The sequence below is a fragment of the Malania oleifera genome, chromosome 11 (assembly GCF_029873635.1).
Source record: "Malania oleifera isolate guangnan ecotype guangnan chromosome 11, ASM2987363v1, whole genome shotgun sequence".
Taxonomy (NCBI): domain Eukaryota; kingdom Viridiplantae; phylum Streptophyta; class Magnoliopsida; order Santalales; family Ximeniaceae; genus Malania; species Malania oleifera.
Genome location: NC_080427.1, coordinates 28,455,234 through 28,598,215, shown reverse-complemented (window position 1 = coordinate 28,598,215; position 142,982 = coordinate 28,455,234). Strand labels below are relative to the sequence as shown.

Sequence of the window (142,982 nt, the reverse complement as noted above, 5' to 3'; positions counted from 1 at the left end):
TATTGCTACTAGGTGATGTATTAGGGCCACCCATTAAAGGTTAGTTAATAAGATTAAGGTTGGTTATGATTCAAGTAATTAAATTACATTCTCGAGCCATTAATCGAACCAAAGTTTTGATTGTTAGAAAATGTGAATGATATTTTATATATATATATAAAACATGCATCTTCATATATTTATAGTCTATTAGTTCGGTTATTATTGGACAGATTGAATTGAAACTGAATTGATAACAAAAATAATAATAATTAAAGTACCAAAGCAAAATAAATTATCAATTGATTTTTCCATTCAATTTGGTTTCAATTTTGCGATTTGAATCGGTTTTTCAGCTTTTCTTGTCAACTCCTAAATATAATACTAATGTAGATGACATGCTGCTAAATGTAATATATACAAAATATAGAAAGGTTATTAGAGGGCTAGTCTTAAGGTAATGATTATAGATATTCGCAATGTGTAAGCATAGTATGAATGTTTTTTATTTATTTTTCATTATTTTTTATGAACTATTGTATGAATTACTTCCCTTGATATATATATATATATATATATATTTGCTTTTATTATCTGCATGTAAATAATTAATCGCAGGCGGAGAATACAACTTCAAGGATATTTTGAGCACCAAATTAATATAATTCACGAATCAAAGTGAAGAGTATGTAGAGTATGGGACGAAATTAAATACAAAAACAAATTAATTAATAAGTTTAAATGTGATTCTATTAGATGAAAAAGTATAAAAAAAAATGTATTTTTTGTGTTTTATACACATTTTTGTATATTTGTTTTAAAAAAAAAAATAGTTGTTGCGATAATATTGGCACAAGTATCCATCTTGTGATCATATTTTTTCGTACTTCAAATCTCAATTTTGTTTGACTTACAAGGCAAACTCGATTTGTTTTAGTAGTTTAAGTGAACCGAGACCAAGGTTTTGTTTAGGTTTATTTTCATGTTGTTTTTTTTTTCTAAGTGTAAAATATTTATAATATGAATAGTTGATTGTCATTTTAGCATTTATTTTTTAGGTTAGTTGTCTCATTCTAAGTTATTTTTAATTTTCTTGTCAACAATAAATGCTTTATTAATAATAAAAAATTTAAATGAATCCAATGAATGATTCCCTAAATGAGCACACTAGTTCTCAGCCAGGATTTCTTTAGGTCAGATTATCTTCATTGTCTAACTAGATTACTATGAAATGCAAGATGCATGAACATACATACAAGGCATGACACTACATGACTTTTCAACATACCACGAACACATAAACAATACCAGAAACACATAAACAAGCACACATAAGTACACAAGAGGTGACTTGACTCTCATCATAAGCTCCCAACGAAGTCGCCAAAACTATCAATATTAGGCTCGGATGACCCATGTGTTGTCATCAAGTTTGGCCAAAACTATCAACATTGGGTTCGAATGACCCGTGTGTTGTCATCAAGTTCGGTGACCATTTGAAATCAAGTATAGAATACCAAACCATTGGTTATCTAATTGTCAAATTGTTGGTTGCCTACCTTACTTTTTTATTTTAGAAAATAGAGTCACTACTTTATTTTAATTTTAAAAAGATAAAATAAAAAAAATTAAAAAGACTTAAGTTCAAGAGTACCATTGTGAATAAGAAAGGTAATTTTTTTATTTTTATTTTTTTTATGGAATTCAAAGAACCAGACATTCTATAACACTTATTCTATAAATTATTGTACCTACCGTCTGTAGAGGTCAAACAACCACCTACCATAGTCTTTTATTCTTTTTGCTCTTTTATAAAAAATTTTCATACCTTATACTTCTTTTGAAAAGGCTTTCATAGGGTTCATGTAGATGACTTAATCTCATAGAGACCCAACTACTTTATGTCATTAAAAATGAACATACATTCATGCATAAGGGGGAAAAAAAGATAAGAAGAAGAAATAATGAAAAAAGAGAAATTTTTGGTAGTATGGGTAGACTATAAGGTAGACTGCCGACATATCCTCTAAAAGAGGAATCAAATTCTCAAAAATATTTTAAAATTTTAATTTAAAACTTTTTTGAGATTATTTAAGAAAATCCTTGAACTTAGAATGTTTTGTTTCTTTGGGAAAGAATAACATAAAATCCAACTTGAAATCCTTGGCTTTTCTATTAAAAAAAAAAAAACAACAGTCACATCATTGATACTTCATTAAAAAGGTAAATTTTCTAAATAGGGTGTTTTCATTTCTTTGAGAGGAAAATCATAAAATTCAACTTGACATATTTGATTTTGTTCTTAGAAAAAAGGCTTTTCAATCTACTTATATCATGGATAATTTATTGAAATGGTAATTCTTTTAAAAACAATTTTTAGCTTTTTGAATTGAAAAACCATAAAACTTGAAAATGATGATTTTTGACTTTTTGAAGAGAAAAGTCATAAAAATTGACACCAAACATTGCGAGAAGATTTGACCGATTTCATTATATAATATATAAATATTGCATCATTGCATGAAATTAAAGGAAAATTAAAATATATATAAATTCTAGCCAGGCAGTCAACCACTTGCATTCATGCTCTACTATATACAAAATTTCCTTGCAATTTTATTGAATCTAGAACAAAATCATACTCTAAATTGATCCTAAATGATACTATCACTAACAATCAACATGCATACATAGGAATCATGTAAAAACAATCATGTCAACCCACTTTCTCAAACATGCAATAGAACAAAAATGATATGTTAATGAATTCAAATTAAATTGATATAGGATAGACTTTAAGATTCTATTTCAATGTAGATTCAAAGAGAAAGAACTCTCACTCGAGAGAAATATGAAAATATGGAATGCATGGAAGTATGGAAGTAATATAGAAAATGAAAGAAATTCAAGAATAAGATACTTTCTCTGAGCATGCATGAAAATCCTCTAAGTCTCTGCAATTCCCTTTTTTCCCCCATGCTTGATCTGTTTATAGATCATGGAAAATGGAGGGAAACGACCTTGAATTTTGAATTTTAAAAATTCAAAATTTTAACTAACAAAACTACAAACTGCCGACTATCAACATCCTTATTCACTGCCTAACACGTGGCAACAATTAAGGCATGCGGCACAACAAAAGTTGTACGCATAAAATAGAGAAAATAAAAAAGTCATGTTAGAGAGAGAAACTCTCCCTTCTCTCTAGAAGGTGCATGACCGTGGGTGCTTGGGCTGTGTTCTTTGTGATTTCTTGTTGTTCTTGAGTGATTTGTGTTGGATTGTGAGTGATTTCTACTTTCGAAGGTTGCTGGACTGATTCGTTACTAGAATTCCAGCATCTAGTTGAAGTTTGGAGGCTTGGGGTTCGGAATATTAGTTTCTCGCCCATATGGGATTTTGAAATCTCGAGTTGCTGAGTTTCCATGGCAGGACAGGGTGGTGCTAGGGTTGTCAGTAGCCCTACCCTGAAGGTAGATTTGAAGGAGGAGAATGAACTTATGCTGAGGTTCATTGAAGCGAAAGGGGAAAATTGGCTTCTATGGAACAAACGAAGCCATGAGGATATCAAAGCTGAATACGAGAGATTAGCTTGTGAAACATCACATAAGGGGCTTGATGAGACTAGCCAGCTGAAGTCTTCATCGCAGCTACTAGAAGAACTCAGAACACAAAAGGGTGCCATTGCATGTTAGGATTTGCTTGGTGCTCAAGGGTCTATGACCCTTGAGGAAATACAAGAGAGCACTAGGTTTGATGTTGCAAAAGAGCTGGAGGGTGAGAAGTCCCCGAAGGGTCCATAGGAAGTGGTTGAAAATGTAGCTACTGTTGAAGGAATCCTGAACACGATATCTCCCACCACCCTTCTTGATCTGCTTCAGAAGCACTTTGGTACTGGGGCAAAGCACTTACTAGAGCTTAACAATGAAGGTGGTGAAGGGTGCTTGAAATTACAGGAGGGGAGAGTTAGTGCCCCAATGGTATTAAATGACAAAATTCTGGAAGGTCTAGGAATGGTGGAAGAAGGGGGTGTTTCACTGGAGGGTACTGAAGGTGATAAAGATCTTATAGATGAGAAGAGAAGATGGGGAGATGAGGTCCCTTCTGATTCTGATACTTTGGGCACTAGGGACAGTGTTGCGGTTGTGGAACCCATAAAAAGCTATGCACAGATTGTCAAAGAGAAGAGGACATTACTCGAAACAACAAGGAAGTGCCTCGGTCTAAACTCTTTGCCAATAACCGGAAACCCGAGTACTGTGTCCCAATACCAGCTTTTGAATCTGATGGAACTAGTGCAAGATTACAAAGTTCTGATCTAACTGCTCCGAAGTGTTCTTATATCAAATGTCTTATTGGGTACTTTGTGGGTAAGTTCCCTAGGAAGGCAGCTCTGAGGAATCTGGTTAACTCATGGAAGGTAAAAGTTAATTATATTAGCCACAATGAAGGCTGGATTGTGTTTAAGTTTCAAAATAAGGAGGATCTTTTGAATATACTAGAGAAGGGGCCTTTTTCGGTGTATGGAAGGACACTATTGGTGAAGAGTATGCCTAAGAGATTTCAATTTGACCCTGAGCACAGGAGTACACTCCTTGTATGGGTTCAACTTCAAAATTTCCAAATTGAAATGTGAACTCCCTCAGCTATGGGGCGTATCTGTTCAGAACTGGGTAAGCCATTGTGTGCAGACAAGATGACTTCACTAAATGCTAGGGTGACCTTTGCAAGGGTGCTTGTGGAGGTTGATGTGGCCAAAGAAGTGAAGCACAGTGTGAAGGTGATGCTCCCTGAGGAGGAAATTATGATACAAGAAGTGGATATGAAAACTTGCCAAGATATTGCACTTTCTGCAAGATGGTAGGACACTCTGTTAATTTTTGCAAGGAAAAGAAAGAAAAACCTAGCACTTCAGGTGCTCAGGTGTATGTTGTTAATAGAAATACTCTTGAAAATGAGGTTTGCTGTCTAGGGGGAGAAGTACAAGGTGGTAGGGTGATCGTTGAAAAACAAAGGGATGGGGGCTTTATAAAGGAGAAAGAAGTAGAGCAGTCAGCTGCAAATGTGGGAGATGATGGTGATGTAAGATATCAGTTCCAAAAACTGGGTGATTCATCAGTGCTGTGTATTGCCAGATTGAGTGAGAGTATTGAGTTACCTTTGCCTTCTGTAGAAAGGAATGAATCAGATGTAATGGCTCAAACTAATCAAGTCTCATGTCTAAAGGGGAGCAAGGAGAATGAACTTTTCCTTGAAGATGACTTTGGGAATAAATTTTAGTCTCATCTGGAGTTGGGAAGATCTGGTGATTATGTGGTCAGGTTGGGGGATGATAGTATGACAGTCAAGCTTGTGTTGGAAGTGGAAGGTAAGGGAAGTGGAGAAAGGGAGGGTCTGATGCCTTCAAATGCTACCCTGGTGGATAGGGATGCACAGGTAGCAAAAAAGGATACTTGCCCACAAGGAAGTGAAAGTGGCATGTGTCCTCCAAGGAACTTAGGGAAGGAGGTGGTTGTTGGCTTGCCAGCAATTGGTGGATTAAAGAAAGGTTATAGGAAAGGTGGCCCTAATGCTCAGTCAGGTGGGTGTCAAAATGAGGAGTTTACTCTGGTTAAGAATAAAAAGAATGGGAAGAAGGGTGCAACTCTTAATCAAGACAACGGGAAGAGGGGTTCTGGCCCCCTACCTGATCCATGAAGATCCTCTCCTCGAACATCAGGGGTTTAAATAGACCCCTGAAACAAAATGGGGTCTCTGATCTCATTAGAAAGAATAGAGTTGATGTGGCTGGTATTCTGGAAACTAAGCTCTCAGTTACAAACTTGACAAACATGATGAATAGGAAATTTAGCTCTTGGGAGCAGGTGAATAACTTTGAAAGTCATAGAGCTGGAAGGATACTTGTATTGTGGAACCCCCAAAAAATTTACCTTCAAGTATGTCATATGAATGCTCAAGTTGTTTGCTGTCTGGTGGAATGTTTAGTCACTAAAAACAAATTCTTTGTGAGCTTTATATATGGTTTTAACTCCTTGGTAGCAAGGAGAACTCTTTGGTCTGATATTTTACAATCTGGTATCTCCTTTTCTAGCCCTTGGCTTGTACTAGGGGACTTTAACTGTGTGTCAAGTGCAGATGAAAAGAAGAATGGAGTGTCGGTAACAACTTATGGAACTAAGGATATTGGAGAGAGTGCTTTATCAGTGCAGGCTTATCTGATTTGAGTTCAACTGGATGATTCCTTACATGATCTAATGGTAGGGTGTGGTGCAAACTTGATCGTGTGTTGGTGAATCAGAGTTGGCATTTGGCTGGTTTGAAGGCTCATGCTTTATTCCAATTCCCTGGCATTTTATCTGATCACTCTACCTGTCTTGTTACTCTATTTGAGAAACAGTGTCTGGGAAGGAGCCCTTTCAAATTCTTTAATATGTGGGCTTCCCATCATGACTTTCAAGAGGTTATAAGGGATGGATGGCAAACCAATTCATTTGACCAAGTGGTTGAGGAGTTTGTGGGGTTCTATAATCAGATGTTGGGTGTAGAGGTGGATTGCTCTAGGATAGACTTGCAGGTAGTTAGAAGAGGTCCTGTTCTGGGTGAGCCTTAAAGAGACAAGATGATGAAACCAATTTCCGGGGATGAGATAAAGGATGTAATATTTAGTAGTAGGAATGGGAAGTCACCAGGGCCAGATGGCTATTTTGCATGCTTCTTTAAAAAAGCCTGGAGTACAATTGGGAATGAGTTCACTCTTGCTGTCAAGGAATTTTTTGACAGTGGTAAACTACTTAAGCAAATTAATCACACAGTTATTGTCTTGATCCCCAAGTCAAGCCATGACTCTTCAGTGAATGATTATAGGCCAATATATTGCTATAATTTGTTCTATAAAGTCATAGCGAAAATTATTGCAGCCAGGATTAAGCCAGCCTTGGAGGAAATTATCAACCCTGCTTAGGTAGCATTTGTAAAGCAAAGAAGTATGGTAGAGAATATCTATTTAGTTCAAGAACTTGTGAGGGGGCATGCAAGAAAGAGGATGTCCCCAAGATGCATGTTTAAAATCGATCTTAGGAAGGCCTATGATTCCGTTTCTTGGTCCTTCCTGAATGAAATGCTGATACATCTGAATTTTCCTTCAACAATGATTAATTGGATTATGAAGTGTGTGTCTACCACCACATACTCTATATCTATTAATGGAAGATATCATGGATTCTTTAAGGGCCGAAAAGGTCTCAGACAGGGGGATCCCCTATCCTCTCTTTTATTTGTTATTTGTATTAAATACCTCTCCTTTAAAGCTATCTCAATTGAAATCTTTTATAATTCGCATAATTCTATAAACGACCTCAGTATTAGCTGAGCAAACCTTTATTCATAATTCTAAATCTTGACGTACTTAGAAGCTTTGATTTCAAAATATCAAATGACAAGCATTAAATTTTCGTTGAAAACCTTAATTTTATAACAATATAGATTAAACTTATCTTTTGCTTTGATAAGCTACCTACAGACCTTTTTTTAAGGGATCAAGTCTATTTGTAGTTCAAAAATTGTTGACACGATGACTTGGGAAATCTTTTTTTTGAGATTTCAAATAATTTCCTTTTCTTCTCTCTCTCTCTCTCTCTCTCTCTCTCTAATGAAGTTACGTACAAGTTGAAATTAAAGCCACATCAAGATGAAAACTCGAACTTTATTAACTATCAGAAGGTCATTAGATTATTTTGAAATCAATGTTGAGTTATAAAAGCTAAGAAATTATTGATTGCAGAGTTGGTTTAGACAATGTTAGGTGATCTAGAATGGTCTAAAATGGTTATATATAAAAACATTCCGAAGAAGTCTCAAACTTTACACATAAAAAAGGAGAACAAAATCTTGTTTCTATGTTTTTCTATCTATGTTCTACATTTTATGCTCTTTTTTGTTCATTTTTTATATCATTATGTGTGATTCAAAGTGGTTCGAAATGGTTAGAAGTGTTCCACTGAAATTTTTTGTTTAATACACTAAATCGAAAATCAAAAAAATGCCCCTAATTTTTAAGGCTTCTTGCTACATTTCTATTTTTATTTTTATTTTTTTTGAAAATTTTGAATATTTTTCTAGGCTTCAATGTGATATAAAAAACATAAGGGATTAATGACTGCACTCCATTTTTCCACCACCATCCTTATTGCCCTGTAAGAGGACACTCCCTCTCATTTGAACACACACATTGCAGGCTTGTTAGCAAATCAATGAACATAGCTATAATTTTATACATAATTCATGTTTAATTGCTCTTAATTTTAATCATCTTAGAATAATTTTTTATTTTTATTCAAAATATAGAAAAAAAAATACAATGAAGAATAAATTTCTTTTTAATTTTCTTTTTTCTTTATTTAAAAAAATTATTAATTCAAACAGAACCTTAAAAAATATCCTAGTGGCGTTGGCTTAAAACTTTCTCACGAGTTTTAATTACAAACTTTGAACAGAGTAGAAAAGAGTTTAGGATTGGCAATGCGCTACCCAATTGTGTAGCTAGTAGCTCAATTTACTATTTGATCTCAAACGAACCTATTGAAGAAAAAAAAACACACACACACACACACAAGTTCCATGAAGAGTTCCATGCATAGAAACAAAGAACAAGCAAGAGGTGATATCTCCAAAAATTTAACCGAGTTGTTCCATGGGATTTGCCCAGCATCAAGAGAGGTGAGTGACTATATTCATCATGACATCTCTCTAATTCTTTTATATGCCTTTATCCAAAACATAAGAGTTGGCATTTGCTACTTGACAATTGACATCCTGCACTAATGGGGATTTGCTATAGGCTATAGGCTTTTGCAATTGCTAGGAATTTCAAGAGATACATGGGGCAAGTATGATGCAAATGGCTAATTTATGTGTTGCTTCCAATGTTAAATTTTATGTGAAAATATTTAGGTTTAGACTTTCATAGTGAGGTCTTGGGTCTATATCTTACTACAAGTCGAAAAGAGTTGGACAACATCACATGTCGCAGGACTCAAATCTAGTAGGCCTCAGATGCACCCTCAAGACCATTCAACTCCAAATTTAAGGCTGCAATTCAACCTTTGCAAATCCAGTGATTTTCCTATTTTTATATTTTCTGTGAAGCTAAAAACAAGAATAAGAGCCAAAATATAAACACACACAAACGTTGCGAACACCAAGTGACATAAGGAACACAAATTATATGATACCTATTATTCATGCATCTCAATCTACATTCTTATACATGATAGCTATTACGAATGGTGAGAGATCTTCACTGATAGCAAAGCGCTAGCTATGACAAAGGACCGACAATAAGAAGCAGCAACATGGGGAAGCACTAGTCATGGTGGAAGACTGGATATTAGATAAATATAATTTGGAAAGCATAAATGAATAAATGTTTTTTTGTTCTAAATGGTTGTCTTCTCTTGACCTTAAAGGGCTCAATTTATATAATGCATTTACACACATGAATTGCACGGTTTAATCCATAAAATGTAGATATTTGCACACGTGAATCACATGTTATACAAGATAGGTATATATGTCACATGCGTATATTTGTATAAGTTAGATATGTATACATTAATGTATTTACACAGTTGTATATTGCTAACAATATTGATGCTCAAAGTCAAAGAGTTTAATAATCCAGTGAATCTGTATATATGTACGCGTTGAGCCAAAGCAAAGTATGAGCAAGTTGACGAGCTCACTTCTTGCTCAATGCTGAAATGATAGTGAATAGACATCTCTTGGAGCCAAGTCATTAGGTATTGATCTGCATTTGCTACCAAATATGCATGAATGAGAGAGAGAGAGAGAGAGATGCTCTTCTAAATAGTTGTCATGTATGCATCTCATAGGATTTTGAATCCATACAAATTAACAAACAGTATGCTCTTCTATGGAGCCTAGTAATGTGAATTCTGCTCTACTTAAGCATGTCAAAACATTAATACAGCTTCCTGAAGTATTTCTCGAGTTTTACTCGAGGATCTTCACCATTTGAAATATTTCTCAGTTGTATGATTATTCAGGTCAAAAACTTATTAATTTAAGCATAAAAGGAGTACAGGTATTAAAAAATAGGACTGCAAATTAATATTTGAAATTATTTGAAATTTAAAAAAAAAAATAGAAATTATTTTCTTGCTCTAAGAAACATCCCAAATATTTAGAGTTTCATAGTGAAGTCTTGAGTTTGTATTTCAATACAAGCAAGAAAAGATATGGGATGCAAAATGGGCTTACACATCCATGTCCGATGGCTCAAATCTAGTAGACCTCTAATGCACCTTTGAAACCATCAATTCCAAATTTGAGGTTGCAATTCTACCTATATAAACCCATTGTTTACCTATTTTTATATTTTCTTCGCCAAGATAAAAACAAGAATAAGGGTAAAACAAGTTATGAACAAGTAAAAAAAGGAGCACAAGTTACATGATACCTCAAATTCATGCATCTAAATTTACATTTTTACATTCTCATTCAAGTGATATCTCTCGCTTTCTCTCACTCTTATACAATTTACATTTTTATATTTATGCATATTTGGTAGCAAATGCAGATGAATGCCTGATGACTCAGCTCCAAGAGATGTCTCTCCAATACCATTTCAGCGTTAAGCAAGAAGTGAACTCCTCAACATTCTCATTCTTTGCTTTAGCTTAATGCGTAAATATATACTAACTTACTGGATTTTTCAACTTTGGACATCAATAGTGCTAGCAAGATACGACTGTGTATGAATACATTCATGTGTGTGTGTGTGTGTCTATATATATACCTTTACATAAATTTACCTATGTGACATATATATATATATGTATATATGTATCTTGCATGAATTAGCGTATGTGATCCATGTGTGTAAATACCTAACTTCTATGGATTATATATAATCCATGTGTGTAAGTGCATTGTATAAATTGAGTTCTTTAGGGCTAAGAGACGACATTCATTCATTCATTTATCCAAACTATGTTTATATAACATGGTATCAATCCTCCACCATGGTTGGTGCTCCCCTCTTCAAACTCAAATCTACTCCTAGGTTGCCTAGCTCCACGAGCACCTTTCTAGCCTCAAATTTGTAAACTACCATGACCACGAATGGCCACGTTCCACCTTGTGCCGTTGCTTCCTAAGTCGTCTTCTCTCCTCTAAATAACTAGCTAACATTTACCTCTATGAGTTCAAGGGGGGATGTAAACATGACACAACTGTGTATAAATACATCCATGCATACATATCTACCTTATATAAATTTACCCATGAGACATACACTTATTTTATATGAATTAACAAATCTGATCCATATGTGTAAATACCTACCTTCTATTAAACCATTGATCCATATGCGTAAGTACATAGTATAAATTGAGCCATTTAAGGCCAAGAGAAGACAATCATTCAAAACAAACAATCACTCATTAATTTATTCTTTTCAAACTATGCTTATCTTACAAATACTACCAAGTACCAACCAATTTTTGCATGCATGAAGAAAGTTAAATGTTGCACTAGTTTTAACAATTAACGTATGCAGGAATGGCTAGTGTTTGGTGAATTCAGGAAAAAAATGATGCTGGTAGATGAAAAGATCAAACCGCAGTTAGAGAAATGGACCTTGCAATCAAAGCTAGCCTAATGGGTTGGAAATGTCACTACCTTGAAGACTTGGCAGTGAGAATTTAAGATAACATTTAGGAGTGGATTTCATAGCTTGGAATTAGATTTGTGTGAATTTAGACAAAATGTAATATAAAAATATCCTAAATTTCTTTCAACTCTACATAAATCTAATCCAAACCCTAAAATTTATACTCTCAAATACAGGATAAGTAATTCTTAGCTTGCTCATACTAGTGTCTCTAAGTTCAATAAATATATCAGTTTACAAACCCTAACACTTTTCAGGTGAAAAATGACCTCCCAAGAACTTTCAATGCATACACCATAAGCAGCACCACAGGTTGTGCGGCCTTGCCAATCTCTTCAGGAGAATGACCAAGGAAATCAACGTTTGTGAGGTTGACATACTAAAAACTACATCCCACTCTTAATCAAGATGGATCGATCCAACCTGACGATGTTTGAACTTAGGAATTTTATGAAGGAAATATCACATTAATCAATACCTTAATTAGTTAAACTATGCAGACAGTATCCATCTGGAAGAAATTTCATGTCATTTATGCTTTTTTTTGTGAGGGAGATTATTGCTCATTAAGTCAGCTCCTTTTAGTGTGTAATCATTCCCTACAAGTATTTTGGTTCCTGCAGTCTATCTCCCAAAGCCCATAGCCATATACATTCTAGCAACCATTCCCATCAATCTGCACTCCAAGGTGCTAAGTGAACTGACACCAATGTTAAGTTCCTTTGTTATCCCAGTCCAGGTCCTCCACAATTTTCTTCTAGTGCTTGTTTGTTAAGTGCATATCATTGCATCTGGTTGTCTTTTGGATCCTGTTTGAGAATGTGGTGTTTCTGCATGGCACTAGGGCAGCAACAATTATCGGACTTTTAGAAGCTAACCGCGCCAATGAATGGGCTGTGACAGAGAAGCTGGGGCTGCCAAAAAGCAAAAGACCAAAGAAGCCACAATCTAGAGTTGGAGAAAGGTAAACCCCAACCAAATGAGCAGCCAACACCACTCACAACCACCCCCCACCACCCAACCCTCTCCCTCAATGACTCAAAAAATAAAAAAGAACCAAAAAAAAAAAAGAACAGAAACAAAAACAAAGCAGAAACTGAAAAAAGAAAAGCATGCATTTAAATTTTTACTAGAGGGTTTATTCAGCCAACTGGTCAGATAAATCATGACACTCTGTCATGTTTGGGAACCATGAATTTGGATAAATGTGGATTTAAACAAAAAGCACTTCAATTTTTATTGCAGTCTATCTAAATCTACACAGATCCAAATCAAAAGTCCGATTCCAAGGCCCCAAACATAGGGTCAAAATCTTAGTATAGTCTATTCCGGGATTTATCTAACATATAATTTGGTTTGTCAACTAACAAACAGGATCCATGTCTTGGAGCTGATAATGGGAATGTTTCTGTTGCACACAGCAATATGCAACATGCTCTTCAGAAAAAACCATTTTTTCATCTATATGACTATTAGTGAAAGTTGGGTTGTAGGATTTGGGTGTGGGAATATTTGTACCAAACTAAAGTGGAAGAGACCCAAAATCAAGCCAAAGCCATGATGACAGGAAGTAGGATGGGTTCATCAGTGGATTGACCAGTAGCTTGTATGGTTTTAAGTGTACTAGTTAAATATTGAAACATCTGCGTTGTGTATTCAAGGACAATTAAGCAAAAAAAATGTCCAGGTCAACTTGCTGAATATTAAACTAATCCCAGCAATGCAACATAGATTTGTGTAAAAGACATTATGTAATTATACAGAAAGCAAACAAATCAGTGTCCAATAATTAAAACTGCTAAGCTCATTATGTTTCTTGACCGCCTCTATTGGTGGCATGGCAAACTTTATCTCAAGCAAAGCAGAAACTTCAAATGTTGACAAGAATCCATTGAACTAATGCAGTCTCTCCTCCAATGCTTTGATAAAAACTAGCAAAGAGATGAAGCAAACAACAAATAAGGATAGGTTTTCCAACTTCTGAGAGACCCTAACACAAAACTCATACATGATTAATTGAATTTATGTGAACTTCCAGGGGAATTCAGAAACAGGCCCAGTTTTGTCATAGCAACATTGACATGTGGATCTCATAAACTTCCAAGTCTCCAATTTTTCCTACCTCCAAAACTATACTTCCTAGAGACCTTGAATTTCTGAGGGTATAAAAGGGCCTTTCGGAAAGCTGGAGCACAACCAACCATGGTGCAACCTGTAACATGTTCAGCCTATGGGTAGGGGAAAAACTAAACCCAATCATATACTCTTCAGTCATCACAATGTCAATTCAGAAAGAAAAAAAAAAAAACAGGGAAAAAGAAAGAAGAAAGAAAACCTTGATCTCTAGTCTCTAATTTTTACATCAAAGTAACACTCAAAAAAGTAATAATGTAGTAAACATAAAATGCTATAGGCAGGGTACTGGGGTAACAAGGATTTGATTTTGATACAACTCTGACTTCCAAAAGATTATTGCCCCAGCCCTTGGACCGTGCGAAATTACAAAGATGGATTCATATTCAATCCCACTCAACAGGACTTAAGGCCCTGTTGTTGGGTTTAGACATCATGTTCCCACCAATTGGCTATGTATACTTTGTTTATGAATACCAAACATTTTGCATCATAAAGAAATTGTTATTGGGGAAATCCACTGCTTCGTAGTACAACCATTGGTTTTCAATGCAGATGACAAGCCGTCTAGACAGTTTCTCTAATTGTGCCACTATTACTTTGACCTTAATAATATGTTCATTTCCAATTCCATCCTCGCTACTCATCCACCTCAACATTTCATGACAGCAAAGCTCGCCCAATCACTACCCATCGAACATCTACCATCGAGCAGGAAGAGATAAAAAAACACACTAAGCTGCCAAAAATGCCCAGAACCTGCGTCTCTTAAAGCATTTTTTATTCCCTTATTCGAGCCATTGGTTTAAAAAATTGATAGCTGCATGTGTTTAAACTACAGAAACTTAAGCCGCAGCATTTGCAGCAAAACTTCATACAATTAAAGCTGATCCAGGTGCCACTTCATAGACATTTACTGTAAAAATATTACCTCTGAATGAAGCAAAATTCTTCAAGTAGATTGACCACCATTTCAAAATTGCAAAGAATTATTACATTGATCATCATTTTTATGCTTAGATGAATACTATACAAAAGGCAAAACACTATTTAGTTCAAACAAATGGTCAAGAAAAGCAAATACTAGGACCAATTAAGGAACCATTGTAGAGTACAGAGCTAAATGCATTTGAGGAAAATAAGACCACTGCAAAAAACTGTCAATCTAGCTTCTCATAAGACATGCATCAAGCAACCCAAAACAAATTCATATTTCATTAGGAAATTGAAAGAGGTCCAACCTGTCTACATAGTTTTCAGTTCACACTTACCTGCTTGTAAAAACATGTCTAATGGAATATGAAGAACCGAATGAGACTAGCAAAGGTTGTATTGATTGAAACAGAATGGAAGAATGGAACATCTTGATCGTGTGAGCTAGCATTTACGAGATCTATGGAAGTTTTGATTCTATATTGCCAACATCTCTATGAGAAAAAAACATAAGCAATAAATAAAAGATGGGATGTAAACAAACCAGAAAATATTTTAGTCCATCAAGAATAATATACAGACTACAAACCTCTAAAACAGCCAAATCTATCACTCCAGTTCATCAAGTTTGATCTCATATTGTTCACCGGAGGAGAGGATTTTTACAACAACCATACCTCTTTGCCACTCTGAACTTCCCACCAATATCAGCCTGCGTGCATTTATCCGTGATGCTCGTTTGAACACCCTTAAAAACAAGATTTAAAAGGATACATGGAGTTGCATCATATCAGAAACTAATAAGCTGGCCGAGAAAACTATAAACATTTGAAATAGATAGTCGTATGTACCATTTAAGTGGTTTGTTCTCCAAAACAAGATCAACAGTTTTCCCCTTTTCCCTAAGTATTGTAGCAGCTGCAGCTGCTGCTCCTTGAAGATGAGGATCCAGTGAACACACAATGTTCTCAACTTCCAGGCTGAGTTCAGGCAGAAGTCCCTTATCTTTGAGCAACTGTGAACCCAAAAGGAATGGGGAAAAAAAATAAATACACCAAGGAAGCAATGCATGACCACAGGTATCATATTCCATGCAATGACACTGCTAATATTGAGGAAAAGGTACATTTGTTATGCTGCACATTGTAAAACTCAATATGCAAAGAAATTATAAAGCAAAGCTACCATATATAAGCTATTAACATCATAGAGTCCAACCAAACTACTGGTCCAGATTGTTCATCTATCTTCAATGGATCATTGAAATAAAAAATCATATACTGATCAACATTATACATGGAAAAAAAGATGCAAATCACATGCAGGTGGTGTCAAAGGATGCTTCTAAACAGGTTGAGGAAACCCAGAGGTGCTCCCTCACTGCTCTATATATATATATACACACACTCCAACTAAAGACTCATCACTCAAAAACTTAACATCATCCATATCATGGTTCACACGTGACAACACCAATGGCTACAATATGGGAACTCTTGGAGAAAAAGCACTAGCTAATCTAGTGAAATTACCTGTAAACATATAAAGCTCCAATGTCCTTCAATAAAGTAACATTCTTCCTAACAAGAAGTTCATATAGTATCCCAATCTAATATAAATGAAGCAAATATACATTTAGTCCATATTCAAGGACAGAAAAAGTTTCTTTAGATTGGGTTAAGGAATATATGGAGGCAAAATATGTGCTGGGGAAGAAATCATCTCAATGGGGTTCGCAGTTGATTCAATATTTAAAGGAGAGGACAATTCAAGTCTAGCCTGTTGTTGAAAAAGAAGTCCAATGTGATCATGAAGAAGGGGAGGATCAATCCAAGTCTTCACGCATAGATGGAAATGGCCATAGGAAGTATCCAACCTGCCAAGAATATGCATAGCCAAGTCTGCATCTGACATAGATTCTCCAGCTGCAGCAAGCTGGTCAGCAAGTGAATGCTTATTTTAAATATACTCCTGCATAATTAATTCTCCTTTTGACACCATAAGCAAGTTGAATCAATATTACTAATCCATGCTTTGGACTGAGAAGCATACATTTGTTGAAGGTTTCAAAAAGCTTGTGTGGCATAAGATATTCAATCCAACCACCCAAGGACTCTTCTATCTCCATCATTAATAAGACAAACCCCAACAATTTTTAATCATCAATTTTGCCCATCACATTCTCCAAAAGGCCCCACAACATTTACATGTGATCGTTTAATAACAACATTTTCAAAACAAGGATACATCAGTGATTTTAGAAGCTAATTTCAATTTTGAAATCTTAACATATCTCCATAATTCTCCATCTTGTCTAAAATATTAGAAATTTGGGGGCATTGAGCATGTGCATAGTGAATGCACACAGCTTGTGAGAGAATACGGTATCTCTCCAAGTAGGAGCTGCTCCTGCTTAGCTTTTCTAGATAGTCTGGGCTCTGGATTGAGAGTAGTGGATGGCAGTACCATCACCAGTAGAGGTAGATGGACAAACCGACACAAGGCACCACAGCAGGCATGGATGTTCTCCATCCAGAAACCAACCAAATTGTGCCCACGAAGTACAGTTAACATCAGTGATTGCAACAGAAGAAATTGTGCCAATCCAATTGACCAGGTAGAGGGTGGTTGAAAATGAGTGATGCAGACAAAGTTGGGTTGGTTATACACCCAGTAGAAGTGACCAAATTTTGATTTGGATGAGTTTGCAGCGTCGTCCACACTGTTCTCTGTTACCATGTCATTATATGCTTCTGCACTGGACAAAAAGATGAGAGAGATCCATACATCCTCTCTCGCTGTAGCTCCATATTAAGATATCAAACAGTTTGAATTTAAATGAACCTTGTGGTGGCAGCAACATTTGAATGTGGGGAGCCTTATCACCAACAGGTGGTCAGCACAAAGAACGAGATTCATGATAATCAATTACCAAACAAACATTTCCAGGTGCAATTTACTCTTATAAACATTCTGAAGTCACAAACATTCTTGGTTTTATTAATACAAATTAGATCACATCTAAATGCATAGCAATGGTTATCCAAGCTTCAAAGTTTAGGTAAATAAACATGCAGAAGCTTCCAAGCTGATTCAGTTGGTTTTCCAGGGAAATTATTCATTCAAAAGAATTGAACTGTCTTATGTCTGTACAAGTCCATCTCCATGTAATTTAATCAAACAAAATTACTTCATTAAAATTTACTCAACATAGGCAAACTAAAGTTACAAAAACTTCAACTTACTTCTATTATGACAGCATCACCAAATCCAAAGCCACATGCTGGAATTTCATCGCCTCCAAAAGTAGAGAGTAACTGATCGTATCGCCCACCCCCACAAATGGCTCGCAAATTTCCTTCTCTATCAAATCCCTAAGGAATAAATTGTCAGTCGGGAAAGGAAAAAAAGACTACAAGCTCTGATCAAAATCAAACTGTATTGTAGCATAGGGATTATCTAATGGTGAAGAAAACAGCCGTCATAGCTACATGTATAATGAAGCAATATGCTTTTTCTCTTATTCAGTCTTAAATTTTATAAAATTGGAAACCTTATTATCATTCCATGCAGACCAAGCAAAGCACATACATTGTGTACAGCAAAAGCTGCATATGGTCAAGGCATCAAGAATTGTAACAGCAAAGGACTTCCCACTGGATTCCATGTACTTGCTACTTATTCATGCACAAAATGGTGATAGTATTCTTATCCATTTGTTCAAACCTTTGGTCCAAGTGCAAAGAAAATGCTCTATGCTTGGACAAATTCTAAAACTATCTATAATAATTCATTGCACTAAAAGGAAAGAATACCCATCTAGCTGAAATATGCAATTACACTTCTATACTTGATCTCTTTAAAGCCTCAATGGCTGCCAGAGAATAACTTTGAAAGTGTAATCAACCTACCCCGAGCAATATATGGCACCAGACCACAGAAAAGGATGTCATCAGCCCTACCATTACGCAACAGTGAGTTGCATGTGGATTGAAGTTGTATTCTTAACTTCAACTAAGAACTTCACTCATTAATAATTATAAAGCACAAGAGTAGAAACAATAAATCTAACCTCAAAAACAATTCCAGTGTAATAGGCTAGACCACGGACAACAGATGCATCAAATTGAATCCACTCAGAATAACCAAATTTTTCAACAAGTGAGAATAATTGTTTCAAATCAGCAACAGCTTCCCCTGCAGCTCCAAGCACCTCTGAATTTCCACAAAAATGATATAAATATCAAAAATGACAATCTTGTCATATATTATCTGTAAGGTAAACTAAGCTGATTCATTTAAAATGAATCAATGAAAGATAACAACAATCTCACAAAAAACTAAACCTTAATCAACTCAAAAGAATTTTTAGCAGATATATGGAGATATATCTAATATTCAGTTTCAGTAACATAGGATAAATCTGAAATATTTCTTGAGTATTAGGACGAAAACCACATATTGTACATAATTTGACCAAAGAACAACAATTGATAACCTCTCATTCAAATCGCTGTAACTGACCTTCCAATTTTGTAAGTGACTTTATGGAAAGGACTCGCAAGAGCTCCTCAGCAGCCTCTTCTAATATCCCAACAGACTTCAACTCTTTCTTGATCTCATCCATTGGAATTTTTTCCATCTGTTGCAACATTTTAAAAAGGAGGGGGGAGAAAGGAGGAAAAATATATCATTCAACTGCATAATGAGCATGTGCAATAGCTCAATAATTAATTGTTAAACATTCCTAAAAGCAAACACAATGCAAAAATAAAATAAGAAATCCACTTAAGCACAAGTTTAAGAACCTGCGCCGTCAAATATTCAGATTACTGTAGTAGTTTGAGAAATTTAAGTGTAAGAAACTCATTTTGGTTCCATTAGGTTTTTATAGAATCACAGACATAATTTTGCTGCTTCAACATACAGAAACTGCCTCATATGCAATTTGAGTTCAGTGGAAATTGGAAAATTTTCAGGAAGGACAAAATAAATGTTCTCCATTAGGATTCTGGGGAAAGAGTAGTTGAAAGGAAAAGCTTCATCCAGATTTGAGATTGCTTTGAAACTCTCAATGGCAGAAAAAGAGAATAGTTGAGAAAATCAGATACCTTACCATATTGCAGTTAATTGTATTGATCAAATATCAGTAGTCCCAAACAAAGTTGCAAACAGAAAGCAGGAAAGTGTCCCACTCCACCATGCTATGGACAACAATCTAGTAAACTTTTGCAGTCCTCCTACATTCTTGACAGTCTTACTACATTACTACATTTTTGACACATTCCTTGACAAGCAGTAAACATGTTTATGGTAAAAAACTTCTAAATCCAAGAAAATTTGCCTCCAAAAGGTGATTAATAGCAACCCACAAGAAACAAGAAAGAGATCCATTTGCCAAAGGCTGAGAAACTCCAGTGGTATAAAAGGATGTAAGCAAAACGAGGACAACATATAATCACATAAAAAGAACCTTTGTAACAAACCTTATCTATGATGATGCAAACTTCGCCAAATAAATTTTCTGGAATGGAGTGACACCTCAGCACTTCTTGTAGAACCTGCAAATATAATGGGGATAAAGAATCAAACTTTAAAAGTATCCAATTTCCCCCAAAAAAAAAAAGAAATGCTACTAAAAATAAATATAATAATTCTCATAGAGATTAAGAGAAAAGGGACAATGATGAGTATAGTTCTCAAAGGGGAGAAGTGAAGGCACAAAGTCACATTCACATGCAAAAGGAACACATTAAAAGAAGGTAGTGTAATATTGCAGGAGTTGGAAAACAGAGATAAGTGCAAGTTGCTTTATTTTAGACATGAGACTTGATCAGACTGCATGCAGTTTCCAATTTTAAAAGGCTTGATGATTCTGATTCTTATTCCTCTTCAGAAATTCTACAACAATCAAGTTATTATTTACGTGGACATAGAATTTTTTTTTTTTTAATTCATGAACAGAACCTTGATTTCAGTAATTGAGTCTTAAATTTATTTTTGATAGGGGCATATCTTATGTGGACCCAATTTTTGTCTAATCTAGAACTTCTCAGAAATTTTCTTTGTTATCTGCCGCACACCCACACACAGAGAGACAGTCAAAAGTAAAGAATGGCAGAAAATTTTTTATATTCACTTGTTGAAAGTCAACAATGAATGAATACTCTTATGTAACGGCGCTACAAGGAAGTGCCTTATGAATGACAATAGCTACAAGCTAGACTCCAAGCAATGCAAAAAAGATAAGGGGAAAGGAAAGAAAAACCAAAACTAAAGAAAACAAGTTAATGAAGTTATACTCAATTAAATTGATTCCCCTGAAAATGTTTTGTTAAACTGCTAAAGAACAATACTAATTAACTCCCTCCACTTGAAGCACATTATTGTCCTTCAGGAATTGGTTTGGAAGTTGCATGGCTTTTTCGATCTAATCTGCCATTTATTCCTCTTTAGATTCAGAGTTCAAACCAGTGTTTTAAAAGGCTCAATTGAGGCCCACCTCAAGGCAAGGCATGCCTAAAACGCCTTGAGGCTCAATCTAAAATACCAAATTCCAAAAAATGCTAACACATTGCATGCTGAGGCTTACGCATTTTTACAAAAGGCATGCTTTTGTGCCTTTCTAGTTGAGGCTTACGCATTTTGGGAGTGTGATTCTCAAGTTTGAATTGGTTATAAAATTCTAACTACATGTTTGTATTAAAGGAATGTTATAATATGAGTTGATTTCAAAAACTCTTGAACCTCAACCTTTCCAAAATAACTGAGAGTTGTATCTTCGATCATGAAAATAGTTTCAACTTTGTAATGCTATAACTATCTCTTGTCATGACTTATGTTATGTATTCAAGTTAGCAATTTTTGAATGACCAACAAGTAGTTTGCAAAGTATATCCAGTTTTTCTTTTTTTACATCATATTTTTAATTTTCTTAAATTTTTTTTTATTTTAAATATATAATTTACTTAACATATATTTATCTTAAAAATAAATTCTCAAAAGGCTTACGCCCCAATGCCTTAAGGCTTACGCCTCACCTCTAAAGAGTTAAAATGCCTCACCTTACACCTACGCCTTTTAAAACATTGGTACAAACGCCTTTAGTAGTTCCATTATTGAGCGTTGCCCTTTTGATTTAAGTTTTAAAACATACAACATATCTTGCAACTGTTGCTTTGTCATCCAAGTAGATGAGGTGAGATCTTCTTTTGCCCATATTGGGTGCCCTTTTTTCAAAGGTGGGCAAGGGGATGACTAAAATTTCTTTTTCTCGGCAGATTAATAAAGTAGTATGAAATTCAACCCCAATGCCACAGGCCATTGGTGTGGAAAGGATAAACAACTTGAGAGCCACAAGTGTTTGGTACTGGGAGCAACTAACTCCTTAGGCACACCTCACAGACTCCTACGAATTGGTATCTAGTACCTTAGGTTAGAGTATTATGGAGCCCAAAACCACGACTTTCATTATTGAAAATAAAGTAGTCGTCAAATTCAAAATTGTGCCATAAAATGCTGATCCCAAAAGAAAGGGTCATAGAACTAGAGTTAATAGCTCATTTCACAGAAACAAACTTCTAGAGTTAAGCTTAACAGAAGTACACAGACACGACTTTAAAGAACATCTAATAACCCAAAATAATATGAAGAGCATTTGTTTACACCTTTCGACTAGAAACTTTGAAGCCAACATCTGATGCTGTGATCCCAATTCGTTTGAAAAAGGTGACAATAGAAGAAATAAGCTCCGCTTCAGCCTAGAACATGAAGCATGGAGGGTTAAGTTTAACAAAAGAGATGAATATGCAATGTTATATCCAACACAACCACATGAAGTACATAATGCAATCCAGTCCACATACTTCTTTTTAGTCTCCTGACTTCTCATTTCTACTCTTACTTGTTGAAGTTACAAAGAACGTACACTATGTAACTCCACAATTTGCCTAGTAAGTTCAACCATGACAAAAGCAAAAGACAATGCGCTAGATGCCGACATTTGATGAAAAATATCATGATTGGAAATCCACTTGTGTTCCTCCTCCAATTGTTTCTTATGCTAGCCATCACTCCACTGTCCACATTCCTAAGATATAAATCTACTCCTGTCCATCCTTATAATGCAAAACACATTCCCCTCTCAGTATCTGTGCCTGTGTCTCTGCCTGTGCCTGTGCCTGTGCCTGTGTCTGTGACTGTGACTGTGTAAAGAAATTGAAATTAAAATGTCAATCTAGGATAATAAGTAGCACAAGTTCCACCAATAAGCACACTGCATACTATTCTAGAACATCTCATGCTTGGCCTGATACCTAGATTATTCAAACCATTTAATAAGCTAGCAAGTTTGGTATGCTCATAAAAAACGGCTCAGAACAGGTTTGAGTAAATTTAACCAGTAATGAATAAGTTTTCAAACACAAGAATTCCCCTCCATTTGATCACATTCCCCCAACACTTTGGAAGTCGGTTGACTCATTTTAGATTTGAATCTATGTGAAGATTTATTCTGCTTTTAGTGGTCTGGTTAGAGAGTAGTCAGGTGATTTTGTAGTAGAAGGGGGGAGAGCTTTGTTTTATGAGGTGGTTGACATTTGTGGAAGGGGAAAAAGTATGAAATGTGGAGGCCTTTGGTGATGTGTGAACTGGAAAAAAAGGTTTTACAGGAAATAGGTGTTACGAATACTTTAGAATAAGAAGGTTCTCTTTCAAAGGATTGGTGCCCCATTTCTGCAGATAAAGCAGCTTAGTTAGCAAGGCCTTTTGAGAAAATGAGGTTGGAGCACCATTCAAAATGCAAAAAGATAAAGCACTAGCTGGATGGATTTCTGTTAGCTTTTTGTCAAGGACTGTTGGGAAATTTAGAAGGACGACCTGTAAAAGTGCTCAATAAGTTTTTTGACAATGATGCAGTGAGTATGAGTACTAATTCAACTTTATTACCCTTGTACCTAAGAAGGATCTATCTAGTAGGGTTAGGGATTTTAGGCTCATAGTTTGGTAAGAAGTGTGTATGAACTATAAAATTTTGATCAAAGTTCTTCCTAAGATAATAGTTAGTCTAATGATGAGCAGGATTTCCCAAAATCAGGGTGCTTTGTTGGTATTTGTCAAATCATAGATGTGGTTTTGGTGGCGAATTAGGTTGTGGAATGGGTTGTTAGAAGGAGGAAAGGCATTGTTTTGAATTAGATTTCAAAAAATGTTATGAACATGTTGGAGCTTTACGGAAAAGGTCTTGGAGAGGAATGGCTTTGGAATGTGGAGAGGACATGGATTACAGATATCTTTTATGTGGTGTTTTGGTATTGGTGAATGGAGAGTCCAAGTCTTGGTTTAAAGCTTCAATGTGTTAGACAAATCTTCATGACCCACCTTGGTCCTCTCAATGAGACCTCTACCAATTCCTCTCCCAACCTTGGTCCTCTCAATGAGACCTCTATCAATGCCTCTCCCAATCATCTACTTAATGCATCAACGACAATAGTGAATGATACTGTTCTTTTCACCTTGAAGAATGTGAGTAGATTTTTTAATGTGTTAAACATGTTACAGATTTCTAAGAAAGTCTCGGGATTGAGAATCAATTTTTCCAAGAGTGGAATTGTGGGATTTGGCATAGAGTAACATATTTCTTTTTGTTTTTTTCTATGGTAGCAATTATCAACTTTGGTGTTCCCTTAGGTCATAATAATCCTACTGCATTTTCTTGGACCGAATGTAAGCAAGACTTTCTAGGTGGTTAGATGGGTGGAAGGGAGTTTTTTACATTAGGGGGTCATGTTACTCGTATTCAAGCTTGTCTGTTTTCTATTCCGTTGTATTATTTGTCATTATTTAGGATCCCTGCATGGTGGTGTGTAAAGCTCAGAAGTTGATGATGGATTTTTTATAGTCAAGTGAGGGAGAAAGGGGCAAAATCATCTTGTAGGTTGGGAGACAGTGAGTAGATGATGTAGACCCAAAAGGGAGGGAAATTTCAATGTCTAAAAGCATTTCCTTAGTGGGGAAGCGTTTACGGCATTTTTGTTTAGAACCTGACTCTCATCGGCATAAGGAAATTCGAAGTAAGTCTGAGCTCCATCCAAATTCCAAAAAAAGTCAAAGAAGAATTTGCAAATTTAAGAACCACTCAAACTTGGAAGTTCAAAATGGTTCCAAATCTTCAAGGCGTCAACCAATAACTTTTAAGTAGACTTGCAAACAAATTTGCATTTCTATATATTGATTGTATTCAAATCAAATTAAGGCCATGCAAAGTCTGATTCACAACCAGCAACAAGAATTTGACACTGGATAACCCGCATAGAAGGGGAATAGCTTTGGCGAATAAATGTTTTCTAGTCAGAAGTGAAGTAGAGACTGTGCACCACCTCCTTGTAGAGTGTAGTAGGACAAGGAGTCTGTGGAACTGTGCTCTAAACACAGTGTGGATCATATGGACAGGAACAGATTCTGTTGGGGGAGAGCTGTGTGTTCGGAGGTGTGTTCTGGCTGTCAGAGTAAGTAAATGCACTACTGAATTAATCCCCTTTACAATTTTTTTGCCTGTGTGGAAGGAAACAAATCAAAGAAGGAAGGGAAAAATCTTTCAAGTGGCTTATAACAAATATTTTCTTGTCTTTTTGTGGAGAGGGTAAATGTCAGCATTTTGTCAATGGTAAAACTGCCATAATTTTATTGAAATTATTTCTTTGTAATTCCTCTTTGTCTTTGGGGAAATCCCTGGTGCCTATTAATAATATATTTTCTCTGCTAAAAAAATCATAAGAAAAACATGTAGCAAAATCATTCACAATCACGCAGAGGCTGGAAGCTACCCACCGTGACTTCAGGTACACCAATAATGTCCATGTTCCACTGGTAGTGCTCACGACGCCTTCCCCTCGTCATTCTCTCATAACGCCAACACTGCCCAACAGCAAACCATTTCAATGGCAGGGATAGAGATTTTCTGAACAGAAAAAAACATGGAGATCAAATTCTGGCATCTGTACCTGGATACAAAAATCATAAATGAATAAATAAATGAACAAAAATCTTTCAGCATTACAATTTTAATCAGAAAAGCAAAGAGAACAAAGAACAAAGAATAAATCTATAGAAGAAGCTACCATAAACTATTAAAAAGGTGGAAGGGGCTAAATCCCAGAGGATCAGAATTTCAGTACCCTTTCTGTATAACAAGCCTTGCCAAAGAAGGAGTGAGTTCGGGCCTCAATGCAACACGGCGATTTCCACGATCCTCAAAGCAGTATAACTGCATTGAAAAAGTATAAAATTTTTCATATTTGATAACAAACAAATTCCAGGAGTTTGAAATTTTATACTTAATGATCCACTTATAATATTTTTCAATTAAAAATTTCAGCAATTAGATTTTCCTAAGAAAATTCCCACTATTTCAAGGAAATGTGACAATCTGGGAACTAAAGTCAAATAAATTAATACCAACACAACATTTTAAATGCATAAAAACAAAAAACAAAAAATAAATAAAAATAAAAAAAAAATAACAAAAAAAAAAACAAACAAACAAAAAACAAAAAAATAAGATTATTGTTTTAAATTTTAGGACATTCTGTGTAAATATTTCTTTTGAGACAACAAAGATGTGCAGATTGCTTTCTCCTTTCAGTGGATAATAAAAACTTGACTAAAAGTAAAACTGAACTACCCAAACCCAAAAGCCAGTTGCAAAAATTAAAGAACATTCCCCTAGAGCCAACAAATTCCCACTAGAAATGTAGCATGCATAATCTACCTGCAGGTCATTGGTGATCACAATGAAATGCTTAGCCTCCCAATGCCTGATCTCTATTTACAATCTCTCGCTCGCTTTGAAACAAAAGAAATAAAAATTTTCTTAGATGAAGCGAAGCAGAAAAAATGTGATAGACATAGGATCACAAATACCACAAACTTTTTGTGCCCATGTAAACAAATCATCAAATTCGTTGTGATCCATTAAATTTATGCCATACCAAGACCTCTTTCCTGCAGTACTTCAGTCACTCTTCTTCTCATTATGCTAATTGCTACACCTGCAATGGTAATCTTTCTTTTTCTTATTTTCACTTACAGAAAGAAAAGGTTTACGATTGAACAACGTGGTTGATTTGGTCAAAATGAACACATGCCACACAACAATTAAGGCGTTGCACAATGGCCACATTCCTTTCACTCATGGACTTTTCCTCAGTCTTAACATCTCCGTAGGATCACTGCATAACAGTTTAAGGCATAGTAAAGTAGCCAAAAGCCAATTTATTTCACATTTGAACTCCTCCAAGAATTTTTCTTATCACTGCTTGTTTTATGTTGTCGGCCAAACAAACCAAATATTTCTCATATAAATTTTCCAACCATAGACAGCATAAGTTTGGATGCCCTGTGTTTGGACTCCATATACATGTTGCAGAAAGCTTCCAAGATATACATAGCACAGCAGCTTGCTTTTAGTCTTTTGTTATATATGATTTAATGGTTACATTTGTGCATCACTGCACCAAAAAGCCAAAATGGAGCTGTTTAGAATGCCAATTCCCATGCAATTATTAACAAAGAAACATTTGTCATCAACGATCCCTTTAGGTTTGGTCCTTTTACAGAGTCAAACCCAATGCAAAACTACCACTACATCACAAGCACAATCATCCACAGGAACCAATAGAACCACATTTAATCCAAAGCTACCCCAGCCCTATCCAGTTCCAACTTCATGCTTTTAAAGGTGTACACCATTAAAATTCAAAGTGGTAACGGGTATCAAGTCCCGCACAACAGCCTCTTACACATCTTTAGGTAATGCCTTTCTTCCTACTTCCATGCATAATATCTTTCTTCTACTCTTTTTATTTTTCTCTTTTTGACAAGTTTATGACATGTCCAAAGGAAATTTATTCTCCTCAATACCAACAGTGGATGAGTTCATATTAGTAAAGTTTTGGGGTTTTGGAAGAGGTAAGAAAGAGAGAATTCTGTAGAGTTGTGCTTCACAAGCTATTTTATGGGCATTACGGATGGAAAAGAATGTGAGGATTTTCAAGGATGAGCAACTGTCATCATACTTGTTATGGGATAGGGTGGTTTTCCTTGCTTCCATTGGGATGATTGCTTCAGGAATGTTTTAAGAAATTTCTGTCAGACTTGCGAAGGGATTGGAAAGCTGCTCATTTTCTATTCATTTGTATAAGTTTTTCAATAGGAAGACATTTTGTTCTCATTTTTTGTAATTTTTTCCATATCTTACTTTAATGAATTTCTTTTTCATCCACACAAAAAAAAAAAATCCTAATCAGTATCTAAGAAGTCACCAAAATTTTGTTTTTTTTGTTTTTCTTTTCGACTCTTTACTTGTAGTAAAGTTGTAAGATTCACCATATCATAAATGCTTTTATAAACACTTATTTTCAAAGTTTTTTGGGTACCATCTTTGCTCACAATAACTTGCGCTACTGTTGTTCATGGTCCCAAACAAGCTCCCATAGAATTCCAGTCAGCAATTTGACAATACTTCTGCACTTCAATCATACTAAAAAATCCATTTTTTTCATTTGAGAACTGTTTAAGACATGCCAGGCTGTAATGGACACAACTCACTGTCGTCGCTGTCCTAAATCACTAGCTGGTTAAAAATCAATAACTTGCGTGGACTCCCAATCCATCAGCATCAAAACAGCTTGGTTATACCCCCAAAAAACAAAAAAGTAAAAAAGAAGAAATTAAGCATTAACCTGGTCTCGAATCTCCTCCCCGGCCTTTCTTATAAACAGCGCCTCCGACTCAAGCACCGGAAAATCAACCTCCTCAAACCCGAACAACTTCGAAACCTACATATCAGACAACCAAATAAAATGAGAACTAGTAGTTCTTAATAAATCAAAAACGAAAACACGCAAAGGAGTGATTGAACCAATTAACCCAACCTCTCTGAAGTTATTGAAAAGCCAATTGCGGAGTCGCATTTCCTCGGGGGGGAAATCTCTGGTCCCCTTGGGCGGATTCACGTCAATCTTTTGCGTAGAATCAAAGGCTGGCAACGGCGCAGACATGGCACCGGAGCGGCCGGAGCCACCATTGTCGTCCGCATTTGAGGTCGTGGCGGGCGCTGGAGACGGCAACGGCGAAGTTGCAGAAGAGTGGTGTCTGGAGTTCGCGGAAGGAGAGTGGTTGGGACGGGAAAATCTGCGGGAGCGGAGGGGTGGGAAAGGTGAAAGGTAGAGAAGAGAGAAAGAGAATTGGGGGCGCCAGTGGTGGAGAGAGAGCGGAGGGTGGGAGCGGAGAACGGCGGCGAGGGAGGGCCTGAGACGAGGGTGAAGGTTAAGGAGAGAAGCGCCTGCAGCCATGGCTCTAGCGCTAGCGTGCGGCGCAGTGGATTGGTGCAGCTGATGGCTAGACGGTCTCTCTGTTGTTCTCTCCAAAACGACGTCGTTAATCTCTATGTGAAGATGAATGGAACGCTGTTTTCTCCGGCTGTTTTCACCCTTGAGCAAAAATTTGGACAATGAAAATGAAAGAAACTTGGTAATGTAATACTAATTTTAGAAACATTCAATTCAAACCCTAAATGTGAATTTAAGAAAAATTTAGGTATTGTTTGAAAATATGAATTTCAAATCTTGAATTTAAATTTGAATGAATTTGAACAAATTTTAATACAATTTCGTACTACATTTTATCCAAACCTAATACAACTTCAAATTCAAGACCCCACCAAACACTTGATTAAATAAAAGTATAAATGTATTATATATTGTAGTATTATATTTATTTTGGGCGAGGTAAACTCTCCGTCCGAGAGTTTGTTGAAAAAGGCGAGTGTCCTAATAGGTATCAGATGTAGCCATACCGGACTGCATAATGTATCAGGGCAGAGGGTAGTTACTTGTATGGGCGGGTAATCTTCCCTATCATCGAGAACCTTCACTGATAAATAATTGTGTGAATGTGTGTGAATACGAGACAAACTATACACCTGAGGGCTTACTGAGTAAGGTAAGTACCCTAATGAGCATCAGTTGTAGTCATGCCCAGTTGCATCAGGTATCAGAGTAGAGGCGTGCTACTTGTATAGGCGAGGAATCACCCTAATCCTTGGGAAACTCCCATTAATAAAATACGTTGCATGTGTGTGAGTCGGGACTGAGAATGATTTCATAATTGTGGATTAATTTGTAAATGATGATTATATTTTATACACAAACCTCATGATAGTCATACACTAGTATAAATATATTTCGTCTTACTAAAATGTGTCTCACCCGATATGAATTTCATCTTTTTCAGGACCTCCGTGTAATCGAGCTCAGTGAGCTCGGGGTTGGCGTAGCATTTTTTAGAGAAAGAGGGTATAGACTTTTGATGTATATTCTTGGGTTTCGTATAAGTTTTCAGAGATGTATATATTTGTGAATACTAGATGTTGGAGAATACTACTTTGGGATATATATACATATAGAACTCTAGTATGTTATAAAGGATGTTAGTTTATTTTTTCGCTACGTAATTGATGTTATAGTATCAGATACAGGTAATTGGAACACATGGCACCCCGAGCCCCACTTGATGGGTTTGGGGCGTCATAAGGTTTGGATTGAATTATTTAAAAATGGATGAGTAAATCACAAATTCAAACCCGCTAAATTAATAAACGGGCTATGAACAGTATTTGTTAAGTATCCGTTAAGAAATATATAATATATTTATTTTATTTTTTCTCTTAAATTTTCACCAAATATGAGTTAAATATTTCTTGAAAAAAAAACAATACTCATTTATTATTTTCTCATTAATATCTTTAAATATTTTTTAAAAAAGTGATTTGAAACTTAAAAAATAACACTTACAACCTTTTTATCATTTTTTTTTCTCCTAAATATTTCAAAAAATACAATTAGATAACTTGTACTTTGTCTCTATTTGTTTAAAAAATACATGGTATATTGTACATGCATCAAATATCATAGTATATACACATATAGAAAAATTAATAATTTCTTTATAGAAAGCTAAACGGATGATTTGGCGAGTACCTGACTCAAACTAGAGCTAAACCGTTTATTAATTGTCTTGGATTCGGGTTGACTTGTTTAACAATGTGTCACTTTTTTCTTAAATCTAAACCTATTTTAAATGGGCAGGTAACGGGTCGCCGTTGGGTCAAGAACTCATTTTGCCACACTTAGTTGGATGGTTAAATCAATTATGTCAAATGTGTCATTGACATATGGTATTGTTGGGACTTGGAGTAGTAGTGGTTAAGGAAAGACACAAAGTGAGTGTTAACCCTTGGTTAGCATGTAATGTCAATGTTAAATGCTTGCAGTGTTGACATGTTGACCAGACAAGACAGCTTCTTCTTATAAGGTTGGTACTTGGTGGATAGGCTTGGTTGGAGGATAAATTCATGGGCTAACATTTAGGTATACTTTTAGTCACATAGCTATAATTTTATTTAGCCTTGTTAGCCAATAAAAATAAAAATAGAAAATTAAACTTGATAATCAAGAGATTAATAGCATTGATAGAGTCAAATATTTTGGTTCATTATGTAAGTTGAAGGGGAAATTGAAGAAGATATAGTACATAAAATTCCTGTTCGGTAAAATGGAGGAGTGCACCTAGTGTATTGTGTGATTATATATTACTTTTTTTATAAGATGGTTTGTAGCAATCCTAAAAAAAAAAAATTTAATTTTAATTAAAATTTAATTTAATTAAATTTTAATTTTAAATATAATAATTATTAATTAAGTAATATAATATTATAATAAAATATATAATATTATTATAATAATAATATAATATTATAATAAAATATATATTATATATATAACCTTTCTAGCTTTAGGAGGGAATTCATTTATTTATGAAGAAGAAAAGTAGAGGCACCCCCCTCACGTCTCCTCCATCCCTCTCTCCCACTCTCCTCAATCTCATCTCCAATATTCAACCGACAGGAAATTTGAAGATATCATTGGGTTCCTATCACCACCACCGACAATCCTACTGAAGCAGATTTGTCGTAGGAGCGGCGTAGGCATATCTCTAGGGGTAAGGTCAATTTTTACTCTTACCTCAATTTTTCTTAAATATTAAACCTAATCGACGAACGGAAATTATCATGAGATTCGTGAGGAGATTCTCTACAATCTAGTCCGAGCGGGTTTTTGAATTGGAGCCCCACGGTACCAATTCAAATCGGGATAAGTTTAATAATTTAGACTTTATTAGGCTATTTAGGGTATTCAGAATTCAGTGAAATTTTAGAAAAAGTTACTTTGGGGATTATGATGAATAATATGATTAAGTTTGAATTTTAGGGTTCAGGGGTTTTGAACGTCGTGGGGCGTAGGCAGGAGTGTTATCGGCCTTTTTAGGAATCAGGTAAGGGGATTAAGTTAAGTTAGAGTTTTATCAAATATGAACTGATTAAATTGTTATATATATATATATATATATATATATATATATATTTATGTATTTAAGAATTTAAAGGTTATTTCGAAAACCAATCATTCGAAATGGATTTTACAAACTTAAGATATATGATATGGTATTTTGAATAAAAACGAATGGTGGAAAATTTGTTTGTTTATATAGTTATGTTTAAATATTGAAATTGTGTGGTTGATGATTATTTGGTAGGATTTATTGTTTAACTGGATTTGAGACTGTTTGCGAAATACTGGAACTGTTTGTGAAATATTAGAATTATTGTGAAAAATACTGGAACTACTTGTGAAAAATGTAGGATTTTGAAATAAAGGTTAGTGGCTGGGTATTGTTTGATTGGCCAAGGGCCAAGATTATTATTTGATGGCCGAGAGCCGGGGTTTTATTTAAACAGCTATGAGCTGGATTGTATTTGTGGTCGAGGGCCAGGTTTTTAGAATAACGGAAAATATATGTGAATTGATATTTTAAATGGTGATTTCTATTATCTAAATTGCATGATATGCTTTAGGAATCCTGGGGACTAGTGTATTGTAAGCACGGTACCGTTGCTAGTTAGACCATGTGCACCCACACTGTTCTGGATAGAAGTGTAGGGGGTCCAACCGACGGCCTGCGTGAGGTTGAAGTAAGGACGTCGAACTTGCAGTTTTGTTGTGGATGCCTGCAGATGTGTTTGCAGAGGATGTTATTTTTTTGACTTTGTTTAGGCTTATCACCCAGGCTTAGTCCAGCCTTCGAGCAGCACAACCCGTGCCATAGGGGAAGTAAATGGCATGTTTGTCACAAGGAGTTTCTTATATGCATATTTGTTAATTTATGTGAATACGAATAATTAATAAGATAATTTCGAAAGCTTGCTAAGAAAGGTGAGTGCCGTAATAGCAGTAATGGTATTAGAGCAGAGGGAAGCTACTTGTATGGGCGGGTAATATTCCTTATCCTCAGTTAATTGTCTGTGTGAGTGTAAGATACGAATGATTTCATAAATGTATTTATTTACTTAGTGAACTAGTATTTTTTTTGTACATTAAACGCATGCTGGCCACACACTGACATTAACTTAGTCTTTCCCTTACTGAGTTGTGCCTCACCCCTACTTTACAAACTATCTTTTCATGAAATCTTAGAGATCGGGTCTAGCGGGCTAGAGGAGCCGGGCTAGTGGTGTAAATTTATGTAGGTAGTGTGTATGGATAGAGAGTTTATTTTTGTGGAATTTTATGGGTTGTAAGTATGTGAAAATGGATATATTTGTATATAAAGATAGTTAGAACTCTGGTAATGTAATTTGAGAATTTTGTATTTTATTTCTGCTACGTATATGTGTTTTATATTTGATGAATAAGGTATCAGGTAAAAATACGTCACTAAAGTAGCACCCAGGGCCCACGTGGTGGGTCGGGGTTGTTACAGGTGGTATCAGAGCCTAGGTTTGCTAGGTTCTGCAGATTTTAAGGATTGATAATTACCGGAGTATAGGTTGATATAAGATAGAAATAGGAGCGGGTAGGTTAAGATGAGTTTTGGTATGAAAGCTTGGAGGCAGAAATCTATTAACGGACTTCTGTGATTTTCTGAATCAGTCGTGAGTTTCAGAAAACCATGGTAAATCCATTAATGGTTTCGTTTATAGGTTGAGGGACTAGAACTCAAAAAATTTAGATTGGAATGTTAGGATGAGTGGGTATGTGGGTGAAGTTAATGTTATGATGAAGATTTTTACCTCAATGGTTTTATGATAGAATTGGAATATGAATTATTAAATTATAACCCGTATATTATATCAATTCCATATTGTCAAATAGTGTCAATGTATTATTTGATTTAGGTGCAACCCACTTGTTTGTGTCTTGGGGATTTGTTAAATTATGTGGGTTAGAGGCTCAACTATTAGAGACTGAGTTAGTAGTGGGCACACTAACAGGGTCAATGTCAATATGTAGCAAGGTTATAAGGGATTATCCAGTAGAGATTCAGGGTAGAGTATTGCCTGCTAGTTTGATAGTCCTTGATATACATAGTTTTGACATTATTCTGGGCATGAACTGGCTAGTATCCAGCTACGCGAGCATTGACTGTTGTAGGAAGGAGGTGGTATTCAGACCTCCGGGGAGCTGGAGTTTGTATTTGTTGGGTCGTGTGTGCGTTCGGCACCACAGATCCTTTCCGCTATCCAAGCGAAGAGGTTACTTTTGGGAGGATGTCAAGGTTACCTTGCAATGGCGAAGGAAGTGCTGAAAGAGGAACTCAAGTTGGAAGATATCCCAGTGATTAGGGAGTTCTCTGATGTTTTTCCATAGGATTTACCGGGGTTGCCTCCTGATTGAGAGGTGGAATTTGCAATTGATATGATCCCAGGGACAACACCAATCTCCAAAGCCCCATATAGAATGGCTCCAGCTGAATTAAAGGAGTTAAAAGAGCAACTACAGGAGCTTCTAGATAAGAGATTTGTCAGACTGAGTGTATTGCCGTGGGGTGCACTGGTGTTGTTCGTGAAGAAGAAAGATGGGTCAATGAGGATGTGCATCGACTATTAGGAGATTAATAAGGTAACGATGAAGAACAAATATCCATTACCCCGAATTGACAACCTGTTTGATTAGTTTCAGGGTACGCTGATTTTCTCTAAAATCAATCTGCGATCTGGATATCATCAGGTGAAGGTTAGATTAGATGATGTATCGAAGACTACTTTTCGGACTCGGTACAGCCATTACGAGTTCTTGGTTATGCTGTTCGGGTTGACGAATGCTCCAGTGGTATTCATGGATCTGATGAACATGGTATTCCATGAGTACTTAGACCAGTTTGTTATTGTGTTCATAGATGATATTCTGGTCTACTCGAGGAGCCCTGAGGAGCATGAAGCTCATCTGAGACTAGTACTTCAGGTGCTCAGGGAAAAGAAGTTATTTGCTAAACTTAAGAAATGTGAATTTTGGCTAGAGCAGGTTGCATTTATGGGCCATGTGGTATCCAAGGAAGGGATTTCAGTGGATCTGAGCAAAGTAGAGGTTGTAGTTGATTGGGCAAGGCTGAAGAACATGCAGGAAGTCAAAAGTTTTCTAGGTCTTGCAAGATACTACCGTCAATTCGTCGAAGGATTCTCCAAATTATCAAGGTCTTTGACACGACTCACGAGAATGAATGTGAAGTTTGATTGGACCGAAGAATGCGAGTAGAGCTTCTAAGGGTTGAAACAACATCTAATCACTGCTCTAGTGTTGGCCTGTCCATCAGGTGAGGGTGGATTTGTAATTTACAGTGACGCATTGCAGAAGGGACTTGGTTGTGTTCTTATGGAGCAGGGGAAAGTGATTGCGTATGCATCTCGCCAGTTGAAAGAGTACGAAAGAACTATCCTATGCATGACTTGGAGCTGGCAGCAGTTGTGTTTACGTTAAAGATCTAGTGACACTACCTCTATGGTGTAAGGTGCGAGATCTTTACTGACCATAAAAGTCTCAAGTACTTCTTCACCCAAAAGGAGTTGAATATGAGACAGCACAAATGACTCGAGTTGACAAAGGATTACGACTGTAACGTCCCTCAATTCCTTAATATAAAATGTCACATAATAGATCAAATGGTCAACCCGAACCCGTGGGTAGCGGGGACACCTGTCAAACACAGCGGAAAACCTAGCAGCAGTAAACATAAAATCTCAAACATCCAATCATAAATCATAATACCAGAGCTTTCTATAACATTATAAAACTGTACTTCTATACATCCTCATATACATCAAAATATCTATAGGGTCAAACACAAAATAACTCTGACCCTATTACAAAATCTTACCATTTTCACAGGGTAATCTCACAAACTCAACGGCGGCCCTAACCCGCCGGTCTCTCAGGGGCTCCTGAAAAATTAAATACGTTTGGGGGTGAGACACTTCTCAGTAAGGGAAAATAAACTAAATACATCTGTGTGACAACATGAATATTTAATGCAATTATACGTATACAATACATTTCATAATTCTATAAACATCATCATATCGTATTGGGTAAACATATATTTTCACATCTGTTAATAAATCATAACATACATAAAATCATTTGTTATAACTGTAGTATTGAAAACAAACCCAGGATGAATAGCTAGCTGGTGTCATGTATTACCCCCCATGACGGGTTGTGAAGCCCGAAGGCGGGACTCGACAATAGCTGGCCGACCACTGCCGAATCAAATATGTTTGTAAATACAACGAGCCCGCCACACCCTGGTCCGGACTGCCAGGTGGACGTCCACACTCTACTAAAAGCCACATCGACTATCCATCTCCCATCCCCTCATGGGATGGTTAGCACTAATCTGACGTAGATATCTGATCTATACATATAGCTACGGTACCGAGCCCCTGAACTGAACTAAACTAACATCCTGGTGGTGATAACATATAATACATGATCATATATATAACATCATTACGACCTCGTGCCAAAAATATAATAATTACGGCCTCGTGCCGAAAACATAAATACATGGCCTCATGCCAATAACATAAATATGGCCTCGTGTCGATAACATAAATACGACCTCGTGCCGATAAAAAAAATACATGGCCTCGCGCCAATAACATAACTACGGCCTCGTGCCAATAACATAAATATATGGCCTCGCGCTAATAACATAAATACGGCCTTGTGCCGATAACATAAATATATGGTCTCGCGCCAAAATTGTTTCAGGTATATATATATTCTTAAAATACATCATTTATCATATAATCGTCAAAACCAACACAACATAATACATTACACATAAAATAATATTCATGCCACACTTGTGCTGTAAAAAAAGGCCATACTTCATATTTTAAAATCGTGAATTCCTTACATCTCATACATACATATACATTTTAATAATCATAATAGTATTTTCCCAATCGTACATTTCATTTGTAATACACAATATAACATATGCTTTTCTGAAAATAAATTTACTCATAATCAATAATAATTTGTATAGAAAATTACTACTTTAGTTTATTCCCTTACCTGGCTACCGAGAAATTCGTTAGGACCTAAAATTTCACGCCCTTGGCGCCCGAAATTTAACTTCTGCAATTTACATTTTCCTCAGATTAATTAATTTATTTCTTCAAAATAATACTCATCTAGCCTTCCATAGGCTCCATATAATTCAAATTAATATTTAAACTATTATTTAACATCCCTACTTAATTTTCCAAATTTTACCTGCGTGTCCCAAAATTACACCCGCGGCGCTCACCCGGACCCTAAATTCCAAAAATCCTACTTCAGTCTCAGATGCTTAATATTTTAGCATTTCTAAATTAATGCTAATTAATTAAAAATAAGCCTCTTAATAACCGCCGCACCCCAAATTTGGGGTTTTGGCCCGACACCCCCACGAGAATTCCGTCCCACTAAACTTGTAGAGAATCATCCCTAGATTCTCATGGTGGTGTCCGTTCGTCAATTGGGCTTCTATTTTGCAAGAAATTAAAGAAAAAGAGAAAAATGGCTTACCCCAGGGAATACGCTTACGCTGCTCCTACCACCGATCCGCTCCTGTAGAAATGACGGCAACGGCGAATGGAGTCCAGTGGTATCCATCCAAGAGTAGCCTTCTCGCCTGTAGTGCCGACAGAATCCGTGGCGCTAGACACACACACGATCCCACGAATTCGTACTCCTACTCCCCAGGAGGTCTGAAAACTACCACCTTCCTACGATAGTCGGTCACAGCATAACTAGAGAACAACCAATCCATCCTCAGAATGACATCAAACCCCGACATGTCATATACAACAAGATTCGCCGGTAGCAGCTTCTCCTGAATTTCCATTGGGCAGTCTACCAACATCTTCCTACAGAAAGATACACTCCTAGATTGCATAGTAACAAATAACACCTCATTCATATCTCAGGTCTCAACCCCACATCGTCCCACAAAATTCACAGACACAAAGGAATGGGTTGCACTCGAATCAAACAAAATAGAAGCTTTATTCAAAAGCAATAATAAGGTACCAGTCACCATGTTACCTATATGCTCAATGTCTGCCGGAGTAAGAGAGTATACTATGGCCGGAGTTGTATTCGCCTGAACGGTTCCCCGAGGTATCTGGTTGCTCCCTCGGTTCACACTAGATGTAGGCACGTCTCGCCTCGGTGCACGACAATCACGAAACATGTGACCTGGCTGGCCATAGTTATAGCAGTTACCTCCAAATGACTGGCACTCATCCTCGTGCCATTTATGGCATCTGGAACAACGTCCACGAGTCTGGCTCCCCTGAAAATCCTGACACTCGGTATTCTGGCGGTAACCTTAGCCCTTGCTCCTTTTCTTCCACGATCCTTGACAAGATCCTGTTTGAGAACCAGAAGGTACTGTCCTCTTCCTTGATTCCTGATCCGTCTCGTCCTCTTGGATACCAGTCTCAATCACCGTGGCTTTATCCACCAACACTGAGAACTCACGGATCTGAAGCACACCCACCAGTCTCTGGATATCCTTCCTCAAGCCCTTCTCGAACCTCCAAGTCTTCTCATACTCGCTCGAGATCATACATGGTGCAAAGCGGGACATCTCTATGTACCGAGCCGCATACCCCTGCACCGTCAAACTCCCCTAAGTCAGCGTAGAAAACTCATTTGCCTTCGCATCACATACTGAAGCCGGAAAGTATCTATTAAAGAACACCTCCTTGAATCGGCTCCATCCTCAATACCAGTTCTCTGCTATTCCAGTAGATTCACTGCAGTCCACCATCGACCCGCCTCCCTAGATAGCTGGAAGGTGGCATAAAGGACTCGCTGCTTATCCGTGCAGTGCGGAACCTCTAAGATCCTCTCAGTCTTCTCCACCCAATCCTCTGCTATCGTCGGGTCAGGTCCTCCAGAGAACGTCGCAGGATGCATGCGTGTGAACCTCTCAATGGTGCACCCCGCAGTAGTAGGAGAGCGCTCATGTCTCCTCACACTCCGCCCAATCTCCCGCAATACCTGCCTCATCAAACCTCAAGGCACAGAAGAAGACTCATCACTCGCAGTCTCCTCAGAGCCACTTCCCAGGTCACCTTGGGCTCCATTCTGTAGCACAATAAGAATCTATCAGTATCCCTACAACACTTATAGTTAACACAATGATCTACACTAATCGTGTTAACTATTCCTTGCCAGGTCTAGGTCTGTCCTATCACACCGACATGAAAGTCATCAATGATCTGCCATGCTTTTACTGGAATCGTCATCCTAGGAAAAACACGGAATACCGTTGACAAATCCTGGTCTAGCAACCAAACAACCCTCAACCAACTCTACCCATATCCACATCCTATACTCTAGTATGTACTTAACTAAGCCTAACCAAGTCTACAAGATCTAGTAACCTGATTAGCTCTGATACCAAACTGTCACGCCCCGAACCCCGAAATGGGTCCTAAGGGTGAAAATGTAACTAACCTGTCCCTGTATCTGATAAAACATCAAAGATACAGTACAATGGATGAGGTTCCGACCCTGTGGGGTTCCCAGGTACCCTAAACACATCCAATCACAAAACATATACGCAACGAAAAAATGTCATCTATATACACATATGCAGTATCATACCAGAGTCTATATAAGAGCAAAACATGGCTCTACCAAAACGTACAAACTAGGTGCCCAACACATCCCAAAATGGAAACCCATCAAAATATAGTCCTAGCACTTACCCAAGTGCTAAACGCAGTACACTGGCCACTACGCTCCCTACACTAGGACGCTAGTTCCGGTTACTTGAAGGACCTGTAAAAATATACGTACAGCAGGGGTGAGACACCTCTCAATAAGGAAGAACACAAGTTATATTGATATGTGGCATTTGAGTGTTATCATGATACACTACATGCATAGATCAATAGTCAAAACATTTAAAACAGTTTCAGTATATTCACAAACCAAGCAATATAATCTGGTATTGTCATACCCTTCGACTCGAAGTCGGACTGTCTGGTGGTATTTCACACCCTTCGGTAGAAACTAGTGATCTAGTGGTATTTCACACCCTTCGGCTTGAAGCTGGACTGTCTGGTGATATTTCACACCCTTCGGCAAACACTGGTGCCCCCGATAACCTGGCATAACATCAGCATTGAACCGGTGCAGATATGGTGTTCGCACACCCTTCAACTCGAAAGCTGGCCAATCTAGTGGTATTGCGCACTCTTCGGCAAAAGCCCGATTTTCAAACCTGGAACAATTCGGAACCCCGTTCCTATTTCACTAAGATACAACATATGCATGCTCATATAACCAAACAAACCACACCCATTTGGTAATCTAAATCATGGTTTTCCAAACAAATATAGTTTAAACAAGTCCAGGCACGACCATTGTAACGACCCAAACAATAATAGGGTTTAAATAATAAAGAGGAAGGAAAATGGAAAACAGTAATAGAAGGAGGAGGTCGACTTCATCGATGACATTGCACTTTGAAAGGAATAACAGAGGGAATCATCAGAGAATTCGTTGACGAATACAAGGGATTCGTCGACAAGGAAATACCGAGAGAGGTTTTGAGCAGAATGAATATCGTTGACGAGGACTGAATTTCATCAAATTTACGCCGGATCGACAGTTTGAAGCCACCACGACGGTCCTGGGGAAGTTCTCTCCAAATCTACCGGAGCGGATCGTTGGTGAAAGCAAGTTGGAAATCATCCCTGAGTTGAGGTAAGGCTTTTTGCACCAAATTTGGTCTTGCGATAGTTATAGGAAATGATATACACGTGGAAATACTGAAGTTTAATACTGAGAGTTTTCATTTTCAGGATATTGGTCAGGAAATCCTTTGGGTGTTAGACTAGAATATTTTGGAGGCTTTCTCAGTAGCCAGGTAAGGGGGTAAACTAAACTAGTTCTTTTTAAGAAAATGTATATGTATATATAGCATTCGATTTCAGCAAATAATATATTTATATATGATTTATATATTTGGGAAAATACTGTTAAAAATGATCGTATGTTGAATATGCGAAAATTTTTTTGGTGTGGCATGAGTGTAACTGTTATGAAATACTGTTTTTGGAAATGTGATTATGATACAGATTTTTATAATGGAAAATTGGCGTACAGGTCGAGATTTTTATATGTTTTGCCGGCGTACGGGCCGTGCTATGTGTATGATTTGCCAGCGTACGGGCTGAGCTATGTATATGTTTTGCCGGCATACGGGTCGTGCTATGATGTGATTTTTCAGCGTACGAGCTGTGCCATGATATGATTTTCCGGTGTACAGGCCGAGCTATGGATGTGATTTGCCAGTGTACGGGCTGTGCTATGATTTGCCGGTGTACAGGCCGATGATTTTCATGATATACGTATATATGCAAAATGACATGATTGATTTGATAATTAATGATATGAGATATCCATGTATCATGGTTTCAATATATGTTATATGGTATCAGAACCTGGTTGGCTTGGTCTAGGCTAGCACTTGCACGGTACCATTGCTATGTGTCCATGGTCTTCGTGATCATGATATTTGTGTTAATGCTGCTGTACGGAGTGGTGTGAGATTGGATGGTCGATGTGGTTTTTAAGAAGAGTGTGATTGCCCCTGGTGTATGGACCAGGTCAGGTAGATCCATCAGACTTACAGACTGTACTTTTGACTTGGCAGTGGTCGGCCAACCATTGTCAGGTCCCGCCTTCGGGCCACACAACCCAGTCATGTGGGGGTAATACATGACAATAGCCAGTTAACCTACCAGGAATGTTTTTGTATTATACTTTATGAGATGAAATATGATTATGAAAATGCAGTATGTTCTGCCATGTTTTGATATATATGTTTTCCATATTTGACTAAACAACTACAGAATATGTTATGTATGGTATATGTAGAACACAAAATACTCATGTTGCCACACACTGGTATTAGTTTATTTTCTTTACTGAGAGGTGTCTCACTCCAAAATTTTATAAGTATTTCAAGAGCCCCAGATAGGAGAGCGGGAAAAGCCCCGCTAATTTAGAGTTGTTGTATGCCCTTTTGAAGGGTAAGTTTTAGTAGGGACAATTGGATTTTTGTGGGAAATGTCCCTAGATTTTGTTTTTGAGAAGTATATATACTGAAATACAGTGGATATAGTGAATCTGGTATTTGTAGTAATGTGATGGATGTTCTGTATTTACAACATTGTGATTATATGTTTCCTACTGCTTAGGCTTCCGTGTCGTGTTCTGATTTATCCCTAGTACCCACGGGTCCAGGTGAATTATGATCTGCTAAGCTGGGATTTGTGATATTGATTTATTATATTAAAAAAAATGTGAAAATTAAGCAGGTCGTCACAACCATCCCCATATCACAGTATAAATCAACATATATCCACGATTTTCAAAAAAACTAGGGATGCAGCCCGTCGCCCCCTTTTTTCCAAAACTGTAATAATGAAAAACCCATAGTTTTTCCCGTTAGATTCCCCCAAATGAGTAGCCAAAACACACACAGGCCCATGGACCACAGTTCCACAGAGTTCGATTTCAAAAATAACCAATATAACACAGTTTCCCCTAACCTTTTCCCCGGATACCAAATCCCGAACTCCAAGGCCCCTAAACAGTGAACCGAGTTCCAAAACCTACAAATAACAGTACAGAATATGCTCACAAGATAGTTACCTACAAAACTACTGGATTAGAACTGAAAATCGAACCTTACCTCGATTTTTCGCCAAAACCCAAAAATCTCCGAAACGAGATTCCGATCTGTAGAAGTTGTAGAGAATCCTTCCACGATCCTCGTGGTAACCTCAGATTTCTGATTCCATCAATGATCGGTGGAGAAATATAGAGAGAGAGAGAGTAGGGAGAGGTTTAGAGAGAGAGAAATCTAAGTTTTCTTAGTAAGGAAGTAAAGGAATTGTATTTATAGGCCTTTGACCCTGGGCAATTTCGTCGACGAAATGGTGTTCTCGTCGACGAATCTTTCACCGACTTCGTCGACGAATCGATGGCCTCGTCGACAAATCTGGGATCTCCGATTTTTTGAGACTCCTTGGCTTCTCCTCATTGACGAGTCTCTGAATTTCATCGATGATGAGAACAAAGGCTTCGTCGACGAATTCCGGCTTCGTCGATGAAATATGTCAAATTCCCAATTTTGCCCCTCTCTTATTTATTTAACCCATTTATCACGGTTCGGGTTCTTACACCTCACATGTAATCAGTTATGAATCGTTGGAGATCGGGGATACTTTGGCATACGAGGAGGTACCAGTTCAGATTATAGATCGAACAATATAGGAACTGCGTACCAAGGATATACCATTAGTGAAGGTGTTGTAGCGAAATCATGCAGTTGAGGAGGCTTCTTGGGATTTAGAAATGGAAATACTCCAAAAGTACCCACAACCTTTCAATGAGGGCTAGCGCCAGACGGGTAAAGGTATGGTTGTATATGGAGGGATTAGAGTAGGTTGTGTAATTAGTTGTATATAGTTTTAAGTATGGATAGTCTTTGGGATAATTTGTTACGGATATTATAATTTCTCAAATGCAATATTGTAACCACGGTATTCCTTCGCCACAAGTGAGGGTAATTAATAAATGTGGGACGGGACTGCTATGTGGGTGACTACCGACTCTTCTGTAAATAAGGATAGAATGTGACTGGTAATAGTTAACAAATTTTGAGGACAAAATTTTTGTAAGGAGGGGAGAATGTAGTGATCCTAAAACAAAATTAAAATTAAAATTTAATTTAATTAATTTTTAATTTTAAATAAAAATAATTATTAATTAAATAATATAATATTATAATAAAATATATATTATATATATAACCTTTTGGCTTCAGGAAGGAATTCATTTTTTTCAAGAAGAAGAAAGTAGAGGTGCCCCCCTCACGTCTCCTCTATCCCTTTCTCCCACTCTCCTCAATCTCATCTCCAATATTTGGCCGATCGAAAATCCGAAGATACCGTTGGGTTCCTATCACCGCCACCGACAATCCTACTAGAGCGGATTTGTCATAGGAGCGGCGTAGGCAAATCTCCAAGGGTGAGGCCAATTTTCACTTTTACCTTAGGTTTTCTTAAATTTTAAGCCTAATTGACGAACGAAAATTACCAGGAAATTCGTAGGGAGATTCTCCACAATCTAGTCGGAGCGGGTTTTCGAATTGGAGCTTCGCTGTACCAATCTTAAATCGGGGTAAGTTTAATAATGTAGGCTTTATTAGGCTATTTAGGGTATTCAGAACTTAGGAGAATTTTAGGGAAAGTTACTCTGGGGATGGTGATGAATAATGTGGTTAAGTTTGAATTTCAGGGTTCAGGGGTTTTGAGCGCCGTGGGGCATAGACCGGGGTGTTATCGGCCTTTTCAAGAATAGGGTAAGGGGATTAAGTTAAGTCAGAGTTTTATCAAATATGAACTAATTAAATTGTTATTTATTTATTTATTTACGTATTTAAGAATTTAAAGGTTATTTTGAAAACCAACCACTTGAAATGAATTTTACAAACCTACGATATATGGTATGGAATTTTGAATAAAAACGAATGGTGGAAAGTTTGGTTGTTTATATGGTTATGTTTAAATATTGTAATTGTGTGGCCGATGATTATTTGGTAGGATTTATTGTTTAACTGGATTTGAGACTGTTTGCGAAATACTGGAACTGTTTGTGAAATGGTGGAATTGTTGTGAAAAATAATGGAACTGCTTGTGAAAAATGCAGTATTTTAAAATAAAGGCCAGTGGTCAAGTATTGTTGGATTGGGCCAAGGTCAGGATTATTATTTGATGGTCGAGGGCCGGGGTTTTATTTAAACAGCTGTGAGCCGGATTGTATTTGTGGCCGAGGACCAGGTTTTTTGAATAACAGGAAATATATGTGAATTGATATTTTAAATGGTGATTTCTATTATCTAAATTGCATGATATGCTTTAGGAACCCTAGGGACCAGTGTACTGTGAGCACGATACCGTTGCTAGTTAGACCATGTGCACCCACACTGTTCTAGATAAAAAGTGTAGGGGGTCTAGCCGACTGCCTGCGTGAGGTTAAAGTAAGGGCGTTGGACCTGTAGCTTTGCTATGGATGCCTGCAGATGTGTTTGTAGAGGATGTTGTTTTTTTGACTTTGTTTGGGCTGATCATCCAGGCTTAGTCCAGCCTTCAAGCCACACAACCTGTGCCATGGGGGAAGTAAATGACGTGTTTGTCACAGGGAGTGTCTTATGTGCATATCTGTATAGACCTAGACAATTTTCATAAATTAATAACATGAGAAAGAGAGAAAAGCAGAAATTAAGACAGGGTCTCGTCGATGAACACAGGGGCTTCATCGACGAGCACACATGAGTGTCTCATCAACAAGAAGATACCAAGAGGCTATTTTCCAAATTCTAAATTTCGTTAATGAGGAGTAGGAATTTGTCAACGAACTTACTTCTTGACCTCGTCGACGAAGGCCAGTGTATAAATAGCCTAAACCTCATTTTTCAGCTGATATTCTCACACGAATCACTCTCTTTTTCCTCAGGTCGTCCCCTCCCCCTTCTCGCTAAGTTTTCGGACCGGATTCTAGCCGGTTCGACAATCTGAGGCCACCACGAAGCTCTTGGAAAAGTTCTCTTCAAGTCTGCTAGAGCAGATCATTGGTGGGGCTGGTTTGAAATTCATCTCAATCTCAGGGTAAGACATTTTATTTAGTATTTGCCTTTCCCACAGTTATAAGAAATGTAGTAAATGAGGAAATACTGATATTTTGTTCTAGGAGATGTTGTTTTCAAGGTGTTTAGTAAGGAACATTGCAGGTGTAGGGCCAGAGTACGGTAGGGGCTTTCTAGAAATTAGGTAAGAGAAATACGCTATGTTAGAGAATTTTTAGAATGTATAACAGAAGATTATGTGTGTATACTTTCAAGCATATTGATCAGCATATTTTCCCAAAATATCATGAGTATTATTATTTCAGAGAAATTACAGATATGAAGCATGAGATTTTAATTACACAGTTGTGTGGCCTGAGTTTATTATAGTTGAATATGTTGATTATGAAACTTTACATATATCCATTTATACAAGTTTATTAGCAGAATGTAAGATTTATAACATTTTTTAGAATAACATGATTTCTAAACCATAACACTTACAGACAATACAAACAGATATTACAGATATTTTAGAAAGAAATTACAGACAATACAAACAGATATTACATATATTTCAGAAAGAAATTACAGACAATACAGACAGATATTATAGATATTTCATATAGATATTTCAGATATTACAGTTCAGATTTATAGTGTTATGGTTGTTTTGAAATCATGTTAAAACAGCAAGATAAATATATTTATATATATAGTATTACACAATATCAAATCCCTAAGGATATTACAGACAGATACAAATAGTAGAGCACGGTACCGTTCCTATTACAGATAGAGTGCAACCACATAACTCAGATAGTATGTGGATTCCATCTAACCACGCCAGGAGAGATTGCAGTCTCCCCAGCAAGCTCGGTTGAGGTGGTCGGTTAGACGAGATAGATATGGAGATTGCCCATAGAGATTGCATTGGGCCAGATTGGCAGATGTTAGAGATATAGATTGACTTGCCTGGTAGGCCAACCAGAGTAAGTCCAGCCTACGGGCCGCACAACCCTGTCATGGGGGGTTAAATCATGACATATAGATCCCAGGGCATTAGCAAAAGTTCCTATGTACAGATATATCATACAGTAGCAATTTATATTATCATATTAGCAATATGTACAGATAGTAAACTCAAATACACAATTGTATTTTAAACTACATTACATGTGTTTTGTACAGTATATCAGCTTACTCATTTTACAGTATCAATATTATTTTAGTATATTAAATGTGCAACTCAGCCGCCACACACTAGTGATAGCATATTTCCTCTACTGAGTGTTGTCTTATCCCAGTGACTTACTATTTTTCAGGAGATCCAACTAGGGGAGCAGATTAGGCTCGCGGGTAGAGATTATCTTGCACTGCCCATGCTGGAAGGGTAGGTGTTTTATGATATCAGTGGGTTGGGGTAGATTTTAGGTTTTGGTGATGTCACTAGGTATTTTGTAATATTTACACACACTATAAGATTTATAGTTTTCTAGTATTCTAAATAAGAGTTTACCGTTTCTTGTATACCGCTGCTTAGGTATGTGTGATGTACAGAGTTTCCTTGGTGCTCCTTTGAGCCTGAGATATCTTCAGTAGTATTTCAAATAGATAATATTTATGTTATATAAAAAAAATTAAATTATATAAGTAGCAGGTCGCTACAATATCTGTTAATTTATGTGAATACGAATAATTAATAAAATAATTTCGAGGGCTAGCTGAGAAAGGTAAGTGTCCTAATAGCATTAATGATATTAGAACATAGGGAAGCTACTTGTATGGGTGGGTAATCTTCCCTATCGTCGGATAATTATGTGCTTGAGTGTAAAATTTCGAAGACAAAATTTTTCTAAGGAGGGGAGAATGTAGTGATCCTAAAAAAAAAAAAAAATTAAAACTAAAAAAAATTAAAATTTAATTTAATTAATTTTAAATAATTATTATTAATTAAATAATATAATAGTATAATTTCGTCCCTCTCTCCCACTCTCCTCAATCTCGTCTCCAATATTCAATCGATCGGAAATCTGAAGATACCATTGGGTTCCTATCACCGCCACAGACAATCCTATTGGAGCAGATTTGTCGTAGGAGTGGCGTAGTCACATCTCTTGAGGTAAGACCAATTTTCACTCTTACCTAAGTTTTTCTTAAATCTTAAGCCCAATTGACGAACGGAAATTACCAGGAGATTCGTGGGGAGATTCTCTACAATCTAGCCGGAGCAGGTTTTTGAATTGGAGTTCTGGGGTACCAATCCTAAATCGGGGTAAGTTTAATAATTTAGATTTTATTAAACTATTTAAGGTATTCAGAACTTAGAGGAATTTTAGAGAAAGTTACTATAGGGATTGTAATGAATAATGTGGTTAAGTTTGAATTTCAGGGTTCAGGAGTTTTGAATGTCGTGGGGCATAAACCGGGGTGTTATCGGCCTTTTCAAGAATCAGGTAAGGGGATTAAGATAAGTCAGAGTTTTATCAAATATGAACTGATTAAATTGTTATATATTTATGTATTTATTTATTTACGTATTTAAGAATTTAAAGGTTATTTCGAAAACCAATCGTTCGAAATGGATTTTACAAACCTAGGATATGTGGTATGGTATTTTGAATAAAAACGAATGGTGGAAAGTTTGGTTGTTTATATGGTTATGTTTAAATAATGAAATTGTGTGGTCGATGATTATTTGGTAGGATTTATTGTTTAACTGCATTTAAGATTGTTTGTGAAATATTGGAACTGTTTGTGATATACTGGAATTGTTGTGAAAAATACTGGAACTACTTGTGAAAAATGTAAGATTTTGAAATAAAAGTTAGTGGCCGGGTATTGTTTGATTAACTAAGGTCTAGGATTATTATTTGACGGTCGAGGGTTGGGGTTTTATTTAAAAGGTTGTGAGCCTGATTGTATTTGTGGTCGGGGGCTAGGTTTTTGGAATAACAGGAAATATATGTGAATTGATATTTTAAATGGTGATTTCTATTATCTAATTTGCATGATATGCTTTAGGAACCCTGGGGACTAGTGCATTGTGAGCACGGTATCGTTGCTAGTTAGACCAAGTGCACCCACCCTGTTCTGGAGAGAAGTGTAGGGGGTCCAGCCGACTACCTACGTGAGGTTGAAGTAACGGCGTCGAACCTGTAACTTTGTTGTGGATGCCTACAAATGTGTTTGTAGAGGATGTTGTTTTTTTGATTTTATTTAGGCTGATCACCTAGACTTAGTCCAACTTTCGAGTCGCACAACCCGTGTCATGGGGGAAGTAAATGACGTGTTTGTCACAGGGAGTGTCTTATATGCATATATGTTAATTTATATGAATACGAATAATTAATAAGATAATTTCGAGGGTTTGCCGAGAAATGTGAGTGCCCTAATTGTAGTAATGGTATCAGAGCATAGGGAAGTTATTTGTATGAGCAGGTAATCTTCCCTATTCTCGACTAATTGTGTGCGTGAGTGTAAGATAAGAATGATTTCATAAATTTGTTTATTTACTTAGTGAACTGGTATTTTTTTTGTACACTAAATGCATGCTGACCATACACTGATATTAACTTAGTATTTTCCTTACTGAGTTGTGTCTCACCTTAAATAAGGATAATTTTGTAGGACAATTTTTTTTTTCTTTCTAATTTAAACCTTCTTGAATTGCTTATCATAACCTTAAATAAGGATACTAATAATGATATGAAATTTTAAAGATAAATTTGTTGGATGAGAAATTATTTTTTTCAAGAAATTTATGAAAGGAAATTAATTTATTAAGCTAAAAATGAAACATCAATTTCATATAATAATATTAAATTCTTTTCTCTCTTATTGAAATAATATAAGAAAGAATTCACTCTCTTCCCATTTTTTCTTTGGAGTTATCCAAATATCACAAGGAAAAAAAGCTCGTTTTGTTTTCTTTTCATTCAAAAATGGCTATTGTTTCCTTTTCTACCCCCCTTCTCTCCTAGTTATCCAAACAAATTGTAAGTGTCCGTTAGTTGTGAGAAATATTTTTCTTTTTTAAAAAAATTATAAAATTTCAGCTTTTTTTTTTTCGAGATTCATATAAAAAAAAAGGTAGAAAATAAGAATTTATTTAAATATGAAAAATGTTTTTTGATTTTTATATTTTAAAATAATCAAAAATAAATTATTTGAATTTTTTAAAATTTAATTAGAATAATATTTGGTTTTATGGATTTTGAGACTTGAGTTTGATTTGTGTGATCTTGAAGAAACTTTATACATAATTCATGTAAATTAAAGATTCAAATTCCATTTTCTATACATAAAATAAGAGTTAGAATTTTAGGAAAATAATAAAAAAATATTTTTCAACATTTCTGTATAAATTTTTTAAAAAGAACAAATAAAAAAGTACCTTTTGTACTTATTTGAGAAATTTAAAATAAAATATTTTCACAACCAAATGGTGACAAACTTGTTTATTGTTATTCAATTATTTCATAAAAATATTATAAAACTAAAAATTAATTAAATCTTTCTTAGGAAAAACTATTATCTACTATAAAATGGGCCCTAAGTTATTTTTTCCTTATTTAGTTTTCCTACAACAACTGGAACGGTTCATTCGGAACTTGAAAAAAATAAGAGGATGAAAAAAAAAATACAAATGTGTCCAATTTTTTATGTATAAGGAAAATTTAAAAAATATATAGAAAATTAATAAAGTAATTAATATTTAATTTTCTTAATTTTTAACAACATTAAAAAATAAATCTTTACTTTTGATATTATTTAATGTGAAAAAATACAATAAAAACAAAATTTCTTCCTATTTTTCTTTTCTTTTGTCTAACAAAATCCTTAATGTGGAAGGTCCCAAGAAGAGGAAAAAAAAAGAAAAAGAAATGCATAAATTACCTCAACATCGGGAACGAGGCAACCAGCTTCGGCGAGGTCGAGAAATCTCGGCCGAGGCTCGACGACACTCGGATAAGAGAGTGAACAAATAAAAGAATATTGGACAAAATGTTCTGATTTATGAGATGACTAATATTCCCTCAGGTTGGGGAAGTGCTATTACGTCTGAAGTACTGGCCGAGCCAGGGCTTAGACGACCCATGAGCAATCTAGAACATGAACAACCCACCATTGATAATTTCAGAAGATATTTATAAACATTCAACAGAATTTTTGATGTAGAAGATCGTTTTCAAGACACAACTACAGAGCATACTTATGAGTAATCAAATAAACAAAAGTTGTAAAACTTAATTGATAAATTTTGGTAATCTTTATTTACATGACAGAAATTCCTAAGGACGAAGGATTAGAGAGAAGAGGGAGAAGAGATAATTCAGGTGGAGCTCAAGGCTCCATAGATCCTCTCTAGAGAATCCTTGAATTGGTGCAAATTACAAATGAAAGAAAACTTCTTATTTATAGACGCATAGGCTTGGACTTGAAAACAAATGGAGTCTGGGATAAATTAGTGCGGGATAAAACATGCAATTTTTCACTAAGCGTTGGTCAGCCAATGAAAATCTGATGGTCAGCCCGCCAAGCCAGAAAAGCGTTTAGGGTGGTCTCGGTGGTGGTCCCAATTAGGAAAACATAACCTGCAATAATAAAAAATATTTAAAAAAGATATTGGATAAGCTAGTTCAAAATATTAGAAGAACCGGAAAGTTTTTGAAAGAAGGAAAAACAGAACAAATTGAATCTTCAAGCAAAACATCAGACAAAAAAGAAGTACAAATCTCATTAGAAAAAATAGAGAAAAGATTAGTAAATTGGAATGGAAAAAATTTACCAAAACAAGACCCCAAAAGAAATTTGGAAAATGTCAAGAACAGAAGCTCAAGTTATTAAACAAAAAGGTGCCTTAGAAGTTAATGAAAAATACTTAGTTAAAATTGTTAACAAGTTAGTTTCATTAGTTACAAATGAAGCCAGACAACAGAAGAGACTTTTAAGCATAGAAGACTTAGAAGCCTTTAGGTCAAAGTATGATAAAATTCATATTGGAATGGTCCAAATAGGATTATTTCCATTAACAAGAGCCAGTCTTAACAAACCAGTCTGTGTCATACTAAGAGACGCCAGACATCATGGGTTTGACGATTCCTTATTAGGAATGTTAGAGTCAAATATTGTTGAAGGTCCAATTTACTTTGAATGTTATCCAAATATTAGGGCAAATCTTCATGATGAATCACTATATAAATTATTAACATTAGACAGTCAAACTAAGAATTATAACATGGATTCAAGATCTTCAAATTTAGAAATGGTCTATAGAGTTTATTATAAAGTTACAACTTCAACAATCTTCCAAAATGCAATTAAACAAAGTCCAAAAGGTGAAACACTTCTATTTCAAGCTAATAATGAACGAACCTCGTTGGTATCTCAACCAAAGAAACTTCTTTGGCATGAGATTCAAACTGGGGGAGAATGAGAGTTTAACAATCTTAATGAAAACACTGATGAAAAAATGCAAAATATTAAAAAGACAATTGCTACATGCATTAGTCAAGATCAATCTGGAAATATCAAAATTAATTTTCAATCACCTCTATTAACAAGAAGCAGAAGCATAGGACAATCCTCAAGGTCAAACTTAAAAGACTTATGAAGAAAAAGTATTTCAAGCGTGTATACAAGACCAAATAATTATTACTGATTAAAGGGAGTTGATTTTGAACCAGAAGTTCCTCAAGGTTATTATTCTGAAGAAATAAATTCACCAACTATGTCTCAAGTTTTAGATAAAGAACAGAGAGAACCCTTAAGTGAAGAAGGTCAAAGAAAAAATCTATTAACAATAACCGAGAAGTTTGAACCACAAATGGATATTTAACGAGTAGATTATAAGCATAAGTTAAATAAGAAAAATAGATATGAATTCTTTTAAACTAGAAGAAATGCAAAAAACTAAAAGGAATATTTTATTTTTTACTTATGTTAAAAAAAGACAACAAGAAGTGAATGTTATTCATAATAATAAGTGGAAATTATTAGACAATAATTATGTAACCTCAACACATCTACCAAAAGACTCATTCAAAATTCAATATAAAGAATCATAAATCGTTGCAACACCTTATAAAGAAACTAAGAATACTGGTAGTGAATTTGATCAATTAGTTAGTCAAAATAATTATACAAATCAAATGTGACAATCTCTTGCGAGTCAAAATACAAGGATAGAAAACCTTATAGAAGAAAAATTAGAGAAGAAAAGTACTTACGAAAAAGGAGAGTCAAGTAAAATTATTAAGCAGCCATCATTAATCAAACCTTTCTCAATCCCAAATTTAGACTTCAAATTTGATTCTAAAGAAGATAGGATTATGGGAAAAATAGAAGAAATGTTTAAGAAGTGTAATCTGAATGTCCTTAGTAAAGAAGAGGCTATTCATAATTTAGAAGAAAACTTTAAGGAAGAAGACTATGAAATAAATAAAGTAGGAAGCCATTGGAAAAATAGAAGTCAACTTATTATAGAAGGCCAACTTTCCCAAGTCTTTTATTTGAAGATGATCCATTAAAAGAAGAAAGAAGCTTTAGTGGAGGATCACTTTACGAATGAAATTTAGACGGATTTACAGAATATCAAATATAGTGATAAGAAAACTTCGGAAATTATCATTGTAGATTTATTAGTTCAAGGATTCAATGGATCACTAAGATCATGCTGGGATAATTATCTTACTACTTATGAAAGAGCAGAAATTTATGCAGCAACTAAAATTATAGAAGATAATGATCAACAAGTCCAGGTCAGTGATGATGTTTCAACATTACTATAAACAATATTAAAAGCTTTCGTAGGAGAACCAAATGAAGTAATTGAAAAGAATAGTGTTATACTTGTCAATCTTATTTGTCCAAAATTATCAGACTTTTCATGGTATAAAGATATCTTTTTAGCAAAAGTTTTAGGGAGACCAGATGGAAGAAGTGGTTTCTAGAAAGAAAAATTTATAGGAGGATTACCAAAATTATTTGCTCAAAGAGTTTGAGAAAGAATTAAAGATACGCTAGGAACAAATTATGAAAGAATCACTTACGGTCAAATAACAAGTGTCATTAATCATGAAGGTCTTAGATTATGTAATGAATTAAAGATACAATCTCAAATGAAGAATGAATTTAAAAGAAGTAAGGGAGAATTAGGAGATTTTTGTACCCAATATGGATATGAGAAAATCCAAGCTCCTTCAAAAGGACGTAAGCATCATAAAAAATATTACAAGAAATAAGGTAAAAGAAACCATAAGAATTATGACAAAGAATATTATAAGAAAAAGAATTATTCAAAATATTCAAAGCATTATAAAGGGAAACCAAGATCAAGGGATAAAAAGGATGTAACTTGTTTCAAATGTGGAAAGAAAGACCATTATTCAAAAGATTGTAGAGTTAAACAAGAAATAAAAGAGTTAAATTGCGGAGAAAATCTTAAAAAGAAAATGATTGTTTTAATTAAAAGTAGTTCATCAGAATCTGAATCAATTGAATCTTCATCTAAATCAGAAGAAGTCATTTATAATATTCATGGAACTTCATTAGATTATTCACAATCCTCATCGGAAGAAGAGATTTGCAAAGAAGAAGTTGGATTTTGTTACTGCGATAAATGTACAAATAAAATAAATGTTATTTCAAAAGAAAGTGAAGATATGCTTGAAATGATTGAGCATATAGAAGATCCAAAAATAAAAAGTAAATATTTAGCAAGACTAAAAGAAAGATTAACAAAATCTAAATTAACAAAAATTGAAGAAGGATATAATCTTGCAAAAATAGTCAAAAGATATAGCGAAAAAGAAGTTAAAGAAAACAAAAATAATCAACCCACAATACAAGACTTACAAAGAGAGGTAAATATTACCAAAGATGAAATTAACAAGATACAAACTGAAATGCAAACATTGCAATTCAAAGTTAAATCTTTAGAAAAAGGAAAAGCTAAAATTGAAGAAGTTGTTGAAACAAAAGATGAAGAATATATGCAAGTAAATAAGAATAGAGAAATCTACTTGAGATATTTGTCAAAAGTCAATATACATAAATGGTATACAGAAGTTAAAGTTGTTGTCAACAAAACATTCGTATTAGTAGCCCGTGCCCTCTTAGACATCGGAGCTGATATGAACTGTATTCAAGAAGGTTTAATACCAACAACTTACTATGAACAAACTAATACGCAACTTTAAGGTGCCAATAATTCAAAATTATGGATAGAAACAACTTTTATACTTGTCAAGAATATTGAACAAGAAATTATCTTAGGAACACCATTTTTCATACTAATTTATCCATTTCAAGTTGATGAAAAAGGAATTCATATAGAAATTGGAGATCAAGATATTACGTTTGAATTTTTAGAAAAAAATGCAGGAAAAAGAAGTCAATACTTTAAAAGACTTAGCAATCCAAAGAGTTAATTTAATCAAACAAAAAAGAAACATATTAAGCAATTATCAAAAGAGATAAATCATAAAAAATTGAAGAAAGAATTCAAACTCCTGAAATCAAAAGTAAAATTGAACAATTTAAAGAAAAGTTAGAAAATGAAGTTTGTTCAAATTTACCAAATGCTTTTTGGTCAAGGAAGAAACATACGATACACTACCATATGTAAAGGATTTTACTGAAGATAAAATACCTACAAAAGGAAGACCAATACAAATGAATCATGAGTTATTAGAATATTGTAAAAAAGAAATCAAAGATTTATTGGACAAAAAATTAATAAGAAAGAGTAAATCTCCTTGGAGTTGCTCTGCATTTTATGTACAAAATCAAGCTAAAATTTAACGAGGAGTCCTTCGTCTTGTCATAAATTATAAGCCACTTAACAAAGCCTTACTATGGATTAGGTATTCCATACCTAATAAAAAATATTTATTCAATAGACTTTATATGGTAGTGATTTACTCAAAATTCGATATGAAGTCGGGATTTTGGCAAATACAAATAGCTGAAGAAGATAAATACAAGACAGCCTCTACAGTTCCATTTGGACACTACGAATGGAATGTAATGTCTTTTGGTTTGAAAAATGCCCCGTCAGAATTTCAAAACATTATGAATGAAATTTTCAATCCTTATACAAAATTCACAATAGTATACATTGACGGTGTCCTTGTGTACTCAGAACCCTTAGAACAACATTTCAAACATTTGAACATATTTTATGAAGTCATTAAGAAAAATGGATTGGTTGTATCACAACCAAAAATCAAACTATTTCAAGTTAACGTAAGATTTCTTGGTCATAACATTTATCAAAATACCATTAATTACTCCAATACAAAGATCATTAGAATTTGCTAATAAGTTCCCAAATGAGATTAAAGACAAAAATCAATTACAAAGATTTCTAGGATGTTTAAATTATGTAGCAGACTTTATTCCTAATATAAGAATTATATTGAAACCTTTATTTAAAAGATTAAAAAAGAATCCACCCACTTGGACTGAAGAACATACCCTAGTTATCAAGGTTAAAAATCTAGTCAAAAGTTTACCTTGTCTTAGTCTACCTGATCCAAAAGCCTCTATGATTGTAGAAACCGACACCTTTGATGTCGAATTTGGAGGTATCCTTAAGCAAAGAATTGAGTCAAAAGAAACCCTGGTTAGGTTTCACTCAGGTGCCTAGTCAGGTCCACAGACCAATTATTCAACAGTCAAAAAAGAAATTTTATCTATTGTTTTATGCATACAAAAATTTCAAGACGACTTGTTTAACAAAGAATTTTTATTAAGAATTGATTGCAAAAGTGCAAAAGATATTTTAGAAAAAGATGTAAAGAATTTAATTTCAAAACAAATCTTTGCCAGATGGCAAACTATCCTTTTTGTTTTTGATTTTGAAATAGAATTTATCAAAGGATCATCAAATTCAATACCGGATTTTTTAACAAGAGATTTTCTTGAGGGAAAAAATGGCTAGACGACAGAAAGCTAGCGACTATTACTCAAAAGAAGCCACCTCCTCAAAAGCCACCAAACCTTTAGAAGTTATTCCTACCTACAACAGATATTCACCCCTCATAAAGCCACCTCTTTCTCAAGCTCCATCTTATAGAGAAATTATGGAAGGACAAGTTCCTTCACCACGACGGTCACCCTCTCAAAATGTTTCAAAAGGTTACTTTATTAAGAATTCCTTCGAAGATCTGTTTCCTATTGAACCTGAATGGGAAACACCTTCTCCCTTCGAAGTTATTAAAAAGAGATTCGCCATTGGCCCAAGCTCGTGTCACTTGGGCCCCATGTGACATTTCCTTTACCTATTATAATTTATTGGAGACTTTGGCTCGGATATTGTAAAGCCCGCATGGAAGATAAGTATGTGTCGGGGAATGTAGTTTGGTTATCAGTGAGGTTTTGATTTACTAAAATTGCAGAATGCGTGAAGGATCCTCTGCCTTCTATTGATAAGAATTTATTAGAAGAGTTTCAAGTGAAAACGATAACTCTGAAGGTTAGAACTCCTCGAAAAGTAGTATGGAGAAAGTCTCCTATAGGTTGGTTGAAGCTAAATATTGATGGCTCTTATAAAGGAAATCTGAGTTCTTGTGGTGGTGGTGGCATCATCTGTGACTCTTCATGTAATATTTAGGCCGCTTTTCCTAAAACAATTGAGTGAGGTACTAATATTGGAGCGGAGTTTCGGACTCTTACTAGTAGTGTTCGACTTTGTAAAGAGTTAAGATATCATAATATTTGTATTGAAAACGACTTAGAATTGGTGGTGTGATGGATCACATCTGGAATTTGTCCTTCATGATATTTATGAAACTTTTGGGAATTGTTAGAAAATGAGCTACAAGACCTTCAATTTTCTATAAAGTACCAATTTAGAGAAAGTAATCAGGTGGCAGATTACTTGGTTTGCCAAGGCGAGGGGGATAACTCAATGAGATATTTTGTAAGTGATGTGCTACCGAGGAAAATGAAAGATCTAATTCGTATGGATAAGATGAGTCTTCAAAGCCTTCGTTTCTAAATGTCATCATTTGGTTCTCCTAAGTTTTTCTTAGATTTTTATTTTGCAGGTAATTGACATCAGTTTGTAGGTATTTTATTTTTGTTTGTATTTGTTTTGTTTTAATTTATATGGTCTTATTTATTTTGTTTTAGTTGGATATTGGTACGAATTTTGTTAGATTTGTATTGGTTTTGTCTCATAAGATGATGATTTCGCTAGTTTATTTGTGGCTCCACGTGGTCGCCATTGGCCCAGGCTCGCGTCACTTGGGCCCCACGTGACATTCCCTTTTCTGATCATTTTCCCATTATATATATAGAGAGAGTTTTTCCCCGTTTTATTATTAAATATAAATAAAATATAAAATAACACTCTCATTGGGAAAATTTTTTCCAAAATAATGCTCATGTAATCTCGCAGCTTCATGCTACGAGATTTAAACTGATGGGCCGCTCTGCCTTCGACGCGTGGCAACGAGAGAAACAGCGGGCAGGTGATGCGTGGAGAGGCTGGAGCAAATCTCGCAGCTTGGAGCTGCGAGATTTCAAGAGAGCATTCAGCTGGAACGTGACGCGTGGCAGAAATCTCGTAGGACTAAGTTACGAGAATTTCCCCTGAAATCCATTCGGGTTGTGACACGTGGTAAATCTCGCAGGAATAAGCTGCGAGATTTGCTCCGTCTGCTCATAATAAAAAATAAACGCTAAAGTAATATATATAAAAACTCAACCCAAGTTTTGTTAGTAATAATGATACAATTTTTTTAAGGAATACTATATATAATATATATATATATATATATATTAATTTCTCAATATAATATATGAATTAATTTAAGGTATTCTTTAAAAATTAATGGGTGCTTAATCAATTTAAGATTAGGAGTTTAAGTTATTGGACTCTTTTCCTGTTTAAACTGTAGCAGTCAAAATATTTTTCTTATTTATTATTTCTATTTAAAAATTTTCAATTTTCAAAGGCATAAAATTTGTGTCATGTGTGAAATGAATAAGCAAGCTCTTGACTATGTTCAAATAAAACAACATTGTACCACTGTTGTACTGATTTATAATTAATTAAAAAATGTTACCTAATTAAGTCAAGTTCAAAAATTATTTTATTAGGGAATTATATTGGGATTGATAAAAAATAATCAATTATTATATGCATGTGGACTATTGCGTAAAAACAATTTTAATAGAAATTCAATTTTCAACCCCCAAGTCGTCAAGGATGGGACTGTTAAAAAATATTTGAAAATCGATTTTAAATATAATTAAAGCGTGACATAATAATTTCTTGCATGTAGTGGTAAATCAAGTTAGAAATTTTTGAACGATGGAGGGGAAGAGAATATTATTATGAGACCCAACAAAACAAAGTACTAATCTATTGGAATTTAACTGAGAAATGATTAAAATTATACGAAAATTACCTTAGGATACTATCATATGGGTAGGTAGATTATTGTTATTTAATTTATTATTTTGAGATAAGGTATAAAATAGTTTTATTAAAAAGTTATTTATTAAAACTCGATTACAATTAAATACAATAAATAGTCTTAAACACCTATGACACTAGTTTCCACGCACACTTAAATGTTTAATTTGTTTTCATAGTTTTGGAAAATTATACGATAATTATCTTGAAAAAAATTCAAGCTATTTTATTTTAATACACATGTAATCTTACTTTGACTGCCTACGACACTAAATACACCGCGAAGAGTAAAATCTATTAACCAAATACCATACAAATTTTAGCGATACGAATTTTGCAGTAAAAGACAATTCAATTTAAGGAATTAACTTAACTAGGCATGCAAATTTTAGCGATACGAATTATGTGTCATTTTTTTATATTTGGCAGTATTGAATTCTTTAGGGATACGAATTATTAAATGATATATACAAAAGAATAAAAAAAAATCAATTATATACAAATGAAATCAAAACAATCAATGATATACATACAAATAAAATGCAATTAAAATAATGCTAAACTACTCTGTGCCACAGCGAGGTCGTCTCTGGGGTCGTGGTGGCTGCTGTTTGCGTCTACCCTCTCCTTGCTGGTCAGCATCATCAGGTGTCCTGTCCGTCGTCCTGGATGTGGATCTTCTCCCCCAAGAGGTGCTGCATAATCATCATCATCCATGTGGAGTGCACGCGGTGATAAATGATACGATGTCTCGGGACGAGAACGAGGCGGTATAGGGGGTGCATCGACCTCCACCCCATCGAAAAGATCGTCCAATAAAAATGACATCGATGGGGTAGCAATAGAGTCGGATGGGGCATTAGTCGGTCTGCTCGACAGTCCGGCAATATCAGCTGCAGTGGAAGGCGCATAAGGCGCTGACGGGCCGAACAAGTACTCAGCTTGTACAACTGGTGGGGAGGACAGGGGAGTCCCTGGACGACTAGAGGAGGCATGTCGTCCTCTTCATACTGGAGTTGCTCGACCTCCTCGTGCTGGTACATCAGGTAGACCTCCTCGTTCTGGAATCCGTCGACCGTCCTCGTGGATGAGGTCCAGTGCAGCACTCATCAATCGGTGGATCGCAGGATCCGACGAGATCTGGTCTGCCTCAATGACTATGTCAGCCTGAACATATATTATTAACGCATTCAAATCGGAATGTATATATCATAAAATGAGTTGTGGCATTAGTCTTCTTACGAGGCTCAAATATATAGCAGCGGTCTTGTCGACAAAGCGGTGTGTGATAGACCTATACCAAGTGAAGTATGGGTCATCTAGACGCATCGGACCATGCTTCGCCACTCCTCGTATGACGTAGTCTCGCCGATGCTCCCACACAGTGACGAATATCGCGTGCGTACTCGACCAGTTTGTGACCCCTCGACCGCGCCCAACCATGCCGTGGAGATCGTCCCCAACAATATCTACCCCCGAAGTCATAAATGGGGCGGGAATAACCTGTCGAAACCCGAACTGTCGCATGACTCGATTGGGGAGATACCACTCAATAATATGAAAGCATATGAGTGGCACTCGAGCTACCCACAGGTCCCTCTCGTCTGCATAGTCAAGCGGCAGGTCGGCTAAAATCTCTTCCGTGTAGGGCATCCAAAAAAACTGCACTTAGACAAAACCAAAAGATAAGCGGACTATAAACAACTGAAAGAAAGAAAGAATATCATGTGCTATACTTTAACTGATTTATACCTCATGCTCCCAGTGCATGTCCAACTCAAACCTGTACCAGGGCAATGTGTGAAGTGTAACCATCGATGCCCTCACGTCGTCCCTCCATCTGTATAAGATGAAACGTAAGTTCCCAAATGCAAGACTGCTACGTATTACGAATTAGTATTCGTAATAGTTATAGAGTGAATGAGGAGGGATAGATAAAATTTGTACTAACCGGTATGCGAGTGGGAGAGGATCAACCGGACGACCATCTTAACCCCTCTCAATCTACAGGAAACCTCGCCGCGTCGGCGCGAAGGAAGAAAATCTCTACTAGGCCCAAACCTGGAGTAGGCGAAAGGGGCCCGCAATCTGTGTCTTCGAGTGGTGCGCGGCGCGACACATCTCCCTGTACAACCACGCCAAAGTGGCGGACCCCCAACTGTACGAGTGACACGCTCCGAAGTCCTCAAGTAGTGGAAGGAACATCAGATGCGCATAGCTGCCGGAAACATCAGAGAAGATCGCCCCACAAATCAAACGCAACAAGTGGGCTCGTGCGTGACATGCTATCATATGTGCATCTGCATCTATCGGGAGCTCACGAAAAGCATCCCCCTTGAGAAACCGCATACGGATGCGTGCACCAACCAACTCGCTGTCAAGCGGAACGACGCCTAACAAACGCTCGCACATAGTATGTAGGGCGAGTCGACCCTGACGGTCTGTAGGTCCCTCCACTAGTCCGACAGTGCGACCAGTGACGGCTCGCCCATCAATTGGCAACCCGAACATAACAGCTACGTCCTGTAATGTGACGGTGGCCTCACCATGAGGTAGGTGGAACGTGTGCGTCTCGGGTCTCCATCGCTCCACCAATGCTGTGACGAGATGCCAATCAAGCTGGATATGGGCAATCCGATAAATGCCATAAAACCCCGCATTGCGTATCAGTTGGACGATGCGGGGGTCTGCCTCTAACCAACGCTCTGCAAACTGCGTGCCCCTTCAGCAGAATAGGGGCTCCGCATGCCCATCAGCTCACGCTTGGCTGGCCCTGTGATGTTCGCCCATTATCAAGACACTCAGATCAGACGGCCCTGGATCAATCCTGTAAAATGCATTGTCGCATCAGAATAGTTATATACAAAAAAAGAAGGGTGTGAATGAGTCTCAAACTGTATACGACATCAACGCGACGGTCCAGCTGCATCGCCCAAGTGGGTCCTTCTCGGACACCTTGTGCGATTATGTCCTTCTTGATGACATATACTGCACGTGCTCCTCTTCCTACCTTCCCTAGCGTCCATCTCATTGTGTATACGGGAGCTCCTAGGACGACCTTTATGTCGAGCATACGCTGGATTTGCCTGTATAGTCGGTAACAACGATGCTGGCCAGTACGCTCCGTGCATAATCGGCTGAAAATTCGCCGCATATGTCGCATAATGTTTGGCGGGACTCCAACAAGGCTCAACGTACTGCATGACGTTCAGTCGTGTCTCCGCACATGCAGCGAGAAGGTGGGAGCATGGAAAGTGCAAGGCTTGCCACTTCCCATACTAGCAGACGTGCAAATCCTGAATGCGCAGGGTTTGCACATTGTTTCCTTTATGAGGTCCCAACTGCGCAGTCGTGATGCTAAAAGTACCTCTAGCCCGGTTGAACGTCGTCACGCGATGTCCGGTCGCCTTTAACTTTCTTCTTTCCATCGCAAGCAATATATGAGGAGTTAATGCATTTCCTCCTGATATTGCATTACGAGCAGCCTCCCGTCGGCTGTTGAAATAATGTGCAACGCGATAAAATGTCAGTTGCACAAGGGCAGTGATTGGGAGGCTACGAGCGCCCTTAAGGACGACTTTGAAACATTCGACGAGGTTTGTCGTCATGTTCCCATACCTTCTGCCACCGTCGTGGCACTGAGTCCACATATGAGGAGGGATCTGATCGTCTTCACAGGTTCCCCACCCTCATCGAAGATCTTCTCCATCCACATGTTAAACTTTCTGACCTGATGCTCCCTTCCCGCTTGTTCAGCCATTCGCTTAAGATTGACACTGTGCACTTTCATGCTGAAGTTGCTTACCACGTGTCGAAGGCAGAATCGGTGGTGTGCACACGGTGGCTGCCAATCGGAATTGTGAGACACTGTTGTGATGATCCCTGGATGCTTATCTGATATAAGGCAAATGTAGTCCCTGTCAGTAATGGAACGAAGACAACACAGAAACCAATTCTATGTGTCCAAACTTTCCTCTTGCACAATAGCGAGTGCAAGGGGAAATATTTGCCTGTTTATATCCGGGCACGTCGCAATAAGGAGTTTTCCCTTGTACTTACCGTAAAGTGTGTCCCATCTATACATATCATAGGAGGACAGTGGGAAAAACCCTGAATAGATGCTGCGAATGCTCAAAAGACTGATACAAATGTTATGGTCTGATCGCTGTCTGGTATAGGGTTCAACCTTCACTTGACGACAGTACCAGGATTATAAGCGCACATTGCTTCCATCCACCTAGGCAAAGTCTAAAAAGACTTCTCCCAATCGCCGAATACTTGGGCAATTGCCTTTTGTTTGCCCAACCAAATCTTCTTATATGAGATGGAATAGCCGAAACAACGATCTATTAATTCTTTCAATGTAGCGATTGAGGTCAACGCATCACCCCTTATCATATTCACAATCTCCCTAACAATATGAGATGACGTGATTTGGCTATGGTCTTGCGAGAGGAGTTTATTCAAGCATGTGTGCGGACCACCATATTGAGTGATTTCGAAAAATCAGTGTTTCTGACGATACATCGCACGCAGTCTCCAACAGCATTCAGAGTTCTTACACCTAACAACCCAAAATAGTGGGGTCGACTGTAGGACGTGGAAGTCATGGTGCGTTCGAGCGTGATATATTCGCATAGCAGTTATCAATTGATCTTTCAACCTGAATAGCATCCCTTTACTCAGTTATGATGATTCATCCCAACGAGTTACCCGTATAGGAAGCTCGTCACCATGGGACAAATCTGCAGCATCTACGTCAATTACACCATACATAGGAGGTTTGTCCATGAAATCTACCGTATACGTCGCATCGTTTGATTCACGGGGGGGTGGGTCGAGATCATCGGGGAATTCATTCGTCCCTTCACCAATTTCCTCCTCGTACGTGTCATCTTGTAAATGAACATCGTTCGTGATGTTCATCCCCTCGTCTAGCGCATTGTTCGCTATTGCGAACAACGATCCTGGTAGTTATGTTGAAACTTCTTCGCAAACACCATGATAATTCGTATCAATAGTAGGTCCTTCGTACGTCTGCGGCTCGAATGACGATCGTGGACATTCGTTCATATCCACAACAGGCATCCCACCAACATCTGGATCTTCTTCCTTCGCTTTAACCACGTGCTCAATAGACGTTCCCGGCTGCCCATCTGCGGTGACACCCATCTGAGAAATGTTTTCGACATACAGTTGCACAGTCAAATATGTCGTCCCTACGCAGTGTGCATCCAACACCATGCGTAAACCGCAATCACTAGTTACGGGAACAACCTCATAGAAGATTGTATCATGATGCCCCTTAATCGGGTATCTTGCGGTTACCCGCAATGCATATTGATTTGGATCAATATGCAAGTACTTGTATATCTTCGTATATAATTTAGTTAATTTACACCTATGACCAATTCTAATAGGTTGAACTGGCGGAATACTATAACTAACACCGGTTTGTCTGGTTATAATGTTACCCCCCATGTACAACAATACCGAAATCGGAATACTGCTTGAACTTCCTGCCATCTAGATTGACGCCCGAGAAATATAAAAGACCTGCGCAAAACAACAATTTTATGTATAAGTGATATGCTAAGTGAATAGTAAACAAAAATTATTTTCACTATGTTCATGTGCATACAATATTCTCTAAATGTTTCACTTGTCACTTTGAAAATATTCTTGCATGCAATTCTGACTTTTCTACGAAAAGTCGTATCGAAATTTCGGCAGCATGCCGAGTGTAATTTGAACATTTACCCATTTTTACAATGACCCTTAAACGTTTGCAGACAATATAATAATATAGTTTAAGCATGCGAGAACCTATGATATCTACCAGCATGCAATTTACATCGCTGCATCAGCCATACAGGAGGCATTTAAATTCAGGCTTAGAAAAAAAAAAGACTTCTTAGATATAATATATAATATCCAAAAAAATAGACTTCCTAGGCATTTACCCATTTTTACAATTCCATGCAGGAGGCATTTTCTAATTCTTCCTATATTTTTTCCTGATTTCATGATCTTTGAAACTTTTTTGTAAGCAAGCCTTCAATTAATGCATGTGTCACAAATATTTATTTAATATTTTATAAAAATTAATTTTATATATATATATATATATATATATATACGTATGTATATATACATATCTCAAATATAGATTGCAAAGCTCCAAAACATCATGTGCCATTGAGTGTATGCTAAATAATTAACTTATAATTCCTTCAACTTATATGCATGCCCCAAAATTCTATAGTAAGGGAACAAAGAAAATAGAGCCCCATCAGTTGCTTTATTACAACAAAAGAGAATTAGAAGAGACCAATGACATGTCTGGATTTAATTAAGAAGAAATGAAAATCATAAAGTCATATAGAGTTCTATATTTTTATAGCCGACAAGATGTCAAATTTCTTTTTCGATTTGAAAAATTTTGATTTCCTTCAAAATAAAAAGTAGTATCTACAAATGATTAACTTACTCCCTTAAGTTAGGCTAGACTGCATAACAAATCATAAGTTAGGGCTGGGCATAGTTTGGTTAACTGAACCATTACCCTCGAACCATTAATCGAACCAATGTTTCGATTCTCTAAAAAATGCGAATTGAAATCAGTTCGCTTAAAATGGTAATTGAAATTCGGTTGATAGATTTTTAAATTAATGTTAATGGTTAATTGAACTGAACTGTTAAGTATAATTTGAAAATTTAAAGACACTACAAACAGTATTTTTTCTTTGATAATAATCAATATGTAAATTTAAAATATTCAAGATAAAATTTGAAGCATGAATATTAGATCAATATACTTTTTTTAATTTAAATTATTAAAAATTTACATGATATTATACATAATATGCATTATATATATATTTATAGTATATCGGTTTGGTTTGGTTAATTGTGATTATTGAATGGGCCAAATAAAAACCAAACTGATAAATGAAAAAAATTAAAATTTTGTGACCAAAATTGAACCAAAGAAATGGTTAACCAATTTTTCGATTTGGTTTGGTTTGATGTTGCGGTTCGATTTTTTATTATGAAATATAGAATCTTAAGTAATATCAATTAAGCAAATAATAAATAAATTTTATAAACTGAAATAGTCAAAACTACTCAAGTGACACAATTGAAATTAAACATTGAATTTCTAAAGATAGTAATAATAAACCTGAAAATGGAAAAAAAATTTATTTTCAAGAACTAAACAGGCCCTAAGTGTACAGCAATACTAAGTTCTACAGATCATTATGCACACAAAGTATATACACATACTAACAGAGACACAAACATACATGACATGGGTAACTGATTTGTGAAGAAAACTCAGGTCTATAAATATAGATATATTCATGGATCTTATGATACTTCATTGCTTACACTAAAATTGCACGTTAATGAAATTGTTAATTAAAAAAACTAACCTTTCTCTAGATGCAACAACGAACCCAAATAATCGGAACGAAAATATGAAACGAAACCAATTCAAAACAGAAAATTTCTCAGTAAGTAAAATAATATATTCACGTTTTTGCTAAATAAAAAAAAACCTACCCCATTTTCTCCCTTAAATAGCCTCGCCTTTGCCCGAACGATCACCTGCCACCTCGAACGGTAACCTGCCAGCTCGAACGGTCCTCTCTGCAAGCTTAGCTCGAACGGTCCTCTTTGCAACTTTTTCTCCTCTGCGATAGTCTTCTAAGAGAGCTCGGGAAGGTTTTGAGTAGACAAAGCAAATCTCGTAGGACTATCCTGCGAGATTTATCACGGGTCACAACGCGAATGGATTTCAGGCGCAAATCTCGCAGCTTGGTCCTGCGAGATTTGCGCCACGCGTCACCTTCTCGCTGGTTGTTCTCTTCAAATCTCGCAGCTCCAACCTGCGAGATTTGGTCCAGCGTCGCCACGCATCACCTTCCCGCTGGTTCTCTCGTTGCCACGCGTCAAAGGCAGAGCGGCCCATGAGTTTAAATCTCGTAGCATGAAACTACGAGATTACGCGAGTATTACTTTGGAAAAATTTTTCCCAATAAGAGTGTTATTTTATATTTTATTTTTATTTAATAATAAAACGGGAAAAAACTATATATATATAAATATATATACAATTTTTCTTCACTTGCTTGTTTCTATATTGATATGCCCTGCCATTTTGATTTTGCTTCTTCAATTGCTTGCGTCTTTCACCTTGTTGCATGTAATTTCAACCGATTGCTAATTCTATTTTCAGATTTTATTTAATTCCAAACCAGCCACAATAAACACCTAAACATAAACCTGTTTATTTTGATGCGTGTATGTGTGCTAAGTCTGATCAAGAAAAATATATGTTCACCAATCAATATTCAGCAAAGCATAAACATGTCAATCACACAGTCACAATCCACAAGATCGCATTTACGTTGTTCGGTCCAAAAATTAGCCTACATTCACGCAGAAACTCACCTCTAAGATACTATATTAAATCTGGTGGGAATAAATATACATACATAGATTTACCCCTTCTTGACTTTCCAATTTCTTTTAGAAATCAGCCCAAGAATAATCCAAAAAATCCCTTCTTGGCTCCTGCGAAGAACCCTAGATTTCTCCTTATATTCCTTCCTAAATTTCCCTACAAGAAATTCCTGCCAAGAAACTAGATCTGTGCATTACCTCCTTTACCTGTTCGCGAACCTCCGCTGGAGGTTGGAAATACCCAGCGCCGCACCTCCTCCTGCTGGTTCCTTCTTGCGTGCGGCCTCACTCTCCCGCCCGACTGCTGAAGCCTCTCGGTTCTGCAGGTGCTCTCTCGGCTGGGAGGTCTCCTGCTGCTAGGAAGAACTCGCGGCTGGCTGTGGAAGAAGACGGAGCGGCGTCTCTCTCTCGGTTCTGGAGCTGCAAACACAAGAAGAAGAAAACCTCTTCTGCCCTTCCGTGTCTCAAGCTACGAACACAGAAACTCTCCAAGTCCCCCCCATCTACCTGCTATGTTTTTTATTCATTTACAATTAAAGTCAAGCAATTACATCACTGCCCCTATAACAAAAGTAAGCAAAAAACAGCCGTTGGATTTGGGTAAAGAAATGGACAGCCTGGATTCTGTTTCAAGCCTTGACACTCCAACACACCTGTTCTCTAGGACTGCTCAGTTTCTCGCCGGGGATCAATATCTTGAGACTAAGGTTGGTGTTTGTTTTTGATTCATCCTCTTCTTTTACCAGGTATTTTTGAATGTCAGATACTTTCAAGATTTCAAAGTTGGGGATTAATTTTGCTGTTCTTCCGATGCGCGTGTTAATACTTCCAGAAAAACAAACTAAGTGGCTGCATATGTATATATATATTCCAATCATTAAACTGGTTGCTTTAAGTTTGATGAAATGCTTGTAAGAGCTCTTTCATCCTACTATTTAGAGAGAGTAAGAGAAGGGGAGAGAAATAAAAAACGTATTGCCCAGATTTGAAGTATTTTAAGGTGGCAAGGTGTGTAAATTTGTATTGGGGATTGCTGAATTGACATTGTGAGTTATCCCACATTGAAAAATATGTGGGGATTGGGGAGTGACATATATATGCATGAGCCGAAGACCTAATTTGCTTGAACTTTTCGGGTGCTCGTGGGCATATATCAAGCCCTTGCGCTATGGCTCTCCCGTGCTAACAAGTGGGGTTTAGAGCTAGCAGTTTGAATTGGGTTTTAGTGTTTAGGTGTGTGTTCCAATGGAAGAAGAGTGGTGGATCCTATGAATGCTAATTTCATAGACTAATGGTCTTCTATGATTTTGGACTTTCTTTCCCATGGTCGAGTAATGACTGTTGGTTGGTATTGTGGAAACAGGAGGAAAAACAGGATGCACAAAGTGTGGGAAAGCTGGAGGAGCAGCTTGCTGGTATTCTGGAGCAGCCCCTGATTTTCAGGAAAGCTGGAGGAGCAGCCCCTGAATTTTTGTCTTAGCTTTTGTATATATATTAGGAGAAGACATCTTGTAATTTTACCAATCAATACAAATTTTTTGGTAATCAAATTGGTTGTCAACTCCAAATATTCTCCTTTTTTGACATGGTATCAGAGCAAGAGCTTTGAATTACTCTGTTCTACCGATCCTAACATCCCACCTTCACCTCAAAATCTTCTTTCTTACCAACCCTCATTATGGCCAAACCTCACCCATCTGAAAATGAATTTTCCAATCCCTATTTCCTACATCATGGGAAGAGCACTGGACTTGTTTTAGTCTCACAACCGTTAACCCCCCATAATTATCACGCTTGGAGTAGAGCTATGTATGTAGCTCTCACAGCCAAAAACAAATTAGGCTTCATAAATGGCATCATCACAAAGCTTGCTGTACTGATGACAAATACCCACAGTGGCAGAGATGCAATCATATGATCCTATCTTGGATCACCAACAGTCTCTCACCTGATATTGGTGGATACATCATGTTCCACATCAGTAGTATGGGATGAGCTCAAGAAAAGGTTTGCAAGGTCGAGCAATAACAGAATTTTCATGCTTGAACAGCCGATGTCAACAACAAAACAAGAAAAAATCCAGCAAGTGTCTACTTTTCCAAGTTGAAACTCATTTGGGAAGAGGTAATGAGGTACGAAGAGCCTTTCAAATGCTCAGCAGTGGATTATGGCGCTGTTTCAGTGCTGAGTAAAAGGTTCGAGAGAAGACAGATTATGCAATTCCTTATGGGATTGGATGACACTCATGCAGACCTAAGGAACCAAATTCTGTTGAAGGACCCACTGCCCTCACTAGATGAAGTGTTCAACCTTGTTCTAGAAGGAGAAGCGAATCATGAGCTTACTAATCTGGTCCAAAGTATTTTAGAATCTGCAGCAATGACAGTCAACAGTGACAAACCTCAGAACCAGAAGAGAAATACTAAGCAGACAAAAGGAAACTACAAGGGATCGGGTCCTAAAGAGAAAGCATCATGCACGAAATGTGGGATAACAAATCATACTGTAGAAACTTGTTGGGAAATCTATGGATACTCTCCAAACCACAAACTGTATAAGCCAAGAATTGGAGGTGGGAGCCAGCAGAAGGTGCCCAACAATGCATCCTTAGATGAAGGCTCGGGAGTGACAAATTTGAACATCTCGCCAGATCAGGTACAATAGCTCATAGCCCTCCATCTAGCAGCAACTCAGAAAATCGAGGTATAAATTCACCAAGACATAACGGTGAGCTTCTTGCTGCTTCATCTATTTCCTTGAGACACTCTTTGAGCTGCACAAACAACTTCACCAATAGAAGTGCATGGATCCTCGACAGTGGGGCAGCTGATCACATCACAGGATCTCTTGATCTAATCACACAGAAAAAGCCTTTGAAAAATATCTTAGTTAACCTACCCAATACGACCATGGTACCAGTTTCACATATAGGGACTCTCATCATTTCATCTGCTCTCATTCTGAAAAATGTCCTATACATAATCTCATTTCTACAAGTCAAATTAGCCGAGACCTAAACACTTGTTTCATTTTCTTGGCTAAACAAAGTTTTATTCAGGAACTGGACACTTGGAGGACGATTGGAATTGCTAGAGAAAAACAAGGGCTCTATGTAACGTCCCTCAATTTCTTAACATAAAATATCACATAATAAATAAAAATGGTCAACCCGAACCCGTGGGTAGCAGGGACACCTGTCAAACACAGCGGAAAACCTAGCAGCAGTAAACATTAAATCTCAAACATCCAATCATAAAACATAATACCAGAGCATTCTATACATCCTCACAAACATCCAAATATCTCTAGGGTTAAACACAAAATAACTCTGACACTATTACAAAATCTTACCCTTCTCACAGGGTAATCTCACTAGCTCAACGGCGGCCCTGACCCGCCAGTCTCTCAGGAGCTCCTGAAAAATTAATTAAGTTTGGGGGTGAGACACTTCTCAGTAAGGGAAAATAAACTAAATACAGCTGTGTGGCAACATGAATATTTAATGCATTTGTACGTATACAGTACATTTCATAATTCTATAAACATAATCATATTGTACTGGGTAAACATATATTTTCACATCTGTTAACAAATCATATCATACATAAAATCATCTGTTATAACTGTAGTACTGAAAACAAACCCAGGATGACTAGCTAGCTGGTGTCATGTATTACCCCCCATGACGGGTTGTGCAGCTCGAAGGCGGGACCCGACAATGGCTAGCCGACCACTGCCGAATCAAATATGTCTATAAGTACGATGAGCCCGCCACACCCTGGTCCGGACTGCCAGGTGGACGTCCACACTCTACTGAAAGCCACATCGACTATCCATCTCCCATCCCCTCGTGGGACGGTAGCACTAATAAGGCCTCGTGCCAAAATGAACCCATAGCTACGGTACCGAGCTCCTGGTCTGAACTAAACTAACATCCTGGTTGTGAAAACATATAATACATGATCATACGTAACATCATTATGGCCTCGTGCCGAAAACATAGATACGGCTTCGCGCCGAAATCATACATATGGCCTCGCGCCAAAATCATAATAAATATGGCCTCGCGCCAAAAACATAGATACGGTCTCGTGCCGATAACATAAATATATGGCCTCGCGCCAAAATCGTTTCAGGTATATATATACTGAAAATACAACATTTATCACATAATCGTCAAAACCATCACAATATAACTCATATTTTCATAATACCTGAAATCATGCTTTGTTCGTAAAATCTTTCACATCATAATACATTTCACAAAAAATAATATTCATGCCACACATATGCTGTTAAAAGTCATACTTCATATTTTAAAATCGTGAATTACTTACATCTCATACATACATATACAATTTAATCATCATAGCAGTATTTTCCCAATCGTACATTTTATTCGTAATACACAATACAACATATGCTTTTCTAAAAATAAATTTAGAAATGATCAATAATAATTTGTATGAAAAATTACTGCTTTAGTTTATTCCCTTACCTGGCTATTGAGAAATTCCTTAGGACCCAAATCCTATGCCCTTAGTGCCCGAAATTCAACTCCTGAAATTTACATTTTTCCCCAGATTAATTAATCTATTTCTCCAACACAATACTCATCTAGCCTTCCTTAGGCTCCAAATACCTCAAATTAATATTTAAACTATTATTTAACATCCCCACTTAATTTTTCAAATTTTGCCTACGGGTACCAAAATTACACCTGCGGCGCTCACCCGGGCCTTAAATTTCAAAAATCCTACTTCAATCCTAGATGCTTAATATTTTAACATTTTTAAACTAATGCTAATGAATTAAAATTAAGCCCCTTAATAATCGCCGCACCCCAAATTTGGGGTTTTGGCCCGACACCCCCATGAGAATTCCGTCCCACTAGACTTGTAGAGAATCATCCCTAGATTCTCGTGGTGGTGTCCGTTCGTCAATTGGACTTATATTTTGCAAGAAATTAAAGAAAAAGGGAAAAATGGCTTACCCCAGGGAATACGCTTACGCCGCTCCTACCACTGATCCGCTCCAGTAGAAATGACGGCAGCGGCGAATGGAGTCCAATGGTATTTTCGGATTTTCGATCGGACGAAAATCCGTCACGAAATCGAGGAGAGAGGGAGAGAGAACGTGAGGAGAGAGAGAGGACCTGCGCTGTTGCAGGAAAAAGGAAATAAAAGAAGAAGAAAAGAAAGAAGAAGAAGAAGAAGAAGAAGAAGAAAAAGATTAAATTGGATTGACTCTCCTGAAGCTTCAGGAGGATGAATATAATAATAATAATAATAATAATAATAATAATAATATTTAATTAATATTAATAATAATATATTTTATTAATAAAATAAAAATAAATTTTAATTAATTTTTTTTTCTTTTTCTTTTAAATTCGATTAATTAATTAATTAATTAATAATTTTTTTTTTTTTTTGGAAATCAATCCTCCAATCTTTTATATCTCTTTTTGGGGTTTTTACACTCTATCTTTTGGAGAAGAATCAGCTTGGGAACAAGCTGCCATCTCACCAACCCATAGCCAACTCTTTGTCTGTTTTGACACCACAATTGTGGCATTTACGTTTGGGACACCCCTCTGATCAACGCCTCAATTTACTACATAGTATAGAGCATAATATCCCTCCTTTTGTTGACAAACACCAATGTGAAACTTGTCACATGGCAAAAAAAACTCATTTGTATTTTCCCAAGAGTCAAAAATTTGTTGATGCACCTTTTGATTTAATACACATGGATATTTGGGGCCCTTTCTCTGTTAGTTCACTCAATGGTGCTCATTATTTTCTAACAATGGTTGATGACCACGGTAGAAGACATGGATTTACCTCATGCATTCTAAAAGCCAAACAAGAGGGATCATACAAAATTTCTTCAATCTTGTTGAAAATCAATTTCAACGTAAAGATTAAAGGAATACGATCCGATCAAGGAAAAGAATTTCAAATGACCGAATTGTTTGCCTCAAAGGGGGTAGTTCACCAACAAAGTTGCATCTATACCCCCCAACAAAACTCCATTGTTGAAAGAAAACACCTACATTTGTTGAATGTAGCAAGAGCTCTTAGATTTCAAGCCAATTTACCCTTAGAATTCCGGGGAGAATGTGTTGTCACAGTAGCATATTTGATAAATCGAATTTCTTCTCCAAACCTCCAAAACCGATCTCCATATCAAATCATTTTTTCAAAAATCCCTTCTTATTCTCACTTAAAGACTCTAGGATGTCTATGCTATGCATCAAACCTCAATCCGCACAGATCCAAGTTTGATCCAAGAGCACGTAAGTGCTTGTTCATAGGATACCCAAATGGTATTAAAGGTTACAAACTCTTTGACTTAAAGACTCAAGAAATCTTCATTAGTCCTGATGTAATATTCTATGAAAAAACCTTTCCCTTCCTAAACACAAATAAGCTACCCTCACTCTTACAAACACCTCCTCTCCCCAGACTTGATGACCTGCCTGTAATACCTAACCCTATCTCAGAATATCTTGAACCTACAACTCCTGCTCAAACCAGCCATGACACCACCATTGAAATTCACCCACCCGTTGAACATTCCCATCCTAGTGACTCCACCCAGCCCGAGCTACACTTACCTGCACCGGCAAACACTAATCCTGAGCTGAGAAGATCCACAAGACAGAGACAGCAACCTGGCTATCTCTAGGATTTCCATTGCCGACTTGTTACCTCTCTAGCAGTGCCAAATGGTTCCCCTGCTGTGTAGCAAATGGATGAAGGTAAAATCTCATTCCCTTTCCTCTGTCCTCAATTATGATAACATGTCCCCAGCTCACAAAAGTTTCAGCTTAGCCATCACCTTAGAACCAACCCCACCTCTTTTGCAGCAGCCAACCAGCATCCTCATTGGCGAATGACTATGCAGAATGAGCTACTAGCCCTTGAAGACAACAGAACTTGGGAGTTGACTGCACTACCCAAAGGCAAAAAGGTCGTGGGATGTAAATGGGTGTTCAAAACAAAATACAAAGCAGATGGTACCATTGAAAGACACAAGGCACGCCTCGTAGCAAAGGGATATACACAGAAGGAAGGGGAGGATTACTTTGAGACTTTTTCCCCAGTTGCAAAAATGGCTATCGTCCGCTGCCTATTGGCCACTGCTGCCTCTAAAGGTTGGTCCCTCTACCATCTCGACGTCAATAATGCTTTCCTCTATGGTGATTTGGAAGAGGAGGTTTACATGTCATTACCACCAGGATATGTTAGAGAGGGGGAGAATCATGTATGCAAGCTGAAAAAAGTCCCTCTATGGTTCGAAATAGGTTTCAAGACAATGAAATCACAAGTTAACTTCGGTCATCACCAAAATTGGGTTCACACAATCCAAAGCCGACTACTCACTGTTTTTCAAAAGAACAAACACTTCTTTCACTGTCATGATTTTTTATGTTGACGACATGGTGATAGGAGGAGATAATGAGACCGAAATTCAACACTTGAGAGAGTATCTTGCAAAACACTTTAAATTGAAAGACCTTGGGAAGTTGAAATTTTTTCTAGGGTTAGAAATAGCCCGCTGTTCAAAAGGGATTTTCATATGCCAAAGAAAATACGCATTAGAAATATTACAAGATTGTGGGTTAATTGGAGCAAAATCTGTTCAATTTCCAATGGAACAAAACTTGAAGCTTAATAAGGAAGGACCCGAACTTGCTGAACCAAAAAGTACAGAAGATTAATTGGCCGATTGTTATATTTAATGATCACACGCCCGGATATTTCTTACTCTCTGCAAGTCTTGAGTCAATTTTTAAGCCAACCGAAAATGGCTCACTGGAAAGCAGCTCTTAGGGTTGTGAGATGCATAAAAGGATCTCCATCACAAGGTTTATTTTATCCAGCTAACAAACCACTGCAGATGGCAGCTTTTTTGTGATGCTGACTGGGGAGCATGCTCAGAGACAAGGAGATCAATCACTGGTTTTTGTATTTTTCTGGGAGATGCTTTGGTCTCTTGGAAATCAAAGAAACAAAGAATAGTATCTCGATCATCAGCGGAATCTGAATATTGCTCAATGGCCTCTACTACATGCGAATTGGTTTGGTTTCGGAGCCACATGACCTCGGTGTAACTCTCAACCAACTTGTTCAATTATTTTGCAATAATCAAGCTGCCATTTATATTGCATCCAATCCCGTTTATCATGAAAGAACGAAGCATATCGAGATTGGTTGCCACATTGTTCGGGAAAGGATTCAAGAAGGTTTATTGAAACCATTTCACATTTCTACAAATTTACAAGTTGTTGATATTTTAACCAAGGCAATTGGCTCTAGACAATTTCATCATTTACTGTACACGATGGGAATCCACTTTATAGCTTCTTCATATTGAGGGGGGTATTGAGGAAACAGGAGGAAAATCAGGATGCACAAAGTGTGGGAAAGCTGGAGGAGCAGCTTGCTGGTATTCTGGAGCAGCCCCTGATTTTCAGGAAAGCTGGAGGAGCAGCTTGCTGTTTTTCTGGAGCAGCCCCTGAATTTTTGTCTTAGCTTTTTTATATATACAAGGAGAAGACATCTTGTAATTTTACCAAGCAATACAAATTTATTGGTAACCAAATTGGTTGTCAGCACCAAAGATTCTCCTTTTTTGACAGTTGGTTGCATGAATCAAGAATAACTTTTGTTCAATGCGGGGCTGGATGAGACTATTTTAACTGAGGGCTGGATTGTTGGGAATATCTGCTTGTGAGTTGCCTCACATTGGAAAATAGATAGAGGAGTAGCTTGGACACATGGATGGGCCAATGACTGCTTAAGTTTTTCCCATGTATATCAAACCTGCGCACAAGGACTCCTGTGGTACTACCATTTGTTGGTTTTTTACCCTTTAGCCAAAGGTTATTGTCGGAGTACTACATCATACACAGAAGTTGGCATCTCATTTTATGTGTAAGAAAGATTGATTGATTGATCCCCGCTCTTGCAGCTTTGACTACTGGATCTTGCAACTTCTTGAGTTGTGTGAACTAGCCCGTGTTAACAAGGAAAACCTGCCTCCCATTGGAAAGTTCGGCTTCTTTTTTGCACTCATTTGCACAACTAGGATACATATTTTATGCATAAGAGACTTATAAAGTTCCAATGGAATTCTGCCTTGGTGTTTAAATATTCAATATTCTCTTCAGCCAATTTTAGCAGATATATCACTGTTGATTTTAGGCACATCCAGTTTATGGGATTCAACCATCTCTTAATGTTGACATGTTGTTGGTACAAGACAGTTAGACTATTAAGCGTGTCATGGATGGTGGCTCTCCTAACTTTTCTTCCTCCTTTTGTTGTCATTCCTAGAACCAAGAAGAGGAGAAATCACACTTCAAGATACGTTAATTAAGTGTAAAGATAAGATATTATCTTGCTTCTTGTAGTCAGTAAAATTAACAAAATTAACAAAATTTACTTAAATTTTGTCTTTCTATTTATTAGTATATTCTATTTAACTTTATTAATTTTTTGTTTATTCATAATGGGCCCTAGTGATCCAAATATCAGTCCTAAGTTGAGTTGAAACATTTGATCTGTGAATATTAGAATTAAATTAGTTGTAATTCATCCCATTTTTAAAAATCTAGAGAATATATAGAAGAAGAAAAAAAGAAGAGCAAGAAGAAGACAGCTTTTTAATATAATAAATTATTAATTTTAGCTACAGATATTTGAATATCTTTAGCATGATTAAGTTTATATAAAACACGTGAGATTCAATTTCAATAATGTTAGATTTCATTTATGACATTTTTTTTTCTTTTGATATCACCAGGTTTCCTGGGCTTACACACTAGACTAATCCCACGCCTACGTCAGTCATGCCCTCGACCAACACGTAGGGGGTAAATCGCGGATTTGTTTTCATGTGATTGCCAGGGACGCTAACCTCTAAAACAATGTTTGCGAATTAAATTTACTTAAATTAGATGTGTCTATATCTGAATGCTAAACAGAGAAAAGTAGGAACATAAAGGTGACTAGGAAATCTCCACATGGATTTTGCATGAAATCTAGTCGATATGATTCCTAAAAGATCTAGAATACCTAATCTGTGTCCGAATTTTTGTTCTAATGGCTATCTTGTAGTTCTAGATGATCAAATTTGTTCTTTTATAATTTATAACTTTTTAGCATTTTTAGTGTTTCTTTTTAAATTTTTTCTATTTTTAGTAGGAGGATTTGTTACTCTCCTACTTTGCACTTTCTTTCTTTATATATATACTCTTTATTTTTCGATAATTTTTTTTAGCACTTTAAACATGGCAAACTATGTCTATTTTTTTTCTATAAATTGAAAATGAAACAGCAAAAACATAAGAATCCAATTTTTTTTTTTGTTATTTTCCTCATTTTATCAGTAATTGAGTAGGTTATAAATGGCATGTGTTTGGCTGGAGAGTTTGGTTTCAGAAGCATATACCTCCCCTATAAAGATAATGACTTTATTTTACTAGAAGCATGTTGAAACATTCGAAGGCTGGTTTTCCAAAATGTTATCATGGCAATCACATTTAGGTGTTTCCAGTGTAGAACTTCAACATGGCTTCTCCTTGTGCTCTGTTGAGTTGCTAAGTAATTGAAAGTAATCAGAGAAATAAAAATTGAATTCCTTAACATTTAGGCATAGCACTTTCTATGACACAGCTTCTCACTCCTTGGTAATTTTTACCACAAACAGCTTCATTGGCTTCTCATTGATGCTGGTTCTTCGCCCAGGTCACTATCATGTTTGTTTAACAGTTATAAGACTATGTCTCTTCACCCTCTGCCTGTGCAGCCACTTTGTCCATCATTGCCATGACAGCTCTGACTTAATAGTAAAACTAATGTCACATTTTCTGCTATCATTCCATTTAGAATTGGAATTCTAATTTTTTCTTTGTAACAGTATAATTTAAATTCTTCATAATTTCAGTTCTTGAATATCCATTTTTTAAAACCAGTCTCCCAATTTAAAATTTTAAATGCACTTAAGTTAGTTTTAATGAGTTTTTTGTGTGTCAATCCTTAAGTGTCTGTGATTTGCCTTCTCTTGGATAACCCAACCCTTCATTTTGGATATTTCCTATTGTTAGATCAGAGGAAATTTTAGAATTTTGTTTTTAAATTATCTTTTTCTTTATATGATAAACTACTGGTTTGGTGGCAACATATTTATGATTTCTACTTTTTTCTTTTTCCTTTTCCTTTCTTTTGAAGTCAGATAATGAGTGTAAAAAGTTGAAGTTTCTATTCCAGAGGGTAGCATATTTTTTCCGTGCTTTTGGTTCGATGGTACCAACAAGGGCTTTGAAGCAATATGTGTGGCGCACCCCTTACCTGCCCCTTACATTAGTTATGGTAAATTCAAGTTTGGAGGAGACACCTGTTTTGAGCAGGCTGTTGTCTGTGGGGGTTGATCCACATCAGAAGTCCTTTTATAGTGCCTCCGTGGACAAAGTGAATGATCCAAGAATCAGTGATTTTTCACTTCAAGAAAGGGGTTGTCACTCATTCGAAAGTGGCAAGTATGAGCATGTTTGTAAAACTGGTTTTTTCAGACTTCTCAATTTAGTTTCAATCCTGTTTATAAAAAAATTGATTGTTTTATTATGTTTGGAAATTACTTTCTTGAATTAACTTTTGATTCTTATTGGTTTTGCTATATTTTTTTGTTTTTTCCCCCAGGGAGAGAGAAAGAGAACAGGTGCAGTGGTACTTATCACACTACAACACCCATGCATTTATATTATCAATGTAGAAAGTACAATTATACCTTTATTGCAGAATATATCCTGGCAATCCTGCACCCCAACACTCCTTGAGTTGGTACATAGATATTTTTCATGCTCAACTTGTACAGATGAAAGTTTGCTCCTACAATCCTTGGTGAACATATCAGTTAACCACTCCACTGATTTTACAAGGGGGTTACAAATCAAGCCTTTGTCAAATTTTTCTTTGATGAAGTGTCCCAACTCCCAATGCGTAGCCTGTCATGTTGAACCAGATTCAATATTGGTAGATGCGTTATTGTCATAGTGCAGTCACATAGATTGATTGCTCACTATTCTGAGATCTCTCAACAAGGTTTGTAGCTGCTTAAGTTCACAAACTTTGAGAGGCTTGGCTCTGTATTATCTCTTGCTTCGCCAAGTTACTATATTTCCGTCTACAAATGTGTAGTAGCTAAATGTGGAGTGGCTATTATCCAGTGAGCTTGCCCAATCTGGGTCATTGAAGGCCTCTTTCATCAAGTGTCCATGTTTGAGAACAAGATTCTCTTACCTGCAGCCTGCAGCTGATTTTATGAATACCTCAATACCCTGTAGATCGTAGACAACTTCTATGTGAGGCTTACAAGGGTCATGGATATACTGACTTTTTACTCCAACTATATGTGTTATATTTGGTCTATTATGGGACAGGTGTGCTTTTCGGTCAAGTCTTTGATATCTTTCCTTATTGTTAGGAGCATGATCACTACTGAAATTTACAACCTAGCATACCTCCGTTTCATTATGATAAAGAATATACTTCATTTGGGGTGATAAAAAAGCCTTTGTTAGATCTGACAACTTCTATTCTCATAAAGCAATGTAGTGGACCTGATTATTTTACTTCAAATTCTTTAGCCAACTGACTGAGTCTTGAGTTTTGATGCCTTTACCACAGCACTGCTTGTTATTGCTCTGTCATCTTGCTGATCCTCATAATCAATTAGAACATTGATCTTATGGTCTAGTGGTTTGATGAAGATACTATGATATTTCACGACTTTGCCTAAATCCAAACTTCAACATGGCTTTGTGAAAATTTTCAAACATGGCTCTAGGGGACTGCTTGAATCCATAAAGATATTTTCTCAAGCTATACACCTTTCCTTTACTTGGAGGAAAAAAAACATGGAGGAATCTCCATGTACACTTCCTCTTCAAGATCGCCATTCTTTGCGTTCAAGTGTTGATGCTTCCAGCCCAAAGTAGCAACACAAGAAAGGTATACCTGGAAGGAATTCGTCTTTGCGTCCTCTTGCACTTGCTCCCTTCTCTGCTTGCTTCTCATTTCGTTCATTTCCTTTCTTCCCCTTCCGTTGATCATTGCTTGCAGTTGCATCCTTTAAAGTTGAAAGATCAGGAGGCAAGATAGAAAATAGAAATTTTACTTGAGGAGAAGCAGAGGACATCTCTTACGCATCATCATTTCCCCCTTGATGATGTGTCACGAAATAAAAGGGAATGCTTCGTATTGATGAAAAGTAATGTCTTTTCTAGACGGAGATGGTACCATTTTTACATTTTCGGAGTCACAGAATAACCAAGGAAGGCAAAGCTGAGGGATTTAAGGTCAAGTTCACCCCAAGATGATCTTTTACCATGAAGAAAGTAGAGACATCCAGATATTCATCGTGGAAGATGAGGAGAAGGTAGACCCAATTCAAGAAGATCAATTGGCGATTTGAACTGAAGAATCCTCAGCCACATATGATTGATAAGCTATGCAATAGGAAAATTGACATCTGCCTTAAAAAAAAGTCAAGAACCTACATTGTAATTATTAAAGCTCAAGCAACATGAAGAAAATGTTGATTTTCCACTCAGGCAGCCCATTTTGCTGAGCAGTGCCAGCACAACTAGTTGATAAAAGATGCCATGGTTAGAGAGATATGCTCTAAACTTGCTATCAATGTATGCAGTCCCATAACTCCCATTGTCACTTCGAAAAACTTTGATCATGGCACCAAACTGTGTTGCAACCATTATAAGAAAGGCTTTAAAGCAACCAAGCACTTCAGTTTTTGAGATAAGTAGATATAACCAAGCGAGACGAGAATAACATTAGGTAAAGTTAACAAGCACAAAGGTATTTAAGAAATTGAGGCTACATGTGAAGATCCCCTCACATAAGAATAAACATGTGCAAGAAGAGAAACAGTTCTATTATTAGATGGATAGGAAATACATTCATGTTTGGCCACAAGCATCGCAAACAAAATCATTGGGCTACATTGTATTGGTAAAGCAAGAGCAATTTGTTTGACACACTAAAACAAGGATGCCCCACTCACATGAAGCACGAATTTCTCCTAAATCTGGCGGACTGGAAACTTGGATTGCTCCTCCAGTTGATAGACCTCTTGGTGCCCTACCACTGCCAATCATTTTATTTGTTTCCAAATTTGAAATACTCAATGGCTAGGAACGAAAATTATGGAGCAATTCAAATCATTGGTGATGCATCTAAGACAGTCACTGCTTCTCTCCCTAGCTTTCTTAATGAAAATATACAGCGGACTGCCTCCCCTAATGGATCAGATCCTACTCTTTCTTTATCTTGGGATTTGTTTGGAGTGAAGAATCTTCCTGTCTTGTGCAGCAATACTGTCTTGTTCAAAGAGTTCATTCCAAGACACTCATTTAGTGCTTGGCTTGCTTTTTTTGAATAGACTATGGACCTTGGACAGGACTTCCAATTGGGGTAACCATTCCACACTTTTACATCTCTGCCATCACTGTACAGAGAGTGGGAACCATCTATTTTTTGAATGTGCCATCTCTGGTCCAATGTACAGGAATGCTGCAAAAACTGCAAGTGTTCTGAAGGTTCCCGAGGACTATTCCACCTGGGAAAATGACATCAGTTTGTTGTCTCACTTAGGAAAGATCTGCTCTACTGGTGTCACCAAGTTAATTTGGGCTGCCAGCATCTACTACATGCATATCCTGGAAACATCAAGTCTTGCATTAAAAACTTGAGAATTTGCTCTTCATCCTGAGAAAGATATGAAGCTTCTCCATTTTGGGGGTGCGAAGAAGCCTCTGAAGTCTCAAAAGGATGGGCATGTGACTGCATATCTTCACCATGGCCACCAAGTTCCCTGGTAGGATGGCCATGAAGCTTCCAACAATGCTCTTTATTATCTACACTTCTCACAGTAGTCACTCTTTGCTGGTCATCATCTGATCCTCTGCTGAAGTATGGGCTTGGCCTAAATTGCTTGAATCGGTGTCGAGCATCAACCCAGCGGAACTTCAGTGACTTGGCCTGATTCAGTATATTGGCTGGGTTTATCCATCTCCCTCACAGAAAATGAGCTAAGTAGTGACATGTACGAGTTGAACCCTAAATGTGAGCCTATTCTTGATCTAAACCCATATAAGTTGAAAAAATAGTTTGCAGTATTTTTTTTTTTCATCCTTTATGTGAACTCATTGCTTTAGATTTTCTGTCTCTTCATGCATAAACGGATGTACAACAAAAATAAATTTTTTTATCAGCAAAGAAAACTTTATTAAAGACAAACAGGACCTCAAGAAGATGCAAACCAAATGCAGCACAAAAGAAACAGATAACGAAAACAAACACCAGTCATTGAAGTACATCCAGGTAATCAAGGAAAACAGGGACTCCTGGGCATCCCACAATGCCAAATAGAGATCATGGAAAACCAGTCATCATTTAACTGCCTGCAGAGAAGAAATCTTTCCATTGAAGGCCCTTTTGTTTCTTTCTTTACAAACCGCCCAAAAAATAGCAAGGGGAATAAGAGTAAGAGCTCTCCTTTTGAACTTGTTGGCACAGATCCCCTTCCAAGCCCAAATCTTGCTTTCAACTGACGCTGTAGTGACCCATTTCTGTTTGATCAAGGAAATGGCCAAACCCCAAAGATTCCTGGTCCAGAAGCTGTGCAGAAGGATGTGATTAACAGATTCTGCTTCTTTGAGGCACAGAAAATACCTATTCACAGTAGAGACACCTTTTCTTGAAGGTTATCAAGGGTGAGGATCTTCCCCAGAGCGGCCTCCCAAGTGAAAAAAGCAACCTTGAAAGGGTTTGTCGTTTCCAAAATGGACTTCCAAGGAAAAGAGCTGGTGCACTCCTTCGCACAGCAAATATGGTTGAAATAGGACTTGACGGTGAAAGTTCCCTCCTTGATCAGGGAGCACTTGGGATTGTTGGCAGAGCCCTGGCTCTGAACATTGTAAAAGCTGCTCTAAAAGTCAATAAGAGTATCAATTTCCCAATCAAGAACATTTTTGATTAGTGGAACGTTCCAGATGTTCCTATGGGCTGAGTGCTCCTAGTGATGGCAGATGAGGGCATTGTTGTTGCAGGCAAGTCTATAAATAGATGGGAAAGAAGCGTAAAGCTGAGAGCCACCACGCCGAACATTGTGCCAAAATAAAAAAAATACATCCTTGCTGTTTCCCCACATTCAAATGAAAGTGTGGGAAGAAATTCTGTCACCCTTTCCTGATGAATTTCCAGAAACTAGTACCATGACCATTGGTCACCTCTCTGGAGGTCCAACTGTAGTGATGAAGGCTATATTCAGAAGCAATAACTTCCCTCCAGAAATGATTCTTCTCAGACATGAACCTCTTGAACCATTTTCCCAAGAGTGTCTTGTTAAAAGGGAGAAGGGATCTGAGACCAAGCCCTCCTTTTTGCATGGGTTGCTTAACAACCCCCCACATCACAAGATAAAATTTGAATTCCTCTCCTGTGTTCCCTTAAAGGAATCTTCTCTGGATGCCTTCCAAACGATTGGCCACTGCACTAGGGATGGGAAACAAGGACATAAAATAACCTGGGAGGTTGGCTAAGGTGCTTTTGATAAGGGTGAGTCTGTCATCCTTGGAGACATACATCAGCCAGTTCTCTTTCATACCTGCTAATAATGGGATCCCAAACACCCTGGTCTTTGAACTTTGCTCCCAAAGGAAGGCCAAGGTAAGAAATAGGGAAGCTTCTGAGGTTAGATCCAAGAGTTTCTGCAAGGAGAGAGCCACAGTCACATGGCCCCATGGGAATAATGACAAAATTATGACACCCCTATGATGTAGTTGTGCCTTTTCAAATCCACCTAATGATAATGTTATTCTTGTCACAGTTTCTCTATTTGACTAATAATAATTGAAATTTTCAAGAACTTTAGAAATAATAAGAAAATTGTTTTAAAATGAACCTAATTATTTAGTATTTATTCTTTTTGACTTGTATTTTCTGCATGCACAAACACACATATATAATATATGTGTGTGTGTGTGTATGTTGACATCATTGATTCGACCATCAGTTTGACCCATGGGTCCAATTGATCAACCCAATAGCTTCATTGGGTGGAGTTTTATACTAAATTGGGGTTATGGAAATAAAAAAGTACAATAATGGGGTGATGTGAAAACATATTACACAAGTGGGGTTGTTCCCTTTGAAAATGCGGACAAAAGTGGGACCCTTAATAATTGGCTGGATAGAAATCCGCATGTCCAAGTCTCTGACACTGAAGCAACTTTTTGGGGGGGGGGGGGTGTATGTGGGAGGGCTGGAGCATATAAACATATAATAATATATTTTAATATTAAAAACATATTATATACTATAATAATATTATTGTATTACATATAGTAAATAATATTATTATATGGTTTTTTATATAGCATATTTTTATATAAATATATGCTAATGTACTGTATATTATTCATATCATAGTATTTTCTTACATAAAAAACTATATTATATTATAGTATAATATATAAAATATACTATATCATTAGATTGAACAATTGAATGTTTAGATTATTAAAATTTCTATATAAAAATATTTATTACAAGTTTTAAATTATATAAAATATAATTTTAAAAAGTTTTTAGAACCTAGTTGAGTTATATGATCTTTAGGTAGAGAGGAAGATGGCAAGATGCTCTCTAACACTATAAAGGGAATTTTTTTGGTGTCATTTTTGAAAAATTTCTAATTCTCCTCTATGTCAATAGCTTTTATGTCTTTTAAAAAAAAATAATAATTGAGGATATAAATCTAAAAGAAAAAGTCCAACCCCATAAAAGTGTAAGTCAGTTTGAATTTCAAATTTCTACCAAAAATGCCCCTATAACTACCTAAAATACCATTATAGCTACCCATAGCTATCCTAGGACGCCTTTATAATTAATAACTCCTCTTGTAAGAAAATATAAATACTCTTCAACTCTTACAGATAATAAATTTTAAAAAATTAGGCACACATAGTATGTGCTCGCAACCAGTAAAATAATAACTTTTATGTTAATAATTTTGAATTATTTTAAATTTTCATTTTTGAAAATAATTTTTGAAAATGTCTTTAAGCAGAGACGAGGCATATTGCTTAAAATTTGAATTATATTTGAACCAAAAGATAAAATAATAAAAGAGCTATCTGACTATTCGATCCTTCTAAGTTGTACAATCATAAAGTATTTTCATATTAAAAAATAAAATACATTATAAATTCTAAACTAATTTTAACATTTTTAAATTTAATTAATTTAAGTTAAAAATTATTAATATCCCATAATAGATATTTCTTTCCTATAGTTTATTGGGCCATATTAATAATGTATTGCTTTGGTTCCAAGACTTAGACATGTGGATAGAAATCTGGCCAATTTTTATGGCTCCCACTTTTGTCTGCATTTTCAAAAGTGGAACAACCCCACTCCTGTAATATGTTTTCACATCCCCCATTTTGGTATTTTTTAATTACCATAACCCCAATTTAGTAAAAAACTCTCATTGTGTATGGTTACTAGTCTGGTTTTTACAAAGTAGAGACCTTAGTTTCACGTCCTTTGCCTATCATCCTTGTCTTAAGCTCTGAAGAAACATCATAATTAAGGAACAAGGTAATTGAACAATTTATGGATTTTGTAAGTTTGTCAATGGACATAAGGATTAAAGGAAGATTAGGAAGATGGATGATAGAGGGTAGGGAACTTAGCCCTAAGAAGCACTAAATCAATGATACATGACATGAACATGACATGCTAACAACATGATGCTATGGCAGTTTTCAAAAAAATAGGATATGACACGACATGGATGCATCAATTAGCTAATTTCAAAAATACGTATGTAGGTATATTTAGTATCAGTTTTTTCCTTTTAGATGTAAAATATTGCAGTAAAATAGTGTTATAATGAATAATTGACATTATTAATGCACACTATATAAATAATTTTATCCATATTATATGCTTGAGTCTTGAGAATTTGATGTCTAAGACTCTAAAAGCATGGCCTTGCAGGTGAGAGGTTATGGTGTTTTCCTTTGTAAACTAGTTCTCTTTGGTGTGTAGAGTTATCAAGAATTAATTTGGTTTGGTGTGAATGAATGGGATGCTAATATTGGAAATAGAGTTTCTCACAAAACTCCTGGGAAATTTGTTTTGCAGATTTATGGTGTTTTCCTTTGTAAACTAGTTCTCTTTGGTGTGCAGAGTTATCCAGAGTAAATTTGGTTTGGTGTGAATGAATGGGATGCTAATATTGGAAATATCATTTCTCACAAAACTCATTGGAAATTTATTTTTCAGATTTCACTTATTTTCTTTTTCTTATATTAAATATTCCTATTTTATTTTTCTTATATTAAATATAAAGCAGGGAATGCTTCTCGGCCCATTTCTAGGAAAGTCTTGGGTAGGAGACCATTGCTTTTGTCATGTGATCCCTTCTTTGTTTCGCATTACGTGGTGTTTCTAATCATCGATGAAGACTGGGTCTCTCAGGATTTCCATTTAAATGGAATGTTAATGATACCGAGGCTCGGAGATTTTTGACCTTCTTCAATTGTTGTATTCTTTTCAGCCCTCTGATGGAGGGGATTTTAGAAAATGGACTTTTGGAGTTTGGACATTTCTAGGTAGTTCTCTTGTAAATCTTTTTATTCTTGTTTGATTCATTTCTCAAAATTCTTTTGCTCTTGCTATTTTACTTTGAAAGCCAAGGGCTTGTTTGGTATTATTGCTGTTTTTTGTTTCTATTTCTGCATAGTGAAGAAACTAATTAAAAAAATGTGTTTGTTTATATTGTCAGTTTTCTGTTTTTGTTGTTGGTTTTATACTATTTGTGAAAAAAATGAAACCAGATTTTATGATTTTCAATTGTTTTGACAACCTATTACCAAAAATTTTAATATCCAGAAATAGTTCTTTTGGATCAAATCATTCATTTTATACACTTTTAAATTAAAATTAAAATTAAATGATCATATGAACTAAAATATAATTGAAATAAAAAATATATATATAAATTTCAAAAAATAATAAAGCCAATTACAAAATCTTTCTACTATTTTTCAATTTTCATGTCCAATAAATTTTTTTTTGTAAAGTAACTTTTGAAAGTATAACAATAAATAAAATAATTATAATAATTTTTATTTTTATTATAGTATTTTTTAATGCGTATTATTTTGTAATTTTATTATTTTAATAATATTTTTGTAATATTATTTGGTTGAAAGATGAAAATGTGTGTTTTTTAATTAAGTTTTGAATTTATTTTAGTTTTATAAATATTAATCAAACAAGTTGATGGTTAATGGTTTTTAGTTTCTATTTCTTGTTTTTGGTTTTAGTTTCTGTAATTTTTGACAGTGATACCAAACTACTCCTAAGGTATCTCTTAAGGTTAAATCGTTTGGGTGGATGGCCATTCTTAATTGAGTTAACACCAACAATATTTTACAGAGTAGAAGACTGCAAAAGGCTTTGTCTCCTAATGTTTGTGTAATGTGCTTTGTTAGTGGTGGGAGTCATGTTCATCTGTTTCTTTATTGTGTGTCTTTGTGGAGTTTTTGGAATAAGCCTTTTGGTTATTTGGTAATACCGGGTTTAACTTAATTCTTTATAGCAAGCGAGGAGGTTATGGTGGTGTGTAGTTTTGAGTGTTTGGTTATCTTGTGGGTAATCTGGACTGGGAGAAACACTTGCATCTTCCACAATTGTTATGTGTCTATTGATATGATGTGGGACATGATCACCTTTTTATTTTTTTTGCATTGTCATGGATATTCTCTTTTGGATGTTTTGGGTGCTTTGATTCTCAGATCTTCACCGGCATTGGATGGCTGTGTTAGACTTAGCTTTATCTCTTGTATTTGTTTTGTTTTCTTTAGTTAGCTGTCTCTTTTGTATTTCCATGAGAATTGTTTATCCTCCTTTTATATTCTTACCTCTATATAAAATTTATTCTCTTTCTTTAAAAAAAATATAGTTTGATACTGCACATCAGTAAAAGTAGCACCAGATCTATTATATAATCATAAAAGTATCATCAACAATGAAAAATCACCGAAAAACAAAAAACAACCAGGTGATTAGAAATAAGGAGCATGAAAAACATTGGTCCAAGAACAAACAGTAATCTAGCGAAAAAACACGAGGAAAACATGAAAGACATTTTGGGATGTGTCATGAAGTGTCAGGGGCGTGTTGGAGAACAAAATTAATTGATTCAATTTCTGACACATGTCAGACGTGTTGGATCATGTTGTACACGACTTGTGTGTTGGTAATGTCTGACACCTGTTGGACTAACAATCAGAGGTTTTCTTGAAGTATTGAGCTTCCTAGACTGTCCCTATGCCATGGACGTCTGTTGTATTGGAAATGCAATAGTGGACTAGAGAAGGGACCAGGCTACTTGTCATATGATAAGTTGCAGTAGAATCTGTGACTTAAGGTCTGGAAGAAGAGGTACTGAATGTAAGACAAACTGTAGGTTTACCTAATTGAGCAAGAGATGCAACAAAAACGATGCATGCTACTAAGTCTGGTGCTATGGGAATTTAGTAAGATCATCTTTTGATAAAGTTTATTGTTCTCCAATTGCTGAAGAATTAGTGGCAGGATTAGCATTTTAATAGGTACTTTGGAGGGCTGCCATGTAGATGCCAGCTGATCAATGTTGTGGCCTATTCTATGATGAGTGCATTTTTATGAGTACCTGGGCCATGCATGTCTGTGCCACCATATTGCCCTGGACCACCCTAGGAACCCCTACCATCAGATTGTGTACTTCCATCGCCTTGAAATGTAAAGCACTTTGTGCTAGAATTTTGAGTGCCTCAAGAAGTAATGCCCCACAGTGGCACAAATTAAGCAAGAATAAAAGTTAGCAAAAGATGCTAATTTTGCACTGCGAGAGTCTGTGATTAAACTAATTCAAATTTGGGCTTGAGAAGCGCAACAAAAATGTTATTACTAGGGGCAAAAGAACAAAGACAAAATCTGGAGGAGATGTGTGTTGGGCTTTTGTGGAGCCTAGTTGCGTTAAATTTGGATGATGACCCGACCTTTCTTTAATGAGAGATTTCTATCCTAAGGCTTAATCCCTGTGCGCAACATATAAAGTGATTGTTTTTAGGTGATTAGGGTAAGCAGTCGCACTTCGCGAGAGAGCGAGAGGGAGAGCATTGTTCCGCTGCACTCTCTGTATTCTCTTCCTGATAATAGTGAAATCCCTACAACTCTGTGGAGGCAGGCAAAATTTTTGAACCACGTAAATACTGTCTTGTGCATGTGATTGATTTTTTTTTTATTTTTCTTTGCCGTGTATTCTTTATCTCTTTTGTTTCTCACAGGTTTTGCGAATTTGTTCTTAATTCCCAACAACTGGTATCAAAGCCAAGTTAGGTTCGAGTGGGAGCAATAGCAGAGGAAGCAGGAAAGGCGTCTGGAATAGAGAAGTTTGATGGCACAAACTTTGGATTTTGGAAGATGTAGATCGAGGATTATCTCTATGGGAAGAAGTTACATTTGCCGCTTCTAGGAGAAAAACCTGCTACTATGAAGGACGAGGAATGGACTCTCCTTGACAGATAGGTACTGGGAGTTATAAGATTAACTCTGTCTAGGTCTGTTCCACACAACGTTGTGAAAGAGAAGACTACAGCAGATCTAATGAAGGCTTTGTCTGGTATGTATGAAAAATCGTCAGCAAATAACAAGGTACATCTGATGAAGAAATTGTTTAATTTAAAGATGGCAGAGAATGCATCACTAGCACAACATTTAAATAAGTTTAATACTATCACAAATCAATTATCGTCTGTAGAAATTGATTTTGATGATGAGATTCGTGCATTGATCGTTTTGGCTTCGTTGCCTAACAGTTGGGAGGCAATGAGGATGACAGTAAGCAACTCTACTGGAAAAGAAAAACTGAAGTATAATGATATACGAGATTTAATTCTGGCTGAGGAGATTCGCAGAAGAGATGCGGGTGAAACCTCAAGATTTGGTTTTGCCTTAAACCTTGAGACAAGAGGCAGAGGTAATGACCAAAATTCAGATCGGGGTAGATCAAAATCCAGAAACTATAATCGAAATAGAAGTAAATCCATATCTGGCCAAAAGGGACAATGCTGGAACTGCGGGAAAACGGGTCACTTTAGGAGACAATGCAAAAGCCTTAAGAAGAAGAATGAGGAAGATTCTGCTAATGCTGTAACAGAAGAGGTACAAGATGCACTACTTCTTGCAGTAGACAGTCCACTTGATGATTGGGTTTTGGACTCGGGAGCTTCGTTTCACACCACTTCACACCATGAAATCATACAGAACTATGTAGCAGGAGATTTTGGTAAGGTGTATTTGGCTGATGGCACAGCCGTGGATGTTGTGGGTATGGGAAACGTCCGAATGTCGTTGCCCAATGGGTCTGTTTGGTTGGTGGAGAAGGTATGACATATTCCTGACTTGAGAAGGAATTTGATTTCTATCGGACAGCTTGATGATGAAGGGCATGCAATGTTGTTTGCTGGTGGCACTTGGAAGGTTACAAAGGGAGTTAGAGTATTGGCTTGTGGAAAGAAATCTGGTGCTCTATACATGACCTCAAGTCCAAGAGACACAATTGCAGTTGCTGAAGCAAGTATTGATACAAGCTTATGGTACCGCAGACTTGGACACATGAGTGAGAAAGGGATGAAGATGCTGCTGTCAAAAGGGAAACTACCGGAATTGAAGTTCATTGATTTTGACTTGTGTGAAAGCTGCATCTTAGGAAAACAGAAAATGGTGAGTTTCTTGAAAAATGGCAGAACACTGAAGGCTGAAAAGTTGGAGTTAGTGCACACAGATTTGTGGAGGGCCTTCTCCCGTTGCATCCCTTGGAGGTTCAAGGTACTACGTTACTTTCATTGATGACTCAACCAGAAAGGTATGAGTTTATTTTCTGAAAAATAAATATGATGTATTTGAAACTTTTAAGAAGTGGAAGGCTATGGTTGAGACAGAGACAGGTTTGAAAGTAAAGTGTTTGAGATCGGACAATGGAGGAGAGTACATAGATGGAGGGTTCAGAGAGTATTGTGCTGCACATGGAATCAGAATGGAAAAGACCATTCCTGGGACACCACAGCAGAATGGTGTGGCTGAGTGCATGAACAGAACTCTTAATGAGCGTGTAGGAGTATGAGGTTGCAAGCTAGACTACCAAAAACTTTCTGGGCTGATGTTGTTAGTACTGCAGCTTATCTGATAAACCGAGGACCTTCAGTTCCCATGGAGTTCAGACTTCCTGAAAAGGTTTGGAGCGATAAAGAGGTAAAGTTTTCTCATTTAAAAGTTTTTGGTTGTGTTTCTTATGTTCATATTGATTCTGATGCTCGTAGTAAACTTGATGCAAAGTCCAAATATGCTATTTCATTGGCTATGGTGATGAGAAATTTGGGTATCGATTTTGGGATGAACAAAATAGGAAGATCATCAGAAGTAGAATTGTGATATTTAATGAACAGGTTATGTACAAGGACAGGTCAACTGTAGTGTTAGATGTCACAATAATAGATCAGAAGAAATCTGAGTTTGTTAACTTAGATGAATTGACTGAAAGTACTGTCCAGGAAAGGGGTGAAGATGATAAGGAGAATATAGAATCATAGGCAAATCAGAATACACCTGTTGCTGCGGTCCATAGATCTTCCAGGACCATTAGACCTCCACAGCGTTATTCACTTGCTCTAAATTATCTCCTGCTGACTGATGGTGGTGAGCCAGAGTGTTATGATGAAACCTTGCAGGATGAAAGTTCAAGCAAGTGGGAGTTAGTCATGAAGGATGAGATGGATTCCTTGTTGGGGAATCAGACATGGGAACTGATTGAATTGCCAGTAGGGAAGAAGGCTTTGCATAACAAGTGGGTATACAGAATAAAGAACGAACATGATGGTAGCAAGCGCTACAAAGCCAGTTTAGTTGTCAAAGGGTTCCAGCAAAAGGAGGGCATTGACTTCACAGAAATATTTTCGCCAGTTGTGAAGATGGCGACAATTAGACTGGTACTGGGAATGGTGGCTGTAGAAAATCTACATCTTGAGCAGTTAGATGTGAAAACGGCATTCCTTCATGGTGACTTGGAGGAAGACATCTACATGATTCAGCCAGAAGGGTTCATTGTCCAGGGACAAGAGAATTTAGTCTGCAAACTGAGAAAGAGCTTGTATGGTCTAAAACAAGCCCCAAGACAGTGGTATAAGAAATTTGATAGTTTTATGCATAAAATTGGGTTCAAGAGATGTGAAGCTGATCACTGTTGTTATGTTAAGTTTGTTTGACAATTCTTACTTCATTTTACTGTTATATGTAGATGATATGCTCATTGTAGGGTCTAGCATTGAGGAGATTAATAATCTGAAGAAGCAATTATCAAAATAGTTTGCAATGAAGGATTTGGGAGCTGCAAAGCAAATCCTTGGAATGAGAATCATTAGAGACAAGGCTAATGGTACATTGAAGCTTTCACAGTCAGAGTATGTGAAGAAAATTTTCAGTTGGTTCAACATGAATGAAGCTAAACCAGTGAGCACACCCTTGAGTAGTCATTTCAAACTAAGCAAGGAATAGTCACCGAAGATAGAAGAAGAAAGGGACCATATGAACAAGGTGCCCTACGCCTCAGCTATTGGTAACTTGATGTATGCTATGGTGTGTACAAAGCCAGACATTGCACATGCAGTGGGAGTTGTGAGCAGATTCATGAGTAGGCCAGGAAAGCAGCATTGGGAGGTAGTCAAGTGGATTCTGAGATATCTGAGGGGTTCATCAGATACATGTCTTTGCTTCACAGGTGCAAGTTTGAAACTGCAGGGTTATGTAGACGCTGATTTTTCTGGTGATAATGATAGTAGAAAGAGTACTACTGGGTTTGTATTTACTCTGGGTGGTACAACTATACCTTGTGGTTCAAATTTGCAAAAGATTGTTACTCTATCTACTACAGAAGTTGAGTATGTTGCAGCAATTGAAGCTGGAAAGGAGATGATTTGGCTACATGGTTTCTTAGGCGAATTGGGTAAGAAGCAGAAGATGGACATTCTACACAGTGACAGTCAGAGTGCAATTTTTCTTGCCAAAAATTTGGCTTTTCATTCAAAGTCGAAACATATACAGACAAAATACCACTTTATCCGTTACGTTGTTGAAGATAAGCTGGTAATACTTGAGAAGATCTGTGGATCTAAGAACCCGGCAGACATGTTAACTAAGGGTGTAACTATTGAGAAGCTGAAGCTGTGTGCAGCTTCAGTTGGTCTTCTAGCTTAAGTACAGGAGGATGAGTTGCAGGGATAAGGGATTGTTCATTTGGAGGATTGCAGTCGATATTGGTGATTGAACTAGGCTCCAAGTGGGAGATTTGTTGGGCTTTTGTGGAGCCTAGTTGCGTTAAATTTGGATGATGACCCAACCTTTCTTTAATGAGAAATTTCTATCCTAAGACTTAGTCCATGGAGCGAAGGCTTGGGCCTTGTAGCCCATTCGGAACCTTGTGCGCAGCATATAAAGTGATTGTTTTTGGGTGATTAGGGTAAGCAGTTGCACTTCGCGAGAGAGCGAGAGGGAGAGCATTGTACCGCCGCACTCTCTGTATTCTCTTCCTGATAATAGTAAAATCCCTGCCACTCCGTAGACGTAGGCAAAATTGCCGAACCACGTAAATATTGTCTTGTGCGTGTGATTGATTTTTTCTTATTTTTCTTTGGCGTGTATTCTTTCTCTATTTTGTTTCTCACAGGTTTCGGGAATTTGTTCTTAATTCCCAACAATGTGCGATATCACTTTTCTGTCTCTTTGCTCTATTAGGAATTTATTGAACAGATGTTCATGGCAATGGTTTCAAAGGCTATGGCGGGAGATTTCTGTTGGAAAACAGTCCAGACCATAGGAAAATCCTTTGATCTAAAACTAGAGGTGGTTGCCTTTGGAGCTTTTGTCTTGAGTTGCTGGATTGGGGTCTTGCTGGTTGCATCTTGGTGTGTCTTTCAATGCCATTTTTGTGCTTGCAGCAATTTGCTTTTTCAACTAAATTCTGGAAATTTTCATCTTGGGTGGTGCTCGAGTCCACAAGAAGTTGACAATTTTTGGAGCTGGGGTGGAATTTGAGGGGAAGAGGGTACTCCCATTTCATTCATTGGGATCTGAAAGGTTCTTGACTAGCTTGATCGTAATATAGGAGATTTATTTAGTTCTAGGTCGTGTAAGTTTTATTTCAGTTTATAAACATTTGGGCTTTGAAGGAATAATGAACTTATGGCTCAAATCTATAGGCTTGATTTTTAGGGTTTTGTTTAGTCTTATGTATCTATATATACACACAAACACACCCAAGCTTGTGGTTGGAAGGACTAAGGATAACTCTGAATTGTCAAGAAATAATTGCCCTGGTCGACTTTTTTCATTGCTTTGAATTTTTTTATCTTTATTTTCTTTTGTTTTATTTTTTTTAAAGAAATTAAATTTTTTTTCCTTTCCCTCTTGCCTATCAGTTGTACATCAGTTTTTAAAGTCAATATTGTTCTTTATTCACTGTTATCATTTACTATATTATTGCTCAATTTCTTAATTAGGACAAGATCAATTAGTTTTTCTTTTGCAGTTACGAGCGGGGCACGGAGGCATTACTGTGGAGAAGACAAACAAAGGAAATGTCTCATAAAGATTTTCTAAGTCGACTTCCTGCGAACTTGGGTAGGAATCAAAGGGCATTTGGAAGTATGTGTGATGCTCGGTCTCTTCCAGCTCATCTGTATAGCTCCTATTCTGATAATAAATGCATGAAGGATGTAACAAATAAGGTGCACCAAATTTTAGAAAGATTTATCTTTTCGTTTTCATAAAGAAAAAAGAGTAACAAACTTCATCTATTTCTTTTCTTTATTGCTGGAACTGTATTAAAATCCTAATGAAAAATTATCTTTTTTTTTGTAAGTTTTTATATTAAATCTACAATCTTTGAATCATGACCATTAGGTTGTGCTGAATTCTGCACAAATTAAATTATGTAGATGTTGAATTAATTATTTTCTTATTTTTTCGATGTGCACAAATTTTGAGTTCTAGCTTTTCCCCTTTTGATGTTGGGAAGTTATGATATATTATCATTCATAAATTATTATATGCTGCAGTTTTTAAAAGGTATACCATCAATTGTGAACATAGTGGAAGTTGGTCCAAGGGACGGTTTACAAAATGAGAAGCATATTGTGCCTACACCAGTAAAGGTTGAGTTGATAAAGATGCTTGTTTCTTCAGGATTGCCTGTCATTGAGGCTACAAGTTTTGTCTCTCCAAAATGGGTACCGCAGGTAAATAGGCCTGCTGTTTCTTGCAAGTTTGTTTCAGTATCTATTCCTTACTATTTCATCATTAATTATGATTTTGTTTATTCATCCCTGTATAGATTGTCAGCTTAATTCGCTAAGAAGCTTCCCGCTCTGCATCTTACCTTTCTCCTTGGAGTTCCTTATGTTTTTCCACCCATCTTATTTCTTTTGAGTTTTGATGTGGGCAGGCATCTGCATTTAAATCTCTTATATATATATATATATATATATATATATATTATTGATAATCGGCATGAGAGATGATAATGTTAATATTTATTTTTCAATTCAATCGGGTGGACGTATAGGTTTGTGAGAACAAGACCTTGAGAGAGATGTAGAAGGTTTTTTGTTGGTTTTATATTATTTGATGATGGGTGTGGGAGATGATCATGTTAATATCTAGTTTCTTACTTCAAGCAGGTGGGTGTATAGGTTTGTGAGTGCAGGACCTTGATAGAGATGTAGAAGACTTTTTGTTGGATTTTTGTTATTTGATGATGGGTATTGGAGTCGATCATGTTAGTATATATTTTTCTTGCTTTAAGATGGTCAACATATATTGTTAGAACAGGACCTCAAGAGAGATATACCAGACATCGTGGAGGCTAAAGAGCTATGAGATGGGTGATTGGGACCATAGTTGATTGGTATGTGTCAAGAGAAGTTCTCAATGGATTAAGTGAGAACATTTTCAATTAAGATTTGGTGTTGTTGGAATCATTGAAAATGATTAAGAGTTCTGGAATTGTGAAAAATATTTGAAATTTGGTTATTTTATTTTATTTTAAATTATTGTAACTTTTATATTTAGAATTTTTATGATATTGGAGTTTTTTTCTATTTTAGATATTTGTAGAACTAATAATATATGTGGGAGGGGGCAGCACTTGGGGCTAATTAGAGGCTCTTAGAGGATACGTGGACTGTATAAGCATCTGGAGGGTGATATATGCATCTAAAAACAGGGCTGAAGGAAGGGTGAATTGCTTACAAGATTTGTGTGGCCAAATTCTTAATCCTTTTGCTAAATTTCTTAAAATCGTTTGACAGCCAATTTCTGGATTTGTGTGATGGAAGGAGTTTGAATTTTGTGAACAGGGGTAGCTATTCTTATTTTGACAAGTTCTGCCTTCCTCTCACCCTATCTTTGTTTTTGTTTGTGCACCACACGTGTTTGGGTGAACATGTGCACCAAATTCTTTCCGTGCTTTGAACCGGTTGTTGCAGTAGATTCTGGTTCAACATAATTTGTTTCCAGTAATAAATACTGTTGTTATTATAATGTCAATTCTGAAAAGTTAGTGCGCGTAAATTTCCAGTTGCTATTTTAATACTATTGCAACTTAACTGATAAAGAGTATATGCACCATTATCAATGCACATCTTAACATTAAGTATTCAAGCTTAATTTAAGTTTTGAGTAATGAGTAGTAAACTGTCCCAAGGGAAATGATGTATTTTATCTGTTTTTTAAGTGTGCGGATTTATTTCTGTAGGCCTTCCATTTCTGCTCACCTTGAGGCTTTTAAATGTCCCTCCTTGGTAGCTTTCATCAAAAGGTTAAAAAGATGTTTATGATCATAATGTAAGCCTTGGTTTTTGCAACACTCTACAGAGTGGTTGATGTTTTGCACAACGGATTGGCATCCCCTTGATGCCTTGCTAATATATTTTTTTTCTCTTTACTGATAAAAAAAATTGGGATCATTGTGGTACATAGTCCGTCTTATTCTGTAGTGTTTTTAAGATCCTTAATGAACTTCATATTTACTAGGGCATAAGTACTTAAATATTAATTCTGCGGTCTCCCCCCCCCCCCAAAAAAAAAAGGCCCCCACCCCCTTTTTTATTTCTACGTTTTTATCTCATTGTGAAATCTAATTCTTTAATTGAATTAATCCTCTTACAAATTTTCAATAGCACCCTTCGGCTTATTGGCTTCATTTCATAAGGATTCAAAATTTAATTCCATGCTTATATTTTTGTATTACTGTTTGGTTTCTAGACTTAGTTGATCCATTTATTTTTCATGAAGGGGCTTAAATAGTTGTTATCCTCCAAAAACTGCCACCTGCTTGAGCTTTGTCTCATTTAATTGCAGCTAGCAGATGCAAAGGATGTAATGGAAGCTATTCAAAATGTTACAGGAGCCAGATTTCCTGTGTTAACACCTAATGTTAAAGTAAGATGGCTGTTGAGTAAAATAATATGGTGAAGGCTGCTAGGGAGGATCTGTTGATACTTGTGATGTTTTCATTTTAGGGATTTGAAGCTGCAATTGCTGCTGGAGCTAAGGAAGTGGCTGTCTTTGCCGCAGCATCTGAATCCTTTTCAAAGTCAAACATCAATTGTAGCATTGAAGATAGTCTCACTCGTTATCATGATGTAGCTCTTGCAGCTAAAAAGCTCTCAATACCTGTCCGTGGGTATGTTCTTTTAATTCTGTTTAAAAGTACTCATTTCCCCCTTTAGTTTCATGAGAGAATATGCATTGGAATACTTGAGTAGGCATTGGAATACTCCTAGATTCATTCCTTATTTAACTTGCTCATTTTAGGTACACTTTTCGTGTATGTTGTTTCTTAGTTGCTTTGGGAAATCTCAGTGCTGTCATTTTCTAGATTAAGGAGAGTCAATCTCTGAGAGAACAAATAGACCTGCTAGCTTCTTATATGGAATCTTTGTGAACCTGACAACAGATGCTTACAATCTTGTCCCAAGGTCTATGTTTAGGATCATTTGAACGATAAACCATAGTAGCTGTTAAAGCTTGATATACATTGTTGGCCTATAACATAATAGCTTAAGCTTTTAGGTTAAGTGGTAATCTAACATGGTATCAGAGCTGGTTACTAGGAGGTCCTGGGTTTTAGTTTTGTTGCTTGCATTTATTGTGTGGTATTTAAAGAATTTTTGTATTCTTTATAATGAGTGATATTATTGTGTCTTCATCTCTCCATGTGCTGTCGGGCTGCACGTGCGGGGGAGTGTTCAAGCTTCACATACATTATTGGCTCACAACCTAATTGCTTAAAATTTTAGGTAAAGTAATAATCTAACAGTAACATCACTAAAAAAAACTAGAATCATCTGGATAGTTAGCTGAAATGGATATATCCAAATTGAAATAGAAAGGAGGATGAAGAAGAAGAGAACAGAAGGAAGAATTAAGGGATCAATGAGAATAGGGCATGATTTCAAAATTGCGATGCATGACCAACTTGGTGAAGCCACTGGATTAGTCAACCAATGGTTCAAACAATGGTAAAAAAAGGTGATGTTATGAATTATGAGACACACACGAGCATAGAGAAAAAGACAGTCATAATAACGTGTTTGTAGATCGACTTTTTTGACACCCTATAGTTTTTATTTTTTATTTTTAATTTTATATACTTTTATATATATATTTTTTGTAGTTAGGTGTGGGATGCATCTACAAGATCGAAGCCAAAGTTATAGCTACAAGGATAAAAAAAGTCATTTTGGAAGTCATTGGGCAACATCAACATGCCTTTGTGGCTGGCAGACATATCATGAAGTTGTGGATCTCTACCATGAGGAAAGAAAGATGGGGGGTGTTGTAAGCTCAACATGGAGAAAGATCTTGATTATGTGATTCAAGTCAACTAGAGCTTTCTTATGTATTTTCTTATGAGAATGGGCTTTGGGGAGGTTTGGCGTAGATGGATTGCACAATGCATTAATACCCCAACCTTCTCTGTGCTCATTAATGGCTGCCCATCTAACTTCTTTAGCTCCTTTAGAGCCTTGAGATAGGTGATCCCTTGTCCCCTGTTATTTATCTCAATTATGGAAGTTTCAAGCCTTATGTTGATGAAAGCTACTGAAGGAGGGCTCCTTAAAGGTCTCAACATGGGCAAAAATGGGAGGTTTATGGAAGTTTCACATCTTATTGTTGCAATGACACCATCTCTTTTTTGTGAAGAAGATCCCTTCCAAATCCTCAACCATCGATGCCATTTTGGTTGGGTTTAAGGCAGTCTTGGGCTTGAGAGTGAATCTGGGGAAAAGTGAGATTACCCTCGTTGGGGATAGCGTAGGAGGGCCTCTCCTTGCTGGACATTTGGGCTGCAAGACGGGGACCTTCCCCATTAAATACCGTGGTCCGCCTCTTGGAGTTAAATTCAAAGATAAAAGAGTTTGGGAGCCCATTATTGGAAAGTACGAGAAAAGAATTGCAGGCTTGAAAAGGAAATTCTTGTCAAAAGGTGGGAGACTCACTCTCATCAGGAGCACCTTTACGGCTTGACTAACCTTCTAGTCTATTATTGTCTATCTTTTCTTTTTACTAGTTTTAGTTGCCAAAAGACCTGAAGGAATTTAAAGGTTTTGGGGAGCTTAGGGAAGGAATTTAAATACCACCTTGTCAAGTGGGAGGTGGTTAAACAATCTATTCATTTGGGAGGCTTGGATTGGAAATCCCTTTTCATTTTCAATAAACCTTTGTGGAGATTCATGAAGGAGAAGACTACCTTTGGCAGGGAAATCTTGCTTCTGAATATGGTCTGGAGTACAATGAAACACTCTAGTTCGTGGAATGGGAATAGGCTTGTGGTACCGAAAATGCTCTAAAATTTGGAATGTTAGGGGTATGCATAAATAAATATATTGGTGAAAAAAGTTTAATGGCACTTATATATTTGGAGGGGATTTTGAGGTGTTTCTAAATGTACAAGAGATTTTATGTTGCGAAATAGATAAATAATGATGGAAATAGAATTAGAATGTCATGATTCCCCTTTTTACTAACACAAAGTTATGTCATGTGAAAATTTTGTATTAGAACCTTGGATCATTAGGCTTAGCATTACATTCGTACCAATACGTTGTTTGCTAGGGTGCTAGAATTTTCTGGTACCTATGGTGCTGCTTTTGAGTTAGAGGATCAGAACACTTATAACCTACTGGGTTCTGGACCCAAACACGGTAGATAGCTCCAGGAGAAAACTTGCCATGGCTTGGAGTTGAAGCATGCATAAAACATTACTTGCCAAACATCGTGGAGACCCTAGAAACAAACTTTGCATGAAGAAGAGAGCAAAAGGAGTTTTCTCGTGGAAGCATGCACACATCATTGCCTGCCAAACATCATGGAGGATGTTAAAGGTTATTTTAGTCTTTTAGTATTATTATTAAGTGTTAGTATGTTAATTAGTGAGGGTTAGTAAGGGCATTATGATCATTAGAATGTATTTGATTTGTATTATAAATAGGGAGAGAGACCTATCTTCAAGTTAGGTCTTTCATTTAATAAAAATCTCAACATGGTATTAGAGTGTGATCTAACCTAAACCCTATCACACTCAGCCATTGCCAGAAAACATCCTCCTATTGCTGCCCTTCCGCGAACCATGTCAACCCTTCATTATTTCACAAAACCAACCATATAGATAAAAACAAAACCCTTTGAAACATTACCCTACAAAATACCGTCATTGGAAAGCTCCTCATGTGCAGCCACGTTGTTAGCCTTGGTGTATTCCCAAGAGGGGGGGTGAATTGGGATTTAAAACTTTTTCCTAGGTTTGACCTAAATAGAAGCAGTACATTCACAACTTAGGGTCTGTTTATGCAGTTCCAAATGCATAGATAAATATAACATGCGGAAATTAAAATCATGCGCAACACTCACCAACTATAACATGCACGTGTAGGAATGTAAATTGCAGAAGGATAAACAGTGCACACAAGATATGTTATCGGGGTTTGGCCAATACTGCCTACGTCCCCGCCTTGGCTACACCAGCACAATAATTACCACTATAATGCTCATTTAAACGGGTGGAGCGACACCTAAACAACTAGGTCAATTAGCACAGGGTTGACCTCAACCTTTACACAATCCTTCCGGGCTGGATTACCGCCCCCTCAGGCTACGCCTGAAAATACAACAGTATTCTCTCAATCAAATGGTACAATGATTATGCTTTCATGTAAAGTAGATATGTACCCAATACGCGCAGTCACATACACATTTAAGATATGGATATAGTGTAAGCTCAGTGATGCAAATAGTTGTGCTATCAACACTCAATATGGTATAATCAGTGAAATGCTCAAGAGTGTTTAATACAAGCAATATCTTGGAATCTAAGTAAAGCACAGTTCAATAGCAAATCAATATATCAATCAGATATTCAAACTAGTTCAAGAAGATTTTCTTCAATGAAATAAGCACAATACTAGTTTGAAAATATTTTGCTTGTTGGAAAAATCTTTGCACAACAAAAATCAAAGCTGTTGGACACTTGCAATAACAATGCAAATATCCTAAGCTCACTTAGTTTATCCCAACACAAGATTTATAATATGAAAATCTGTGGGATAAACCTAAGCTAAACTCCCCAAAAAAATATCACAATCAATCACACAAGTGGGAGTTTATAGCAAGTCTAGCAATCACAAGCACTCTAAATATGCTCTCACAATCTTAGAATATATCAAGGAAGTGAAGATTTGAGAGTATTTGGACAAAGAGAGTGTTTTCAAAAGAGAGAATTTTGGCTAATGAAAATTGCAAATTATTCTTTAATTTTTGCAAATGAGCCTATATTTATAGGCAGGGGTAAAATTATAACCGTTTGTGACTTGTTGGGAATTATTAGAAAAGATTCAAAATGTTTAAACACACTTAACCCAACTTAACCCAATTTTACCGCAGTTAAAATAATTTTAACCCGCCGAGGTTCGGGTGGCTGAACCAAGGTTCAGTCGCCCAAACAGACACAATAATAAAAGTTATTTAAATAAGTTCGGTTGCCCGTGTCATGCTTCGGAAACCCGAACAAAAGTCAGTAGCCTCTGTTTGTAAATTCAGGTACTCGGTCATAGGTTTGGTAGCCCGAACTTGTGTGTTCAGCCGCCCGGGGCTCAATTTGAATTATATCTCTCGGTAGCTTGCGTTGGTGAAATGTCCCTTTCGAAGGGTTCAGGCGCTTGTGGACAGTATGCACAAAATAGTTCGGTTGCCCGAGAGCCTAAGCCAACTGTTGACTTCTCAATAGTTTGGACGCCCAAGGAGTTTTGAACTCCTAGGGTTCGGTCGCCCGAGCTCTCTTAAATTCCCTAGAAATATTCAATTCAAGTGCATTTCTAACACTCCTGTATTTTATATGATAAGTGTGAGAGTGTTGGGGCCTAGAGTCATACTATGGTCTTACTGAGCTTACCAAATATCCTATATGCATGATATGCAGGTAAATAATACATACCATATTCCTAAGTTACTATTACAGACCCACATTACAATAATTGAGTTGACAATACAAATTAAAATCTTCAGGGTCTTCATGTTGCTTCAAGTGTCATTTCTTGAGATGTTCATCTAAGCCTGCACAAACACTTGAAAACCATCAAATACTTAAGTATTTGTCATTATCAAAACCGGGTGTGACCTATAAGGTCAACACACGTGCTGGACGCCTGCTAGTAGTCCTGACCCATATGCTAGTGTGTGAGAGAGATCCCTGCTACCTTTTGAGTTTTTCTTCCACTTTGTTTCCCTAGACCATATTATCAAGCTGCTGATCATGTTTTTTGCTTAAAGATCCAACCTTTTTTGACCTTGTACTCGTGGTAATCTGTTAGTTGTTGTTTGGTGTTCGTAAAGGCTTTCTGTGAGTTTCTTGGATTTAGAGCAGTGTCGGTGCTAATACATTGATTTGTGAGGCTGTGGTAGTGCTATATCAGGTTGTAGGTGGTTCACCTCATTTGGTTTTTTCGGTGCTTCACATATTTTGTGGTTGTCCCGATTAGTTTTGATTGTTCTTCTTGTTTGACTTTGGTGTGGCTGCTGTTTTGTGATTGTTGGGATGCAGTCTATGAATCCCAAAAACATGTTTCCTTCATTGCTACCATAGATAACAACTAAAAAGTTGGATGGAAAGAATTATGTTCAGTGGTCTAAGGATGTTCGGGTTTATTTAGTAGGATTAGGAAAATCTGACCATTTGCTCCAATATGATCCTTTTGATGAGAAGATAAAAGAAGTGTGGATTCAAGAAGATGCCTTGATTGTTTCTCTCTTGTGGAATTTGATGGTGCCCCAGACTGCACGGATGTGCATGCATCTAGATACATGCAAGGAGACATGGGATTATTCAAACTTTTATACTCTAGTAACATTGCACGCATGTATGATTTATCCCAAGAGTACTTTCAGTTACAGCAGGGAAACGAGAGAATTGTTCATGATTTTGGAGAGATGAAACGTATTCATGAGGGGCTTAACATTGTGCAACCTATAATTGCCAATGTTCATGAGATACAGAAGCAGAGGGAGTAGATAATTCTTTGGGTGCTAGTGGGCTTGAAACTTGAGTTTTAGGCAGTCCAATCCAAGAAACTTTAAGTAGTGCAGAGTTTCCATCATTTGTCGATGTGTATTCTCGTGTCCTTCGTTCTTCCTTTAGCACACATTCTCCTGCTCTTGCATCTGGCCTTAAGAGGATAGCCTTTGCTACACATGGTGATTCTAGTTCTACACCAAACAACTGCAAAAGTTATTGAGGTGGTTTGAGCATTCGTGGTGGCAGAGATGGACAAGGTAGAGGCACTCCTCGCAAGTGCACTCATTGTGGACGAGGTAATCATATTATTGAGCAGTGTTGGGATCTCCACGGTAGACCTTCACGTGTTGCCATTGCAGCCACCATCGACTCCACAACTTTAGGGCCAAGCCCCCCGGGGGGGGGGGGGGGCAATGTACTCTATGTTAGAGGAAGAGTATTCCATGTTCTAGCAGTATTAAACATCACAACAAGCTTCTCTCCTCATTGCATCTCTTGCCCAAATAGGTAATCCCACAGCATGTCTGGTATCCAGTACTTCTTGCCCTAGTCCTTGGGTTATTATAGCACAATTATACCTAATTTCTTCTCTATTCTTTAGTATTCTTACTTTTGTTGATGGATCCACCATTGCTGTCAAGGGAATTGGGACTGTGAATCCCAGTTTTTCTATTTCTGTTCTTTTGATTTTGTATATTCCCTAGTTTTCTTTCAGCTGTATGTCCGTTAGCAAGATCATCAAATGCATGAATTGCTCAGTAATATTCTTCCTAGATTCTGTGGCTATTAAGGATTTGATGACAAGGATGAAAATTGGCTGAGGGCATGAAGTTGGTGGACTTTATCGCTTTGAGTCACTATCTCCTTCTACTGGCTCCACTGCTGCTACACACCTCTCCAAATTCATTATCCCCTTGTTCATCCTTCATTGGAAAAATTGAAACTTCTAGTTCCTAATTTGAGTTATGTCTAGTCTTAATTGTGAGTCTGGTCAGTTGGGAAAACATCATCGTGTCCCTTTTGCTTCTTGAGTAAATAAACGGGCTGCAAGCCCTTTCATGTTAGTCCATTCTAATGTTTGGGGTCCTAGTAGAATTGTGTCCAAGTTGGGTTTTCGATACTTCATAACCATTGTAGATAATTATTCAAGGATAACTTAGGTATATTTATAAAAAATTTTCTAAGTTATTTCGTATTTTTTGTGTCTCTTGTTTTGAAATAAAGATTCAATTTGGTTTGCCAGTTTGAATACTTTGAAGTGATAATGTTAAAGAGTATTTCAATGCTCAGTTCAATACTTATACGACTCAGTTTGGTATTGTTCATCAATTATCCCGTGCTCACACTCCTCAATAGAATAGGGTTACAGAGAGGAAAAATAGACATATCCTTGAAATCACTCGCACTTACTTTATCAAATGTATGTATCTAAAGTGTTTTGGAGTGATGTTGGACTTACTACTTGCTATCTTATCAACATGATGCCATCCTATATTCTTAGTGGTATTCTTAGTGGTAAAATCCCTATTCCATTCTCTTTCTTATTCACCTCTATTCCCTCTACTTTCTCGTATATTAGGGTGTGTGTCCTTTGTTTGTCAACTAGCTCTCAAGGTGGTTAAGTTAGATCCTCGTGCTATAAGATGTGTAATTTTGGGCTACTCATATACTCAAAAGGGATATTGTTGTTATAGCCCTGCATTGCATTGCTTTTTTGTTTCTACAGATGTTACCTTCTTTGAGTCTAGACTTAATACACTCAGTCCCTAGGTGCTTTGGATCTCAATGAGTCTCTTCCTCTATCAAATTTTCTAGATTCTAGTTTGCTGTCCTCTTACCCAATCAACCAGCTATGTCTCCATGTAGTTTGAGTCCTTCGTATCATATTAATCGTCTTAATCTGCAGGTGTATTCATGCCACCAGCTCCAAGAAAGAGAGTCCCCTATAGCTTCTACTATCACTCCTTTGGTTTCTTCTTCTGATGATCATATTACCCATGATGTTGATCCTCCCATTGCTGTCTGGAAAGGTAAACACAATTGTACACAACATCCCATTTCCAAATATGTTTGCTATGGCTTCTTATCACCCTCCTATATTGTTTTGTTACCGCTTTATCATTTCTTGCCCTTCCTAAATCTGTTTCGAAAGCCTTAGCCCACTTTGGGTAGAGGAATGCCATGGTTGAACTGTTGAAGGGATGAATGCTTTACAGGACAATGATACTTGGGACTTGGTATCTCTCCTTTGTGACAAGTCTGTGGTTGGCTATTGCTGGATATACATTGAAAGTCAACCTTGATGATTTTGTGGCTACTTTGAAGGCAAGTCTTGTTGCTAAGGGGTATACTCAGGTGTATGGTTTGGATTATTCCGACACTTTTTCTCTAGTTGCCATACTTACTTTAGTATGTCTGTTCATCTCCTTGGCTATTGCTTCTCACTGGCCTCTGCATCACTTAGATGTGAAGAATGCCTTCTTGCATGGTGATCTTGAGGAGGAGGTCTGTATGGAGTAGCCACTTGGGTTTGTTGCTCAAGGGAGTAATACTTAATGTGTCAGCTCAAAAAGGCACTATATGGTTTGAAATAGTCTCCCAGAGCATGGTTTGGTCGATTCAATGCTCTAGTACTTAAGTTTGGCCTACGATGGTGTATAGTGGATCACTTTGTGTTTTATTGTCATACTTCATTGGGTAGAATCCTTCTTATTGATTATGTGGATGATATTGCTATTATAGGTGATGATGATAAAGGTATTTAGAGTCTTAAACATGTTCTACAAACTAAGTTTCAAACCAAAATTTGAGACTGTTGAAATGCTTCTTGGGTATAGAAGTATCTAGATCTCGTATGGGAATTGTTTTGTCACAGAGGAAGTATGTTCATTGTCTATTGTATAAGATTGGACTATTGGGATCCAAACAAGTTGATACGCCCATGGATCTTAATAGCAAGTTAGTGCTGGATATGGGTGATTTATTGCCTAATCCTAGACGATATCGGAGAGTTGAATTATCTCATAGTCATTTGGTTGGACATGTCTTTTGCAACAAGTGCTGTGAGCCAATTTTTGAATTCTCCGAGGACAAGTCACTGGGACTCAATAATTGCATCTTGAGATATCTCAAAGGTGCACCTGGGAGAGGTCTTTTATATTGAGATCAGAGTCTCACTTATATTTAAGGATATACAGATATAGATTAGGCCGGGTCGCCTTTTGACCGAAAATCCATAACTGGCTATTGTATCTCGGTTGGTGGTAATTTGGTTTCTTGGAAGAGTAAGAAACAAACTGTGGTGGTTAGGTCAAGTATTGAATCAGAGTATACAACTATGGATCACACTAGTGAATTTGTTTGGTTGAAGTACATGTTGGAAGAATTGGGTTTTCCACATTCTCAATCTATGGAGTTGACGTGTGATAATCAAGTTGCTCTTCATATTGCCTCCAACTCAATCTTTCATGAGCGAACGAAACATATAGAAGTTGATTGCCGTTTTGTTCGGGAGAAACTTGTGCTGAACCTCATTACTACCACTTAGGTGAAGTCCGATATGCAGCTTGCTGATTTGTTTACAAAATCTTTGGGGGTGCTCGAGTTAAATTTATTTGTAATGAGCTAGGAGCATATGACATTTATGCTCCAGCTTAAGGGGGAGTGTTAAGGTTATTTTAGCCTTTTAGTATTACTGTTAAGTTTGTTAGGTATGTTAATAATTGAGAGCTAGTAAAGGTATTATGGTCATTAGAATGTATTTGATCTGTATTATAAATACAGGGAGAGACCTATCTTCAAGTTAGGTCATTCAGTTAATCAAAATCTCAGTAGAGGCACTGGAAACAGACTTTGCATGAAGAAGAGAGCAAAAGGAGTTTTATCATGAAGAGCACTTGAGAGCATTCTACTGATCAAATACAAAGTAGTGATTGCATTACCCTAGAAACACTCGGGTAAATGCATATGGAATAATAAGGACCGAGAGAGCTCAAGTAAATGTGTGTTCATGCACTTTGCATACCGTTTTGTTGAGTTTAAAACAAAAAAGTTGGATAAAAATACCATGGTCAACAAAAAACAGTGGATTAAACTTTTGAGTGTACTGTAAAACATTATTTGAATGATAAATTTTATTATCAATGCCAAATTGAGTTCTTATTTCATTATGAAAGGTAAAAATTAACAAAAAATCTGATTTATCCCTAACAAATACAACCATACCACTCTTGAATAATTTTGAACAAAAGAGATGAAGTATTGTAGACCAATTTGGCTTTTGACATGATGAGAACCCCAACCTAGTTTTCAAAATGAATGAAGACGAACATAGACCGACTATGAGAATATTAACCCAATAAGAAATAAGACCAATAATATTTTCCAAACTTGAAAGCCTCTCGCTCTAAATGAGACGTGGACTTTAAAATGGAAAAATTGTTGGGCTTTGTGAGGATGGATAACCTAAATAAGGATGCTATTGACCAAGTGAATCACTCTGATAATTTGTAGAAGCTGCCATAGAAGAACCACTACCTCTGCCACCATCAAAACAATGACATCAACATTTTTCACACACTCCACCGGTCACCTTCTTTGTTTGGAGATCTTGAATGACATAATAGGATGGATAAGAGGCTATTTGAGAAACTTAGGGGTTGTTTGATGACATTTCTCTTTTTAGGTTTTTGTTTTCCTTACAATACAGTAGAAGAACATGTGATGAAAATGTGTTTGTCTACATTGCTAGTTTTTGGTTTGTGTTGTCGGTTTTCAATTGTTGTGGTGAAAACCAAGAATCAGATTTTATGATTTCCATTTTAGCAAGTCTGTTCTGGCCACATAGTAATTTAATATCTAGAATTCATATTTTTTTGTGGACTAAATTATCATATACACAATTCTAGATAAAAATAGAATTCATTTAAAGAATATATTCGTATCATTTTTCAGTTGTCAAAATATAGTAATTAAGTAAAATATTTTTGGTTAATTTCTAATTTTCATTATAATATTTTCTAATTTTTATTCTTTTGAATTTTCATTATTCTAGTATTATTTTTAATTGTTATGATAAAAATAAACTTTTTTCAATAGGATTGTTCATTTTTAGTCTTGAAATATTCAACCTGCCTGAGACCATGGCTGGTATTTTGACCCTCCTGCCAAATTAGTGGCAGTAATCTGAATGTTAACAGTGTCTTCCGTAACTTCATCGCTAAGCAGCCAAGTGCAGAGAATTAACGGCTAGAACCAAAGCTGGCGGATAGCATAATCCGCAGCAGACAACAGTAACCTCAAGAATTATAGGTTTTCTGGAAAGATAGAATATATCACCATGTATTAGACAGTAGAGACCAAGAAGATAAAACTTATCAGCAACAGCTTCTGATGCTGATAAATTTTATGCCCTCTATTACAAACTATGGATTGAAGGAGGTCAGATCTGATCATACATAAGAGTCAAAATTCAAATACAGATCTGGTTCCCCGAAAAACTGCATGAATAAACCTACAAGCAGGATACTCCAGTACCATAGAGCACTGTATTCTACCTTCCTTTTTCTTATGCCATAAACAACGAGGGATTACTTTAGACAGAAATTGCACAGTTTGCTGACAACCAAACTCAGAACATAGAGGGAAAAGGTGCATGAGTTGCACTACGAAGATGAACTCCAAACAGTTTATTAGATCACCCGGGCAAAGGGATTTCTGAAAATACTTAGCTGGAAGTAGCTCTTATACCATCTAAAAAAACCAGAATCATCCAGACAGTAACTTAAAATGAAAGTATCTGAACTGAAACAGAAAAGGAGAAGAAAAAGAATAATTAGAGGAGAAAGGATAGTGAATCCATTAGTAGTAGAGAGCTACTGACTGCTCCAGATTTTATTTAGTTTCTCCTATGAATAGGGTGAGTTAAGAGACTTAAATACCGTTCAGAACCAGATATTACAATATCCCAAAACTGACCCTATGATCAGCTAGAATTCTTCAATAATCACAAAACAATGTTGTTTTTGTATTAGAACTTTAAGTGAAACTCTGCTAAATCATCACCTAGTGAACATACTTCCATCATGAACCATGAAAGTAATTTAAAGTTTGTTATACCAGAAAGACATGCTGATTATCATTGTATGCAAGTGCGTCATATTTAGTCAATAAAAGTGCCCACATTTGCTTTGGCTTTCTTAGTCAACTCTTTTTTTGGCTTCTCCTCTTTTCCTTTTCCCTTTAGCGCCCCTAATACATTAATATTCCAGTTTTGTATCTTCTTGAGAAACCTTGCTACTGCATTACATGGTTATCTGAATATAAGACGTGCAATTTATTGAATGTATTCATGCATATGCATCTGAAGATTGTTAGTCCTGTGGTATTGGTTACTTGTTCTTGGTTATCTTGGAATAAGTTTTTCACTTCTAGTTCAGTTATTCGTTTACTAAAGGCTTAGACCGTGCATTACTTTTATAGTTAGGTACATAACAAGTAAACTGTTAAGGTTAAGCATTAGCTTTCCCAATTTCTTGTTTTGGATGTTGTGCATTCATCTAAAGATTTAGCATAGGTAGCTTTATATTTTGATTAAGATTACCTTTGGTATGTCTAGGGACTAATTTCTGTTTACTTTTTCAATTAATAGATCATGTTTACATTTCTTCATAAAAAGTAAAATAACATTCTCTGTAACATGACAAATGATTAATATTTACTGTGTTAGATACATATCATGCGTTGTGGGATGTCCCATGGAAGGAGTGGTGCCTCCATCAAAAGTAGCATATGTGGCTAAAAGGCTTTATGATATGGGTTGCTCAGAAATTTCCCTTGGTGACACAATTGGTGTTGGTACTCCTGGTAATGTTTAAAGCTGCTCTTTGTTTTTCTTATTTTAAATAGTTCATTTTCTTTATGTGACAGATCAATAAAAAGGTATGTGCACCGTGATTCAATTTGGGCTGGCAATGGTTGGGTTTGGGTATTTGGGATGCTGCCCCCTCCCACAGGCCACAACTTTGCTTCCACCTGAATTTGGCTTGTACATGAATCTGGGTGAACTGGGGTGGAAATCAGAGCAAAGTACAAAGCATCATATATTATTGTGGTACAGTTTACATACTTATGGTGGACAAATGTGTGGGGTCTTGGTTAGCTTGCAGGAAAATAATCAAAATCTACATTACATACTCTTTTTAACAAAAAAAAAAGTGCAGAGTTTTAATCAGATTGTGCAGTAATGTAATTTTTAGATTACTACTTTACCTAAAAGCTTAAGCTATTAGGTTGTGGGCCAACTATGTATATCAAGCCTTAACACTAACCCGCACGGTGCACGTGCAGCCCCATTGAACATGGAGAGATAAACACACAAAAAACAGCACCATTACAGGGAATAGGATAATTCTTAACAAGCAACAAACACTGGCAACAAGGCTAACCCAGAAACTCTTGGCCACCATGGCTTTGATACCATGTTAGATTACCACTTCACCTAAAAGCTTAAGCTGTTAGGTTGCGGACCAACAAGGTGTATCAAGCCTTAAGAGTAATATATGACAAACTAGAGCTGTGAATATGGATATTTAGTGAAAATATCAAGTAAAGCTTTATCTTTTGATGTGTCCATGCCCTGCTATCTGAGTGGTGAGACTGCATCCCATTTGTTTTTACATTGTTCTTTTTCATGGGAAATCTGGGACATTTCCAGCTCCTATTTGGAGAATATGTTTTCTTTCTTTGAGGGTTTTGGTAAAGAGGGGAAGGTGCTGTGCAAAGTGTTTTGTTTGCAGCTAGGGATTGTATTTGGTTGGAGCACAATGCTAGATTCTTACAGCGAAAGGTGATGTTTTTGGTATCAATCTGGTTTGAGCAGGCAGTTTTTTTTTTGGAAGAATACCTTTGACTTGATAGGTGCTTTTCAGTAGTTCTACTGAGCTTCCTTTTTAGTTTCTTTTTCGTTTTCTTCTTTTTTCATGTTTATTTTCTTCTCAGTGGAGGGTGGTACATTTTCTCTCTCTCATCTCTTTTGTATAATTATAATTTTTTTTTGTTGGAAAATAATAAGTGGATATTTAGTTAAAAAGATGAGTCACAAGTGTTTTGAAACAAGAGGATATTTAGCAGAAAAATTGTTTAGATGGATATAATGATGTTTTTCAAGAGTCAAGGAATGAAGAAGGAAGATGGTATTTCTAGTGGGAGACAATGGATATGGGTTCTTTAAATGCTTTAAGATGATTGATATATGGAATTCATTTTGATGTTTCAAATTCATTGTCTTGCTTATGGGTTTGGCATTTGAAAGCAATTTTGGTTGTAGAAGTAACCTGATGTAAATAGCTAGCCTCCACCTTTTACTCCATGTACTGTGAGGCTCCTGGCATTAACATTTAAATTTAGGGGAAGCTCCAAAACTCTTACTAATGAAAAACTGATACGCACGAAATAAAAAATTAATAGTAAATATATTTAATTGAGTAATATTCTGGTTAAGGAGTTGCGAAGTGATCTTAATCTATCTAGTCAGCCTATAACAGGCTAGACATGAGATCCAATCTCTGTTTATGTACATTTGGAATCCTTATGTTATGGGAGCAATGGGGCAGGTTTTCCTTTTACCTACTCATTGCATTCTTAGATATTGTTGCCAAAAGTACCGAAGTGTGTAGTGTGCTTCCTTCAGCATCTGTATCTTGCTGTTAGTGTACTTCTCATCATTGGAATTACTATATCATATTCCAGTTTAAAGTTTTAGTTCAGGTTTTATCATCTAGTTATCCACTTTGGATATTTGTGTTAGGTGGGGGTTTCTGTTTAGGTTTTGGAACATTTATGCCCAAAATGCATCTGAAAATTGGAGAGTTGTGCATGGACACATTGTCTCTGCACAAAACATGAGTGCAAGTGTACATAAACAGAGAGTGGAAAAAACATTAAAAATGCTTTAGCATAATTATGAACTTGATTTCCAAGGATATTTAGTTCCTTTCCCTTTTATGAAGGTAGAATTGGAGTGTCATGTGGGGCATTAAGTTTGGCCTTTTTGGCATTTTGGGAAACAAAAGTCATCTGGACCTTTTGAATGAATGAAGGGAGTTTAATACCACAGTTCTGGAACTTACTATTTTCTTTAATATTTAGGAATGCATTTTTCTAAAAATAATCAACACTATAAATATATTTGTTTCATGGTATCATATTTACTTTTTTATGCATCCGATTTGTTTCCTATAGAATTTTTGTTTTGTGAGCAGAATTCAATTTCAATATTTCTTGAATTCTTAAAATATGTACATCCCAATCTTACAATATATAATACAAACAAAGACTCTAAACAAGGAAACAATCTCCTTACAGAATAATATACAATTTTCTACATTTACTCACTTTCCTAATTTACTCAATATTGTCAAGGATACTCGGGATTTCAACACTCCCCCTCAAGTTGGATCATAGATATTAATCATATCCAACTTGCCAATGAAATCGTCAAAGTTCTGTTGTGCTAACCCTTCAGTAAAGATATCTGCAGTTTGTTCCTTGGTAGGTACATAAGTCATTCAGATGATTCCTTCTTCAACCTTTTCTTTGATAAAATGTCGGTCCACTTCCACATGTTTAGTCCTATCATGTTGAACTGGATTGAGAGAGATATTGATGGCTGCTTTGTTGTCACAATAGAGTTTGATTGGAAATTTCATCGAAACTTGTAGCTTTTCCAAGAGTTTCCGTAACCATAGTCCTTCACATATCCCCTGTGCAACTGTTCTGAATTCAGCTTCAGCGCTACTTCGAGTCACCACGTTCTGTTTTTTACTCTTCCAAGTTACCAAATTTCTCCATATAAAGGTGCAATATCCAGTGGTTGACCTTCTGTCTTCTGCCGATCCTGCCCAATCCGCATCTGTGAAGATTTCCACTTTCTTGCTTTCATATTTTTTAAAGAAGAATCCCCTGCCCGGAGAACCATTGAGGTACCTGAGGATCTTATACACAACATCTAGATGAGTCTTTTTCAGCGAATGCATGTGTTGTCTTACAACACTTACCGCAAATACAATGTCGGGTCTGGTGTGTGATAAGTAAATTAGTTTACCAACCAATCTTTGATACCTTTCTCTTTCAACTGGTATTCCACATTCTTCGACCCTCTTTACTGCTTCAATTGGGGTTTCACTAGGTTTGCATCCAAGCATGTCAGTTTTGGTTAGAAGATCAAGGATATACTTTCTCTAAGCGACACTGATACCTTTCTTTGATCTAGAAATTTCCATTCCTAAGAAGTATCGCATTTGTCCTAGGTCTTTAACTTCAAATTTAGCAGTTAGGACTTTCTTTAATCTTTCCATCTCCACTGTATATCTCCGGTTAGAATTATCATCAGCATATATTATCAGAATTGTTTTCTTACCATTTTCAGACTATTTGAAGAACATAGTGTGATCTGATTGCCATTGTCGATATCCTTGATTTTTAATTACCTTTGCAAATTTGTCAAACCATGCTCTGGGGGATTGCTCGAGTCCATACAAGGACTTCTTGAGTTTGTATACTCTGTTTTCTTCACCTTTCTCACTGAATCCTAGTGGTATAGTCATGTAGACTTCTTCTTCTAGCTCACCATTTAGAAATGCATTCTTAATGTCTAGTTGCTGTAGTGGCCAATCTAAGTTAGCTGCTAATGACAGGAGTACTTGAACAGTGTTTAGTTTTTCCACTAGGGCAAATGTCTCCGTGTAGTCAATGCCATAAGTCTGTGTAAATCCTTTTGCAACGAGTCTGGCTTTATATCGTTCAACTGTCCCATCAGCTTTATATTTCACTGTGAAAACCCATTTGCAGCCAACTGGTTTCTTTCCACTCGGCAGGTTCATAACATTCCAAGTTTCATTTTTTTCAGGAGCCCACATTTCTTCCATGACGGCTTCCCTCCACTCAGGACTTTGCAGAGCTTCCTGAATATCTTTTGGAATTTTTATCCTGTCAAGGTTAGGGGTAAAAGTACGATACCCTGTAGATAGAGTTTTATAGGACATGTATTTTGACCAGGGATATAAAGACATAACTTAGTTTGTTTTCTGACTGCAATGGGTAAATTTATGTCATCAGGTGTAGACTTATTAGAAGAAAGCTCATGATCATTGATTACCTGATCAGGAGTGGTCGTCAACTCATGGTTGCTCGGAGCTATCACTGGTTCCAACTCTTTTGGTGCCTTAGGTATGAGATTCTCCCTGTGCTTTGTTTTTGGCTTTCTGGAGTAAACAAGTATTTCCTTTTGTTTTTTTGCATCTCCCCCTGAGTTTAAGTGATCATTTGTATATGGTAGGTCAGGACATGCAACGGGAGACGCAATAGATGGGTCAGGGAATGAAGCAATGGGAGACTCATTAGGTGGCACTGATTCGGTAGTAAAGAAATCAAAGAACCAATCTTCACTCCACTTCTCCTCCTAAAGAGAGGGCTTTTGGAAATAAGGAGTGGTTTCAAAAAAAGTGACATCAAGGCTAACAAACATTTTTTTGGAGACTGGGTCATAACATTTGTAGCCTTTCTAGGTAGGAGAGTTGTCACGCCTTGAACCCGCGAGTGAGTCCCAGGTGTGAATTTAGTAACCTAACCTATCTCTGTATCAATTAAAACATACGTGATATTATACTGAGTGAGGGTTCGACCCCGTGGGGTACACGTACACCCTATACACATTCACATACATATACATACACATCACATACGCAGCGAAAATGTTCTTTCTAATACATACTATGTACCATACCAGAGTCTATACATAGTTAGAGTCTACTCTCCAAAATAAAGTACGTAGTCCGGGCGTCTACAAAACCCAACAATGACAACCCAGTTACAAAATTCGTACTTACACAAGTGCTATACGTAGCTAACCGACAACCACGCTCCTGAACGCTAGGATGGTAGTTTCGGCTACTTGAAGGACCTGAAAAATATTTGTATATTCAGGGTAAGACACCTCTCAGTAAGGAAGAAAGTAGGTTATATCAGTGTGTGACATACAAGTGTTATTTCGACATAAAACATAACACGATACAGTTTCAGTATTTTCACAATTCAGTTCCAGTACATACGATACAAAACATACGGTCAGTGTCGTCACACTCTTCGGCTGAAGCCGGCTGCATTACACAGAGCACCCGATAACCTGGCATTAGCTGAAGCCCCATAGAGATATCGTTGCTAATACGGTGTCAACTCACACCTATCGGTGACCAACCGTAACAAACAAGTGATATTTCACACCCTCGGATATAGAGTCGGACACACTTGCTCACAGTAATTAGCCGAGACATGGCGTTTCACAAAATCTGGAACAATTAGGAACTTATGTTCCTATACCTCTCAACTTATGGTAATTAGTCGACACACTGTTTTACAAAACTTGGAACATTTTACATACAACAGTTCATTCCACACTTATTTGGTATACAACGAGAATGCAGTTTAATACAAACACAGGTACGGTCATCTCAATACTACAGTTTTATACAACATACGATTTTCTAACAGAAATAGAAATGATACCCGAAACCCCTAAATTTTCCCAAAACAGTTAGCCGAAAATCCCGTATTTTCACCCGATAGATTTTCCCAAATAAGTAGCCAAATCATACATACAATCATAAACTATATGTTTACCGATTCCGATTTCAAAAATAACTGATATAAAGAGAATCCCCTCACCTTTTCCCGAATACCAAACACGAACTCTACGACTCCAAAATAGCGAACTGAGGTACCAAAACCTAAACAACGAAGAACAATATTTCCTTACAATACTATTCTCTACAGATCTACTGAAACGAAAACGAAATCGGACCCTTACCTCGATTTTTGGTCAAAACCCGAAACTCCGTGAATCGAATTTCCGATTCGCTATAAACATAGAGATTCTCCTCCTGATCCATGTAGCAACGTCGGATCGTTGATTTCGGCAACCGACGGTTCGAAATCCTAGAGAGAGAGAGAGTGTTCAAGTTCTAGAGAGAGAGAGTATGTGTTCAAGTTCTAGAGAGAGAGAGAGGGTTTTGGTTTCTTCTTCATTAAGCAAAGCTAAAAGATATATATAAGCAAGTTGACCTGGTCAAACTCGTTGACGAGACGACGTCCTCGTTGACGGGCTGTAGAAGGAAGTTTGTTGACGCCAAGGTGGCCTCGTCGACAAGCCTGAGATTTCAAAATTTCCCAAAATCCCTCGGTATCTCCTCGTCGACAAACCACTGAACCTCGTCGCCGAGCTGTACGCGAGACCTCATCGACGAGAAAAGAAGCCTCGTCGATGAGTCCTACTGATTTTTTACCTTTTTAATTTTCCTTCTCTTTTCTTATTTATTTAATACACCTATCTCGGGTCGGGTTGTAAACCTACCCTCCTTACAAAAATTTCATCCTCGAAATTTGTAATCTCTCATTTGCCAACTCAACAACATACCTAAATGCATACCCGACTCTAGAAAGAGCCGATAGCCACCCACATAGCAACCCCGTCCCAAATGCATACATACCCTTAATGGCGGAGGAATATACCGTGGTTACATACATACCATCTCGAGAGTCCACAAAATCACAAAACTCTCGCAGAGACTAACCACACAACGTTACTACAATAGCATAATATTACATACATACATACCTATACCGATCCTGCTACCCCAAAACTACTACTCAAAACAATTGTGAATATTTTTGGCATATTTTTGTCTCTAACTCCCAAGAAGCTTCCTCAACCGCTTAATTCCGCCACAGTACCTTCACTAACGGTATCTCCTTGGTACGCAGCTTCTGAACTTTACGGTCCAGAATCTGAATTGGTATCTCTTCATACGCCCAAGCATCCTCAATCTCTAAAGATTCGTAACTAATCACATGTGACGGATCCAACATGTACCTCCTCAACATGGATACGTGAAACACATCATGGATTCTCGAGAGCGCTGGGGGTAGTGCAATCCTGTAGGCCACTGGACCCACTCGTTCCAATACCTCGAATGGTCCGATATACCTCGGGGTCAGCTTGCCCTTCTTCCCGAACCTCATCACTTCTTTCATTGGAGCGATCCGCAAGAATATCTTACCCCCCACCTCGAACTCCAACTCACGGCGGCGAACAGTCACGTAACTCTTTGCCGACTCTGAGCTGATTTAATCCTATCCCTGATCAAACCGACCTTCTCAGAAGCTTGCTATACGAGTTCGGGACCCAATATCTCCCGTAGGGCCTTTTGATATAAGGGCCGAGACGTCAGGCCCATTGGGATTTGGCTCATTCCCATTTGTACTCAGATTTTAAACGGACATGTCCGGCCCGATACGATCTCCTTGGGGCCTCAGCATCACTTGTCTCTTGCTCTCCTTCCTTCTTACCTCAACGAATACTTCTCGGGTTGAAGGTAGAGGTCGCCGGCCGAGGATTTGTCCCCGCACTTTGTCGAGATCTCGGTTGAGGCCGGCCAAGAACTCGAAGACCCGTTGTTTTCGAGCCTCCTCCTGTATCGCGTGCTGTCACTGGAGCACTCCCATTCCTCTTCGATGCTTCGATCGAGCTCCTACCAGAGATGGGTCATCTTCATGAAATACTCCGTGACATCTCTATCGCCTTGCCTCATCTGCCACAACTGGGTTTTGATTTCGAAGATTTGCGAATAACTCTCGACATCAGAGTAGGTTTCACGAACGGCGTCCCAGACATCCTTTGTTGTAGGCAAGAACAGGTAGATTTTTCCAATCGCCGGCTTCATCGAGTTGATGAGCCAAGCTGTGACCATGGAGTTTTTGGACCTCCATTTTTGCAAGGCGATAGCATCGGTAGGGTCTGGTTTTCTCTGTTCACCGATAAGGTAACCCAGTTTCCCTTTTCCTTCAATCACCAATTTTATAGATTGAGCCCATTCACGGAAGTTTTTTCCGTTCAATTTCTCCATTGAGAGTGGAAAGGCTGTATTGTCTAACTCATTCAAACCCCCAGCGGATGTGGCCTCCGAATCCCTGTCAGGTTTTTTGACTGTTGAGAAATAGAAACAAAAAATAAAAAACAGTGACGATACCAAGCAGACTTAGTTAATGTATTTGTTACTAATTATTGAAATATGATTGTGTAATACATGTGCCAAAGTCTTTTTATTAAAGTCATGCTCATGGACCTAAGGGGATGAGTGTAGGTTGGCATTTTGATGCCTTTCCATGCTAGACTGCCACCTGCCAACCCACAGCGATACCAATAAAATGGAAGTATAAGGTTTATGGCAATAAAAAAAGAAAAAATTCTGACTTATATTCTTACTTTTTCACTAAGTGATAAAAACGACCCCTTTTTATACAAAATTTCCTCCGCAAACTAGTTTTGTGGCAAACTTTTACCTTGTGAAGCCTTAATTAACCTCTTCCCAGATGGTTTAACTTTTGTTTCTGTTCTGGTTTTACTTTTCTTGGTCTGCATATTTTTAGTTTCGAATTCTCTGGCTTCATCTGGCCCAGGTACCGTCATTCCAATGCTTGAAGCTGTTATTGGAGTTGTACCTGTTGATAAGCTTGCTGTTCACTTCCATGATACTTATGGGCAAGCTCTTTCAAATATTCTCATATCACTCCAAGTAAGCACTCTTCTGTTCACTTTCATGACATCATCAGCATCACCCTCATCATCATCATTATTATTATTATTATTATTATTATTGCAAAAAGTATAATTAGAAGATACTAATTATAATTTATTTTCATTATTACAATTAAAAATAACTATTGTTATTTTTTTTTCCCCGCACAAGGTAAGAAGAATATTATTAGCACCAGGAAATACATACAAAGTAACAAAAAGCTTCAAAAGCCTCAAGGCAAGAATCACACATAGAAACTGCTAAGCAGTGACAAGCAGCCGGCCCCACAGCTAAAATAGCTTCAATCTGTCCTCTTGAACAATTTTGCCCACAATCTCATCAACCATAGGATGAATCTGAATCATCTGATCATGAAGAAGAGAGTTTCTGACTCTCCAAACATAGTAGATAGCAGAGGACCAAATTAGCCTGCTTGCACCCCTTCCTCTTCTTTTGGTATAGAAGAGACTTTCCAATCTCATCATTACAGGAGATGAAGTTTCTATGTTTATTTAGAGCAGCACAAGTAGCCTCAACAATTCTTTTAGTAGTTCTACAACTAAAGATAAATATGATTTCTCTCTTCAATTGAATCATCACAGAATTTGCAAATGAAACCCTTGGCTTTACCCTTTTGTAGAGTAGGAAGTCTGTCTCTCGCAGTTAACCAAGCAATAAAACTATGTTTAGGAATAGATTTTTTGAACCAGATGGCTTTAAACAAGGAACAATATTTTTCTTGGTTCTAATAAGCTCCCAGGCGGAGCTGAATGTGAACTCCGTAGATGAAGAAGCATTCCATGTCACTGTATCCTCTACTGCAGGGTCAAGGGAAACCTTCTAGGCCATTTCCAAGAACTATTAGACCCAAAATCTGCCACTTATGCTTCCTTAGAGATCCCCAGCTTAGACATGAATCAACTGCATCTGTTTTTGTCTTGTTGCATTTTATTACATTCAATTTTGATTGAACGAATTCTTTTATTATCAAAGGAAATGTAATTGAACTGTAATGTTAAAGATAGTTCTCCATATATATTTTTCAAAAAAAAAAAAATAAGATTTATGTCATACAAAGATTTTTACCACCAAAATCCTGAAATTTGGATATATTTTTCCTTCTTGCTACTCATAAATAATATTGGACACTATTTTGCAGTCACTATTCTCCTAATTTTACAGGGGCAGGTTCTATGTATAATACATGGTAATTGCAATTTGCTGTAATTTAATAATGACTTTATTGTTTACTAACTAATTAAAGATCCATTGTTGGCATTGAACTCCTTGGGGCAATGTGGTTTGGTTTCTTGCTATAAATTGATAAATACCATTTCTCGTGGAACAGGTGCCCTCGGGGAAAGTTGGGGGCTAGTTTTTTATCTTCCATCTGCCCTAATAATTGCCCATTGATCTGGATATTGAATGCTTAACCATGCTTGAACCCTGCTTATATTATCTTAGATTATGTTGATAGCGACAATCTGTTGACATGTCATTATTGCTGATATAATCGATGATTAAACATCAATTTCTTCATTTTGAACATTCATTACAATTTTCTTGCATTTGCTTTGTTACATATTCTGATTAAAAAATCTTGTATTCACAGATGGGGATAAGCTCAGTGGATTCATCAGTCTCTGGTCTTGGGGGTTGCCCATATGCTAAAGGTGCTTCTGGGAATGTTGCCACCGAAGATGTTGTTTACATGCTGCATGGGCTTGGAGTGAAAACCAATGTGGATCTTCGAAAGCTAACGTTGGCTGGGGATTTCATTAGCAGGCATTTGGGGCGCCCATCTGGTTCAAAGACTGCAGTTGCTTTGAGCAAACTCACTGCCCATGCCTCCAAGCTATAAAATGCTGGAATTCGATTGAAAACCCAAAATGAAACTGATTTGGCACCATCCTATTCCTAGGCAAGCAAAACGACGCCAATTTGTACGTGATAAAATTAACCCAGAAATTGGTCTATAGCGTATGCCTTCCCAGTTCTACACGTTTCTTTCTAATAAGCAAGTGTAATGCACTCTTCTTGTTATTTAACCATATAGGATTAGAGCGTGGGCCCATGTTTTTGGTTACCTACCAGATACTGTATGTCTGAAACTTTTATTGCCCTGTCACATGATGCGTGCAAATATTAATTCCATCACATGCTTCATGCTTCCCCCTTTATGGGAAAAAGAATTCAGGTCAACAATCTTGCAGAATCAAAGACCAAAACCCTAATCCATGCACTGCCTGTGATTAATATATAAAGAGCAAGAGTCAAAGCTTCCTTTTATTTATTTATTTATCTTTAAAAAGATCTTCCTTCAGCAAATGGAGCATTCTGAATCCCATGTTCCCCGAGTCTTATCTTCTCTTCTTTGGACAGAGAAACATTTCATTTATTGTTGTTAATTGTGGTAGCTTGTAAATTCATTGTTTAATGCTCTCTGCAGCGTATTAATATGTGTATATTCATTTTTTCTTCTACAGAAATGGCACAGCTATCTAGGATCATAAAAGAAGAATTTCATTTTTTACGGGTAGTTGGGTGGTAGCCGGCGAAAGGTAGGTGATGGGTCTTATAGCAAATACAGTGTGCTGGGAGCAGCAGGCAGTGCAGGACAAAGAAAGGGGTCTCTCAGCAATTTCATGCATTAAATACCTTCTTTAATTTGCACTGAGGCGTTTGTCGACCTGCTGTTTGTTTCACCGTTAGGGTTTAAAAAGAGGACTTTGTCCCTTCTCGGTCCTGCCGGCAGTCTCTCTGTAGCTGTGGTTTCAGTTTTACCACCAAATCATAACTGTAATGTTAAAAAAAAGGGAAAGAGATATCCCAAGTTGGTTTTGGCAGAACCCTTGAAGGTTGTGTGACATTAAATTCCAGCCTGATATGTTAAAAGGTGAATAAAAATATTTTTATGCTATATTTGGAGAGAGAATAATATGGGATATTAAATTATTTTAAAATTTATATAAATTTAAATTTAAGTCTGAAAATATCTATATCAACAAATCAACAATTTTTTTGAAAAGCCTCTTTTTTTTTTTTTTTTTAAAGGCGAATTGTGTGAATATGGGTGATGATTCGGCCAAGTTAAAATCACCCAGATGAATTTTTTTACCCCATTTTATTGCTTTTAAATTTAAAAAAAAAAAAAAAAACTTTTGCACAGTTTTTACGCTTAATTTTATATTTTCTTATTCAATTGCTTGTAAATACACGCATATATGATGAATTGGTAAGTTATGTCACAACCTGAAATGTGAATGAATAGACTAAATTGAGAGTGAAGATTTTATTTTATTTTGCCCATGATATTTTGTCTCTTGTAATATGCACGGAGATTGGGTTGTCTACATGGATATGACACTTTACCTTGATTTTTGATGTTTGAATTATAGCTGTGATTTTGAATTTATATTGAATTTAAGACACAATTTTATTAATATTTATACATTATTTTTAAAAATGTTATAAAAATATTGAGTATATTATTATTGATCCAACTATCAGTTGACGACTATTGACCCAGTGACTCAACCTCTTGGGCCAATATTGGAATTAGGTTAAATAAAGAGCTTATCCTTAGCCATACATAAATATTTGTACAAACAAATAATAACATGGCAGATTGTGATTGAGGCCATTAGAGTAGAGGGGTCTCTCTTGTTTCCAAAAGAATATGTTCAAGTGGGAAAATTGTAGCTTAAAATTGGAATGTCCAAGGAAGGAGCTAGGTAAATAAATAATAGGTGGTGACAAACCCCACTTGTGAAAGAGAGTGCAATTGAAAGAGAAGAATTCAAAGAAACCGTAATGTAACTTTCAAAAGAGAGGTCTAAAAGTAGCGAGTCCTCCAAAATAATAAAGATCCGTTTTAGTGAACTAATAGCAACGTTGGAGATTCTTACATGATGAATGGATGAAGGAAATGAGGTATCGCGGAAATAGGCAAAGAGAGAAAGATAATTACACTATCTCAAATCAAAAGTAAGCCATGTCCATGGCAAAAGAAGTTATCAAGGGAGCTAAAAGAGACCTTATTAGGCCAAAGGCAAATTACCAAAAACCCTTCAAAAGAATAATCAAATTTGAAGTGACTTGAGGGGCTAAACTAAAACTAAAAGAAAGTAAAGAACAAATTGTTAAGCTACTAGTGATTGTCTAGCAATAGGAAATACTGGCTTGAGAAGAGAAGAAATGGAAATAGAAAAGGAAGCCAGTGTATAAGTATGACTTTAACTTATAATTTATGAACATGCCTACATGATGTGAAAGCTAAGGGGGTTGCAAGGGCAAGCCAAACAAGCTTGGAAGGGAATTTACAAACGAAGAAGTTATAAGTACTTAAGTAATAGTGTCCCTTGAGGAGAGGGTATGGTAAAGTACAATATAGCGTAGGAGGGTAAAGAGCCAGAGCATGCAAGAAATACTTCGCATTAAGAAGGAAAGCTCCCGATAAGAAGTTAACGGTTTCTTGAAAATTTAAGTCTTCTGTAGTGTCATTAGAAAGAGGGCTTCATTGAAGAAGAGAACTAGAAGCAAGAGGATCCCTTCTTTAAGGTTTGAGATGGACATCAAGAATATATAGATGTCATGGGAAATATTCTAGGATAGAGAGTTCTGTTAACATCTAGGTCAATTGAAAGATGCCTTAGAGGCGTTTGAGTAGACACTATTTCTTAAGTTGGATTATTTTTTTTCTTATGCATAGTATTATCTTATAACCAAATACATTTGATCATATATTTTATTTCATTCTTTATACCATGACAATTAATGAGTTTATGCATGTTGCCTCATTGGGACTAAATATGCTTTTGCTATCACATCTTCTGGCATTCATAAGTGATGTTCAAAGAATATGATTGTCATTCTAAATTCACATTAAATTAAAATTTTAATTTGGACATTGCTAGAACTATGGAGTCATGACTAAATTAGGTTTATGATGATGCTTTCTTTTTACAAAAAAAATGATTTTTTAACATAAGGGTCAAAGACTAGTGTGTCTTAAACATTCCATTGGTTTGAACTTAGAAGTTCTATATATCTTGAAAAATTTCTACATATTAGTTGTGTTTTTGGGACAAGAAATTTTACATGCATTATATAGTCCAGGGCTAGAGGGCTATCAAGTAAAAACAAACAAAAAAAAGATAAATTAATTATGTTGTCACACCATGCCCATCTCAGAGGCTACAAACCATACACATGCTCATCGAGGCAAACACAAGGAGGGGCGTGAGGACAACCACCCTCTAGCTTTATGATCGAGGAAACTACCTTGCACTTCAATCATTTCTAAAATAGTTGAGTTAGCCACCCTCTCTAATTACTCAGGCGCCGTTCAAAACTTGGAAAATATGAAAGAATGGAAAGGAAAAGAATAAAAGAATTCACATTTTCATGTTTGGTTGTCATTAGAAAGTAAGAAAGAAAATTAAAAAAATATATATACCAAATCAATAAATAAAATTTTAATTTTACACATCATTAATATTTAACTTTTCTTCATTTTCAATTACATTAGAATATATTTTCATTTTACAGTATATGATATAGGGAAGAAAAATATAATAGAGAATAACTTTTCTTTTATATTCAATCTCAAGCAAAATTCTTTGTCTAAACAAATCCTTCAAGTCTTGAGAGTCTCACAAAAGTAGAGAGATGGTCCTTCTTGAGTTTTCTCCATAATTGTATTGCCCTAGCCTATTCTAGCCTAGCCCTCTTGCTTTCTCTAAAAACCCACACAAGAAAAAAGAAAGAAAGAAGGGACATACACCAAAATGAGCCATACATTGTTGCTATAAACCATGCCTATGTGAAGAAAGTTTTAAAGGCTCCTTCAACAAGTTATTCATTTTTCATGGCAGGCATTAACTTTGAGACACCAACTTACACTGAAGTGGGTCTGGATGAGGGCAATAAGCCATTTGGAAGCTGAGGTTTGACCTTCAAGAGCTGGGGAATTGGTGAGAACTATAACTGGTAAACCATCTAATGTCCTGAAGACTGAAGAGAAAATGTCCCTTGTACACACAGTGACATGGATCTTAACCCCACTTCACTTCTGCATTTATCAAATGGATTGTTACCAAATATTAACTTTTAAAAAGGAGAAATTAAGTGGAAATAGGGATGGGGGGAGACTCATGACAATTTTATTTTATTTTATTTATTTATTTATTAATAAAAGAGGGCGGCACCTCCTATCGAATCATGAATCATGACAATTTGTGCGACAGCAATCTTGAATTTTTTGAATATGTATTAACATACACTAAAATATGGATTTCATATTGAATCATGTTTACTTGAGCCAACCCTTGGTGCATACATTATTACCCTATACTTAGTACAAAACCTTTTACATTCCGCATCTGCCAAATATAAAATATTTTGGAGTCTTGGAGTGCATTACTTCGACCCAAATACTCCTTGTGAACCGTATATTTCTTTCTCTCATCATGAGGTACTCGTAAAATGGAATATAGACTAATATTTTTCTTTTTTTTTTGCTCGTCACGAGGTTACTCATTATATGAAAAGTAGGCTAATGCTACTTTTTGTTTTTGGAAGTATTTGATTTGAAATAAATTTTTAAAGGGTTTTTAGGAATGTAATATAGGAGATTAAATTTTACCTAAAAATCTATTCTTCTTTTTTTTTTTTTTGGGGAAAAATATTGAAGTCTCATTTCTAACTTTATATTATGTAATATTTGATTTTCGTGCTAAATTTATGGGACATGAATGTATCAATTACTTAGTACTTTGAGACAAATAAATATCCCTTACAATAATTTATTTTTTGAAAGAAGGTAAGAATGATATTCGTCTTTCTTTGTCGTACTTACCTTACACATGTCATCTCTTAAGTGATTAATACAGAAAAATGTTTCCTTACACGTTGATAATGATATTAAGGAGAGTTCTTTTTAATTTTATTATGTTTTTTTTTTTTTTGTAAATGAAAATAAGTAATTTTTTTTTAATAAAAAGGATGATTAGTCCTTTTTAATTCAAAAGTTTTTTTTTTTTTCTTCAATGTTAGCTTGGGTTTTATTGTATTTTAGGATGATTCACTATCAAATTCATTAGTAAATCGTGTAGTGCGAGTAAGTTTCATTATGTATTATTCTACATCTTAAAGTTTTGGTTTTATTAGAATGATCAAGTAACAATCATAAAATAATATTCATGATGGTCCTTCCTATCAAGTCAAACTTTCCTTTTAACAATACTCAGTTACTACAAATTTAGTGAAATCATGATGACATTTTTCTTGTCTTTTCTATTAATCATGAATGACAAAAGTTATTGCTTTTACGATATACTTATTTTCCTTCCTCGTGCGTCAAAAATAGATATTAAGATGACTTTTTAAAATTTTACCTGTGCTATTTTTTTAATTAAATAAAAAAGCCAACTATTTAAAGAAAAGGAGACAGAGATCTAAATGCCAAAATAATAATAAACACAATTATTGCAATAATTGAAGGCCATTAAAAATTTTATCTATTAAAAAAAAATATGTTGGCCAAAATGACAAAGTAAGCCTTTGCACTTTGCCATCCCATAATTCTTATTGCTGCAATTATAAAGCAGTAGGCTTTTTTGACCTTTTTGGTTAAACAAAAATCTTAGAACATTATATGGTTGTTGACCCTTATTCAATGCGAATTTTTCTAATAATATAATTATAATGGTGGACTTTAGATACCACTTTTTTGTAACAAGATTATTTATTTGGTTGCAGTTTTTAAATTCAATTATAAGTAGGGGTGTTAATAAAACTGTTCAACTCAATCAATCAACTCAATATGATTCAAATGGTTTTAATATGTTTATAAGATGACGGGTTGAGGGTGCAAAATACCAAACTCAAATATAATGGCACAAAATTTTAAAATCAATAAAAGTAGAGAGAGAGAGAGAGAGAGAGAGAGAGAGAGAGAGAGAGAGAGAGAGAGAGAGAGAGAGAGAAGGCCAAAAGCTCTTGTTTTAGAATTAGGGTTCCTTAGAAGTAGGGGTGGCAAAACAGGTTAGCCAGTCAGGTTTGAACGGATCGTAAGTGGGTAGAGGTTAAACGGATTTGAGTTCGGGTTTAGGTTGATCCGTTTACTAATGGGTGACTAACGTATAAATCCAAATACATCTGTTTGATAAATGAGTCATAAATGGACACCTATTAAGTATCCGTTTAAAAGTATAATTTATTTTTTTTTAATTTTTTTTTACAACATTCACATAAAGTATATATAAACACTCTTTTATTTTATTTATTAATATCTTAACAAAAAAACATAAAATATAGAAAATAGTATATCTCTTTAATTAATATTTTTTAATGTAACATGCACACACACACACAAACATATATATATATATATATATATATATATATATATATATATATATATCAAATTAAATGAGTAACCTGATGGGTACCCAACCCAAACCCGCCTAACCCGTTTATTAAACGGGTCAGGTTTTACTAAACCCGAACCTGATTTAAACAAAGTAGATCACAGGTCACTCATTGGGTTCTGACCCATTTTGCCACCCTTAGACGAGCTCTTTGTAATTCAATCATTTGCACATTTTAAGCCATTAGATATATTTTTGTAATTTTCTTTTTCATATTATGCGCTTTTTAAAAGGAATAAATCTAAACCAACAACCTGAATTTAAAAGTTAGTTGCATGTAACTTATACATAGTTGTTGGACTGTTTTAATTCATCTCCAGATGCATATAAGCTAAAATTTATACCATACTTTTTTTATTAGTCCATTGGATGCTCGTACTAGGAGAAATTATACAATAGACCTCCCCCTTTATGTGTTCGTGTACCTGTTTCCTTAATGTTTGACATATGACAAATTGGTCATACATTCATTAATATCAAAGAGGGACCCATTTTTAGTAATTGTATAATTAAGGAAATAGACACACAAACACATAGAGGGGGAGGTTTCCTGTATAATTTCTCTCGTACTAGGATGTCCGCAAGAGGACACAACCAATCATACTTATTTGTCTACAATAACGTGATCTATTTAATTTGGGGACATTCTATTCTACAAAAAAAAAAAATTTTTTTTTTTAACCCAACATAATATGTTTAGGTAGACGTATTGTGTTCATCTTAATAAAATTACACATTCAGCTTAAATCTCCATAACTTTGCTTAATGATTTAACATGACATTGGTATATTTGGTAATTCACTGGGGTAAACTCTTAAGGAAAAATCAAACCCGTAAGCTTGGGGTCAATAAAGTCACAAGTCATCCTTACCACTTAAGCCAATCCGGCTGGGTAAAAAAAAAATTATCAACTTGATGTTAGGGATATGGGAATAATAATCACACACACAAGAAAAATAAGCACACAAAATAAGAACACCAGATTTACATGGTTCGGTCTAATCTAACGTACATCCATGGAGCACACTGAATATACTATAACCTAGGAGAAAAATAATAGGAGACACACACTCAACTCAACTTTTCTCACATTTTTCTCTCTCTCACCTTCAGCACTCTCATACTTCTCGCTTACTCACTTCACTATGTTCACATTCACATACAATTGCTTCATTATATAACTATATTAAATGGATAGGAAAGGAAGGGAGTAATTGGGATAGTTAATGAGTTATTTTAGCACGTGGGCATTATCATTTCAGCGCATGAAATCTGGCTCCTTTGCGGCTCATTTTCATCTACAACTCATCCTCTTCAAGGCCATTTAATTCGTTTCCATTTTCTTCATTTCCATTTCAGCTTAACAATCTCTTACTTGAAGACAGAGATACTATCTTAACCAGTATATAGATAATGATGTGCTCAAACATGTCTTTAAGCATGAAAACCAACTGAAGTTGAGCACAACTTCAGCTTCTCTGTAATCACCACCTTTGTCAACATATCTGCCGAATTCCTGCTACCTTAGATTTTTTCTAGTATCAACAATCTATCCTCTAACAAAGATCGGACAAAATGATAACGTAATCCAATATGTTTGGTTTTAGAATGAAACACAGAGTTCTTTGCCAGATGTATCACACTATGACTGTCGCTGCCCAAAACATTTCTTTCCCGCTTTATTCCAAACTCTGTTAACAAACCTTGAAGACAAATCATCTCTTTACTGGCTTCCGTCACTACTACATACTTAGCTTCTGTAGTGGATAAAACAACAATCTTCTGTATCTGTAACATCCAACTAACAGCTGTTGTGCCAATAGTAAACACATATCTAATGGTGCTTCTGCGATGATCAATTTCACCTGCAAAATCGGAATCAACATATCTTCAAATTTTCAAATCTCCTTTGCCGAAATATAGACACTTATCAATAGTGTTACGTAGATATCTCAAAATCCACTTCACTACTTCCCAGTGAGTCTTCCCTGGATTTGACATAAACCTGCTGACAGCTCCCACTACTTGACTAATGTCTGGTCTAGTACCAACCATGACGAACTTGAGACTTCCAATGGCTGAGGCGTCAGGTACCTTACCTATGAAGTCCTTCTTTTCATCTGTCTGGGGAGCCTAATCCTTGGCGAAACGAAAGTGACTGGCTAATGGCGTATTTACTGCCTTGGCGCTGCTCATGTTGAATCTCTATAAAACACGGCTAATATAATTCGACTAAGATAGCCGCAATGTTCCCTATTGCTTATCTCTGGAGATCCGCTTCCCAAATATTTGCTTGACTGAACCCAAGTCCTTTATGTCAAACTCCTTTGACATTTGTTGCTTCAATTTCCTGATTTCTCCTATATCTGGTCTTGCAACTAACATGTCATGAACATATAGCAATAGTATGATATAGTTAGAATGATACCTCTTGAAGTAGCAATAGTGGTAGACATTGCACTTCTGAAAATCTTTTCTGCGCATAAAGCTGTCAAATTTTCTATACCATTGCCTAGGAGCTTGTTTGAGACCATACAAACTCTTCTTCAATCTGCACATAGGATCCTCTTTACCTTTTATTAAGAATCCTTCTGGTTGGTGCATGTAAATCTACTCATTAAAATCACCGTGAAGAAATGCTGTCTTCACATCCAATTGCTTGAGATGTAGACTCTCTGTGGCAACAATGCTCAAAACTGATTCGGTGGTTGTTAACTTCACAACCGGTGCAAAAATGTTAGTATAGTCAATTCCTTCCTTCTACTCGAAGCCTTTGACTACCAATCGGGCTTTGTACCTCTTGGATCCATCATACTCCTTTTTGATCTTGTACACCCACTTGTTGTGAAAAACCTCCTTACCTTTGGGCAACTCAACTAGTTCCCATGTTTTGTTGGAGTTAAGGTACTTTATCTCGTCCTTCATTGCAAGCTCCCAGTTGCTTGAATCTCCCGCCTGACATGCTTCATCATAGCACTCAGATTCACCTCCATTTGTAAGAAGTAAATAATTCATATATCTCTTATTTGGTACATGCTACCGAAAAGATCTCCTAAGCTCCGGAGATGGGGTAGGAGGTGGTGGTGCGACAATCGGCTCCACAAGTTCATCTATCTAAGGAATCTTGGCATTTTTGTTGTTGTGTCTCCTCTACCTGAGGATTCTCAGTATTTCATTGTTGTGTCGCGACACCTTCTAGGACATCATCCAAGTCTACATAGCTTGTTTCATTTTGAACTGGTTCTGCGGGTTCTGTTGGTTCTATTGTGTATCTGTCTTTGTACATCACCTTTTCATTAAAGATAACATCACTATTTCCAATCACCTTCTTGTTTTCATCATCCCAAATGCGATACCCATACTCATCTTTACCGTAACCAACAAAGGTGCATTTCTGGGACTTTGGATCAAGCTTGTTTCAGACAAGATCATTAACATGCACATATGTTATACAACCAAAAACTTTCAAATGTGAAAGTCTTACCTCTTTTCCATTCCATACCTTTTTTGGTAGATTGTTGTCCAATGGTACTGATGGACTCCTGTTGATCAAGTATGCTGTTGTATTGATTGCTTCTGCCTAGAACTGCTTTGGTAAGCCTGATTGCATATGCATGCTTCTGGCTCTTTTAGTCAATGTTTGGTTCATCCGCTTGGCTACGCTACTATGCCGTTGTGCTTAGGCGTACCTAGTACAGTTCTTTCCATCCTGATACCATGCTCATAGTAGAATTTCTTGAACCCGGTGTCATCATACTCACTGTAATGCCCCAACCTGGGTCTGCCAAGGAGTACTACGTCTCTCCTCCTCCACTTAGACTAGACAACAAGGGGGGACGGGCCTTATCAGACTAATGACTGATCCCAAAGATCAACACGTGTCATTTTCAGTGTGACTTCCCCGAAAGTCACCTATCCCATGATTACTCAAAGCCAAGCACGCTTAATCGTGGAGTTCTTATGGGAAGGTTCCCGAAAAGAAATGTGCACCTTGTTGATATGGGTAGTAACATATAATCCTTTTAAGCCTTTCTTTTACGGGGTATCACATTCTTACACATTTATAAAACGCAATGTTCTCGTTGCGGACCCACATTTCCAAACTCAGACGATATGAATCTCATCATACTTCTGGCTGGGTAATTACTCTGATACCATTGTCATTACATAAATGCAACAAAAATAATAAAAAATTCTCCAACACACATTATCAGAGTGCTAAACTACTTTTATACACAAGGGTCTCCAAGAAAATCCATATTACAACCTATAACATTGTACAAAAAGAAAACTCTGTTTATACCCACTACATACATAAACTAAACGGCTAGCTCGACCCCTCTAGTATGCTAAACATGATCCTTGATGTTTCCTGAAAAGATAATTTGTATATTGGGGTGAGACACTTCTCAGTAAGGAAGACTAAGTTAAAATCAGTGTGTGGCCAGCATGAGTTTTAGTGTATACATAAAATAACCAATTCTTCATTTAACCAAAAATAACATTTAAATAGATGTTCATTCTATATAGTTGAAAATGTCTTTTTTCCTTCCCACAGTACAAACCAATTTAGTAAATATTTAAAACCTTTTCCATAAATCCACAAATATGCATATAAGACAACTCCTTGTGACTAAAGTCATTTACTTCCCCCATGGCACAGGTTGTGCAGCCCGAAGACTGAACTAAGTTTAGGTGATCAACCCAAAACAAAGTGAAAACATTATCCTCTACAAGTACGTATACAGGCATCCACAACCAAGCTGTAGGTCCGATGCCCTTACTTCAACCATATGCAGATAGTCAGTTGAAACCCCCTACACTTCTATCCAGAACAGTGTTGATGCACATGGTCTAATAATCAATCATTAGCAACGGTATCGTGCTCACATAAAAACTGGTCCCTAGGGTTCCTAAATCATATCATGCAATTTAAGTAATAAAAAGTGTAATTTAAATCATTTCGTTTTACACCAGCCATTTAGTAAAAATTCGGCCCCGGCCGTCAAATAAACCTAGCTCACAGCTGTAAAATAAAACCTCGTCCCCGGCCATTATATAAAACCCGATCCCCAGCCATCAAATAAATCTGGCTCACAGCCGTCAAATAAACCTAGCCCTTGACCTTCATATCAAATCCTTGTATTATTCACAAGCAATTCCAGTATTTCACAAACAATTTCAGTATTTCACAAACAGTCTCAAATCCAGTTAAACAATAAATCCTACCAAATAATCATTTGCCACATGATTTCAACATTTAAACATAATTATATAAACAACCAAGCTTTCCACCGTTCGTTTTTATTCAAAATACCATACCATATATCCTAAATTTGTCAAATCCATTTCGAATGGTTGGTTTTCGAAATAACCTTTAAATTCTTATATATATATATATATATATATATATATATATATATATATATATATATATAGCAATTTAATCGGTTCAAATTTTATAAAATTCCTGACTTAAGTTAATCCCCTTACTTGAATTTTGAAAAGTATGGTAAAAATTCCAACCCATGCTCGGAGCGTTCAAAACTCCAAACCCTAAAATCACATTATTCCCAATAAAATCAACTCAACCTCAAAATTATAATTTCCTTAATATTCCTAGGCTCACAAAATTCCCAATAGATATTTAACATTTCCTAAGCCTATAAACTCCAAATAAAAAATTAGATTCCCAAAAATAGCAAATTTTCTAATTTCCCTAAATCTTACCCTAACCTTGGAGTGGTGCCTAGGAAATCCAAATTGAAAATTCACTCTGATTAAAATGACGATGATCGAGGCTAAGACCTTGTGGTGGTGTCCGATCGTAATTTGGCCAAAGATTTAAAGAAAAACTAAGGAAAGGAAAAGGGTTTACCTTACCCCAGGAGTGGTGTCTATGTCGCTCTTACGACAAATCCACTCTAGTATGAATGTCGGTGGCGGAGAATGGAACCCAATGGTATCTTCTATTTTTTGATACCATTATCAGTTCTCAGCTTCTTGATTTTCAAACAAGTTTCATTTTTAACCATTGCTTTCCAAATCTTAAAAGCATCAAAGACATCATATTTGTATTTCAAGAAGAAAACCCATACCTTCCAAGAATGATCGTCAATAAACGTCACGAAGTAATTCCTTCCACTTGTGGATAAGACAGTCGTCGATCCCCATGCATTTGAGTCGACTAGTTTAAGTTTTTCCTTCTTTGGGGTACTGGAGAATGTCTGGAAACTAACCCTCTTTTGTTTCTTGAGTATACAATCCTCGCACAAATCAATTTCTACTGATCGTAGATCACTCAACTTTCCCTTTGAGTGCATCCCCAAGAGTCCCTTCTCACTGATGTGAGCAAATCGTTGATGCCAAATGTTGCTATCAACATTTCCTGTAGCAATTGAAGTAGACATACATGCATTAGAAGTGACATAAAGCATTCCACTTTTCTTACCTGTGCACCATTTGAAATCTTCCATTCATTGCCAATGAATGCGGTGATGTATCGCTCATCTGCCAGTTGACCAACTGAGATCAAGTTTTTTCTTACATCTGGAATATATCTGACATCCTTCAACTTCCATACTGACCCGTCTAACTTGATCTTCACAATTACCTTGCTAGTTATGTTGCAAGGTTGATCATTCCCAAGGTATACCTTACCCAAGTTACCTGGTATATACTCCTCTAGGGAATCTTTACTGCAAGTGACATGAAATGAGGCTCCAGATTCTAAGACTCAAGACTCTTTCTTGCTCTTCAAAGAGCATATCAACATATTACCTTCTTTCGAAACAACATTTGCTTCTGTCTTCGCCTTATATTCCTTTCTTGGACCTTTGCACTGGTTTCTAAAATGACCAAACTTTCCACAGTTCCAGCACTCAATGTTTTTTGTGCCCTGGGAACCTCTGGGATTTCTAGATTTGGACTGCCTGGACCTAGATTTGCAGCGATTGTTTGATCGTCCATGCTCGCTTCCTTTCCATGAATCTCTCCCCTCGACTTTCCACATTCAAGGCTGAACTTGAAGTGGAAGCAGTGTTTGACATCGTGATTTCTTCCGTCAAAATTATGCTTACGACTTCATCAAAATTCACCTTTGATTCTCTTAGAAAACAACTGATCGCAGTAACAATACATTTCCAACTCTTAGGCAACTGACTAAGAATCAATAAGGCACGAATCTCATTATCAAACTTGATTTCAACCGAGACGAGTTGATCCGACAGCTCATTGAACTTATTTAGATGTCTACTAAAACTTTCACCTGCAAACATATTCATGGTAAATAACTTCTTCATTAAGTGTACCTTATTGGCAATTGATGGTTGCTCATACATGTTGGAGAGCGCATCCATAAGAGACTAAGAGACTTGGTGGTTTTCATATACTTGATATTAAAGGCAATAGACTTTGCCAGCGTCATTCTAATAGTTCCGAGAGTTTTTCGATCAAGAAACTCCCACTCGTCCTCCTTCATGAAATCTGGTTTTCCTCTTAATGGTAAGTGCAACTTCTTACCAAACAAGTAGTCCTCCATCTACATCTTCTAGAAACCGAAGTTGGTGCCGTTAAACATCTCAATCTTTGAGCTATTTTTATTTGACATCTCAATTCATCAATCTAGAGATGGAATTAGCTCAAATGGACAACAAAATTGGATTCAGAACGGTTGGAAACCTTAGAAATGGTTTAAGTCGTTCAAAAAAAAGGACTGGAAATGATTTCGAAAACCTCTTCAAACCTTTTGGTCAAAATCAGTCAACTTTCTCTTAAACTTAACGGAATATACTCTCATTTAATAGAATATTCTGACGCCGTTATTGACAACGTTAATTAATGCCGTTAACTAACTGTTGACGTAACTGGTGGGACCCGGTGATGATCCCAGGGAAGTGGAGGGTCACAATGGACCGCTTAAGTCCCACTTTCCTAGACAGAATTTCTTTAGACACGTAATTAGTACAATATAGCTCCTGTGTGCTTCGATCTAGAACTAATACCACTTGTTAGGACCGAAGAAGCACATGGGTGAGCTTGATACACATGGTTGGACACTAACTTGATCCAAAAGTTTAAGTCTATTAGGTTTTGGACTCAACCATATATATAACCACCCATCATCCACTCAAATTGTTTAATGTGAGACAAACTTACAAGTGAAAATGTACGAACTTGACACATTTTGGTAAGAGGAAACTTGACCTTAAAATAAGTTGACACTACAACAGGCTGTGAAGTGTAAACGCATATTTCCTTTGTAGTTTTACCCCTCTCTCTCTCTCTTTCTGGTCAACCAATTAAGAGGAAGACCACACATGATCCTAGAAGTAAGATGTTGGAGAAATCTCAGAAGCAGTGCATGATTGTTGCCTGCCCCTTTTTGTAGGTTTAAGCTTACGCACTACTCATCAAATATTATTTTCCTCATCATGCTAATCATATGGTAGGCAACTTTAGGCACATGCACCGCTGGCTCCTGACTAATGAGGGGGCAATTTGTAAAGAAATTTGAGATTGTGCATAAAGTTCCAAATACCCATAAACCAAGTTGGAGTTACTGAATTATTGAAACTTCTGGGATTCTTGAAAATTTTGAAAACTAAGTGTGCCCGCAGGCCACAGCTCTCTCGTCGGAGAACTGCTTTAAATAATTTTCAGTTCTTCTGTTTAGTGGCGGTACTAGAATTTAAAACCAAGGAATTGGGAATGACATGGGCACATTAATTATTTTAAAAAGATTTTCTGTTGAATCTGAAAATTTCCATATCTGAGTTGGTGAAATTCCAAATCAATCAAAAGTTGCCGCCCAAAAAAATAAAAAATAAAAACTGTGAAAGTTGGACTAGATAGAAGTTCTTTTAGTTATTTTTATATACAGACGCCCTGCCTTCTTCATCTCTCTCTCTCTCTCTCTTGTTTCATTGATGGTGTTCTGAGTATTTTGAATATTATAAAAATACAGATCTAGTGATTGGGTTGTTCTCAGCGGACCCTTTTTTTTTTTTTTTGGTGTCTATTGTTATATACCTTGTATTTGAAAGAGATATTAAATTTAAATCTATGTAGATTTGAAAAAATTAAAATATAAAATTATATAAATTTTAATTCAAAAATCAAAACCCATTCTTACAAACACAGCATTTAAAAAAATTAATTTCTAGGAAAAACAGCCTTATGGTTCTTGAAGTGATCTTAAAAAACAGGAATTAAGAACAACATTTCTGTCAAAGCTTTAAACCTAAATGAACCTTTTATGTGTTGAAAAGGTTGAAGCATAACCAAACAATCAGTGGGGCCTGCCTCATTATCATTCTCGACAAAGAAATTAAGAGGAATGAATGACCCATTGACCACAGCAAATTCCCATATCTACTTTTGTATGGTAAAAAATATATGCAAATATTTACAGATGTAAACCCAAAGGAAGGCTCCTAGCCTCCTACACGCACAAAAAATTTATCAGAAAGCTCATTTACCAAACTATACACAGCAAAAATTCATTGAAACACATTGAATATATAAAAGAAAGAACAATTAGCACGCTGCATAAAGACCCATTTTCAGTTCCATCTGAAGTTGTGCATGCACATGTGTATATATATATATGGGTAGATGTGTATATGAAAGCCAACTTACTTTCAGAGTGCTGCTGGAATTGGAAAACCTGTTAAGCCCAAACGAGAAAGAGAGAGAGAGAGCAGCATGGCGCCTTTTTATTTAGTAATGTCAAAGCAACTGCAAAGAATGATGACACCAACCAATTGACTAAAACCAAAAAGCTAGCATACCCAAATTCATGTCATCAACAACTCTTCATTAATGCCTTCCTTTAAAGTTCATAAGAACATTAACTAATTAAATTACTTATCTCAAAAATACTTAAATTAAACTAATTCCTTACTGACATTAAAAAAAAAAAGAAAAAAAAAACTAATTTCCATATACATCTGTAGGACATTTCTGTGAACAGTAGTGGTAGTGCAGAAGGGTTCCTGATGAGGCGTTCAAGTGATTAAAAAGCAATAAGAAAAACAAAATCAAGATGAGAAGAAAACTTAATTCATAGCTTGAAAGAGAGTGAAAATCAAGCTTATTAAGTTTCTGTACTGCATATATATATATATGCCTAATATATATAAATATTCTACTTATCTATTGTGTAGAGGATTGGGACCAGTGTAGATTTTTCTCTTCTCAGCACCAAAAATGTCATCAGCATCAGCAGCGGCAGCAGCAGCAGCTTTATTTGCATTTTTCCATTTGGAGGGAGCATGGGATGATTTAGCAGAACTCCCCTGTCTAGGAGCAGACCCATCTCTGGATCTGCTGTGCCTGCCATACTCATCTGCAGAGCATGGAGTTTTCAACCGCAGAAGTATCAGCAGAAGAAGACAGAAGCAAACCAGCAGTTCTTTCCTCAGCAGACCCATATCCAATTTTTCTTGTGAATAGCCAAAACGATGTCATATAGGGGCTTCTCAGCTAAACCATGATGAACCCCACCTTCTTCTTCTTCTTCTTCTTCTCTTCAGAGGAGAGTGAAGTGAAGGCAGCTGGACTCGGAGATGATGGGATATTTTGTTTTTCGTTATGGGGAAAGCTTATTGGTTTGATTTGAATAATAAGAGGCAAAGTCAATGGGAGGTGAGGTGGGAGAGAGGCAAAATTATGCCTAGGACTTGCAGCCTGCAGCAACAGTTTAAAATATGGTGCAGTTGGCGATGTTGGAAGCTTCTTTCTTTGGTTACTGCTTTCAGAGCCCAATTTTTGCTTGGGAACTCTAAAAGATTACGGCCAGAGAGAGAGAGAGAGAGAGAGAGAGGGAGAGGGTGGGGGTTGGCTTGGGGAGAGGGGGGGAGCTCTTTTCAATTTCATAACCAGAAAGCTCTCTAAACTTTATCAGTCTGGGGTGTGTTGATCAATCATTTATTTTATTCTACTTTTACAGGGAGTATAGTGCCCAAATTTTTAGGGGAGAATTAGCAAAAAGCTACTCAGAGCATACCCTTTCCCAAAAGATTTGACGGGGGCAGGTGTGGAAATTTTCATTTTTCGACCATAGGGCGCTGTTTGGATCTGCGTCAAAATGCAACATCACTTTTCTTTTAAGAAAAAAACTGAAATTACCCAGAGTAAATCAGCATAAGATAAAACCTGACAAAGCGGATCGGGACGGATAATCCATGGTGAATTAAGCAAATAATCGGATGATTATATTATAATACATATATGAGTCATTTAAGTTGCGAATTTATGGTGGCTCGGACCGAATAATTCGTGATGGATTGCGGACAATCCGTCATTACCATCCCTAATATAATTTATTTTACTACCTAATTAATAATTTATTTTATTTTTTTTAAATTATAATTTGGTAATTGTTAAACATTTAATAATTAATGACAAAATTATAATTTTTTAAATTTTTTTGGAACATGAATTTATAGATTTTCTTTACCAAGAGAAAATTAAATATTTGAACTTGAAGTTGAATGTGGGTATAAGACAAATCCAGAGGCGTATATAATAGTACAAAAGTTGGGAATATGCGACTAGACTTTCGATAATAGAGCTTATACTAATTGATTGATACCTAATAAGTATGGTTATATGGAATTATCTATGAATTTAAATATTAATTGTTAGCAGTGAATAAAATCTTAAATCTATCAACCGACTCATTTAGAGGTGGATAAAAAAGGTTTAAACCATATTTGACTCATTTAATGTGCAGATCGGTTATGAATCGGTTTAAGTGGGTCGGATTCGGTTCGAATTAATGAATTTTTGCCCATTTTGCCAGGTCTGGCAGAAGGTAGTCAAGTTTGGCTTAAGGGTCTTTTGGTATGACTAGAGAAATAAAAACTAGAACCAAAAATTAAAAATTAGAAATAAAAATTTAAAACTAGAAATCAGCTTGTTTGGTTAACATTTATAAAACTAATATAAATAAAAAATTTAATTAAAAAATTCTCATTTTCATCTTTAAATCAAAATATTACAAAAATATGATTAAAATAATAAAATTACAAATAATACACATTAAAAAATTACTATAACAAAAATAAAATTTATTATACTTTTTTAACTTAATTATTCTACTTTCAAAATTTAATTTACAAGTAAATTTTATTAGACATTACAATTGAAAAATAGAAAAATTATTTTATAATTGACTTTATAATTATTTTTTAAAATTTATGTATATTTTTATTTTAATTATTTTAAAATTTATATGATCATTTAATTTTAATTTTAATTTTAATTTAAAAGTGTATAAAATGAATAATTTAATCCAAAAAACTATTTTTGGATATTAAAATTTATGGCAACATGTTGTTAAAATAACTAAAAATCATAAAATTTGATTTTTAGTTTTTTGGCAAACAACTGAAAATCAGAAACAACAAATTGACAATAAAAACAAGCGCGTTTTTATAATCTTTTTTTTTTTTTTTTAATGTGGAGAAATAGAAATAGAAAACAAGAAGCATTAACAATATCAAACAAAATAAAGTAGGGAAAAAGATGAGACCCCTACCTTTTAGCAAATTTTGGAGACTATTACTCAAGCTATGACACGAAAAAGTGTACACTACCATTTTTTTAAATCTATTTTTGCTTCGTAATATAGATTTTAAATTTTAAGTTTAATAAATTTAGATAAAATTTAATCTAATTTTATATTATTTTTTTAATCAAATTCATATAAATTCAAATTCAAAATATTTTCCAAACATAGGAATAGTAAATTTATTATAATCTTTTTTTTTTTTAAAAGCATATGTTTTTTTATATTATGAAACAAATATGTATGACAATTTTAGTGGGAACTTTTGTGAATTTTTTTTTTTCATTTGATCTCATATTTTAGCCCAGAGTTTATGTTTAAGAATTCTAACCATATTCATTTTTTTTTTTTAAATCAAGCCATAATAATGTATATGTCAATAATGGCCTCCATATCAATAGTTTACAATTTTATCTAAATAATATATTATTTCAATTTTGTTATTGTAGACACCCCAATTTGTTTGGGACTCATATAACAAAATTTAACAAGATTTTATTTCATAAAATGAAAAATATAGGGAAATGAGCTTTACATTAAAAAAAAAAAAAAAACAGAAAAGAAAAAAATAAAAGTGGGGGAGGGGGGGTGTCCACGTTCTTCAATTCTCCACATTGACCCATACACATTCACACATTTACAGAGACACACAAGCATAGAGAGAAATCATACAGGCAGTTACGAGAAAATCAGAGAGTTCTGATCGAGGGTGAACAGCAGAGTTTAGAAGTTGGAGATTGTTGACTCTATGAGTTCTATCTGGTTTTGATTATGACAAATTCAAAATATCTCACTTGTGCATCTAGTACTTGAACAGACACTTCTCTTAGAAGGTACGTAGAGTTGAGGTATGATCAAAGCCATGAGGATCTAAAAAGCTTACACTACATGATGGCAATTAGGAGAGCAAAAAGAATGAAGACATTTTATGTTATATTGTAATGCATTTAAGTATTGGTTTGTAATAATGCATTTCATGCATGATGAGATTGAAAGTTCAACAAAGACCCTAGACTAACCTTAGGTCCCTAAAATTTTCATGAAAAACCCTTTAATTAAATTGTCATACTCATACACATAGGGTTGAAAATTTTAAAGTCAATTTCAGGGAAAAACCTTAGGTCTTAATTGGCCTCGGTCGATCGAACCCTTCACGCTTAAACTAGCTCAGTCAACCGACCATGCCTTGAGGGCCAAATTGTAATTTTTTTATTGTTGACTTTACGAGTCCTATCCCGTTTTGATTATGACAAATTCAAAGTATCTCACTTGTGCATCTAGTGCTTTAACAGACACTTCTCTTAGAAGGCACGTAGAGTCGAGGTAGGTTTTGCCTGGTAAGTGAACCAGGGAGTCTCCACCTTGTAAGGAGAGGTTGTAAACGGCGTCGCTCCACTCGGTTAAGTGAGCATTTAGTGAATCCTCAAGTGGGTTGACTTGAGGCAGGGACGATGGTAGTATTGACCGAACCTTGATAAAAAGCTTGGTGACTCCACTTGGGACCTTAGAGCTAGAGTTGAGCCATTAATTAGTTATGAATTATTCGAAATATTAATTTAATGATCTTTTGGTTACTTCATGATACTTTGTTCGTAAATATGGATGATTGCTGCATACTTGTGACTAATTTTATTGTATATACAACTTTTATATGCATGTTTTGTATGATTGGATAAACATGTATAGGGTTTGATGATATGTGGGGATCAAGGGAATAGGCTGATTATGTGAGCACAAAATTTTTACATGCCTCCTACCCATAATCATGTATGCATAGTCAAAGCCAATGGATCCAAGCACACATTCATTCATTCTGATGGCACTAGTTTTAGAGTTCCCA

The 142,982-nt window shown here is 36.4% G+C and overlaps 3 protein-coding genes across 23 annotated transcripts; 1 reads left to right on the top strand and 2 right to left on the bottom strand.

Annotated features, from left to right (window-relative positions):
• Positions 1-13,504: 13,504 nt before the first annotated feature.
• LOC131168182 (histidine--tRNA ligase, chloroplastic/mitochondrial) lies at positions 13,505-29,163 on the bottom strand. Of its 7 annotated transcripts, none has more exons than XM_058127456.1 (12): positions 28,669-29,156; positions 28,477-28,572; positions 25,912-26,000; positions 25,565-25,694; positions 22,405-22,497; positions 20,224-20,298; positions 19,262-19,379; positions 18,810-18,952; positions 17,983-18,111; positions 15,589-15,839; positions 15,327-15,485; positions 13,505-13,602 (listed from the first exon to the last, which is right to left on the bottom strand). In XM_058127456.1, the coding sequence occupies exons 1-11, from the start codon at positions 29,086-29,088 to the stop codon at positions 15,347-15,349; spliced, it is 1,683 nt and encodes a 560-aa protein (XP_057983439.1). In that variant the 5' UTR covers positions 29,089-29,156; the 3' UTR covers positions 13,505-13,602; positions 15,327-15,346. The 7 variants fall into 7 exon arrangements, with proteins under 7 accessions (XP_057983439.1, XP_057983438.1, XP_057983440.1 ...); XM_058127455.1 differs by lacking the exon at positions 13,505-13,602 and adding an exon at positions 15,197-15,231; XM_058127457.1 differs by lacking the exon at positions 13,505-13,602 and adding an exon at positions 15,197-15,231 and having other exon boundaries at positions 15,589-15,752; positions 28,669-29,154.
• A 30,490-nt stretch (positions 29,164-59,653) lies between these two features.
• Positions 59,654-68,226, bottom strand: LOC131168181 (serine/threonine-protein phosphatase 7 long form homolog). 2 transcript variants are annotated; one of them, XM_058127452.1, is made up of 5 exons: positions 67,935-68,226; positions 61,219-64,823; positions 61,020-61,107; positions 60,510-60,929; positions 59,654-60,434 (listed from the first exon to the last, which is right to left on the bottom strand). In XM_058127452.1, exons 3-5 carry the CDS (start codon positions 61,080-61,082, stop codon positions 60,273-60,275), a joined length of 645 nt encoding a protein of 214 aa, XP_057983435.1. In that variant the 5' UTR covers positions 61,083-61,107; positions 61,219-64,823; positions 67,935-68,226; the 3' UTR covers positions 59,654-60,272. The 2 variants fall into 2 exon arrangements, with proteins under 2 accessions (XP_057983435.1, XP_057983436.1); XM_058127453.1 differs by lacking the exon at positions 67,935-68,226 and having other exon boundaries at positions 61,020-63,297.
• On the top strand, positions 66,972-123,056 carry LOC131168179 (uncharacterized). 14 transcript variants are annotated; one of them, XR_009140234.1, is made up of 11 exons: positions 66,972-68,443; positions 78,980-79,287; positions 79,448-79,474; positions 95,466-95,664; positions 95,995-96,174; positions 98,297-98,377; positions 98,458-98,621; positions 111,235-111,371; positions 120,018-120,133; positions 121,749-122,057; positions 122,623-123,056. XR_009140234.1 is itself a non-coding variant. In XM_058127448.1 (10 exons), the coding sequence occupies exons 1-10, from the start codon at positions 68,249-68,251 to the stop codon at positions 121,995-121,997; spliced, it is 1,617 nt and encodes a 538-aa protein (XP_057983431.1). In that variant the 5' UTR covers positions 66,972-68,248; the 3' UTR covers positions 121,998-122,338. The 14 variants fall into 14 exon arrangements, 6 of the variants coding, with proteins under 6 accessions (XP_057983431.1, XP_057983429.1, XP_057983432.1 ...); XR_009140233.1 differs by having other exon boundaries at positions 121,749-122,079; XR_009140235.1 differs by having other exon boundaries at positions 121,749-122,159.
• Positions 123,057-142,982: the final 19,926 nt, after the last annotated feature.

Bases quoted from the DNA above. Each gene is read 5' to 3' on its own strand.
- LOC131168182 (XM_058127456.1), bottom strand. From the start codon at position 29,088: ATGGCTGCAGGCGCTTCTCTCCTTAACCTTCACCCTCGTCTCAGGCCC. The intron at 18,953-19,261 runs GTCAGTTACAGC...GTGGAAATTCAG, and splicing joins GTCACTTACAAAATTGGAAG to AGGTGCTTGGAGCTGCAGGG. The intron at 18,112-18,809 runs GTTAGATTTATT...TTTATTCCTTAG, and splicing joins ACACTGGAATTGTTTTTGAG to GGATTTGATAGAGAAGGAAA.
- LOC131168181 (XM_058127452.1), bottom strand. From the start codon at position 61,082: ATGGTTACACTTCACACATTGCCCTGGTACAGGTTTGAGTTGGACATG. The intron at 60,930-61,019 runs GTATAAATCAGT...GTCTAAGTGCAG, and splicing joins ACATGCACTGGGAGCATGAG to TTTTTTTGGATGCCCTACAC. The intron at 60,435-60,509 runs GTAAGAAGACTA...ATATATGTTCAG, and splicing joins CTGCTATATATTTGAGCCTC to GCTGACATAGTCATTGAGGC.
- LOC131168179 (XM_058127446.1), top strand. From the start codon at position 68,249: ATGTTTTTTATTCATTTACAATTAAAGTCAAGCAATTACATCACTGCC. The intron at 98,622-111,234 runs GTATGTTCTTTT...TTACTGTGTTAG, and splicing joins CTCTCAATACCTGTCCGTGG to ATACATATCATGCGTTGTGG. The intron at 111,372-120,017 runs GTAATGTTTAAA...CATCTGGCCCAG, and splicing joins AATTGGTGTTGGTACTCCTG to GTACCGTCATTCCAATGCTT.